The sequence below is a fragment of the Euprymna scolopes genome, chromosome 14 (assembly GCF_053919585.1).
Source record: "Euprymna scolopes isolate OS-2025 chromosome 14, ASM5391958v1, whole genome shotgun sequence".
NCBI lineage: Eukaryota > Metazoa > Mollusca > Cephalopoda > Sepiida > Sepiolidae > Euprymna > Euprymna scolopes.
The window spans coordinates 26,116,400-26,260,578 of NC_136495.1; the positions used below are offsets into that span (position 1 = coordinate 26,116,400).

At 34.4% G+C, this 144,179-nt stretch overlaps 2 protein-coding genes across 4 annotated transcripts in view; one reads left to right on the forward strand and one right to left on the reverse strand.

Moving 5' to 3' along the window:
- The first annotated feature begins 24,043 nt into the window (after window positions 1-24,043).
- On the forward strand, window positions 24,044-104,889 carry LOC145292923 (uncharacterized). Of its 3 annotated transcripts, none has more exons than XM_080139088.1 (4): window positions 24,044-24,220; window positions 85,291-85,488; window positions 98,650-98,676; window positions 104,576-104,889. In XM_080139088.1, the coding sequence occupies exons 2-4, from the start codon at window positions 85,302-85,304 to the stop codon at window positions 104,737-104,739; spliced, it is 378 nt and encodes a 125-aa protein (XP_079995214.1). In that variant the 5' UTR covers window positions 24,044-24,220; window positions 85,291-85,301; the 3' UTR covers window positions 104,740-104,889. The 3 variants fall into 3 exon arrangements, with proteins under 3 accessions (XP_079995214.1, XP_079995213.1, XP_079995216.1); XM_080139087.1 differs by lacking the exon at window positions 24,044-24,220 and adding an exon at window positions 24,883-25,793; XM_080139090.1 differs by lacking the exons at window positions 24,044-24,220; window positions 98,650-98,676 and adding an exon at window positions 25,224-25,793.
- A 28,193-nt stretch (window positions 104,890-133,082) lies between these two features.
- The window catches only part of LOC145292924 (metal cation symporter ZIP14-like), an 86,824-nt gene continuing 75,727 nt past the window's right edge, over window positions 133,083-144,179 (reverse strand). The window contains exons 7-8 of the mRNA XM_080139091.1: window positions 141,182-141,369; window positions 133,083-135,506 (exon numbers count right to left, since the gene is read on the reverse strand). Of these exons, the coding sequence (XP_079995217.1) occupies window positions 135,354-135,506; window positions 141,182-141,369 (341 nt within the window). The 3' untranslated portion in view covers window positions 133,083-135,353. The remainder of the gene's footprint in view (window positions 135,507-141,181; window positions 141,370-144,179) is intronic.

The window sequence follows — 144,179 nt, forward strand, 5'->3', positions numbered from 1 at the left end:
GATTCAATTTTAATATATTTTTTAATAATGATTTTCCATGTCTCACTGACTTTAGCAAATAGAGTGTATACCATTATATCTATTTGCTATTTCTAATATATTCTTTGTCTTACATAATAAACATATTTGATATGAAATTCAAACATTTCACGTCATAACTTTCTAAATTCATTGAATCACAACATTTTGTATATATATATATATATATATATATATATATATATATATATTTCTGTGGAAACTTATTATCATAATATATATCAATCTTTATTTAAGAATCTCAATGTAATTACAGAGCAATATAGTGAATAAAGGACAAATGACTATGCTCCAAAGTTCATGATGTTGACCATCTTAGAATTTATTCCTTTAATTCAGTTAACATTTACAATTCTTGAATTGTAAATGTCAACTGAATTAAAGGAATAAATCATGAGATGGTCAACATCACGAACTTTTGAATATAGTTTTTTGTCATTTATTCACTATATATATATATATATATATATATATATATATATATATCACAGAAAATCACAGGAAACCCTATGATGTACGTTGAAATTCATCAATGCGAGGTAATACAATCCAACACTGGAATATATAATATCCAAATACAATTATATTAAAAATGTTACAAGCTGACCTAGTTATAGCAGAAATAAAGCATATGACAGAGTCGTCATGACACATACATCAGAAAATAATAGTGATATTTTAGTACAACCTATTGAATTTATTTGTTAAGTGATCATAAATGTCAGCGAATTGCTTATTACAAAGTCTGAATAACGCAGGAGAAAACCCCATGAAAAGAACAGAACTTCAATGGCAGCATAAAACAATGTACTTCAACTGATGTATCCTAATTAGTTGAGAGGTTAATGCTGTCTATTTTAAAACTATCTTTCAATTCCGTCTTTTGTCATGGTGGCACTCGTTTTTTCCCCCCCTTTTCTATTCATCTTAGTCCTACAAATGTTGCTAATTAATTACATTTGACTTTCTAAATTGTATTATGTCTAATAAGAAAGTTGGGTGTGTAAACGTGCTGGACGTGTGTGCGTAAAAATAAAACACGTTTGTGTAAATGGGGTTTGCATGCTTCAACACGTCACTGTGTTTTAACTCGATTGATTCAATTTTGCTCTCACGTAATATAAAGCGCACGTGTGTGTTGTTCGATTTCCATGAACCCTTTTCGGTCGCTAGAAACAGTTATTCGTTTTGTGATGCAATGTACGCTCTCCGAGTATGTTTGGAAATGATTCACAAAAAATCAGAAGCAATATATACATACATATATATATATATATATATATATATATATATATATATATATATATGTATATGTGTATATATATATATATATATATATATATATATATATATATATATATATATAAACTATGACAGTGGTTAGAAATGATTTATAAAATGGCGCAACGTGCAGTTGGAAATGAGACAAGTGGTCAAGGAGTGACCGAGGCATTTTCGGCTCTTAGATAAAGACCGGACGTAGGATTTCCGATTTTGAGTTACTACATTTAGGAGTCAAAGTTAGTTTTCATAAGTTGACGATAGTTTAAAAGAGTGAGAGAGGCAAAGGGATGAGAAAGAGAGATGCAGAGAGAGAAGCTCAAAACTTTAGCAAACCTGAGATGGGCTGACTGCAACCAAATGATAGTGATGGCTTACACAGACAAATTATCTCAATTGGGCCTTAGTTGATACACTGACTCTTCACTTAACGTTGATGTTTGGGGTGTCCTTTTCCGTAATCGTATCAGAGACACAAACTTATAGTACAACTCATATGTACATGATGTATCGGCATTGTGTTTTCTTTTGTGTGTTGGCGTTGTTTTTTTTATACTTGTAAACCACTTTTCGCGCCCTCGGAGATTGTCAAGACGACCCGATTAAAACGAAGACAAGAATAAGATGAAGAATAAGAAAGCCGACAGTGTTGGGGTCGGCGATTGTCTAGAGAGACGCACGATTTTACACTTTTTCGAAATAGCTGATGTCTAATTTCAAAGATGCCGACGTATAGGGCTGATGTAAAGTTCCAGATCGCGGCTAACACAGCGTGCTGATCTGATTTTGTCTCGTAAGCTTGTTTCATGCAGAGTGTTCTCTTTTTTATCTCTGTCTTATCGGATTAATTGGTAAGACTAAAGATTCTCAAAGGTATTTTTTGCTTTCCTTTAATACCGTGTTTAAATATTGGATAGATTTATAACTTTTGGTATTCAATTATTATTTTCAATATCAATGTTTTTGCTTTGTAATCAATCTATTTAGTATAATGAGATTACTTTTACCCCGATAGTTTCTAATATAAAATAATGAAACATAATTATCAAAGTATACTTACGCAGATAGATATGAAAAGTCTTTATTAAAGTTTGTGCCTATTTCCATTCTATGAAGGTCAGGCGCGAACGCAGATCGCATAACTTTATCATACCATCCCTTTTTAAGTTAAAACATACTTATCAAAGTATTCTTATGTACATCTATATCAAAATCACTTGTAAACGTTTTTTTTTAATTTTTTAATTTTTTATGTTCATACTTTGTGGACAAGTCGCGTACGAAGACCCCACAATTATAATGAATCATCATTATGCCAGATCAAACATACCCATTCGTGTGTCTCGATACATCTATCATTATATGTGATCAGTTTTCTATAATAATCAACCATATAGGAGCCTATTCGTGACCAGACACACACAGAGACGTTCAGCTTATATATATATATATATATATATATATATATATATATATATATATATATATATATATATATATATATATATATATATATATATATATATATATATCGTCTGACGAATCCTTGGATGGATGAAACATGAAAAATTCCGTGTAGCCTGATTGCCATATATATTTTAAAAACTTATGACTCTGCTCTACTTACGCACTGAGCACTGTTAGAGTAAATAATTATATATATATATATTATGTATGTCTGTATGTATATATATATATATATATATATATATATATATATATATATATATATTTATATATTAATTATAGGACGATTCCAGTGTTTTTCCCGATTCCGATATAATTACCGAATCTGTATAAAATTTTCTACTGGAGATATTTTACAGAAAGGAAATTATTTTCGAATTGATTTTATTCCGCTACGAAAAATATTGTAAAAATATGAATTACATCGTATTCTTTGATGTAGTTTCAAATAGTTGATTGATTGTGAAAATTCTGTCTGCGTGTTTAGCAAAAAAATACGTTTTAAAATTTAAATACGTGAGCAAAGTGTAGTATCTGTTCTCATAATACACTTTATCTTTTCAGTATCAGTCAGTAATATTTAAAAAAAGATATCCCTTTTATGTATTTCTCCACGTTAAAAAAAAAACCTTGTGACGAACTCTGCCCTCGTGGGGAGAGGCAACTAAATAGTGACAAAAAATAAAATTGTATTTTAAAAATCACTTCAAATTTTTTAATTAATCCAATCAAAAGTTACGAACTCGTCCAGCGCCATTGTTCCGATCGACTATCTAATATTCATAAAATGTGACTAGAAGTCCTGAAAAAAAAAAACAAACAAAAAAAAAAAACAAAAAAAAACGACTAACCTTAACAGACTGAGTTAAAAACATTCTTTTATGATCCTTAATGTTTTCACTTCATGTCTTACATATATTTATCTTCAAAAGGAAGTCCAATAGATTGTAAGTTATTATCAAACCAAACACAGCACGATTAGGTCTTACTTCATGTAACCGCTCCTTCCCTGAATGAGGCACATGAACTTGAAGTTTCACACTAGCGTGAAAAGTATTCTTATTCGAATGAATATCATCCAATAAAATAGGCATAAAAGTTAGTCGTACTTATTTACACTCCAATGCAAATACTATGTACCGTATACGTTCTATTCTATTTCTTCGTACTAGCTATACTGCGAAGCTAATTCAAGACAACAGTTAACATACACGGGTAGTGTACCAACACACAGAAGTGCTTGTTATTTTTTCTCGAGCAAAGTTAACTAGTATATGTCATCATCAGAAAGGCTATAATTAATAGTTACTACGAGTGTGATTCCGCAAGTAAAGCCTGCTATTGTTTTAACTCAAAATATTAAAGATCTACAAAAGCGGGGGTGATACCATTAAAACGTGCGACCTTTTAGCTCCAGACTTTATTTTCTACTTAATCACAACCATTCTCGATGCATTTTGGTCAGCGATGAAAGATGGCCGTGAATCGGCGTCTGGAGCGCGTTTTGGTATACGGGGGTCATTCAAAAACTAAAGCTCGTGTGTTTTTAACTCGACAACTTAAAAAGCTACGAAGACAGAAGTGACACCATTAAAACGATCAAATTATTGTGACTCAAGATTTATTTTTGTACATAATAACCACTATTGTCAATGCACTTTTGCCAGAAATTAAATGAATCACCTCTGCTTCTTATGTACTTCTATGGCATGGTTAGTGTCTCACACTGTCAATATCTGCAACAGAGAGATGAAAGATGTTCAGCAATGCAATTTTCAACCCCCTTTGATTTATTCGTACAGAATAAGAAAATGGAAGGCCATACTTTTGAAACGCCGGAACAAATTTTAAGAAATTTTTTTATTCAATGTAGGATTTAAATTATCTAGCAAACTGAAATAAATTTAACTGACAAAAAAAAATTAGTTTTCCATCAAACATTTATAAATAAAGAACTGTTGCTTAAACTTATAACATTAAGCCTATTTTTAAAACAAATAATACATGATTTCATTATTTATTGTTAAAGTTAGAATTTCTAGCCACGTAAGGTCATAATGACATATAAGCTGAACAGTATTTCAGTCTAATAATATTTAAAACAATTGTGAACATTCAGAGTTCATCGTCTTGTACGTTTTTTTTTGCACTATGGTTTAAAATTAATTTGTAAATGGACGAATTCTGTAATATTTCTGATAATTATTGAAAGCAATGACATTTTCTGGGAGTCAATAAGGAGACTGCTCTTTGCATTCTCGGCTGTGTTTCATTGAGAAATCACAGAGATGATTAAAAACAAGAACACAGATACTCCAATAAATAAAACGCGGCTGCGTAAATAAGGTTGTAAATACCATTATCTCTTCTCTATTCTTCTATCTTCTATCTATCTTCTATCTTCTATATGAATAAAATGAACTCATTTCCCCCCCTCCAACTTTGACCTTAATAGGATTAAAAATCATGACACTACATGCAAATGTAATGCGTACAAACTGTGATGTGCTATAGGCCTATTGCCTCTACAGTTCCTCGACAATGGTACATTCCTATATTTTTTCCGGTGAGAGCCCACTGCCAAAATCGGTCAGGTTCAATGGAAGTTGCAACATCTTTTCTCTCCATTAGATTCTTCCTTTCCCCGCTCCCCATTTAGACCGCAGCGGATGCGTTCACAAGGAACAGTACGGGGAAACACCGGTTTGGAATCGTACAAGGTTATTTATGCCGTTTTTTAAAAATGGTTTTCCCTGATTTATGCTTTCTGTTTTTCCAATAATAAAATAAAAATAAAAAATAAAAATAAAACGCGATTATTATTATTATTTTATTTTTGCTTTTTTAGTTAGAGTAAGACGCTAACCGCTTCTTACTTCGTGTTTTACTGACTCTAACCGTGAAATCTAACTATGACCTTTCTTTATTAGTGCTTTCAACTCAACATTTATTTTTACACAAAGAATTCATTCTTTACTGTTTATTATTACAACGCAACGATATCGTGATTTCACTTGCATTACACTTAAATTAAAATTAAAACAAATAAATTAATTTAGAATTCGAAAAAACAAAAAAAAAATCATTTAGAATTCGAGTGTGACGCGTGACTACTGAAACTAAACCAAAACAAACTGCGGAATTGATATTTGACCTAATTCAGTTTTGGGTTAATTCATCACGTTTTTTTTTTTGCGCTTCCGCCTCAATGATTAGAGTTCGAACCCCCCTGTATACAGAGATAGATAGATAGATGGATAGATAGATAGATAGATACAAGACAAGACAATCTATTTGCATCTATATGAATATGGCAATTCCACAGAGTGAAACCATTCTAGTAATGATATACTGATATATGAATAAACCCAGTCATAATAGGATGAGCATTTTGTTGAGAGCAATGTACAGGTATTATCTATTATACAAAAATTGATTCTCCTCCACGAAAATGCCCGACCGTAGAAGTTGAACGAATTGGGCTACGAAATTCTGCATCATCCACCATACTCCCCCGACTTCTTACCTACCCACTACTACTTTTTCAAGCATCTGGACAACTTTCTGCGTGAGAAATGCTTCAAAAACCTAAGTGATATACAAAACCTCCTTCAGCGACTTCATCACCACCAGAACGCAAGATTTTTACGTTACTTACACAAATACACTTGTTTTGCGTTGGTAAAAGTGTATTGATTCTAATGGTGTTTATTTCGACGAATAATTTTTTGTTTGAGCCTATATATGTTCATCTTGATTTAAAATTTAAAAACCCCTAGAACTTTCTTGTAAGCCTGATTTATATATATGGTAGGAAACCAAGAAGAATTAAATAAAATACTTAAAAAGGGATGTATCGGATAATACAATCCTCGACAATTAAGGTGGAGCTTATATACAGAGGAAAAAAGTAAAAAGCGAAAATATTATGATATATATATATATATATATATATATATATATATATATATATATATATATATATATGTATATATACTCATGCATATGAATTTAATCGTTCATTCAATAGGGAGATTACATCAATTAACAGTAAGGCATATACAGGGTAACTCCCCCCCCCCAAAAAATCTAAATGGAGGCCATCTAGAACATATACTGTAGAACGGAGAAAAAATGTCAAAGACCCTAGTGTTTTGATGTGATGTTTTGAATATAATAAACTAGTTGTGACCAAAGTTTAATTCCATTCGAACAAAACACTAAATAAACAGGGCCATAATTAAAGTTGGGGCCCGTTTTTTTACGGTCACCCTGTATATGTTCTTATACCTATATCTCCTCTTCTGATGAGAAGCATAAGGCTTCGAAATACCTAGGTATAAATAACATATATTTCTTGTATTCTTAATCGATATATCTGTTGAATCAACGATGAACTTTTTATGCATTTGTATATATCATGATATCGCTTTTTAGTTTTTAATTCGCTCTGTTCCGATTTATATTCTGACGGAAGATTATAAGGCAGATATATAACAAATATTTCTTCATTTCTGGGGATTTGTAAATTGAAGGAAGGGGTAGTTCTTTATAACACCGATAGACTTTGTTAGAAAGTATAAATTAGCCAATTGGCACTTAGTGATCACCTTATTTTAGAGCTCCTCCTAATCTCTATCTCTTCTTTTGTTTATAGTTTTAATTTTTATTTTTTTATCCTTCTCAATTTAGTTTTTTTTTATCATTTTATGTTTTATTATTATTATTATTCTCTCACTAGGAGTTCTCACATAGGTCATCATCAGTGATTGCTTATTGACAAAGACCGGTGGTGTTCACTCGAGTCTGGGTGACAACGAGTCTTCACAGATTTCCAATAATCCTCATTTCTTCCGACAACCTTTACAAATAAATTTGCTCCATCGCAACAGTTACCTGCCCTTGATTTTTCGCTGATAATGACATTGGTCCTCATCAGAATTTGAGTGGCAATTAGCCTCCCGAATGTTCCAGCTCCCTCGGCACTAATCCAGTGGAGGTCTTATAAGTGCTTTCACTCTTTAGTCTTGATATTCTCCTTGATCCTTCGACTATTTTAGGATACTGGGGGGGGGAGAGCAATATGGACAGGGGGAAAGGTAAAGAAAATGGCAAGGTAAGGGATATAGGAGGGAGAGGGAGATGTGAGGGGCAGAGAGATGGGAAGGAAAGGGAGATGGGAAGAGAGTAGTAGTCAGTCTAAAACTTTGTAGCTTCAGTTTTCTTGATTTGATTTTTGTTTTTCTTGCATTTTCTATATGTTAGGTTGGCGATTGTCATTCTTGTAGATTAAGTTTCACATTCGAGGGGTTTCTTTAAGATTTCCGCTGTTTTCAGCATTACTGTCTGTTGCATAGTCTGAGCCTTCCCCTGATTCTAATTTCTCGTAGTCTTGTTTCCAAGTTCTTTGGGATTGTTTTCAATGCTCCTACAATAATTGGTATTGTGTTGGTTTTCTTTCGGGTTCCATATTCCTTTAAGTATTCTAGCAAGTTCCGCATATTTGTTTCGCTTTTCTGTCTATTTACTCTTCAACCTGTGGCTGCTTGGACGGCAAAAGCTACAATTTGACAGGTTCTTTTTTCTTGTTGAATATTATGTCGTCCGGTCTTCTGGCTTGGATGGATTTATTTGTTTGTACCTCCATATCCCAATGAATGATCAGTCTTTCTGTGTTCTAGCCATGTACTTTTCCAAGTTTTTGTGCTTAGGAAGTTTTCTACATTTACTAGTCCTCCTCCTTCTTCGTTCTTTTTCACATAGAGCCAGTCGGTAACCTCTGTTGGGTGCAATCCATTATGCACCGTAATTATTATTATTATTATTATTATTATTATTATTATTATTATTATTATTATTATTATTATTAGCAGGACTCGTTAACCGGCGTTGCCCGGTGTAAGCATGCTCCACCCTCGTAAACAGTTTAAGTACGGCTATTATTGGTAATGCCCAACACCCAACACCCAAATCCCAACCTACTCATGTTAAGAACGGATTTTAGAATGAAAACTCCCAACATCCTCATGCTATGAATGGCTGTTGGAATGTACACCCCGAACCTACCCCTGTTTAGAACGGATGTCGGAATAGACACCCCATTTTGTGAGGGGCGAGTTTTCAATGTATCTGCGTCAAATTTAATCTTGATCATCGTTGTGATGATCCCCACGCGCAAATACTATGAACCGACCTTGTGATTTTAGGTGTGCAGTGTCGGTCGGTAAAATGTAAATGTTTTGGGTATGCAGTGTCGTCGAAAAAATGTAAATGTTGGGTATTTGGTCGGGTTTTATTGTAATGTGACGTAAGCCAATCAATGCACTGCAAAGTAGCGGGCGAACTTATCGAAATAAAAACTGGACGTAAATAAAAATTAGTAAATTTATTAAGCGGCACACACCTATAACAGCCGTTTTGTGAAAACTGTAAAAAAATATAAAAAATGAATACATCCAGTTTGGAAAACTAATTGCTGACGCCGGAACAATCGTTCTTATATTGTCAAAAATAAAAATAATTAATTGCTGTATAAAAAATAAACAAAAAACAAAACAAAAAAGAAACTGTGTTTCTTGTGGCGAGAAGTTTATCATTGCCAAAAGAAGATATGAGAAGAGTGAGTGTTGGTAGAGATGCACGGGCATGCAATACTCCCCCAAACCTCCCCATGTTAAGAACGGCTATCAAAATGAATACCTCCCAACTTACCCATTTTAAGAACTGCTTTCTAGAAAAACACCACAAACCTTCCCAAGTTACGAACGACTTTCGGAATAGACACCCCTTCCCAACCTCCCTATGTTAAGAACCACCCTGAAAAAACATAATTTATTAATCTTTTTATTTAAAAAAGTTTCGTTAAAACATAAAACTTTGCTTATCTGTTTTGTTCTGAACTTTTCGTTGTACCAAAGAACACAACCGATTATATTAAAAAGACGTATTATATTATAAAAAAAAGAAATAAAACAAAAACTTGTTACTGCAGGTTGCTGTTTATTGGTTTCTTATTTGTTTTGTTTATATCGTTTGTTTCAATTATTATGTTTACATGTTTCCTTCAATTTTTTTCTTTTTTTAGTAGCATTTGTTACGCATTCATAATCGGCGGAGCTCGGCGGAGCTCGGCGGTCAACGTCGTGTTCCGAGCAACGCCGATCGGACGTTGAGTTACGTCTTCTTTAAATTATGCACAAGTACGTTAATTTATTTAAACGGGTCTTAGGAAATGAAATATGTAAAATCAATTGGTGCCTACCGCGCTATTTATGTACAAGTTAAATTAAGTTTTACAATATATTTGATTTTTTTAAATAAATTGTTAAGTACGTCTAAATAATGAGAAGTGTGTTCAAATGAAACAAAAACAGATATAAGTGTCTATCTCTCCCCCTCAATCACTAAGTCTCTCTCTCTCTTTCTCTCTTTCTCTCTCTCTCTCGGTCGCTACCGTGTTCGAAAACGCGTTAATGGATTCTCAGTTAAGCCAACAATTAATGTAAGTTACATGTTTGGAAGAAGGATACTTTTTTATTTTGTTTTTTAGTGTGAAGTGTAATATTTTCACAAATAAACAATAAAATGTAAGAGTATATCAGTGGGAAAATATCCTACAATATATGTAAATAAAACTTAAGAATATTGCGTACGTACAGAAAATGGCGTCTTTAGTTTCAGACTGTTCGTTTAATGGCTGAATAACAGAATGTTGGAATTGTAGAATGAATACTTCTCATCCAATCAGTAGCGCCGGATATTTAAAAGGAAGGAATTATTATTTGTGTCGGATGGAAGGGGTAAGAATATGCTTTTTTGTAGGGGATCAGTAGTCATCTAATGACGGTTAACACATAGAAAATTAAGAAAAAGTATAACTGCACTCGATGTAGAATGGTTTCCTAAGATAACTCGAAAAGGTGAAATTTTAGTTACTTCCTTTGTATGTTAAGACGATGATGGTCATGGCACTCCTCGGAATGAAAGTAATATTTTCATAATTAGAAGTACTGTGTATGTAATTGTGTTCTATAGCTTGATAAAGTAATGGCTAATGACTTAAACCTAATAATTTTCTGCCTGCCAGCTGTTCTTGTCAACCTACGACAGTTTCGTTCAGAGGGGAAAAATTGCGTCTATTTTATTATATAAAAGATTATAATTATTGTTGTTCTTTTTATTCCTATATACTTTATTTTAATTTTAACTTTTATATGTTATACACACACATAGACACACACACATATATATATATTCTTCCAATTTCTGTTTCTGACTCATTTCTTCAAGAGTCTTCTTAAATGGTCACTACTCGCCATCTCCTTTTTTAGTCAACTCCCACGCCTCCTCCCCTTTTACTCAGGTTGCTTTTCTTCTCTGCTCGATTAATAACGTCTCCTAACCAAATTATTCTATCTTTATTCACCCTTATTTCACCTATTCTACCACTCCTCCAACCAATATATACTACGGCTTTAAACCTTATATATATATATATATATATATATATATATATATATATATATATATATATATATATATACAGAGAAAGCGAGACTGACAGACAGACAGACAGAGGCAGAGACATCAGAGACATAGAAGCATTCGTCGGCATTATTCTTAGCTTATTTATATTATTCACTCTCTCCATTTCTCTTGGAGTTTTGAAACAAGCACCGACTTTTACTCCTACAGGTATGGAAGGAAAAGCATCACAATTCCAGTGTAGAGAAATTACTTTCGATTCTAAATTTCCGTTTCTTCGTTGAGGTCGATATCTGATTATACCATTGTCAATCATTCCTTGTTTGTCTGAGAGATATTCCTCAATAAAAGTCTTTATTATCTAACACAATCACACATATCTCAAATTAAATATGATGAATATGATAAGAGGACATATTGCTATGGTTCATATCGTTGCTTGCTAATCATATTCAAATTCAACGCAATTTTCTCATCTGTTAGACTTTTGAAAAGCATTCAACTAATCATCAAATTCATTTATATGATACTTCCACAGCGGCATCTTTCATATGTAATATATTACTGTTGGGCATTTTGTGAAAGTTTAGCGTGAATAGAGACTCAGCAATATTATTGTAATCCTTTTGTTAAAACTATAAAAAGATTTATCTAAGTAATCTGGTTAAGGTAGTGTCAGAATATTTCTGGTTATTGCAGTTAATCACGATTTCCATTATAGGCGTCTCTGACATATTTCCATTGTATGGACACCCGGCGCGAACGAAAACCCCACGAAATAATCATAGCATCTTTAGGCAGAACAGATACTACTTCTGGACCCTAGCCAGAGGATCAAGAAGGTATATTTTAGTTTCATGTACGACCCAAAAGCGATATCATATTTTTTATTAATTTTTTTTTTTACATTGTGTCTTCGGTAATCGGGATATCCTGTTTATTAAAAATTAAGGTGATAACATACTACGTACATTAAATTAGGGCATCTATGTACTAATTTTATGCTCGTAGTATCTTATTACCCTCTATCCCCCTTTTTAATGAATAATATCTCCAGATCGGATAAATCATAATCTGGAAATCGTGACACACGTACGCACGTACGTTGAATGTATTACAGTATACTATATACTAATTTCGACATGACACGTAAATACATAATTTTACCATCTGAAATGTGTTTGTGTAAAAGATCACCACCCAAATTGTGTTTATTTCTATTATTTTGACTGCTATTCCCCTTTTATATGAAGTATAATAACACCGGTTCCTGTGAGATCACCAACGTTAAGAAACGTTGAGCTTCGTCAGTAATAAATGGATAAGCATTTGAGAATATCAGGTACTGTATGTGCTCTTCATTTATCTCGGCATTGTTCTCAGTTGTCCCAGACTTCTTGCTAGATTTAAAAGTTATAGTTTTAGTTAATCTATACACACGCAAACAGAAATCTGACTAAGTATAGGCAATGTACGGATTAATAAGGCAGTACCGTTAATCATATCAGGACCCGAGTTCGAATCTCAGATAAGTCTACTGATTTTTGATTTATTAACTGATTACGTGTTTTATAAATTTTCAGAAATTAACACAATAACATTAGTAACACTGCATCAGTATAGTTTTTTTAAAATAATAATTTGTTTGATAATCCGTAAAAAGCGGACATAAACAGTATTCAGCATTAGTTTAAAGCTAATTAATTTTCTTAAACCCATAATTTCTAATGTTGTTGCAAAAAGAAAACAAACGAAACGAAAAAAAAAAAACAAGTGAAGCATGCATGGTCCCCCGTGAATTCAGAGTGAAAAAATGACTTCAGCATTTGGCATAAAAGTCCCCAGGGGACGTCAAATCCGGGTGAAAATGAGAAAACTGTGCAGTTTTAGGCCTTAACATATGTAAGTTTGAGTTCTGCACCATGCAAAAAAAAAAAAAAGAAATGACTAAATCCATCATTTGCCCCCTTCCCCATTTAGCCCCCAAATTTCCCCAAGGTCTTAACGTATATAAATTTAAGTTCAATACAATGCAAAACTGCTAAATAGACATGCACTGAAAATTTTGGACAAACATGGTAAAATAGTCCAAAAACTGGAGTTTTTTCTTATTAAAAGAGCCCCTGGGGCACACCCAAGAGTTATCGCGAAGTATAGATAAACACAATTATATAGAAATATAGAAATGAGTTAGTTACAACTTTTCAGAAAGTTTTATAAAAATCCAAGTCATCATTTTTTTTAATAAGCACAAAAGTGTAAATTTTAGCCATTTTAACACGGAAGTCACCCCTAGGAGTGCAACTGGAGTTTTCCCGGAAAATCTGTCCTGTTACGTTTTTTACTCATATCATGTTCAATGTTTGTGGAATATTTCAAAAAATTCCAAGACGTAGTTATTGAGAAAAGTGCGGACAGACGAACAGACGAGGGTGAATTTACAGGTTTACCCTGCTTTTGTCGGGGGGGGGGACCCCAAAAACCAATATGAAGATACGTTCTTGGTATTTACTACTATGTAGCGTTTTGTGCCCAGAAAATTTTTTCTTCATCGTAAGTTTAAAGCAGCAGAAGCCAGGTAACGTTGGGATTTGATATACCCTGGTATTATATGGACAGTAATAGTAATATTTATAAAGAATCTGCACATCTCAAGATGTAGGTATTTTGATAAAGATCTAAGATCAGTCAGTTCCTTTGACTTAGCTGGAATTTGAGGCGAGAGATTGGATGAATTATTCGTGGTAGGTGCAACAATAAGTACCTTCTGTGTCAACAGGTCCTCATGAAACGGCTTGCTCGTATGCGTACATACTTTTATGCTGGCATTAAATGTGTTGAGTTCTCATTTCTTTTTTATATTTTTTGTTTTATTTTATATTTCGATTAGTTAGTCACGTTTAATTTCCAAGCTTACTTATCATACCTTTCAACTACAGAAATAATCACGATATCATACCGTACGATCTTATATATTATTTCCATGTTTGAAATTATATGGTTAAAATGGTTTGGACATAGATAGATGATCGCTATACGATGCAGGTATCGATATCTATTGATTAAATATACAGCGTCTACACGACTCAATGAGAAAAATTGAATTCATTTAACTGACATTAGTACAATGCTAGTTTAAATGTAGAGCAAGTTGGCGATCTGACGTAATTATTAAGCCAAGCTACTTCCGGTTTTGAAATTTGTCTGCAGTAAATGATCTTTCTTAATCTAAAGATTTCTGACATATTACGTTCCTTTCCTGAATCTATTACTATTGTTACTACATATATTTTTTTTAACTTATATACGAAAAGCCATAATTTTTAATTGTGTTCAATAAACATTTTCTTTTCCATTTGTTTTAACGTTATACTTTTTCTTATTTATTTGTCTTTTCTTCTGTCTATATTTATAGAATGAAAACGATTTTCGTCCTGACACTATCGACAATATAGATTAATAAGTAAATAATTCCTATGCACAACGTTTGCGTTCACCACATACAGTTACTACGTAAGCGTGTTCTAAGCTCACGATACATATATTTTGTCTTTGTCTAATAATTCTGTTTCATTTTTAGTGAGCGTACTCTCTCAAATACGTAATCCTATTGAAATAGTGGCAAAGGTTTTTCTCTAATGAAATTCACTCCTTTTCCGTAACCCAAAATAACCACTTCCTTTTATTATTAGGTAAACTTTCCGGTTTATTACTTGGATTTCTGCATCTTTATATTTGCTACATAATACATCAACTTAAGAATTAATTTATCAACCTTTCCCTTATTCTTGATGGTTTAATGGAACAACAGTTAAAACCGAACCAAACAGTTCACAACACATAATAAGATTGTATACATTTACTTTTAAATATATCAGTCGTAACAATTTTAATGTTGTATATGCTGAAGTGATATTTATTTTATGTTTACGGTGAATTTGTAAATTAATAATAATACAAAGAATACTTAATAATTTTTACTTTTTACTTGTTAAAAATTTACCCGGGCAACGCCGAAAACGAAGCCAGCTAGTTATGTATGAAGAATATTTTACTTTTACTATTAATTATTCCTGCATATATTTTCTGTGAATAAACATATTCATTAATTTTTCATGTAAAAAAATTAAAAAGATTTTATTATTAAAAAAAAATCCTGTAAATAAACTTCATTAAAATAATTTTTGTAAATAAAAATATTTCAATGAAAATAATCAAATATTCTTATGTGTCGATCTATATTTTCGTCAGAGTTATTCAGGTTAAGTAACACCGTTTATTCGCATAAGCGTCAAGACCGGAAGTTCTTTGATCGGTAAATACGCAAAATTGCCAGTAAACGTGTGAACATAATGTTAAAACGGTGTTTTCGTTATCCATGAGATCAAAATAGTTGAAAATTCCATGGCATAATATGATCGCTTGTTCGGTAACTTATTTAGCAAACTAACAGAACGTTTAACTGAAAGTCTGCAGTAAACGGTGTCTCCAGTCAGATTTAGTTCCTGGTACTAAAGACTTCCTGTTTTGCTTGAAAAATCCATGCCATAATCTGATCGCTTATTCGGCAACTTATTTAGCAAACCACAAAAACGTTCCAATAAAAGTCTGCAGTAAACGGTGTCTCCAGCCAGATTTAGTTACTGGTATTAAAGATGTCCTGTTTTGCTTGAAAATATGTAATCAAATGTGTTCAAAAGAAAACGAGGGAAAGTTTTTCAGTAATTTCTATTTTAAAAATGTCTTTTTCAGAAATACTTATTCACCTAAATAATCTGACTTTGTATTTTTTGATAATACAGGGTGTTCCAAAAATCTCGGGCACATTTCAAATAGTCATGTTTACTTAACAATGAATGATATTAAGATGAAAGTGGTGCCACTTTAAAGCTAAATGTAGTAAGATTTTTATATTGTTTTTGTTTTTTCGTGTCTTTTTTCAGATCCAGTTCACTCAACAAGAAAAGACGTTTTGTGTTCTTGAATTTGCAAAAACTGAATCATGGACACTTGCTCTATGTGCATTTCGCAACCCCCCTTATTTCCTGCGATTTTTTGTGGCGATTTGTGAAAGGACTGTCTATGTGCCTCCCACTCAAACAGACTTAGATGAGCTGAAGGCTAGAATAATAGAAACTGTTACAACCGTTAACAACGCAATGCTGGGATGCGTTTGGCAAGAATTAGACTATCGGTTTGATGTGTGTCATGCGACCATTGGTGCTCACATTGAACATCCTTGAACACTCTATGAAAACATGAGATCACAAGCTTTCTGAATATACCAAATGCGTTTTTATATTCTTAATACTTCTCGAGATATTCAATGTCAAAATGTGGCAAAGACCTTTGGAACACTCTGTATAATAAAATATTTTATTTCGTTTTCTAAATGAATTATTTTATAACCAGACGCACTCCACCTTGGAAAGTTACGCTGGTTTATGAGTTCGTTTTAGGCCTTTCCGCCCTAAAAAGTTCAGTTACTCTGATTACTCAGAACAACTCTCACAACACGACAGGTTGGCGCTGATCGTCTACACGGGGACAGGGTTTGATGAGGGATTTTGGCTATTCTCTTTCAATAAGAAAAGTTCGCCAATCTAAGGAAATATACGCCAAAGTGTGATTGTTTTTGTTGATTCGCTGGCCACAGATCTCTCCCGGTGTGGAGATAGGTACCCCTCTCCTGATAAAATGCTTCTGAAAAATAACTGTTCGTCTTGTCCGGTAGCAATATTAACAACTTTGCAGAAGCAATAAGTAAACACTCCAGTCGTTGGTTTTCTTTTTTATAAAAATTATATTAACAGAAACTGTATAACTACAAAGTTCTAATATAATACCACTGTACAAAAGTTAATTGTATAAGTAGTTGAAATCAAATCACTTCAGTGTTCACAGTTCAACAAGTGTCGCATCATCTGCGCCCGACAGCGCTTTCACCTGAAGAAAAAGTCACTCATAATTCCGGATTCAATATTTTATATTGTAAATCTTGATAGGTGGGAAATTGACAGACACATTTAAGTGAATTTGACTTTTTTCTTTTGTTCTTATGTTGTCTGCAGATGCGCATATAGAAGGAAACCTTTGTTTGCAATACTGTTAATCGATGAGGGTCAAAGCCAAACACAAATCTATTTTTGTTTGTGCAAAATACTATACGTGAAAAAAGTATGCAATTAAAGTTATTCAGCTTGCGATATATATATATACATATAGAATAGAGAGAGACAGAGAGATAGATAGAGAGATAGAGAGATAGATAGATATATAGCTAGAGAGAGAGAGAGAGAGAGGGAGAGAGAGAGAGAGAGAGAGAGGGTGTGAGAGAGAGACAGCGGTATTTCAAAGTTGGCGTATTTCCCAACGGTCAGGGGCTTTTATTCAGCTCACTCTCAGCTCAACCCTACTCAATTTCTCCTAAAATCTCTCGTGCTGAAGTAATATTTATTTTATGTTTACGGTGAATTTGTAAATTAATAATAATACAAAGAATACTTAATAATTTTTAGTTTTTACTTTTTATATATTCAGGTAATAGGTGGGGAATAAAAATTCCTCAGTCCAAACTAGCAAATCAGAGGTCGTTACTGCATCTTCCTTTCTTTCTGATTGGCTAAATTACCATCGAGTTGTTCTTACACTGATCGGCTTCTGAAGATAACCGAAGGGGCAGATTCTACTCTAAAATTTAGCCAAAATAATTTTCAATAATTTTCTTAAAATCATTTATTTTTCTTCGAAAAACAATGTTATTATTAACATATCAATCCCAAATCTGCTACCTAAAGCTACTTTTCCTCAGTTTCTTTACGTCATCGACCAAATAAATGGAGTCAGTCAGACAATTGAGTATTGCCCGGTATTGTTCACATAATAAAAGCTCTAACTTAGCTATATTATAAACGTTATTAATATAAAATTCGACCCTATAGATGGTTGGGTTACAATTTTGGCAGGTAATCAAATATGTGATTTTATTTTTTTAGGGGGTGGCAGGGTGGGGATATTTAAACAAGTCTTTTATAAATTTTGAAATATACATGTTTCTATCTATCATAGTACTATTAAATGAACATATGTGACTTATATTTGGAGGTATACAAAAATTGTTTATTCTTTTTAGAAACATTGGAATTTGTAAAGTTTCATGTCAGCAACCAAATCTGACCGCATACGGTTTACTGCGAACTTTTTATCAGGCGTTGTTTCTCTGGTTTGTCACTTATTTTATTTGTAGACACGTTAGAAATAATCACGTTGATAGACCGGTTCTGATTGGCTTAGAGGAGTTTACCGACGTTGAATTTGATTCAGTACTAAAATGGGTGATCATTTTGGAATACCAGCTGCTGTATGTGGGAGAACTGTTTACTTACTGTAGTGAGAACGTTTTAACATAATATTAAATTCACTTTATAGTAACCAAGTTAAATACGAAGGTCTTTCCGAAAGTAATGACTTATGTTTTAACCAAAAAAGTTAAAGAGCAACGAAGACGAGAGTAGTACTATTAAACTAAGCGACATTTTTGTGCCTCAGATTTTTTTTCGAAATAGTCCCCCCCCATTCTCAATGTATTTTTGCCACTAGTGAACGGTTGCTGTGCATGGTCATCCGGAGTGCGCTTTGTCATACGAAGGTTGCTCAAGAAAGTAAAGCTTCCTATTTTTAAACTAAAAAGTTGAAGAGCTACGAAGACGGAGGTGATGCCATTAAACAGAGCGACCTCTTGTGCTCCAGAATTTATTTTTCTACATAGCCACCACCATTTTAAAGTCACTTTTGCAAGGAATTCAATGGCGCATCTCTGCTTCTGACGCACGTTTGTGATAAGCGTTGCTTTCTACCATCAATGTCTGCAACAAAGAGATGAATGCGTAAGTTCAGTCATCATAACGATATAATTTGCAATCCTTTGTAATCCATCTGGGCGGAATAAAAATGGAGGGTATTACTTTTGGGATGCTCTTAGCCTCTCTTAATTGTCCAACAATCAAAAGCTACATGCCACACAGCATCACCACCTAAAAAAGAAACCTACTATCGCTAAATTTCTCTCAACTGAATGAGTTGACCACTGGAAACATTCCACGTTTTTTCTCGCTCGTACACACAAACCGTCTCCCTTATATGAAACTACGAATCATTTGTAATACGTTGGTCGACAGTTCGAATAAGCCTGGCGTTATCTCGCATTTTTGTCAAAGCTTTTATGTAGTGTGCATGCGTTTCTGTAAGGTTTACTTCAGCAGAATCTGCTTTGCCTATTAAACGTAGCTGGCATTGTTTCCTATTGTCCTAGGTTTCTATTTGTCACTGAAATCAAGAAGTCTTGCCATCGTAAGAGAGATGTAGTTGGTGATTGCGCAGCCATTGATTTACAATTGATTTCCTGCGTTAGTACAGTTACAAGGCATATCTATTTTCTCTTTAGACGGAACAGAGACCAAGAAAAAGGATCTGTCAGTGCTTGTCGCGATGGTCTTTTTTCCCAACCAACTATAGTCGATTCAAACTCCTCTTGGCCTTCGGGCCAGGATATAAGTGTAGTATCTGTTCCGGCAGATACTGCAAGCAAAGACCATATGTGGGGGTAACCCCACATATCAGACCTTGGTCAATGTAAGGGCAACCCTTCATACCAACAGTTACTATCCAGCTCCCGATTTCCCACCTCTTGGGAGCTGGTCCCCCTTTCTCTCCCCCCTCCCTCTCTCTCCACATTAATAAACGGCCTTGTGCCTAATTTGCTCAGTGGGGAAGCAAATGAATACATACTGCAAGCAAAGACCATATGTGGGGGCAACCCCACATATAAGACCTTGGTCAATGTAGGGGCAACCCTTCATACCAATTGTAACTATCCAGCTCCCCCTATTCCCCGGGGAGTTGGTCCCCATTTCCCCTTCACTCCTCACATAAAAAATCGACCTTGTGCCTAATTTGCTTAGTGGGGGAGTAAATAAATACCTCAAACTCCTCTTGGCCTTCGGAACAAGATCAAAGTGTAGTATCTGTTCCGGCAGATACTACAAGTTAAGACCATATGTGGGGGCAACTCCACATATAAGACCTTGGTCAATGTAGGGGCAACCCTTTATACCAATTGTAACTATCCAGCTCCCCTACTCCCCGGTGAGTTGGTCCTCATTTTCCCTTCACTCCTCACATTAAAAATCGGCCTTGTGCCTAATTTGCTCGGTGGGGGAGCAAATAAATACCATCTGTTCCGGCAGATACTGCAAGCAAAGACCCTATGTGGGGGTGACCCCACATATAAGACCTTGGTCAATGTAGGGGCAACCCTTCATACGAATTGTCACTATCCAGCTCCCCTACTCCCCGGGGAGTTGGTCTCCATTTCCCTTTCACTCCTCACATAAAAAATCGGCCTTGTGCCTAATTTGCTCTGTGGGGAAGCAAATAAATACTTCAAAGTGTAGTATCTGTTCTGCAGATGCTGCACTTCAATTTTTTGTTCTCTGTTAGTGGAGAAGAAATCCTTCACGACTGAAAACATTTTTATTTTTGTCCTTTTCTCCACATTAAAAAACGACCCTGGTGTCTAACTCTGTCCCGTGGGGAGACATTGTAAATAGGTACAATTCAAAAACGAATAAATAAATAAATAAATAAATGTCTTGTTTTCATTTTCATATCTATTTGGATTCATACCAGTTTGAAATAATGTGTCTGAATTTCATTTCTGAAAAAGGTCAGAGCCTATACCGTTGTAAGAATAACACCCAATGCTAAGAACAGTAGTTTGTACAATCCAAATAATGCACGTTATAAATTCTCGTTTAAAACATTATATGAAATTGGTATGAACCCGAATTATTAAGGAAATGGAAAAGACTCGCCACTCTTATCGTTTCATAAACATATCATCGCAAAGACTATGTAATTACTGTGGATAAGTTAGAAGACTCAGCATTCCTATCTCGCTGCGGTTAATCATCTGAAGAAGGCCAGAGGATGAGTTGGCCGTAACGTGGCGAAACAATGACAACAATGAGGAAGAGGATAACAGTTAGCAAAAAGAATGAGTGTGCAACGAGAAACGTGTATTATTATTTTGTTTAGTCAAGTTCACCCCTAATATTGAATATTGCAATTTGGACGTAAGGGCCTAATATTTCGAACCATGTTTAGAGATATCGGTTTACGTTACATTTAAACTTCTACATGTCAGTACAGTATGTATAGCATAATCACGTTGATACACGGGATCTTGTTAGATCACCGAAGTTAAGCAACGTTCAGCCTGGTTAGTACCAGATGGGTGACCAATTTGGGAATTCCAGGCGCTGCATGTAGGAGGACGTCGATATCACGCATTTGAAATCCTAATGAAAATGGTTTGTTGAAACAAACAAACAAAAAAATTCTTACAGCCATTCAACAATAAAAGTCATTATCTGAATACGTGGCACACTGAATCGAGAAGTGATTCCTACGAACGCTAAAAAGCAAAATGTCCTGGATTAGTTACACTCTTTCTTTCTCCCCTCTTCCTAACGCTACTAAGTTTTAACATTGACATGTGAACTCAAGGTATTTTAAATCAATGAAAATCTTTCCAAACCCCAGAAAGTAACAAGTGCGAAAATGGTAAGCCAGTGCGAATTAGAAAACCCATATAAAACCTAGTCAATAAAATAAGTTTTCGATCACACCCACCTCCCAGGCCTTTGGCGCAAAGAAAGAGGGAAAGAACTCAATTATTCATGTTCAAATCTTCTCCATCTTGCGCACACATTTCTACACAAGATTCAAGCAAGAGTCAGGCATTCAACAAAACATTACTTACCTACTCACCCGCTGTAATAAAAACAAGGTAAACCAACGCATACATACACAATGCCACGCTGCCAAATACTTACATACGTATATTACTTATACACGCATATTTACACTATAAACATATTGGTTCTAAACCTTGTTACTATTTACTGAACTTTCTTTACCAAACATGTGTTTGTACTATGAAACTTGTCATAATTAGGATTAATGTTCATATTCTTAGTTTTTGTATAAAATATTTTATTATAAAATTAATTTTCATTTAAAAATTCTGTTTGTTTTAGGTTGCCTTGTTACCTTGTGACGCTCCCCTTAATGTTACGTTTATTTCGATTTTTCTATGCCTGCATGTCCGTATATTTCCCATTTATTTTATTTCGTCGCTGTAATAATAACTTTCATACCTAGTTTATATTGACTGTTTGTGTAGTTTTCGGATACACAAAGGCGCTACTGCTGTCCAAAAAACGACGCTGCCCAGGCAAGACACCGAGCTACAGATCCACCTGAAGATTTTTCAGAGCTTATATCGGTTGACACTTTGTTAAAATAACGCTCAAGTTAAGAACAGTAGTTCGAACAATCTAAATGAAGTCATCGCAATTGTACCTCCTTGATGTATGTACCCGTCTAGCAATAAAATCCCACCTCTTCATGTAGAGGTCCCTAGATGCTGGAAAGCCTTCTAGTCTAATAGCTTCTCCTTTCGGGCTGCTAGAATTTGGAATTCCCTTCCTGTCACCTGCTCCCATGATTGTATTGACATGTGGAAACGGCACTAACACTATGCAGGTTTAATCGGCTTCCTCCAAAGGAGAAAGTTCCATTGAAGTATGAAATTCACAAGCGGTCCCTAGCCGCATGTATATCCCCGTTAGGGGAGATAACGATATTAGGATTTTGCAACTCTTGCAGGAGATATCGACGTCCTTCTACATACAGCGTCTCGAATTCCCAAATTGGTCACCCATCTGGTACTAACCAGGCTGAACATTGCTTAACTTCGGTGATCTAACAAGACCCAGTGTATCAACGTGATTATGCTATACATACTGTACTGGCATGTAGAAGTTTAAATGTAACGTAAACCGATATCTCTAAACATGGTTCGAAATATTAGGCCCTTACGTCCAAATTGCAATATTCAATATTAGGGGTGAACTTGACTAAACAAAATAATAATACACGTTTCTCGTTGCACACTCATTCTTTTTGCTAACTGTTATCCTCGTCCTCATTGTTGTTATTGTTTCGCCACGTTACGGCCAACTCATCCTCTGGCCTTCTTCAGATGATTAACCGCAGCGGGATAGGAATGCTGAGTCTTCTAACTTATCCACAGTAATTACATAGTCCTTGCCGCGGTGGACAGAAGCGTCGAGTACGGTTTCAGGTGAGCATTGTCTGAAGATAGCCATTTCAATCCTACCCAAAGCAGGCTGGAGGCTTAGTTGGCCAAAACGTGGTGAGATAACAACTATGGAAGGTAGAAATGAGTGTGGATACAGTTACAAGATTCAGCATTTATAAACCCTCATTGTTAACCACCTTAAGAAGGGCAGAGGATGATTGGCCGAAACGTGGTGAATAATAACTATGAAGTCCGCAAAAACGAATGAATGCACAGATTATGAAGCCTCATCTAAAAGGATTCCAAAAATAAATTTAAAAAATTATACGTATTTCTCGTTGTGTTTATTGTTTAAAAGCATTCTTCTTTTGACAGCCCTTGATTGCTAAGCTTTAATCTCGAAGCGTCGTCCGTGTAAAACCACGCCAACTTTTTATGTTTTGACGCCAAGCATGAATAGAAATAACGAAAAAAATATATGGTTATAATAGAACTCATGTTAATAGTTGTAAAAACAAACAGAGCAAGCAACAAAAAAGTTTTTGCTTATTTTTCGTTATTCAAAAGGCCAGCCAATGTGATATTGGAATCTAAAACTAACGAGCCAATCAGAATTGAGCTTTTCAAAGGAAACATTATCTCTTCTTTTTGATCTTTCTTTCCAGGCATCTCCTCGCGTTCTCGGCCAATACAAAAGTTACGTGGGTTTCCACCAGCGACAACCTTCTTCCAATAAAAAAAAACTACGTACACAGACATCCACCATACGCACACATTTATAAGGTATGTATTCATTTTTTTGTATTACTCCTATGTCTGCACAACTTTTTATCATAGGGTCATATAAAGCTTAGATCTGTAAGTAATCTACATTTATTCGAAGAACACTCGTGACATATACAAGTCGAGAACAATAACGCCTATAAACAGGATTAGTTGATATAAAGAAGCAAAGAAAAGTAGTAATAAAACGTACAGATATAAAATAGGCATATATATATATATATATAATATAACAATACGGTAACAGACAATATAATGATTTACTACACAACAAGCGAAAACTAAATCCTATTTGAATTTCCTGTTAAATTACAAATGCTAATTATTATAACGATGTTCTCTCTTTTCTAACTTCATAATCTAATTAATAATAAAAAGGAGTAAACTAATAATAATAATAATAATAATAATAATAATAATAATAATAATAATATGTTCTTAGTTAATAAGAAAAAAAGCAGAAAGCTAACAAAATAATGTTCTTTTTTAACACGTAAGTAAACTTATTCACGAGAGATGTATTCATTAGGAGTAGAATAGAAAAGAATTGATATCAAGGAAACAAGACGATATAACACAGGGAGGAGAGAAGAATCTACCTATCTTATGATAATAAATAATAATAATAAATTGATTAACACATGCTAATAATAGGAAAAACAATATTAAATTAAAAAAAAACATACAAACTGACCGCTCTCTACACGGTAATAAGTCACATGTAACAGCCAATAGGCGCTGATTCATACAGGCATATAAAAACGGCTGTAAACCTTTTAAAAAGAGACAAAAAAAAATTAGTAAAAAAAAAAGAAAAGAAAAAAGAAATCTTCTTTATTAGTTTTTTCTTTCGTTTGTTAATTCTCATTTTGACCCTTTCTTTTATGCATTCATTTCCCTTTCTTTCATATACTCTGTGTCGGACTTTCGCAATTAACAGCGTTTAGTTCCATTGCGACTGCAACGGCAGCTGCTGCTACTGCTACCGTCGCTAAAATTTATCGATATTTCTATAAATTGTCTAACTATACTTTTTCATAACGGCTACTGCTGGAAATCGTCCGTCCAGAACTAGCAAATCCCGTGAAGAAATAACAAGTTCCAAAAGTTTGCATATAAATATTTATACTTAAACCATAAAAAATAACAGCCTTATTAATTTAGCAGAGCACATCTCCTTTTAATATCTATCTATCTATCTATCTATCTATCTATCTATCTATATTCCTATCTATCTATAGATATACACGCTATTGCGTGTCTGCATATATATATACACACACATGTACATATTTATTTTCCCATACATAGTGGTCTTGTTTAAATAGGAGATAGCACACGAGTATGTTTGACCCTATGGCCGTACAGATATAAACTTACATTTTGAGAGAAAGAAAGAGCAAAAGATAAATACATGGATTCAAACTTCGATATATGTCTTATTATATATATATCAACCACACGTGATTTTTCTCGATAAAAGTTGAGACTTGGACGAGAGTTGTCGACCCTTGTTCTCTCTCTCTCTCCTTTTTTTCATCTGACTTCGTTTTATTATCCGAAAAGCCGCAAGGTAAGTTAACTTTTATATTGTTTGATGGTTTGTCTTTCTTATTTTTGTTAATGGCTTAGCATTCTTGTTTTTTTTTCTAATCATAATTCTTCTCCTTTCTATTCTTCTTCGTCTTTTCTTTTCCACCCACAAAGTTTTTTTGTGTATGTATTTCTTTCTGTATCTTTTAATCCCTTCACTCTTTCCTTTCGTCGTTTCTTTATCATTTTGTCTTCTAAACCGTTTCCCTCTTCATCTTTCCCTACGACTTATCCTTTCGTTTTCCTTTCTTTCTCTTTTCCCCAACATTCACTTTTCTCCCTCTTCTTTTTTTTATTTTTCCCATGAACCTTTATTTTTATTCTTCATCACTTCCTACAACTTTCCTGTTCTCCATTCCTCTATTTCCTCTTCTAAAACACTTTCTGCTTTATATTTTATCGCCTTTGCCTTCTTCTCCAACCTTTTTTTTCTACAAAAATTTTTTCCTTTCATTCCCAGATTCAATTTTTCTCAACATTTTCTTCTTCATCTCTTCACATAAAATTTCTTTCCATCTATAGTTTCTCATTGTAAAACATTCACAGAAATAACTCGTGTAGCTACTCAAACTGTAACTAATTTTCCTTCCCCTCTCCTTGTACTTAAAACTAGACGGAACTTCCATGAGCAAAAGTTTCTTTCTAGGAATTATCCGTCTGTGGAGCACACTATAACGAGTCTGCTTCCCAGCAGACTACATGATCATTTTCAAGTCCAACATCGCAGATTCTTGTTGAGTGATTCTCTTAAATAATCTAGTCTTAACCATTGTTGACGTTGTTTGAGTGTCCTCCTGACAAACACAGTAACATTTATCCTCGAGTGGCCTATGGGCCTTGATAAACACTTACTTAACCACATGAAATAATTCTTCTCTTGCTCCTGTTTTCTTCTAAAACACTTTCTCCTTTATCATTCTTTTTCGATAACGTTTTCTTTCTATCTTTCGTCCTTTTTCTTTTTCAAAAACATTTAGTTTTTTTCTTCTTTTTTTTTCGTCCGTGTTTTTTTTCTTTTGTTTATTGCTGAAATACTCGTCTCAGCAAAGCCTTATGAACCGGAAATATTTTGACCCTATGTAAATGCTGCAAAGTACTAAAAATACACACAGTCAAAAGTGTGTGAAAACACATTAAGAACAACTGATGTTAGAGTTTTGAAAAAAAAATGTGAACTTAAATCTCTATTACGGAATGTATTAACCTCCATCTCCCCAATCATCGATTAAAATGGCAATTTTTATTCAATGAATCAATTGCAATAACTTATTTGCAATCGGTTTGATATATTTGAGTAGTACACGACCCAATGAAACTTTACCAAGCGTAAATAAGCTAGAATACGTGCATAGAAGATGTTAGCAAGTCTGCTGAAAAGTTGGTAGACTCTCTTTACCGGGATGGAAAATTTCTCACACTTGTTAGTCTATTATATTTATAAAAATGAGAATGTGTGTGAGGACACTTCTTAACCTATATACTCCACGTATTTTTTTTATCTACAAACTTAAAATTAAGTATATAGGATATTCAGAAATGTGGAACACTTTTTAATCAGATTTCATCTGGAAAAGAGGGCTGCTAAGCAGTAAAAATTGAAAAAAAAATCGTTGGAGGTAATCGGAATTTTTATCTGTTTTTCAACTGTTTTACGAATACGCATGCGTGAATGGTTCATATTACAGGTTCCTTATGTTTAGGATAAGTAGGTTTGCAGACACCTTTTAAAGAACATGTCAAGCTGGTGTGATGGTTATCGTACTTGACTCACTGTTTTTAGGTTTTGGTTTCGATCTCAGCTCGAGTATTTTTTTTTTTACTTACAAGAAATTAACTGTTTGGGAAAAAACATGATACTTGCTCATGTCTCAGTTTCTTTCCGTTTTCTTTTTCTTACTTTTTAAAACGAATTTAACGTTACGTTTAATACCTACGGTATTTCTGTTTATAATATATAAGAAATCTGCATCAACTAAAATATAATATTTATGCATATTTTACCACCGGGCAACGCTGAGCGGCTTGCTAGTATCTTATATCTCCATCTATAAACAAGAAGAATATCTGTACAAAGACTGGTGAAAAGTAATCCTCCGTACTGAACGGTTTTTCATCGATTATAAGTCTTTATATAATTATAGTATATTATCTCATAAAAATTGTTTAGTGATTTGACCTTTCTATTTTTGTTATGGTTAAAAATTATTGTTTTTTTACGACTCATAATAATCATAAAAATATAATACCGCTAAACCTCCAATCGAAAATTTCTTATTCCAATTGTGCCTCAACACCTATTACATAATTTTGATCTTAAAATATGTATAATATTTAAGGCATAAGCTTAAGAGGACTTAAGCAATAATTTACATTCAATGCTTCTTTATTTAGTGAGTAATTACTATGGATTAAATCCAATGCACATCTGAAATATTTGAATTTTCTAAATAGGAGACTGGGCTCATACCATTTCCTGTAAAATCCTTTGTGTGGCACCAAAGAATCTGACATTTTAGGAATGTTTATTAATTGATGTCTTAGATCTACTGATACAATTTCACAAAAATCAGACGCATTTGACTTTTTAGAAACAGTTTCCACCATCCTTTACATTCACTTATGGTAGATTAAAACATTTGCATAACATCTAAGTATATATTCATTTGTAAAAAATTTAAGAGGAAGACAAAGGAAGTGGTCCGAATCCTCAGGAACCCTCCGAAGACAACTATGGATCGAGGCTTTTGTAAAAAATAAAAATATGTCTTACTAGCGCTTGAAATTATTGTGGCAAAAATTGTAGTACAATCTTTAACCACTCATCTCCTGATCGGCACTGTTTTAATTCTAGTTGCAAATATATATTAGCTCAAGGCGACTGGGGACAATGGCAAGATCAGCGGAGAATACATACAGTGCCTAGTATTCCCAAATAGTCACTCCTCTGGTACTGGCCAGGATCATCGTTACTTAACTTCGGTGATCTTGCGAGACCGGCGTGTCAATAGAATAGTGCCGTGTGTGTGTGTGTGTGTGTGTGTGTGTGTGTGTGTGTGTGTGTGTGCAATAAATTATTTCCTTGAAGTAAGGAAACGTGTAACAACTACACAGACAAAAATAAATGTTCTTTTCAGTTAACATTTGTTTATATCAGTGTACGTTTATCGGCCATCCCATGAGTGTTGGGTGTGACCCTCCGTTGAGTTTAACCCTAAATTTATTTTGCAACTTATCTTTTTATTATTATTTACGTTAATCTCAAACTAGAACGGTATTAATAATAATGAATTTTATTTTCCACTTACGAGCACCGTACGAATGGGATAATTTTGCAGAGCATGAAGTCAAATCATTTGTACATACAATATTTCAGTAAAAATGCTTTTAAAAAATTACTTAACTTTATAGGACAGCGTAAAGCATTCACTTATGTTGTATAAATTTGTTATATTTATTTTCTTTGAATCCTCTGAGAGGATTGATTTCTGTATTCATTCTTTAAAATATTACATCTACAGTCAAATGGGTATTGGCAACACTAACGCTTCAGTTTTCGGTATGAAGTGGAAAGGTGAAGTGGGTTTCATCTCGTATTCAATATTTTTTTCTGAGTAAATAGTGCTTATGATCAACACATATTTTTGTATTCATTCGTTTTGCGGACTATTATCCTCGTATTCATAGTTGCTGTTTCATCACGTTTCGACCAACTCACCCCTGGTCTTTTTCGAGTGATCCTCTAAAGACGACCAGTGGATAGTGCCGCAGTGGATAGAGACGTTGAGTCTCTACGGTTCCAGGTGAGCATTGTCTGAAGATAGCGGTTTCAATCCTACCCAAGTAGGCAAGAGAATTTGTTGGTCAAAACATGGTGCGATAACAAATATGAAAACAGTAATTACTGAGGATAGCATTCCTATTGCGATTAATCATCTGAAGAAGGCGCGCGGATGAGTTGGTCAAAACGTGATGAAACAACTATTATAAATACGAGGATAACAGTCCGCAAATAAAAAGAATGAATACAAAAATCTGTGTTGGCCATAAGCGCTAATTACTAAAAAAAAAGAAAATATTGAATATGAGATGAAACTCACTTCCACTGTATACTCAAAACTGAGACATTAGTGTTGCCAATATACATTAGCCTGTATGTGTAATATTTTAGAGACATCCTTATTCGTTATGATATATATATATATATATATATATATATATATATATATATATATATAGAGAGAGAGAGAGAGAGAGAGATAACGCTATGTCACAGCTCATTAGTGCGGCTAAACTATCCTCTTTTCTTCTGCCGATATAAAGAACTCGTTTAATCATTAGACTTGCTCGGAGAGATGTCTTAGTTTTTTCATACCCCCGCTATCTCAATTGTACATATATGTTATAATATGGTATATATATATTTCACACGAATTCCCACCCACCTTTCTTCCTCTTTTTTTGTATAGCCTCGAGTATTTGCTCTTGCGTGACAATTTAATTCGTCTTTTTGCATCATTTGATAATCAATGATTAACTCCTTATGAGTTTATTGATGAAAGGGACATTGATTATTACCTATTGTCTGAATTCTAGATTAAATTTTTTTCTGAATTCGGCTTCGACAGGATACACCTGAAAAAGGGCAGGGGTTACAATGGCCGAAACATTGTAAAAATAACAATCCAGAAAAATAAAGTAGTCCGAATAATCAAATACCATCTTTTATTTCTTTTTCTGCCATCAATCCCGTTTCGCCCGCCTCTTCTGCATCATCTATTAATCTCTAAGTTTTAGACAGAGTCAAAAAAGAGTCTCCAATCTAATAAGCCCCACACTATCAACCAAGCTCAAAACTCTGTCCCATCGATGCAGTGTTGCATTCCGCTATCGATTTTACACGCACTTTAATGGATGTGTTCTGACGAACTCGTAGCACTTGTACTACCTCTATCGAAATACCATCAATTTACCTGACAAGCCACAAAATCCCACTCCTTCACTGTTGAGGCTCTTAAATGCCGGAAATCTTTCTACTGATAGTTTCTCTACTCGAACTGCTAGACTTTTGAATTGCCTCTTATTCCTGACTAGTCTGGGTGCCCGGCGTTTCCCGGGTGTTTGTAGGTGCTTATATTTCATTAAAACTGAATATATATTAGTTTTAATGCCATTCTGGCCAAATAGTCTCCCTAACCCGACACATAATTATATTGCACAAAGAGGGGCATATAGAAATTTGAAGCCACTTTTCTGTTCTTTCACAGAGAATATCATACACACAATTTAAGTTTCATCGAAATCTAATATATAAATGGCTATATGCCTGCCTGTCTTTCTGCCTGTCTGTCTGTCTGTCTGTCTGTCTCCACATTTTCAAACTATCTTTTCCGAAACTAAAAGTCGCAGTGGCCCTAGGGGTCTCAAATGATTGGGGGTTTTCGGGCCGTTCATTTATGGACCTTTAGCCGGTTAAAATTGTTTAAAGGGGTCAAAAATGGATCAAAATTGAAAAAAATCGTTAAACATTTTGTAAATTCATCTTAATGTATTTTTAATTTTTAACTTTTAATCAGTTCATATGTGTGTCACGGTGGTATAGTGGTAACATCACCAGCTTTGAATGGTACAGTTTTGATTTTTACTGATGGCCGTTTCTTCTCATGAGTTAAGGGCGAAATAAATTCCAAAAATTGACATAATAATTACATAAATGTTTCTGTGCTACGAAAGAGGTGCTCTCAAGAACTGTGCATTTCAACGTACTTAAAGAAAGAAACGGTAAGATGGCGAACATCTTGAAATTTAGAATATAGACTGTTGTAATTTATTTGTATATGCTCTGTAGTTACATCGAGCTTCATAAATTAAATGACTGGTATGAACAAAAGGCGGAATATAACTGAATAAAGATATTTCCCCATAAGCACACACATATAATATAATATATATATATATATATATATATATATATATATATATATATATATATATATATATATATATATTGAGAGAGCTTGAATGCCGACTAGATATTATTCTCGAGTGTCTAAGGTCTCTCGATGCATCGGTTTGTTGAAAATATTCAGAAAAAATACAAACAATGTGTTGTGTGTTGAATTTCCGTTAAAAAAAATCAATTTTTAAAAAAATAAATTCTTTTTACCTTTAATGGAGGTGATTTGAGAAAAGTGCTGTGGACTGATCATCAAATAAATGTGTCCTCATATTGACAGTAAGAGTGAACTTTTAACTTAAGCCCAAATAAGTGACGCCTTAAGACATGCATTTAGCTCACCTGCTTTTGTGCCTTTGGGAATTACAGGTAAAGTTTGACGAAAATCACCAGATAGCGAAACAGTGGCACCTACCATTAAAGTGTTTTTTTTTTTTTGTTCAAGTTTCTAAGAATACAATCTAATACCTGCAATGCTCCTTGATGAGACATCGTACATTCATCCCAAACTATGACATGAGGATACTTTTCTCTACAATTAAACCCCGAATAAATATTAAAAATCTCACGACGCAAATATTCAAGACGCAAATAAGATCTCCTGCTAATCCACACTGGATTTAACGAAGAATGTTGCACCTTCTCCAAGTGATGTTACCTCAAGTAACAGCACGAAACTTGATACTCCAGCAGCAGATTATTTCTTGTCCTGGAATTGAAGTTTCTCTTTGATTCAAGTTTTTCGAGTTGGCGGACGAACAGTCTAATGCTGTGCTTCAGTCTGAATAAGAACACATCATATTTGCAAACTTCGATTCTTCTCAATCATCACAAACGTTGATGATGATGAGTATTACAACCTTTTAGTCTCGTAAGACAATGGCGTTTTGCATTTAGTATTGTGCAGTGCATCGTCTACTGTTGCTATAGAGTCGAAGCTGGAGTTGCCTCTCTAGATGTAGGTCTGTGCGGGTGATGAGAAAACCTTGATTTGTCCAGTTATCATGGTCCTCCTCTTGGCGTTGCAGACAAAGTCCGACGGTCAAACCAGCACAGCTGCAGGAGTTGCCGTAATTGGTTGCAATACATCATCGTCCGCCTATTAAAACTCCAAACTGGATTTTCTTCATGGTTTACATCCTTAACCTTTTCCTTTCCCAAGGCATCCACAAGACAGTGAGGCTATCTGTGCATAGCTGGTTCGAATTTCTGAAATGTGATGGGCTGAGAAAATTTAAGCTGGTAAATTTAATATGAAAGTCGATTAAGAACGTTTTGATATACTCTCTTCCTCCTCGTTTTGGAAGTTGGTTGATGAAGGTTCACGTACTCGAATGAGTAAGGTTTTGACGATGAATGAGGCGAAGATTACAGTTTAAGACAGAAAAAATGTTTTTGTTAATATATTTCGGAAATCTTTTTTTGTTTTTTGGAAATATATTGTCCGATTAGATGTTGGTAGATGGAGCTGCGGTGTGAGATGTAAGGTGACGAAATATACTTGTTCCAGTTATACCAATATATAAGGACTCTTCCGAAATAAGCTCTCCTATATGTTTAACTTAAAGATTAAAATACTGAAGAGATACGAAGACAGGAGTGGTACCGTTAAAACGGGCGAACTTTTGTGCTCTATAATTTATTTTTCTACATAGTCACCACCATTCTCAGTGTACTTTTGCTTTGTCACTCACATCTCTGGCACTTTTCTGAAATCGTTGAACGCATCTCTTAACTGTGCTGACATCAACTGAATCAGTTTCGTAAACGTTCAACAAACGCCGGTGAACGTTGGTTAGTGCAACTTTCTGTCTTGCATGGAGGAATTAATTAGTGCATCTTTGCTTCTGACGCACACCCATGACAGGGGTTGCTTTCTTAGAGTTTCACACCGTCAATATCTGCAACAGAGAGATGAAACTTTCAGGCCATGAATGCATAACTTAAGTCATCATAACATAATAATTTGTAAACTCCTCTGACCTATTTAATCGGAATAAAAATAGGAAGCATTACCTTTGGAACGCCCCTTGTATAAATTACTTGTAGAACTATATTCTTTGGCATTTGGATATATATGCTGCACAAATGTTATAGACACCGGTTCATCTAAATATTAATTTACTTGTCCGTACGTCTTTATCAGTTAAAAATCATTGAAACCGTTTCCTCTCTAAAAATAAAAAAATAAAATCATGGCTGTCAGTTAAGGGTTTCAAATTGGTTATTTTATTTTATAATTAAAAAGTCATGTTGAGAGGCGACTGTAAGTTTTTATTTTATTTTATTTTATTAATATTTAAAAAAACAAATGTGATAGTTAATTGACATCTGTTTCTTTATAATTTATATGAAAATATTCAGAAAAAATACAAACAATGTGTTGTGTGTTGAATTTCCGTTAAAAAAATCAATTTTTTAAAAAATAAATTCTTTTTACCTTTAATGGAGGTGATTTGAGAAAAGTGCTGTGGACTGATCATCAAATAAATGTGTCCTCATATTGACAGTAAGAGTGAACTTTTAACTTAAGCCCAAATAGGTGACGCCTTAAGACATGCATTTAGCTCACCTGCTTTTGTGCCTTTGGGAATTACATGTAAAGTTTGACAAAAATCACCAGATAGCGAAACAGTGGCACCTACCATTAAAGTGTTGTTTTTTTTTTGTTCAAGTTTCTAAGAATACAATCTAATACCTGCAATGCTCCTTGATGAGACATCGTACATTCATCCCAAACTATTAATCCAGTTCGTTGCAATAAACTGGCGATGCTGGAACCTCACGGGATATTGCAAATTAAATCATTTTCATATTTCTTGGCTAAATCAAGAGGCAACTTGAAAGTAGAGTGTGAAGGACGACCCCCAGCTAGAAGTGTTGCTGCTATACCGTCAGAAGCAACTTCCAATGCAATGTTACTATTAGATTTCACTTTGGAAAAACGATTTTAAATGAATGTTTTCCCTGTACCACATGGAGTATCGAGGAAAAAAGGCCACTTCTATCATCGTCTACTCTCTCTATATATCTATAAAAGTATCCGTTCGCGCTTGACATTTATGAGAATGAAATAGGTTTTATTCACACGCTTAAGTACTTATATTCATATTAAATTTATGATAAACTTCAGAATTTTTATTCTTATGAAAATTAAAAATTTGATTCGACAACTGTCATTAATACCGTCAGTCATTTCAAAGAGTAAAATTTTAGATTTGTTAAGAAAATTGCAAAATGTAAAAAATAAAATAATGTGTTAACCCCCCCCCCTCCCTAAAAACACGCATTCGACAACTTTACAATTTTGGTTTATTTATGAAAATAAAAATGATAAAATCTTTATTTTATATTTAAAAAGAAAAAAAAACACTCTATTTTGCTTTCTTATTGTTTTCTTATGTTTATTTTAGTCCAATAAAGGTGTAACGAAAAGTTTCTCAAAAACACAACACACATACACACACACAAAAATAACCCAAAAGAAAAACATGCATTGTTATTGACATGTGTTGAGATTTTCAACTCGGCCTTGGAATTGCATTTGTCTGACCCTGCTATGCATTCTCCAAATCTCCAAACTGAAAACCAAAAAATGCTGGATTTTCATATCACATTTTTAATGATAAGAAAAATACATGACCGCCACAAAGGTTCCGTTTCTATTTTGTTTTAGGCTAAACCACTTATAGCAGACTATAACATTATCTTAGACCCATCTTTTTTTACCATTCTGAGGGTAACTTATAGTAATATCATAATTTCATGTTAATAAAATATAATGTAAGATGATTATGAAATACGATGTAAAAGAATAGAATGATACCTACAATATTGTAATGACTTAGCAACTGCCGCTCGGCACATCTACTGGCGCGAGGTGAATGAATATAAAGTTTATTGTTTTTGAATGCATTCAATTTTTTTTTTTTTTTTTTGAATTTCGGTTAAAAATAATGGGTAAGTGAACTTCTACTTAGGTTTAAATGATTGCTTTCGTGTCAACCTTTTATTGGTTGGATTGAGACTCGTGACGGTTTTTTAAATTATAAATATGGGAAGACTACAATTGGAGGATTTGGGCGGATTTTCGTCAGATGAAGCTTCGATGGTAGATGCATTTTTTGTTTTTTTGTTTTGGTTATTTTTTAAAATTTAATTTTCACCCCAAACAAGGCACAATGGCCCTATTATCGTGGACATAAGCTGCAAGGGTCTTATGATGGGAGATGAGTAGCAAGATGTCTGTTCACATTTCACTTGAACTTCTGCATGTCAGTACAGTTGAGTAAACAGAATCCCGGAAGTGATTTCCAAAGTCTAGCAGTTCTGGGGAAGAAACTATTGGAGTAGAAGGCTTTCTTACACCTAGGGATCTCTACTGTGAAGGCGTGGGATTTAGCTGCTTGTCAGGTTTGTCGGTGGTGTTCACGTCGAGTTCTTTGCAGTTCGTCAGAGCATTCATCATTAAAGTACTTGTAGAACAGGCAGAGGGATACAATATTTCATCGATGGAACAGAGGCTGAAGCCTAGATGACAGTTCAAGTCCTTTCAGGTTGGTGACTCTCTTTTGAACCCTGTCAAGAAGTAAGAGACAAGTAGCAGATGCACCAGACCAAATGTGACAACAATACTCCATACATGGGCGAATGGTGGCCTTATAGAGATACATGATACTTTCAGACGTAAGTAAGTTTATAGCACGATAGAGAGAGTCCACCTTCTTCGCAGCAGCCTTGGCAATGCTCTCCATGTATCTCTTCTAGTTCATGTTCCCTGTAAATGTTAGGCCGAAGAGTTTAAAGGGAGTACTTTCGGGTAATGTGTTCTTGAGCATTGCTATTGGTGGTAGAGAAGGTTTCTTGTAATTATTGAAGGGAACAAGCTTAGTCTTGGCAGCATTGAATGTGACCCTCCATTTTTGTCCCTATTCCACTACAGATTGAAGGTCATCCTGTAGTGTTCCTGCTATTTCCTTAGATATGTGTTGTTTTTCCCTCGTGCCTGTTATAGAGAGTGGTGTCATTAGCAAATATACCCATCTCAGAAACAATTTATCAGGGAGGTCATTTATGAATATCAAGAATAATAAAGGTCCAAGGATCGACCTCTGAGGTACTCCCGCATTTATATCATATGCAAATTGTATTCACGGAAATGAAATACTCTCCCTTTACGATATCTCGATATGAAGCGTCGAAGGTTACTGACTGCATTTATTTTATCATATCTTCAAAATATAGAGTACATGCGGCAATTGATCTGTTTAGGTATGAAATTTTAACTTTATATTTGTATTAGTAAAAACAGAATCAAAATGAATCAGAAATTTGTTGAAATATCGGATAATAATACGAAAAATTTGTAAATTATTACATTAACTACAACTCATCGCTCACATTGAAAATATCGACTTATAAGTCTTCGGGTATGCCGACAACGAATATTACAGTTAAATTTGGGGCTGATAAATATTTTACCAGATATGAAAACATGATATCCAACGTAAAAGGTAATCCCTGGCAACCATTTTGTTTTCACAATCGAGCAGTTAGTAATGCACATGCGTGCAACTGAAGCAGACGACCAAGCAAATATTTTTCACACCCACAAAATTGGGGAAAATGGGGTGTTTATTTCCAAAGCCGTTCTTAACATGGGAGGTTGAAGGCGTTTATTCCGAATGCCATTACGCATGCGTATTGCTAATTCGTCGGTTTAGAAAAAATAACTGCCATGGATTACATTAGCTTTTATGTTGGATAACAAATGTGTTTATATCTGGTAAACTACTTATCAGCACCTGAATTTTACTGTGATATTCTTTGTCAGTATACAAAAAACTTTAGTAGACATTTCGAATATGAACGGTGAGTTTTAGTGAATGTAAAAAAAATACCGAAAATTTGTAATTTATTCAGAGAAGCCAATTATTTAAAAAAGTGTCATTGAAATGAATATTTGTTTTCGCAAAATGTATTATTTATGTTTTATGTTACGGAAATTTATATTTTATATTAAAAAATAAACTATTTTGTGTCATAATTTTCTTTAAAATATTTGAACTCAGTATAAATTTTGATTCCGCTTGCCGTAAAATACGTTTAAATATATCTGAATTCATGCAGACTTTTGCATTTATTAATACCTAGACATGATGGCAACTGTTAAAACAAAAACTTAATGCCATCAGCTATAATCGAAACGAAACCATATAGCGTTCCAGCCGCGTACTCCATCGACGTTGTTATCGTGAGAAACATACTAAAATCTAAATATTAAGAAACGAATGTTGGCATGCGTAGAGAGAAGTAAAGATATGTCGGCCAGTGGAAATTAACATTTCGCATTTCAATTGCCGATACGCGTTATTCATCAACCCAAACAAAGATTTTACTCATTGTAAACCATCCTTGGTGCATAATTACGGCTTCCTGTAAATTTCAGTGTTATGTGACCAGTAGCTTAGGAATTTATCTGTTAAATATTTACACACACATCTACTGTTTATATATATATATATATATATATATATATATATATATATATATATATATATATATATATATATATATATATTGTATTTGCATGTATGTTCTATGAGTTTTATGTAGTCCACATATGCGTTATGCGCAGTGATTAATTTATTAATATTCAGTTTTAGTTAATCAGCGAGATTTCTTGGCATTTTTAAAAAATAATGTTATCTATAATATAAATATCACCTGTCTGTTGAAATGTATGTATGTATGAATGTATATTTGCATGTCTGCCTAAAACTTTCGACAGAGGCGATGGATTATCACGAGATCGGTATCCTTTTTAAGCAGTATCCCTCGGACGACAAATATCGAAAAATTGTCAAAAACATTAATTCCTTCACCCTAAAGTGGGCATTTTTTCTACAGAGATGTGTCGCTTTTTCCGCCGATATTTTCGAACGTAATGCCCTCTTTTCGATTGACTAGCCTTAATTTAAACCTTCGTTACTTTCGGGTTTGTGATGGGTGCAACAGCAAAGACGTCACGTTTTTTTCACGTTATTTTTCTCCTTCGTTGTATAGGTTTGAGCCTGCTTGCTCACTACCACTTTTTATTTTCTTTGCTCAACACACACCTCCAAACACCCGGGCAACGCCGAGCACCCAAGCTAGTATGTATATAAATAATCAAGAACTAAAAATTACGTTTATAAGTCAATAAGCTTCTGTAAACTGTAAGTGAATATATATATATATATATATATATATATATATATATAAACACACATATATATATTATATATATATATAATTATTTTTTTACTATAATAATTAAATACCTACAGACAATAGTATTTTATCCTTTCGGGAATCTTCAGTGCAGGGTGTCACGATTAATACTAGTCGAACGATTCGAACTCCGCATCACGAGACATCTCTGGCTCGATTAGTGAAGACCTAATCAATTCGGCTACCATTAACCGCGTGAAATAACGTTGAATTTAAACATTTTAATTTTAAATGTTCATTCACGTCAGTCAGACAGTGATCTAATCGTTATACGATGATCTATGCATAAGAGCTAAATTGACCGACTTTAATTCAACTGAAAGTGCTCAACGATAAGAAACGAATTTCTTAAAGGGACTGTCATAATTATTTTTTTTCTATAATAATTAAATACCTACAGACACTAGTGCTTCATCCTTTCGGGAATTTTCAGTGCAGGGTTTCACGATTAATACCAGTCAAACGATTCGAACCCTGCAACACGATACATCTCTGGCTCGATTAGTGAAGACCTAATCAATTCGGCTACCATTAACCGCGTGAAATAACGTTGATTTTAAACATTTTAATTTTAAATGTTCATTTACGTCAGTCTAACAGTGATCTAATCTATCTATCTATCTATCTATCTATCTATCTATCTATCTATCTATCTATCTATATATATATATATATAAATATATGCGTGTGTGTGTGTGTGTGTATGAGAGAGATAAAGAGATATTGAAATGTAACAAGTCCTCTCACCTCCCCCACAACTATATCTACCAACGTTTGATCGCACACGACATTTTCAAAAAAGATTTGCGAAATATATAAAATAAAATCACTGCCATCCTTATGGTTTCAAATTGTAACTTTCTCCACTCCATCAACAAAGCTCCGTACGAGAAAGAGGAGAAAAAGGGTATTTTAAATTATTCTAAAAACGACTTCCGTAAAAAAAAAAAAAATCACCAGATTAAATGTTGTAACCGCATCACGTGTCTTAGGACGTCTCACGAGAGCCAGAAACAATTGCAAATATGGCGAATTCGTATTTATACTGGGGAACAATAGTTGATCGTTTATCTGCCAACTCGAATAACGAGTCAAATGAAAACAAACAGAAACTTTCAATTTTGTTATATATATATATATATATATATATATATATATATATATTAACAAGTCACCCGGCGTTGCCCGGTCGTAAAATGCATTTAAATATGGTATTAAAATATATGCAGATTTCGTATTTATTATTATAGAGGTAATTCTCTATTGACTTTTATATTGCACCCAATATATAGTACTGATTTTAACAGTTTAAAACATATATAACTGTAGTGCAGTTGGCTAGAACGGAACCCAAAACGCAATTCCGCCCTCTTTTTTCTCACCCCTTTGAGCTATGTCCATACGCATATAAAACGTTAAAAATAACGTTGTTTACCCTATAAACGTATATTAGCGAATGCATAGGAATAAATCTTTTAGTCGACTTACGCCTACCATTTTTTTTTTAATGTAGATCCTATAGTAGCTATTCTTACCAGCCAAAAACCAAATCGTATTTATTTCACAGGTTCAAATCTAATTCATGAAACTCACTGTCTGTGTGTTTGTCTGTCTGTCTGTCTGTCTCCATATTTTCAAACTCTATCACGACCGAAACTAAAAGGCGCAGAGCGGTACTAAGGGCTTCCACTGATTGGCTTTTTTATGGACCATCTTTTATGGGTCGGTAGCGGGTTAAAATTGTTTTTAAGGGTTAACAAGGGGTCAAAACTGAAAAAAATCGTTATGCAATTTTATTAATCATCAGTTCATATGTGTGTCACATTGGTACAATGGTAGATTCTCCCGACTGGTAGGAATTGTCATCTCCTACACTGATAATTCCGAAAGCATGAAACACTGGTGTCTGTAGACATGAATAATAATAATTAATATTTTTAATTATAATTATATATATATATATATATATATATATGTGTGTGTGTATGTATAATTTTTTCTCTCTTGATTTGTGAATTGTCTTTACAGAGTTCGTGTCCATCCATATAATATAATTTGAAATTCTGATTGAGAGAATGTAATATGTTGATGAATTTATAGACATTTTGAATACTTTACTTAAATTTGATTTGGCTAATCAACATATTTGGAATATTAATGGGTAATTGTAAAGATTTATTCTCAGAGTTTGATTCTAACATTTGAAATAACTGAATTTTTAAAATCTACCCTATATATATATATATATATATATATATATATATATATATATATATATATATATTCTTTTTTGATTCTAACATTTGAAATAACAGAAATTTTAAAATCTACCTTATATATATATATACGCTTTATTTTTTCTTACCGTATCTTTCTGTTAAGTTACATTATTGTTTCGGCTACACGGCCGTTTTTTTTTGGGCCATCTGTATAGTCCTCAGACTTTTACAGAAAACCTTTCTGTAAAAGTCTGAGGACGATACAGACGGCAAAAAAAAAAAAAACGGCAAAAATCAAAACGCCCGTGTAGCCGAAACAATAATGTAACTTAACAGAAAGATACGGTAAGAAAAAATAAAACGCATATTTGCTCTACAACATTATTGAGCACTTTCTTCAGTTTTTATTAATTACCATCTCCACTATATATATATATATATATATATATATATATATATATATATATACGAGCAAACAGTTAATAAAACATGTTAAAAACACTTTGAAAAAGAGTTAAAAATATATTTAATCTGAAAAGGAAACACTAGATAAATGGATAGTCCTTAATCCGCGGAGTTTCGAAGAAATGCTTTCTTTCTCATCAGGAGGTAAGAATTAGCAACATGCAGGATCGGATTTTGCATGCAAAAGTATTTGATGAAACAACAAGTAAGTCAAAGATCTTACTTGATAACAAAAAAGTGAAGCAGAGGGAATATGGTGAAGAAAAAGGTGATTGCACGTGAATGGATAGTCTGGTGGAAGATAAATAATCCAGTGACGGTAAAATCCAAATATATAACTTCAAGAAAGTTAATTGAATTTACATTTGCACAAGTAAAATCCAAGGAAATCCCGTAGTTCGAAGATGGTCCAAAATAATCCAAAGGCAGAAATCCATGGAAAAAATTCACAAAAATGTGTACAAGGGAAAAAAGTAAAAAATTCCAATAATATTAGTAAAAGAAAAATAAGATATGCTTTTCACTCTACTGCCGAGACATGTTATTATATATATATATATATATATATATATATATATATATATATATATATATATATATGAGAAAAATAGGAATGGGAAATGAAATCATAAAAACTATTTATTGGTAAATATAGATTGGCTCATTTATTTAATAAGGGAATGCATACAATTTATTGGGGAATAGAAGGGCCTCTTTATGCCAAGGTATTTCGAAGATGAGAATCATTAGGCTTTGATATGCTTTGGCATAAAGAGCCTCTTCTATCCCCCAACTAATTGTATGTATTCCCTTATTAAATAATCAAACAAATCTATATTTACCAATATATCGTTTTTGTGACTTCATTTCCCATTCTATTGTTCTCCTATATAAGCTCCAATGATACTTGTTCAGCTTTATATTGTCCCGATAAGTCTCCTCTTATAGAATTGAGCTGACCCTTTTCCTCTAATGCACTAAGCTATATATATATATATATATATATATATATATATATATATATATATATATATGTTTTCGCATGCTTTATTTGCTTTAAGGGAAATGTCTTTGCATAATGTTCTATTGTTAAAATGTTTTTATTCAATAAGTCTGAAGAAAGGCTGGTTATGTGAAAATTTTCAAACGTCATAATGTTTGAATTTGTCCAATTAGTCTTGAAACAATTGTAACTAACAATGAAATACACTTTTTGTTGCTATCAATTCTTTTCTTGAAGTCTTGGTTTTGTTAATACAGTATATATATATATATATATATATATATATATATATATATATATATATATATATACTGTGAAAGCAAAATCAAGACTTCAAAAAATGGTGTTAATAGCAACAAAAAGTGTATTTTGTTTTACGTTACAATTGTTTCCATGCCCGGTCGACAATTTCAAACATTATATCGTACACACACACACACACACACACACACACACACACACACACACACACACACACACACACACACACACACACACACACACACATATATATAAGCTCTGATTGATATAAACTATTAACTATTGCACTGATTTAAACTGCAGTACTGATGCGTCCGTTCATGTATAGATGAAGCACTCTGATGAATGGATCAATTCTTTTCACTTAGCATTAGGCAATTATCTTCCATAAACAGTATTGAGTATTTTCAGTTATTAGTGTTATACGTAAATACAAAATACACATTAATATATAATATTGTTTCTAATGTGATAAAATTTCTCTCATTAGCTCAGTTGGTAGAGTGCCATATGTAGTCATTTGTATCACTGTTTCAAGTCTCTCTAGGTCTAGCTATACTGATGAGTGTTACAAATAACAAAACAGGTGCGTGTGAGAATAACTATATATTATATATAAAGCGTTTTGATGTAGAACATGATAGATGCTAGTTGAAAATGATGTAGCTATTAGTGATGAGACGATTAATCGGAATTCGGAATTAGAAAAATCAGAACTTTTTGGAGTATCCAAATCGGTATTGGTATCGGTATCAGAATCGGAAAAGATTTTGTCTATTTTTTGATGCCAAAAACGATTCCCTTAATTATGTTTTTTTTTTATTAGATTTTGTTTAAATCAAAATCTTTCGCTGTCGGTGGTAATAATAAAATAATAAATATCTTTTGATTTTAAACTACCAGTAACACTAAAATCTATAGATCATCCACGTATCACAGATATATGTGTGTTTTTACGTTTGAGACAATATACGCACATTTAAGACGTGTTTTATTGTAATCTGGAAAAATAACAACTGTAAAGTTAAACATTTAGAGATTTATAAAGAATCAGATTCGGAATCAGTAATTGTATCGGAATCAGGAATTTAGTTGGAAGTCGGTAATTTTATCGGAATCGGAAAACATATTGGAATTGACCCCATTTCATTAGTAGCTATCACGGCAAAACGTGTTATATGTTAACACTCGAATACACCTTGAAATCATATTTTACATAATATCACTTTACTTTTAAATAATACTAGCAGGGTTACCGGGTGTTATTTGAGCCATACCAAACGAAATACATTTTTTAAATAGTAGTAAGTTTCTCAGCCTCCTAGGCGACACATTTTTTATATATGAGGAGTGAACACATACAGCTTAGAAGGACTTCAGAGCAACATTGAATGCGGCCGCCCAATGAAGAATGCTTTAGTTTTTCTCGTCCTTTTTTGTAGATTAATGACTATAGTTAAGAAACGGATCTTTCAATTTGAAAAAAAAATCCTTAGACATATTAATGCATGATGACATTAAAAGTTCTTGTCCATTCTTGGCGGCATTAAATAATAAAAATGGTAATTAAATCTCCCCAAATATAAGGTTTTTTCTACATTTCAGATATTATTTTGCTGTGGTTACGCTGATTGAAAATGTACCAACTTTGTAAGATTTTTTTTGTATTTTTGGAATTTTAGCTGGACATAAAAACATACAAATACAAGGACAACAGCCCTTTATATGATAATAGATAAGTTTTTAGTAAAAGTCAAGATTTCGATATATTCGTCGTTTGTTTTATATTTCGATTTAAACGAATTCGATTTATCAGGTTTTGCATTCAAACTTGTCACATCTATACGCTTTCTTATGGGTAAAGCACTCTAACGAAGGAAATAATGATTTCCACTTTATGCATACATAGTAAATGAAGCTAATAAAGAATTTATCTTTGACAAAGCTAAACCATCAAGATAGAAAAAGCTCTACGCGGTTAAGAGAAGCGATTAATATATTAAATAAGAGATGAGGAATACAAGTTGCATAAAAGGAAGAGTGATCTCTTTTTAGGGCATGACATTTCAAAGCTAAATACTTATCAGGAAAGAGGAACACTTAGCATTACACAAAATATAAATTAAAGCTTGCTTAAGAGCGAATTCACACACACACATACACATGGCCATACAAAGTTCTTTTCATATAACAGTAGAGATAGTAATTCACTTCTCAAAATCGAAATGGCTTAAGAACCGCCCCATTTCTCATGCAACCTGATCCAGTTGACCCCTAACAATTGAATATACTTTTCGAAATTTTAGATATTCAACTAGGGCAACACTGATCAAGAATATACAAACTTTGTGGATATCTGATTTACAGATATTTACTTTAAGCTGGCCATACAAACTTACATACACACAAATAAATGTCTTTCATATAATATATGTGTATACAGCGTGAGTTATTCTCATATTTAAAAAATGGTGTAATTTCTTTATGAATCATATTTTTTACGAAACAAAATACATCAATAAGCATGAAAACAATATAATTAATAAGATTTTAAGTAAAACTAGCATGATTGCCAAGCGTTGCCCTGGTGTTTGGAGGTGTGTTAACAAAAAAAACCCCAAAAACGTGGTAGTAGGCAAGCAGACTCGAACCCGTACCGTGAAGAAGGAAAAAAACGTGAAAAAAACCCAGAAAAAGCGAAAGTGTCGGAGGTTTAAATTAAGGCTAGTCAATCGAAAAGAAGGGATGACTTTCGAAAATATCGGCGAAAAAAAGCGACCCTTTCCTGTAGAAAAGTGCCCAGTTGAGGGTGTCGGGAGTAATGTTTTTAGACAATTTTTCGATATTTGTCGTCCGAAGGGTCGGGCTTCAAAACGATATCAAACCCGTGAAAATCCGTCGCATCTGTCGAAAGTTTTAGAAGACAGGCATACATACATACATACATACATACATACATTTCAACAAACAGTTGAGATTTATATTATAGATTCAAAATACCCACTACCATTTGCTTTTACTTTCTCAAGTCGTTCGGGAATCGAATCAATTGATTTTCTTAGAAACTATTGTCACCATATCGATAATTATACCGGAAAATGATTTGAGAGAGAGACAGAGAGAGAGAGAAAGACAGACAGAGAGAGAGAGAGAGAGAAAGAGAGAGAGAGAGAAAGAGAGGGAGTAAAATGATTAAAAAAATTGATATTTCGACAGCTGGAACGAAAAAAAGAGAGAAAAAAAAGTAAAAGGTCTGAGGCATGACTCCTATGAGATTACCACGTGTCTAAATAGGTACTTCTGCAGTTTACCGATCGTGCTGATTTTCGAGTTGAATTAAATTTTTACGTTATCCTTTTTCTTTTTATAAAATTACTAGCAGCCCACGTGGCGTTGCTCGGTCGTAAAATACTTATATTATATTTTAATTAATGTAGAATTCTTACTTATTTAAACAGAAAAAACTTAAGTCGTTAAATTCTTTAAAAAAAAAAGAAGTAAAAAAATAAACAAAGAAAAAAAACGGAAGAAAACTGACACGTGCATGCGACTACTATGTTTTTTTTTTTTTCAAAGCAGTTCACTTTTTGTAAAGTGAAAAAAGTATTCAAGCTGAGATCAAAACCAAAACCTAAAGACAGTGAATAAAGTACGATAACCATAAGGCCAGCTTTAAAAAGTGATTTCAAACATATTTATTCTACATATAATGAATCTGTCACGTGAATGATTCATGCATGCGCATTCGTAAAACAGTAAAAATAGATACAAATCTGATGACGGGCACGTACCAATTTTTCAATTTTGACCCCTGAGCAGCCCTTTTTACCAAATGAAAACGGACTATGAATCTTTTCACATCTCTGAATACCCTATATACCAAATTTCAAGTCTGTAATTACAGCGTTATAATCTTAGCACGCTCTGTAAACTGCAAAAGTAACGGTAAATCAACCAATGGTGGATTTACTGTTGTCTTGTGATTCATGGCTCTATGCATAAAAACCCAATGCACTCTAGTTTATATATGTGTCGGATATGTCCTAAGATAGAATAGTGCTGCCACATCAAGGGAGGTGCCTCCTACTACACCCTTTTTTTACGTTGACAAAGTTAACAACTGACTCCGCAATCTCATGATTGATAATCTCTTCTGTTCGTCACGACCCTTTTCTCTGAAAAAAAGACGTGGCTAGTCTTATTTCCATGAAAATGTTCGACTGAGCTTCAATCTTTTATTCATATTTGTAAAACATTCACGGTCAAAACTTTTCAAACTTACACAAATGCAAAGAATCGTCCTTTTTTCTTCCGTGTGCCTAATAACAAATAGGATTTCCATGAACAGAGCTTGTTTCAATGAATTTCCCAATTGTAGGACACTTTATCACAGAATTTCTCCCCTAAGTGCTATGACGTGGTCATGAAAAAAATAATATAAATAGATCTCGTAAATAGAACTCATGAATTATGATATTTAATTTTGACCATTCATCATTTCGAATCCTTTTACAATATCAATACTAATTCACATACCAGCCTACTCCACCCTATTAACTTTAAGACTCAAATCTATTTTAGCCTTGATAAGTCGAAATTCATTTGTTGTAAAGATGTTTTGCGTACAAGTCACACACTAGCATATGCAAACATTAAAAAAAACATCTTAATACCTGGGAATATGAAATAACAGGTTTTATATGTCAATGGACATCACCTACGCTCTGATCCCCATTTGGAGGCGATTGAATGAACGGCTATCGTCTTAAGTGAAGCACTCTGCTTTGACAAATTTCTTAAACTGATCTTTACCTCTGACTCGAAATGTAAGACTTACAACAGATCCGCTGGAAAAAATTTTTTGTATCTTTTACTGCTCCAGAAATGATCTCACTCCCGACGCAATCCTTGACTTGTATAAGGGCCAAATACGCCATAAGATTGAATAATGTAGCCACAACTAAGGGAGGACGGCAAAGGGTATTATTTCCTGCATTAAAAGGATATAAAACCATCTTCGAAATCCAATTGGTGAGATTTTTTCATCACCCTATTTACTCTTTCTACAAGAAGAGCCGTTGCAGGTATATTTTTGCTCTTGAGTTTCTTTCATGGTAAAAGCTTTTATCTATAGTTGCCCTTTTCAGAGCATTCACAACAAATATGTCTTCTGACTGTCAACTATTTATGAAAAGCATTCACAACAAATACACATCTATCTACGATTGTCCCAATTTCTGCAAAGCATTCAAAACATATAACCTCTATCTACGACTGTCAACAATTTCTGCAAAGTATTCCCAACCGATACACGACTATCTACGACTGTCAACAATTTCTGCAAAGCATTCACAACAAATACATGACTATCTACGACTGTCAACAATTTCGACAGAGCATTAACAGCAAATACTCATCTATCTACGACTGTCAACAATTTCGATAGCACATTCACAACAAATACACATCTATCTACGACTGTCAACAATTTCTGCAAAGCATTCACAACAAATACACCTCTATCTACGACTGTCAACAATTTCGACAGAGCATTCACAACCAATACACGACTATCTACGACTGTCAACAATTTCGACAGAGCATTCACAACAAATACACACCTATCTACGACTGTCAACAATTTCGATAGCGCATTCACAACAAATACACATCTATCTACGACTGTCAACAATTTCTGCAAAGCATTCACAACAAATACACCTCTATCTACGACTGTCAACAATTTCGACAGAGCATTCACAACCAATACACGACTATCTACGATTGTCAACAATTTCGCAAAGCATTCACAACAAATACACCTCTATCTACGACTGTCAACAATTTCTGCAAAGTATTCACAACAAATACACCTCTATCTACGACTGTCAACAATTTCGACAGAGCATTCACAACCGATACACGACTATCTACGACTGTCAACAATTTCTGCAAAGCATTCACAACAAATACATGACTATCTACGACTGTCAACAATTTCGACAGAGTATTAACAACAAATACACCTCTATCTACGACTGTAAACAATTTCTCTTAGACTCTATCTCACCTCCAAAGTTAACGAACATTCTATAGGTAAAGTTAAATTGCTAAATCTGTCTATCTGTGAAATCTAATATTATGAGGATGCTTCCCATCTGACTATAACATGATGGTTTTCATCTCCAATGTAAATAATTTCTTGTTAAGACGTCCTCTTAAATTATTAAATCTTACTCAAGTTCCACCATAATAGATAATTACGGTGTCTACCTGGCACTAATTTATCCTTATCTTCAAGTGTTTCTCGGGCCAAATAAACGCTGACACTCCATTAAAAAAATCGTATGGACGAAGCAACGTCTAAGCGCAAGTTGTAAACACGAATCTCCATATCACTTATCTACTAGTCAGGGGACCATAAAGTTCATGTCACAGAATTGGCCTGGGTTATGAACAAAAATAAATGTTGTCGTTATGATGACTAAACTGAAAAAAGTTTAAAGAGGTAAGCATGTGATAAATTGTTGCTGTAACGATGTCAGGGTCGAAAAGTTAAAAAAACAAACAAACAAAAAAAAACAGAAAAAAGAGAATATATATTTTATAGGCGCCACTTTTATATGGTTAACCACGTGGTTTAAATAAGCAATGATTAGTTGTCATGTTGTGATGAGTCTAGAAATCTACATGTTCGAAAAGAAACTGATAAAATCCTACTATGTAAGCGGCAGATCCGGATTGAGTACGTCTGCTAAGTATCTGGAGGTGGTACTCAGTGCACACTTTCTCTTCTTGAGAGAGCACAAAACTGTTTTTGTAATTAAGTGGCTTAATCTCATTTATTCTCTACAGCCTCTTGCTCACATAAGAGATGTTCTCTACTCCATCGATAATTCCATGGACAGTATTCGAATGAGCTTCAATTTCTACAGGGTGGAAAGTTGTCGACCTAGAGAAAACAACACTACAGATTTATTTAAAAATCTTTTGTGGAAAAATTCAATTTAGGTAACTTGATCACGTAGTAGTGACATCTATTCAATGTAGCCGCATTTAGCTTCAATCATCGCCTCGATACGGGCCCGGTTCTAGGAGCATGCCTTTTCCACAAGTGCCGGCAAGAGCCCGGCGAATACTTGGCGGATGGCGGCGATCAGGCTGGCTTTGGTATTGTTGGAGTTCATGTTTGTGATGTTCTAAACGTTTGACCAAACGAAGTCCAACGGGTTTAGGTGGGGGAAAGATGAGGGCGAGTGAGAGAGGGTACAAAGTCGCAGCACTCCTTCTGAAGCCACGCTTGGGTCTTTTTGGAGTTGTGGGTCAGCGCCGAGTCCTACTGCCGCACCCAAGGTCTGCCAGCGGCGATTTAATTGTACCAGGAGATCACCACGTACTTCAGCACATCCAAGAACACTTTGATGTTGAATATCAAGCTTTCGACGATGTGAGGTGGCATGATGCGGCCCTAACTAAAATCACACTAAATACCATAACCACGGCGAAAAACTTTGTTTTCATCATCCTAGGTACGCCCCTGTTATTCGTGGCAATCCAGCGATTCATTTTGATGGTGTTGGCAATGGTCCTGTTGTCAAAACTTTGATCAGTAGAAAGCATGAGTTGTACAGTTGCGCATCTCCAATCTCATTTGGGATTTATACACAACTGGCCACCTAGCAGATGGTCTACAACACAAAAGACCTCCGGTTTTCACCAAACAGAAATGGAAGCATGTCGTCTTTTCTAGGGCGACAATTTTATCGTTTTACCCTGGAATTGGTCTTGTTAGGAATTTCGCAGCAAGAACCCGTCTTATTACGACTACTGTACAAAAATTCTAGTTTTCCAAATTGTAACTTCAATCGAAGGCAATTTCCATGAAGGGTTTCCTGGTAATTCTAGGAGGTTCAACACCCCTAGTTTAACTTTATCAGAAAGAATTAATAAATTCATTGCTAGTCGCCTGAAGCAACCCCAAGCAAATGACAATGCGGCTACTCGAGCATTTTTGTAACCTAAAATATTCTAATCTAGTGGGCTGTCTTCTCAAAAGCTCACCTGACCTTTTGTCTAACCTTGAGGGAGGTAAATGAAACCATCTCGACAGTAATACTTAAAAAGCAAGAAAAGAGAATGGAAACATATAAATTCCAGCTTTTATATGGTGACCACGTGACTAAAACAAATAATAACGGACTGCTTTGTTATCATCTGATCTAAGGTTGTACACATAAAAAATACAACCAAGAACACATTTTAAAAAAACATTTTTGGGGACAAACTTCTTTTGTTATTTTCCTATCTGGAAAATAAAAAAAACAAAAATATCTTCTTGAGATGAGGATTGGTTATTCGTAAAATATGGATCCATCGGACTACTGTTCTCATCTTGAGTGTCATTTTCACAACGTTTCGGTCGATGTAACTCCCGACTTTCTTTAGGTGTATCTTGTCGAACTTGTGAATGTTTCTGTCGAACTTGTGAATGTTTCTGTCGAACTCGGGATTTGGACGGAAAGACCCGTGACGCAGTGGTTACAGTACTTGGAAAATCAATTGTAAAATGTTATATTCTCCTGAAGGTTGAAGGTTCAATCTTCATTTTGGGCGACCGAAAAATACAATTGCGAATTACTCAGGAACTCTATCAAGTCATGGCTGACGGAATAAGAGCGCGCTACCCCGTAAAGTAAATAAAGGGTTCAGCTCGTAATTCCGTCCAAATTCCCGAGTTCGACAGAAGCATTCCCAAGTTTGACAAGATACATTTGAAGAAGGTCGGAGGTTACGTTGATTGAAACGATGTGGAAATCACACTAAGGATAAGAACAGTAGTCTGATGAATCCAAATAACGCGGAAAACTATCTTGTCTTGTCCGTCCTACTTTATTCTGCCAACCGCAAGTATTGCACTAATAGAATGCACAATCGCGCTCAAATTTGAATACACAGATGTTCAGTTGTATTCTTTGACGTTGGCTGTTATAAATGCCATCACATTTGCAGACACTGATTAGCTGTTTTTTTTCTGTAATATATACTTTTACTTTTTACTTCGCATTATGGAATACGATATCAGACGCTTATAATTCTATATTTTAATATACATGAATAGTTGGTTTAGTATTAGATAGAGTTTCTTGTAATCTCCAGCGGTCTGTATATACAAAGAGTCCTAATTTGTCATTTGTGTTTCAACATTCGAAATTTATTATGCATCGCAATAAAAACAAACATAATGAACCTTTGGACATGTTGGACAGTAGAAATAATTTGGCGCGGGAAATTATGTCGCGAAAAGTTGTAGGAAGCAAGTGTTCGTGGAATCAAAATTAGATTGGTTTTGCTGAATATGGAGTTGATAAGAAAATAATCACAGACGACAGGAATTGGAACAAATGAATTGAGGATATTGCCAAGGCTTCTGCAAAGAAGATGAGCTCCGTCTCTCATGCTATGACATTAATCACATTTGAGAGTATTCTATAGTTCTACAAAGCTATCATTCACCCATGCATGAAGTATTGTTTCCATATCCGTTATAGTGCATTTAATACTTGTCTCGCCTTCTTAAATGGGGTCCAAAAACAAAGAGTCGCGAACCTAAAAAGTCCGGCATTGTCAAACAAGTTCCAACCTCTGTCGGATTGCTGCAATGTTGCATACCTACACCTTTGTTACAAGTACTTTAATAGAACCTGCGTTGATGAACACATATCACTTGTGCTGTCTCGACCTACATATCCCTGACTAATCTTTCAAGAAGCAAGATCCCACCCCATCACTATTGAGATCCCTAGGTGCCGGAAAGCCTTCTATTCTAATAGTTTCTTCCCACGGACTGTTAGACTTTGGAATTCTCTCCCTATTTCCTGCTTCCCTCGCTGTATCAATATACAGATATTTAAATTTTAGGTGAACAGGCATCTCCCTGCTATATACGGCACAATCACGTTGACACACTGGTTCTCGCCAAATCACCGAAGTTAAGCAACGTTGAGCCTGGTTAGTACCAGATGGATGATCATTTGGGAAAGCGAGGCGCTGTATGTACCGCAGGGTAAAATACCAGGTTGGGAAACTGGCGCGGTCTATCCTTTTCTCGAGGGTGGATGGGACTCTCTTAAACCGTGGTAGGCAACCTATCTAGTGATGGTGTCACGATAAAAATACCCTTAATAACCCTGGCGAAGCTTCAAGTATTCAGCTACGGACAAGATGTGCATTACACTACAAACTCGTATAGTGAGTTCAATCTCGGTTCCCTATCTAATGGCTCTGTAGATATAGTCTAAATAGCAACATCTTAAGTCCAAATTGTTATATGCCTTCTTTTGGGGATGAATAAAAGTAAAGATAATGTAAAAATTTAATATTATTCAAATTTGTGACTCAATGAAAGAGACGTGAACAAACGACTATTTTCACTTTGATAATTAAAGATAAAGAGGAATTTAGTAAACGTGTTGTTATCCCCATAGTGTTGAAAAAGAAAATGCACACTTCTGAGTCATGACTTTTATATGAGTGGTTACATGGCAATCATCTCCAGGCGTTAGATGCTAGTTACATCTCATTAAAATATTGACAGCTATTGAAATTCAACTTCAAATTTTCCTACGTCACATGATTCAACAAACCAACCAAATCTATATCGCTCATACTCTGTTTACGTTTCATATACATCGTCAATTATACCGCATAACGAGCCCCATATCAACATGAGGTGTGTTGAGCTCATGCGTTTTTTTATTTTGCAAGCATGCGCGCGACTAGCATAAGTGATATTGTAATTTAATGACTGTAATGGAGTCGGGAAAGGTGAAAGTAGGAAAATACGACGACTGGTGAGAATACGATGAACATTTATATCCAGAACAGGGTTAGTGATACAGGAAGATTAGTAAGTCCGTGGGAAGTCGTCTCTGTACGACATCCGGATAGCTCTCATTGAGCGGTCTATACTTGCTGCTTATAGAGCTAATGGATAAGTCCATCTTAGTGGGCCCTGTCGGTGGAGCATTAGAATACACCGACTGCCCCCCTGAAGAGGGTAAAAGTCCCTCAATGGGGGTCCTGGATATGACCTTAAAATATATTCTGTGGTGAGGCCCCAGCTTGTGGGCTTTGGGGAGTGTGGAGCCACCCTTTAATTACCATTGCTCCCAGGTTCACTCTGACCCGGAGTGGTAGTACCTGTTAGGGTTCCAACTGTGGGTTAAATAGAAACCGACTTGAAAACAACAAATATATTCTATTAAAAATTTTTTCTTCAAAATCTTTGGATTCGGCATTAAATAACCCGAAAAGGATTGATATGCCGTAAAACAAAAACAACCAACGATCTTAGTAATTATTAGGGCGTGTATGTTCACACAACAATGACCAAAATTGAAGTTTAAAAACTTTAAGCTGAATAAACATGCGCTGTTCACACAACAAACAAACAAACACACAAACAAACAAACGAATGCTTTTCTTTATTAAGAATGCTTCTTTACATTTCAAAACAACCTGGAATCAGAGTGAAGTATATGTAATGTATGTGCTGTCCAGTGATGGTACAATAATATCGTTGGATATGTGTTCGTTTTAGGCGCCCATTTTACCGATTTCTAAAGCAAAACAGAAACACAGATACATCTGTAGGTAAGTATGGACAAAAAAGACGGTTTATTTTAGAGGCGGCGAACTTTAAATTAAAATAAATCACAGAAAAACATTTTTATCATACAAATATGTGTTTTTTTTCCAAAGATTAATTTTATGCATTTATACTTTAAACAAGTTGGTTGCTCGACGTTGCATGGTCTTTTCATTTATGCAGATTGTTTATTCATTATATAATCAATCCTCTATTGTATATTATATATAACAAATCCTCAATTGTATATTATATATAACAAATCCTCTATTGTATATTATATATAACAAATCCTCTATTGTATATTATATATAACAAATCCTCAATTGTATATTACATATAACAAATCCTCTATTGTATATTATATATAACAAATCCTCAATTGTATATTATATATAACAAATCCTCTATTGTATATTATATATAACAAATCTTCTATTGTATATTATATATAACAAATCCTCTATTGTATATTATATATAACAAATCCTCTATTGTATATTATATATAACAAATCTTCTATTGTATATTATATATAACAAATCCTCAATTGTATATTACATATAACAAATCCTCTATTGTATATTATATATAACAAATCCTCAATTGTATATTATATATAACAAATCCTCTATTGTATATTATATATAACAAATCCTCTATTGTATATTATATATAACAACTCCTCTATTGTATATTATATATAACAAATCCTCAATTGTATATTACATATAACAAATCCTCAATTGTATATTATATATAACAAATCCTCAATTGTATATTATATATAACAAATCCTCTATTGTATATTATATATAACAAATCCTCTATTGTATATTATATATAACAAATCTTCTATTGTATATTATATATAACAGATCCTCTATTGTATATTATATATAACAAATCCTCTATTGTATATTATATATAACAAATCCTCAATTGTATATTACATATAACAAATCCTCTATTGTATATTATATATAACAAATCCTCTATTGTATATTATATATAACAGATCCTCTATTGTATATTATATATAACAGATCCTCTATTGTATATTATATATAACAAATCCTCTATTGTATATTATATATAACAAATCCTCTATTGTATATTATATATAACAAGGAATTATTTGCCCAATTAACTAATGCACACACACACACACGCACACACACAAAATAATAATTCCTTCTGTGTTTGTTTACAATATCACGTCAGCTTATATTTGGGCTTGACGATGAATGCCTTGGAAAGTCACTACTGACGAATGTTTAGTTTTAAAATATGCAAATGAAGAAATGATTTGTGGCGACTTTAAATGGCACCTTTTCTTTTATCGTAACTTGAATTTATTAATAATAAAAAATTAAAATAAACTTGTTAGGTACAGGGGATCATTCGATATGTAGTCGAATGCTCTACTACTTAGATATATTTTCAGATGTCAATAATGCTGTTTTTGATTTTGAAGAAAAAATGATTTGTTGAAATTTTATTTTCTCCATTTTCGGTGTAGCGTAAAATATTCCCTGTAAAAATTCATTTTATCTATAAGAAAAAAAGATTATTTTTAGCATTGAAATTTTTTCGATTTTCGATACTTATCGGATGAATTTCTGTACAAGACATATCTAAGAACACTGCCAGGCATATAAATTAGTTTTGTGTGAAGTTTGCAAAAATTAGGCTCAGTCGTTTCGGAATGACGAACTCACATACATGTACATACACAGAGTGACTATAATAGTAGAGATACAATTTCGGATATGCGTCTCCCGCGGCTCGAGCATGTATGGCGTAATCTAGAAATAAAGTTTTCACAAACTTTGCGTATTAAATTAGACTGTATTTCGGCAATAACTCATCAGCGTTTGTCTTCCAAGTGTTATATTGTGTCTACTTTATCAGCGTATACATAAGACTTTACATGCTCTAAGAGAAATAATCTGATCAGGTTAAATCGCACGAAAGAAGTTGTCAATTGACATTTCGTGAAATTATTCCTTAATTCCATTCACAAATATCCGTGGGCTTAGAAATAATTTAGCTGATGTTGAACCATTTCTCTTAACAAATACCCCGGATATCTTAGCACTAAGTGAGACTAACCTACATTCCTCCATCCCTCTAACCACTTTAACATGCCTGGATATCTCCCACTCTGCCGTAAGGACTCTGACAGACACATGCACGAACTTGGAGTTTACATTCGTAATACCCTCCCCCTGACTAGAGAAACAAACCTAGAAACGGATGATCAAGCCTTTATGCGCTTTAGACTAAACATGCAACACAACATTAGCTACTATTATTTTCTCTACCGCTCTCCCTCGACTCGGACTGCACCATAATAAGCGAAGTCTCTCACACTAACGCACAAGTACATGTATTTAGTGACTTTAATGTCCACCACAAAAACTGGCTTGGATTCTCTACTTACACAGATGCAGCGGGCAGCACAACTGATAGCTTCACTATACCTCACCCCCTATCACAAATGGTTACGTTTCCGACCCGTTTCCTTGACCAGGAAGAACATCCCGCATCACTTCTAGATCTGTTTTTGACCACAGTTCCCGATGATTGCATAACGAAGACCCACAGCCCACTCGGGAACGCTGATCATGCAGTGATAATGGTTGAAATCGCCCTTAACTCTAGAGCCAAAACTGAAGAGTCAGTGCTCAAAACAACGAGATATTATAAAAAGACTGACTGGGAAGCCATCAGGAAACTAATCAGAGATGCCACATGGGGAAATATTCTTCTCTCCCTGCTGAACAGTGTGCAAACGAGACCACTGACTGGTTCAAAACTGCAATCGAAGCGCATGTTCCCATGCGGAAATTTCATAGTAAGCCCCACTCTCCCCAATGGTTTACTTCGACTTGCGCAACTGCCATTGCTCAAAAGCAGCATGCATACCGCAGATTTAACCGACATAAGCCCAGTTCGAACAGACTGAAGTATATAGAAGCTAGAAGTTACGTTAAGAAAGAAATAGCGACAGCTAAGAGAGAATTTACGGATACCAATAAAAAACGCATCGAAGCACAAAAATTAGGAACTCGAGATTTCTGGAAAATCTACAACAGTGTAGTAAATAATGGCCAATCAACAATTCCCCCACTAACCAACAATCACGAGGTTGTCTCCTCAGCAACCGAGAAGGCTAACATGCTTGCCAGTCGGTTTGCCTCAAACTCCACACTGGACCCTTCCAACCACCCCCTACCTGACTTTCCTATGCGGACAGACGCCACGTAGACGATCGGAAAATCACCTCTGCTCAGGTACATGCCATCATAAAAACCTTGACACTTCAAAAGCATGTGGACCCAATCTCATTCCAGCTATGCTATTAAAAAAATGCTCAGCCGAAGTAGCTCCAGTTCTCTTCAAACTCTACAACAAATGCCTTAATGAAGCTTGCTTTCCGGGCTGTTGGAAAACTGCTTCTGTTGTAGCAGTATTCAAGAATTCTGGGGAAAGAACTGACCCATCAAATTATTGCTCCATTAGCCTCCTCCCACTTTTCGCCAAAATATGTGAGACCTAATTAACCATGCTCTAGTCCATCACCTTAGAGATGCTAAACTTCTGACTGACCAACAATATGGATTTAGACAAGCCCGTTCCACAGCAGACATCCTAACTGTAATCTCTTAACGTATATACCATTCACTGGACAAAGCGGGGAAGATAGAGCGGTAGCTCTAGATATATTTAAGGCTTTTGAAAGGGTATGACATGAGGGTCTCCTCAGGAAAATTAGATCATACGGTATCACTGGTAGAATACTTAACATAATTAAATCCTTCTTAGATAAGAGAAAAAACCAGGTTGTCCTCGACGGTCGTACATCTAAACAATATGATATAAATGCAGGAGTGCCCCAGGGGTCTATCCTTGGACCTCTATTTTTCCTGATATTCATAAATGACCCCCCCCCCCGACAAAATTGCCTCTGAGATGGGTATATATGCTGATGATACTAAACTCTATGGCAGGCACGACAGGAAGACGAATGAACACATATCTAAAGAAATGGCAGAAACACTAGAGGAAGACCTCCAATCTGCAGTGGAATGGGGACAAAAATGGATGGTCACGTTCAATGCCGCCAAGACAAAACTGGTTTCATTCAATAATTACAAGAAACCCTCTCTACCACTTATAGCAATGGCAAACGACTCTTTATCTGAGAGTACATCTTTCAAACTCCTTAACCTAACGTTCACAGGAAACATGAGTTGGAACAATTACATTGAAGGCATTGCCAGGGCAACTGCAAGAAAGGTGGGATCTCTCTACCGTGCTAGACAACTACTAACACTCGAAAGTATCCTGTACCTCTATAAGGCCACCATTCGCCCATGTATGGAGTATTGCTGTCACATTTGGGCTGGTGCATCTGCTACTAGTCGCAAATCTGATAGGCCCTGAACTGGCATCTTAGCTTCAGCCTCTGTCCCATCGACGAAACGTTGCATCCCTCTGTCTGTTCTACAAGTATTTTAGCCGTGAATGCTCTGACGAACTGCAATCACTTGTGCCCCCACGACGTGGCCTTGTTTGCCTTGTTTGGGGTGAAAATGTAATAAAAAAAATCAAAAAAAATCAAACGTTCTCTTCGTAAATCGAACGCTGTGTTGCATGTGATTACGCTCTGCTGAAACCAAATGATGAATTCCTAAACCAAATTGAAATCACCGATAGGTGCTAAATATACAATTAAAAATAGTTATCAATTAAAAAAAAAACGCCATATATTTCACGTATTTTTTAAAACGTTAAAATTGAAAAACAAAACCTCAGTATTTTGAATCAGTAATTCTAAACCAATAAAAGCAATCTGTATTTTGTATATTTTTAAGTAGCAAACATATCTATATAATTATAAAACTCAAATGACCTTGTAACGATGTATGTAACCCACTTTACGGTTTACGACTTCCGGTTGCGCATGCGCGCGCATAAACATTAATCCATAGCAACGTAAACAAATAAACAGAAATCGCTTCTTTTGCAGATTTTGACCTGCGCACTGAAATATTAACGTTATTATTTCGAAATTATTATTTAACATGGGAAGAGTGGGGTTTAAAATAACTTAAACGTAATACAGAAATGAACGATGTAAAAAAAAAAAGCAGACTGTATTAACAATTGTTTATTTTGATAATTTAAACGCGAAAAAACAAAAAAACAAAAGAACAATTGGGGCACTGAAATATTAACGTTATTATTTCGAAATTGTTATTTAACATGGGAAGAGTGGGATTTAAAATAACTTAAACGTAATACAGAAATGAACGATGTAAAAAAAGCAGATGTGTTAAAATATGAATTTAACTATGATAAGTATTATGGTATCTGTTCAGTTCACATTTACCTATAAGTATTACCAACCACTTATAATTTAATAACTGCAAAAATTTTTTCCAAAACAGTCAATTATAATAAACAGAACGACTCATAGAAATCTATCTATATTCTTTTTTTCATTTTAATGTACTTTCATAGAAATGTTTCTGTTATGTAAAAAAAAAAACTATTTTCTTTACATCACAAGTGTCACGCTCATACACGAATTCCATAGCTAATATAACATACTGACCCAACGGGTAACGGGTAGTCTAGTATTGATATAAATTAAATAAAAAAATTACAATTAGTTGAACGAGTGGAAAAACATAAATGACATTGAATAGTCTTTCGGTTTTATTAATACAATAAATTTCATTTAAGAGCATGGATCTTAATTTTGAAACATTAGCGGAGACCTGTGGAAATTACACCGTGTTTTCTTCATCAATCTGTATGCTTTCATCTTAAAAGTAATATTTCTTTTGAAATAATACTCGTAAATATCTGCTATGGTTTAAGAAAAAGAATACTCCCCGTTCTTTTGTACGAAATAATTATCACTCTTATTTTAATATTCTTTAAATTAATAAATAAAATAAGCATGCCTCTTTTTCTTTATCCATGTAAAATAGTATCAATAAAATTCCTTTAAAACAATAAGCATTTTCTACTTTTTACAGTTGGAATCAATGAAATATTCTACAAATACTAAAACGAATTTACTTCTTGACATTTAACGACATAAAAATAATCACACATCACTACCCACCGATTTTATTTGTTAGGTGTGCGTGGAAGTTGATACCGTACGTACAAATATGCAATACATTAGTATATTATTATATAAATTTTTAATATTTACGAAAAGTGATAACGTACGTACCAAGATGAAATACATTAGTGTATTATTATATAGATTTTAAATATGTGTGAAACGTGATAACGTACGTACATAGCTCTAATACATTAAGTGTTATTATATAGATTTTAAATGTGTGTGAAAGGTTATGACGCTTTTGTTTTACATGGTAGTTACCACTTATCAAGGCCCAGAAGCCACCCAGGGATAAGGGTTATTGCGTGTACAGTAATCAATAGGATAATATCGTAGTACTCGTTAGTAATGGAGATTTGATAAAGTGTCTTACTAAAGGGGGCGGTTTGTCAGGAATTTGTTTATATTGGACTTGAAGTCATCCAAGTTGTACTCAGGTGGGAAACAGGCAAACGGAAGAGAGTTCCACAGGCGTGCACTTCTAAGAAAGAAGCTTTGTTCATGGAATCTACGTTTTGATTTAGGCACAGATAACAAATAGGGAAAATTATTGACAGTGGTTTCAGCTAGACGGGTGTTTTTCGTGAAAGATTTGCGAGGGGGGGGCAGAGATTGGAGTTCAGATGAGCACTTGCCATGGAAATGACGATAAAACAAAGACAGGCTCGAAACGTCTCTTCTGTAGGAGAGAGGTGGCAAGGGAGAGAAAAGGGCTTCCCCACTAAGCCACGAAGTCTATTTTGTACTCTGTCAAGGCAAGATAGGCTGTTTTTAGCAGCTCCTGCCCAGATGTGGCAGCAGTATTCCATCCTTGGACGTACTTGGCTTTTATATAGATAGAGAATCGCATCGTACGTTCAAAGATGAAATAGTGCATTATTATATAGATTTTAAATATGAGCGAAAGGTGATAACGTAGTTCTAATATAAAATACCTTATGCGCAAGAAGAGGAAATACATTAAGGCATTAGTAATATATATATATATATATATATATATTTAATATGTGCGAAACGTTATAGTGTATGTACAAAGATGAAAAACATTAGCGTATTTTTATATAGGTTTTAAATAAGTGTGAAGGTGATATGTTACATACAAAGGTGAAAAACACTTGCGTATTTTTATATAGATTTTAAATTAGTGTGAAGGTGATATGTTACATACAATGGTGAAAAACACTAGCGTATTTTTGTATAGATTTTAAATAAGTGTGAAGGTGATATGTTACATACAATGGGAAAAACACTAGCGTATTTTTATATAGATTTTAAATAAGTGTGAAGGTGATAAAATACGTACGAAGATGCAATACATTATATAGATTTAAAATGCATGTGAAATGTGATAACGTACGTACGAAGATGAAATAAGTTAGCGTATTATTATATAGATTAGCAAGCTCCTATATAATTCTAGAGTTATATCCTTTATCTATTGCCGGTCATACGATGGAGTTCGGAACGAACAATATCTTTATAGCACCTTTGAAGAGATCAAACACTTTCGTACAAACTAGTTCGAAGACTGAGAGTTTGTATTTAAGACGTTCGACACATCAACGACATATACTGTTCTGAAGATTTCCTTTTCAGCGATCAGGCTATCACATATTTTAAAGTCACTTTTTCTCTTTCTCCATTTTATTGCTATAATTTATTAGACCTAATACTCATTTCCGTGTTAAGACATTCTTAAATTAATTTTAATTAATATTGCATATAGAATAATATTTACGGGATTATCTTATTGATAAGATTTAGAAGCTTGTTTTTAATATTTGATTATATGGTGGGGTAAACCAAATTGCATTTCTATTGTTTTGGGTATGTTTTCTCTTACTGATTATTTAATTTCAGCGTTTACAAGTAGACATAAAATCTTGTAAACTTTGCTAATAACGTTTACCGAAATTATATCATTTTTACTTACATTTCGCAAGCTAACACAGAGGTCTTCACACTGCATCACTTGTGTGCCACGAAAATGATGTTCATTATAGACTCTCTTTAATCCGTAATAGAATCACAGATTTTCTTTGTGCGTGATAGTACTGATGAAAGTAAATACAGAGAGTTTAATAATACCATTTACTATTCCTATATCATTTGTTCTATTGTTGATATTTTGTTTTACTGATCTTACAGAAGACATTTAAAACAGACCACGTGTTTTGCATTACTGTATTACATGTTCTGTTATTTTACGTGACTACTCGATGTGTGACACTGTAAATAAATAGAATTTAGTAGTTGCTTAATTCTATTACTGTATTGTTTGTCACCCAGTTGTTATAGTAGTAATACAAGGGAAGACTCAAAAGTAATGTCTACTGTTTTTCTTTCCGCCGATCAGAGGGGATTGCAAATGCGTTATTATAATGGCTGAACTACTGCTTTCATGACCTGAAAGTGTCATCTTTCTATTAAAAATATTGACGATGTGAGATTCGAAGAAAGCAACTCCTGTCATAGACGCGCGTCAGAAGCAGAGATGTGTCATTGAATTCTTCCACGCAGAACAAAATTGAACCGATCAACATTCATCGGCGCCTGTTAATGTTTTCAAATCCGATGCAGCTGATGTCAGCAGAGTTAGGAGACGGGTTCGTTGATTTAAGAAGGGCGACAAAGATGCGTGTGACAAAGTGCGCCCCGGATGTTTAGGACCAAGGCATCGAAACAGGTTTTCAAACGTTTATTGATGATGGAGTGACTATGTAGAAAAATACCTCCTAGAGCACAAAAGGTCTCTCATTTTATTGCTATTTGTATTATATATCACTCTAATATGATTGTCCTACTTTTTTTTATTATTGTTATCTATAATATAAATCTCACCTTTAGGTTTAAGTGTATGTATGTATGTATGCATGTATGTATGTATGTCTGCCTAACACTTTCGACAAAAGCGACGGGTTTTCACGAGATTGATATCATTTCAAAGCACGACGTCTCGGACGACAAATATCGAAAAATTGGACCAAAACATTTATTCCTTAGCCCTCAACTGGGCAACTTTCTATACGGGTGGGGGCGATTTTTTTGCGAACCATTTTTGCAAGTTATCGTATCGGTTGGATTGGCTTTGCCTAATTGTAACGTTCCGAACTTCCGGTCGCGTCATGGAGTAGGGGAAAGACGCCAGATTTTCTTTCACCTTCTTTTCCGACTTCACGACACTGGTTCGAGCCTTCCTGCCTACTACTACTTTTCTTTTGCTCAACACATGCCCCAAACTCCTGGGCAACGCCGGGCACCCAGGATAGTAGTAAATAATTTGGATCTAGGATACGTATTCTTTGTTGCGTAGTTGGTCCGGGCAACGTCAAGTAAACTGGACATTTATTCTTATTAGTAAGTCGAAACAGGAAAAAATATTATCAAAGCAAAATAAATATTAAATATGTTTAAATAGTTCTCAAAAGTTTTAACTCGGTGAATAGAATGTTAACTGACATAAACAAATTATGTGACAAGATTGATAAGATTTTTGTGCTACGTAGATGTGTGTTTTTGGGCATGTGGTGTTAATTACACAACACTGTCGTTTAAAGATACATGTATAGAGATTAGTTAGCGGAGAAACAGGGGTCGTGTGATTCAATGTTTAGGCGAAATAGCAAAGGGTAGACTTGTACGAAGTGTGCCCAAACTCTGAGAATGGACCTAGCATGGAAATAAATGATTGTGTCTAAATGTAGTTCACATCTTGGCGTTTCCCATTTCGAATGAAAAGCATCTTTAATTTCAAGAAGCATAAAAGAAACTTTGTGTAGGTATGTGTCTTTTGCTGGTGATACCAACAATGTTATCAATCTCTTTGGTAAAGACCATCTGTGTAAGTTGTCGTTGCCAATAATTGTTATACACATTGTTATAAAAATATCCACACACATGAACACTAAAGAAGGTCAATAGACCTTATACCCTCATTAAAGGAAGCAGATGATAACATAATGTTAAAACACGCATATATATATATATATATATATATATATATATATATATATATGAGTATATATATACGTATATATATGTGTATATATATGCATATATACATGTATGTATATATATATTTGTATATATATACATATGTGTATATATATGCATATATACATGTATGTATATATATATTTGTATATATATACATATGTGTATATATATGCATATATACATGTATGTATATATATATTTGTATATATATACATATGTATATATATATGTATATACATATATGTATATATATGTGTATATATATGCATGCATGTATCTATATACATATATACAGTCATCAACACACAGTGCTGTTTCGCTGTATCACAGCTCATCAGTGCGGCTAGACACGCACATACCTGATGCCAGACGTTATACACACATTAAAGGCAGCAGACTATCACATAATGTTAAAACACACACACACATACACACATATATATGTATATTTATGTGTATGTATATATGTATGTATATGTATATATGTATATATATGTATATATGTATGTATATGTATATATGTATATATATGTATGTATATATATGTATATATGTGTGTATATATATATGTATATAATATAAAGCAGAACGTCTGTGTGTGTTTGTTCACGAATAGGTTCCTATATGGTTGACTATATAGGAAACTGATCACATATAAGGATAGAAATGTATCGAGACACAGGAAGTGGTATGTTTAGTCTGCCATAATGATGATTCATTAAAATTGTGAGGTTTGCGTACGCGCCTGGTTCACAAATATGGAAATAAAAAATTTAAAGAAGAACGTTTACAAATGTTTTTGATATAGATGTACATAATAATACTTTGATAAGTATGTTTTAACTTAAATAGGGATGGTATAATAAAATTGTGGGGTCAGCGTCCGCGCCTGGCCTCCATAGAATGGAAATAAGCACACACTGGTATAAAGACTTTTCATGTCTATCTGCGTAAGTATACTTTGATAATTATGTTTCAGTTTGAAGAAATATGGTATAATAAAATCATGGAGTGTTCGTTCGCGCCTCATCTGCATAGAATGGAAATATGTCACAAAGTTTAAAAAGGTTTTTTAATATAGATCCACAGAATAGTGTGATAAGTGTTTCAGAGTGAACAGGTATGGTATAATAAATTATGGGGTTATCTATTTTATTTTTACTTTCATCATATTTAGCTTTGGTTTTGATACCCTCAAATTCGAAGCTATCTCTTTACAACCCTTCCTTTTCATAACCTATTATACTTTCATAAATCAGAATCCATTTTCCGTAGGCTGGTTTTGAACTCAGTCAACGACGGGTACTTTTGCTAGTGTATATATATATATATATATATATGTGTATGTATATATATATATATATATATATATATATATATATCGACACGCCGCGACATTAAAGAGACATCGGTTGATCGGTTGTTTCGACCCTACGTCCAACCACACAGCATCTGTATTGAAGTCTGACTCAATTATTTAATAAACAACAGACAAATTTGTATTCTTAGTTTAAATCATACTTTATTTGTTTTATCACAATAATGTCGCTTTCCAATGTAGATGATCTCATTTATTATGTTTATTCATTTTGTCATCTATTTTCTTTGTTGGCATATTTTCATTGCAAGAGTTGCATCGTAATGTCTGTGAGCAACGAATATTTAATTAGAAAACATTTCCATCGATCAAATAATTTATATGGTATAAACACAACTAATATAAAAAAATGAAAAATAGTTGCTTATTGCATCTTGCTTTTTTTACATTGCAAATAAATTGAATCAAAAAGAAATTTTTTTGTAATCGATTAAATAATTGTATTGATTATGTAATTGATTATATGTTGTATCTGATATTGAAATAAATTCGATCAAATTATAAAAGCAGTTGTTTTCAAATTTATTTCAAAAAATTATTTTAAATCTAGACAATCATTTATAAAATTAGAGACATTTAGAAAAACAAATTTAAAAAACAACTGCACATATTTCATTCTATATACATACTAAAGGAGTACCCGACTCAGGACAAGTCAATCAATCAATCAGTAAGGGTTTTATCACTCAATAAGGAATCCCTCCCTGAACTTTAGCCATCTATCTCTGTCTCTAGTTATCCGCTGCCATGTGGGACCCATGTGTTGTATAAGGTCGTCCTCCCACATCGTAATAGTATATCTTCCACATCGTAACAGGATGCACCCCACATTACAGTATATTTATGAAGGAGAGTGTAACCCGTCCATAGCTTTCCTTGATGCGTTACGAGCAAAAGCACCATCTAGTTACATTAATATAACATAAATCTACATTTACGGGACTGTATACACGCTGGGATTGATTTTGCACTTGACAACGTAAGATCAATTTAATTTAGACCCTAACACAACGTGCTCAATAGTGCAAAACCGTTATTTTGCTTCCACTGTACGTGTTGTGTTCTCTTCGTCTAATAAATAACATTGCTTTATTTTAATCGCTTTCCTCCCTGGTTTTCGTTTTTTTTCTTCTCTTTTATAGATATATAGATAGATAGATATAGTTTAAACAAAATCACGTTGCGTTATATTATGTGTGGGAGAAAAAGTAGTTGTTAGTATTAGGAAGAATTGTGGTAGAATTAATACGAGAGAAAACCATCGCATTCTTCTAAGTAATTCGTCCATTCTTAGGGTGAGGCTTAACAGGTAGCTTTTTTTACTTGTATACTAACAACCACTTCTGTAAGGCCTGACGAGGCTGTTAGACCGTAAACATGGTCCAACATCTGAAACATATGTAGCCAAAACAGATAAAACGGTAATAAAAAAATAAAACACATATTTCCTCTGCAACAGTATTGAGCACTCCCTTCAGGTTTTTACTAATTACCAGTTTTACAAAATATCTTCTCATACCCAGTTAAGAACTATACCATAAAAACTTGGTTTTCTACCTACTATTATGGAAAAGGTGAACTTCAACTTGTCGCTCAAGAACATACCAACGACAAGTAAAAGAAACTACCTGTTAAACCTCACCCTACGAATGGAAGAATTAATTAGAAGAATGCGATGGTTTTCTCTCGTATTTCTTCTAAAACAATTCTTCCTAATACTAACAACCACTTCTGTAAGGCCTGACGAGGCTGTTAGACCGTAAACATGGTCCAACATCTGAAACGTATGTAGCCAAACAGATAAAACGGTAATAAAAAAATGAAATAATATATATATATATATATATATTATAATAATATATATATATATGTCAGGTCATGTCATATGCTACTGGTACCCTGTAACCCAGTACTACCTGCCTCATGGTCGGGTCACCGGCGACTAAACTGGTTCCCCCCACCAAACTCGTTTGGTAAGGAGGGCGGCTAGTCTCCCTGAAGGATTAAAAAACAAGACCTTCCAAAGGGCGAATGAACTCTTTTTCTGGGTCAACGGCCAACTAGCACCGTGTATATTTGTGTGTGTGTATATGTGTATTGGGGTGGAGAGGGCTCCCTAAGCCGTGGTGAAGGCAACCTTCCTAGGAGAAGCAAATCTCTGATTTAAAAAAACATAAAACGGGAGACCAGTACCCGCATTAAGCTGGTCTGCAGTTTAATTTGTTGCTGGCTATCTTGCTCTTGATTGTTGCTGGATCTCAACATTTTGAACCCAGAGAGAGACTTAGCTGTCGTACAAAGCTAAGACTCTGTAATATCATCTTTGTATAGATACTCCCTCAGACATTTGGGCTCATGGATTTTAAATGTCTGAGGGAGTGGCACTCGTCTGATAAGACGTTGCAATCATTATATATATATATATATATATATATATATATATATATATATATATATATATAGTGCGGCTCTTAAACAATCACTTAATGCAAAGATCTCTGCGAAGCGGGTACTCGGCCGTACAGCAAAGCTACGCGCAAAACGCGGGCATCTTTGCTCGTTATTAATAATAACTTTCTCTGCGTACGCTACGGGTAATGTTATTACATTTTTTTTGTATCCATTCTCGCATCTTCGTCATAGAAGATGATAAATCTTTGATCAAAGAGGACAATCGCCAGACAATGACGCCGATCACTCAGCGATGACTTCCGCCATTTAACATTCCGACAATTAAGTACAATTAATCAACATATTCACGTTGCTCAGTAAGCCGTGCTTTATCACAGCCGCACGGACGTACGCGTGTACGCACACGCGACTCAGTAGAACACGCGTATCCATTTTATATAGTGATTCCTTTATCGATGATGCTCGTTGACTTATTTAGCAAATATCACATTTGCTTTGTTTTTCTTGTCGTTCATATCTGTCTAAATGCAAAGGTACTTCGGCGCCGCGAGTGTTGATCGACAAAAGATATTCATTCATGTCGACTCTGAAATACAAAATAAACTGTCTCCCTAATTAATTCATTAAAATAATGATGGTTTCTGCAACATCAAAAAATTCCTTTGGTCATTGTGCTTTTCGCTCTTTTCTATTAATATATTTATAAATCTAAAACTTTTTTCCTTTTACCACCAACGCTCGGATCGTCGTTTTGACTTAGATAAAAGGTATGGTTCACTTCTGGAAAAATGGTTTGGTAATTCTAGCTCTCAACGAAGTATCTCACTTCAAATGCAATCCTCTACCTATATATAAAAGTAAAATGGTCAACCATAGTCAAGAGGAATCCGAAGGCTCCATTTTCATTCGATATTACTCCAAGTAACATTGATTTACATTTTTATAACGCCGAACATTTAGGAAATGAACATCAAGTACAATTTTTGGAATCTTTGTTATTACTTTACCGAGGATTGAACACCGATCTCCCGGCCGATTAGTTAACATTTAACTATTATGATAAACACATCTTAAGTAAAGTTCTAATGTCACAGCTCAGCTTTCTCACCTTGACGAAATGTAAATTGTCTTCACAATCTAGTGATGATAATTCCGTTTAACCTTTACACCTTTTTTTGACCTTAGAAAAGATGTTGCTCCTTTTCCTCTACATCGTCGTTTTTTTCTAAATATAATGGCCGACTAAAGTACAATCGCTGGTTCCTCCTTGAATTCATAATCGTTCTCCCACAGTTAAAGATAACTTCTACGTGCTCATTCAAGTTATAAAAGCAGTTGTTTTCAAATTTATTTAAAAAAAAAAAATTTTAAATCTAGACAATCATTTATAAAATTAGAGACATTTAAATAGGGACGAAACGTTGATTACTATTTATTAATTCTCGGTTTTCCTTCCCAAATAACAGACACACACACACACATACACACATACACGCACACACACACACGCGCGCGCGCACACACACACACATATGTGATTACTTCATCGGTCGGAATTTCCATGAACTGATTTTTTTTTTGCCCCAGGATATTCTTCCTGTAAAAAGTAATACCTCTGAAATGATTCCCTGCAAATCTTTCAATTTAACTTTAGTTTTTCTTTTCACCGTTATATAATTGATCCCTTTTTGTAATTGTTATTTTTTTTTTCACGGAAAGTCGGCTAATACAATGATTAGTGTGCGATATACTGAATATAATTTTGCATTGTTCTATTTTTTATTTAAGTATTTTTAAAAAGCTCAAATTAGTTTTAGCATATGCAAACGAAGAAATGATTTGCGCTGATTTTAAACGGTTCATTTTTCATCGTAAATTCAACCTATTAATAAGAAAACATTAAAAATGGTAAAATACACCCGGATTTGAACAAGGGATCATTCGAGCTGTAGTCTGTGTCAATAAATGTGTTTTTAAAAAAGAAGAAATTATTTGCTGAGATTTTATTATTTCCTTTGCCGGTGTAACGTAAAATATTCTCCTATGAAAATTCTTCCTTTCTATGGATAAAAACTATTTTTAGAATCGGATTTTTTCGATTTTCGAAACGTCGTATGAATTTCTATACGAAACATGTATAAGAACACTGCCAGGCATATAAATTACCTTTGTGCGAAATTTGCAAAAGATAGGCTTAGCCGTTTCGGAACCCATGTAGAACGAACTTACACATATACACACAAAATAATTTTTTCTATAATAGTAGATAGATTCCCTTCATCCTTGTGGCACTTGTTTGGTGGCCCGGAGGTAGAGGCTTAGCTAATGGATTCGAAGGTGGCTTCGTGGCAAGGTTCAAATTTTTCGACCTGCAGGAATTGACATCCTTCACTGATGATTGCGTAAGCATGAAACATAAGTGTCTGTAGGTATAAAAGGATAATTAATATTTAACTATAATGCATATATATATATAAATGTACATAATGTACATGTGTATTTGAACAATCATTTTAATGTGTATATATAAGCATGGAATAATCAAACCTTTCCGCACGCACATTTATAGTTTCGATCCAGAATGGGAAGGACTTTAGGATGTTTTCCTTTTTCACTTGCATGTGTCTGCTATCGTTTTCTTCTACATTTTTCCTACAAAATCCTGATGATGTCCCCTGAAATAGGGACGAAACACTGATTGCTATTTATTAATTCTCAGTTTTCCTTCTCAAATAACACACAAACACACACACACACACACACACACACACACATATATATGTGATTACTTCATTTAGTCACATAAGTTAATATGCGAATATATAAATTTATGCCCGAATTTTTAGTATTTACTTCAACAGTGCTCAATAAATAGAAAAAGCTAGGTAGTAAGTTATAAAATATACATGACAATTAAGCTACGACAATGACACGCGGAATATTTTGTATAGCTTAATTGATATATATATATTTTCATAACTTTATATATATATATATATATATACATATATATGTATGTGTGTAAGCATATGCATATATATGCATGTAAATATTTGCATATGTATGTATATATATTCATATGTATATATATATGCATATATATATGTATATATGCACGTGTGTACGTGTATGTAGATAAGTATATTTGTGTATGTATAAATATGTATATATATATGCATTTGTCCATATATGTATAAATATGCGTATATTTATATATACATATGTATATATATGCATATGTATATATTTGCATACATGTGTATAATTATATATATATGTATCTATGTGTACATGTATACATAAGTACATGTATATATCACTAATATATATATACACGTTTATATCTATGCATACATATGTGTATGTGTGTACATATTTACATGTGTATATGCATATGTGTATATATGTATGTATATATTTTAATATGCATATGTGCATATATGTATGTATATATTTTAATAACTTTACAAATATTTAAGGACGCTATTAATGTTAACCAATGAAAAAAAAGATAAAAAGTAAATAAATAAAACGAAATGAAATTAACCAATGAAAACAAAATTAATAAATAAGTTAAATGAAATAATTAACCAATGAGGAAAGAAAAAGAGAAGAACAGATTTATAACTAGTTCAAAACCAGTTAAATTAATTTAGTCGTGGCAATGAATCCTAAATGATTGGGAATTACTCGGACTTCTGATAAATATATGATTAAACCAGCCAGTTCTATCTATCTATCCATCTATCTATCTATCTATCTATCTATCTATCTATCTATCTATATATATATATATATATATATATATATATATATATCCTAGGACCTCTGTTATTCCTAGTATTCATAAATGACCTCCCTGACAAAATTGCCTGTGAAATGGATATATATTCTGACGACACCATGCTCTATAACAGACACGACAGGAAAACAAATGAACACATATCTAAAGAAATGGGAGAAGCACCAGAGGATGACCTCCGATCTGTAGTGGAGTTGGGACATAAATGGATGGTCACATTCAATGCTGCCAAGACTAAACTCGTTTCCTTCAATAATTACAAGAAACTTTCTCTACCACCAATAGACATGGCCAATGAAATTTATCTGAAAGTACGTCCTTTAAACTCCTCGGCCTAACGCTCTCAGGAAACGCGAGTTGGAACAATTACATTGAGAGTATCGCCAGGACCGCTGCGAAGAAGGTAGGTTCTCTCTACCGTGCTAGAAAGATACTAACGCCCGAAAGTATCCTATACCTCTATAAGGCCACCATTCGCTCATGTATGGAGTATTGTTGTCATATTTGGGCTGGTGCATCTCCCACTAGTCTCTCGCACCTAGACAAGGTTCAAAAGAGAGTCGACAATATGATAGGTCCTGAAATGTCATCTAAACTTCAGCTCCTGTCCCATCGACGAAATGTTGCACTCCTCTGCCTTTTGTACAAGTACTTTAACGGTGAATACTCTGATGAACTGCAAGCACTTGTGCCCCCTCGACGTAAATACCCCCGACAAATCCGACAAGCAGCTAAATCCCACCCCTTCACAATAGAGATTCCTCGATGTAAGAGAGGCTTCTACTCCAGTAGTTTCTTCCCCAGGACAGCTAGACTTTGGAATTCCCTGCCGGTCCCTGCTTCCCCAACTGTACTGACATGCAGAAGTTCAAGTGCAACGTGAACCGACATCTTGCTGCCCAACTCACTACACAGTACCCCTGATGCCTATGTCCCTGATAGTAACCCCCTAAACCAAAGTGGCAATGTGCCTTGTTTGGGGTAAAAATGTAATTAGTGGAGATGGTAATTAATAAAAACTGAAGAAAGTGCTCAATACTGTTGTAGAGCAAATATGCGTTTTTGTGAAAGATACGGTAACAAAAAATAAAACGCATATATATATGTATATATATATGTATGTATACATATATATATATGCATATATATGCATATATATATATATATATATATATATATATATATATATACTGCGTATCCAATTATTAACGAGTTTACATTTTTTTAATGTTTAAGGAACGAGTGACTAAAAATCCATGAAACTTTGAGAAAGTGCTTCCAATAATATTCAGCTACTTCAGTCAGAAAATAAAAGTATTTAAAGCAGTATTAGCGAAACTATGGCAGAAGATAGGAATATCTGTTGATTCTACTGTGCCAAGTTATTAACTAGGTTGAGAAAAAACACAATATACTCATAACTTGTTTATTGAAATGATCTTTTTACGTAGCAATTTCTACGTTGACATAATTAGTAGAGGATATGCGATCCTCTTTTATGAATGACTTGTAAAAGACTTTGGTTCACAGAATTAGACAAATTTGTGATTTCGGGAACAGTTCTTCCTCGCGATACCTCTTGGAGAGCATCTCACAACTCATATTTGCTCTTTAATTGGCGTCCACTTGCATTGAGGGGTTGCTTCATGATACTTCAACGGTTCTCACTTGGGTTAAAATCGGGCGAATTTGCAGGCCACTCCATCTTTCGTAGCCCAGAGAACCCCAGTTGTTGCAAATACTCTTTACTTTTGTTTGCAGCATGGGAGCGAGTATTATCCTGCATAAAACTAATGGTTCTTCTGCACGTCAACCTTTGCTTCTCCAGCCATGGTTCAAAGTGCTCTTTCAGAAAAGCTATGCAAGCATTTGACGTCATTTTTACGCCTTCTGAGACTCTCCATGGGCCAACTAAAGTGCCTCCGATAATGCCAGCCTAAATCATTATATCACCACCATCTTGTTGATGCCTTAAACGCTGATGACGATATCGTCCATCTAAAACCCATCACTTGCTCCAGCCATCTGGGCCATCAAGAGTGACATGCTTTTCATCCGTGGAAAAAACTTTGGATAAATCCGTTTTCATCTTGTCCTCTGCCAATTTCAATCGGTTGTGTATGTGATGTTTCCTTAATGGAACCTTTGTCACAGGCTTAACAGACTTTGCCACTTCTTTTAGAAGGCGACATCGAGTACCTTTTGAGACATTATTCAATTCGGCTTGGTCAAAGACTTCTCGACTTCTTCCCAGGATTCTTAACAACTTCACGTTTAATTTGGAGTAGAGAACAGCGTGAAACAACTCTAGATTTACCTTTATCAGCTGTCTTACGTATTTTTGTAGGGTTCTTGACAACGTTTATCATAGTTTGATTGTACCTTCCTATCATTTTCGATATTTCGAGGGTAGTTTTTCCATTTGCTATATATTCTGTAACAGTACACTTTTCAGAACTACTCAAACCACCTTTACGCCACATTTTATTGAGAAAACAAACTGCTTTGCCAATAATTTGACACACCTGAAATACCGTGGATTCAGCAATTACGATGACAAGTTGTTTCCATTGCACGGAACAGTACGAAAATTTCACAGCTCAGCATTGCCAACGTTTCCGAAGCTTTTGAAACGAAACTACCAGTAAGTTTCTGACACTGGTAAAAAATGTTATCTTGTTAATAATTTGATACCAGTATATATATATATATATATATATATATATATATATATATATATATATATATATATATATTAGTCCTCGCGCGATGTTTAAATAATAATAATAATAGTAATAATAATAATAATAATAATAATAATAATAGAATAACAATAACAAAGATTTTCGCTGGCGAGGACTACTATCGAGCGTAACCAGTTATACAGTCCTTTTGAAATTTTCATGTCTATTTTTCTCATTATCCACTGGATATTTTAATGAAATCTATATGAAATATGTTCCTTATTAAATTGTAAAGATTTTCTATTCTGAAAGAAGTTAAAAAATTTAATCTAAAAAAGTTATTTTAAAGTTATTGTTAAAAAAATCAGATTGTCGCATTATTCAAATATGTATGACAAACAAGGAGTTGCAAAAAAGAGGTGTGGTGTGAGGAGAAATACAGACTGAAACAGAGAGAATATTCAGACCTGTAATAATATAAAGAGGGGGTTGCAAAATAAGTTTTGGTGTGAGGAAAAATACAAACTGAAATAGAGAGTAGGAGAGTTTTTATAAATACATGCAAAACCACATTCATTTTTTAAAATCCAAATTAATAAATTAAATAAAATATAATCTTAAAAAGTATTAAGTTTTTATAACTTACTTTGTAAAATTTATAAAAGTGTACTTTGAAGATAAATAAATTTCAAATTGAATCTTGTACCTTTATTTTTTATAGCAAAACAGCAAAATAGTAAAAACATTTTGTTTAACAATTTTCATGCCTTGGACGAAATGCTTTACTAACTTAAAGATGAATGCCTGTGTGTGTGTGTGTGTGTGTGTGTGTGTGCGTGTGTGTGTCTGATCATGAATAGGGTCCTATGTGGTTGACTATTTTAAAAAACTGATTACATATAATGATAGATGTATCAAGACACAGGAATGGGTATGTTTGATCTGGCAGAACGGTGGTTCGTTAAAATTGTGGGGTCTGCGTTCGCGCCTGGGCCACAAAGTATGGAAATAAAAAATTAAAAAATCAAAAAAAAAAGTTTACAAGTGTTTTTGATAGAGACGTACATAATAATACATTGATAAGTATGTTTTAACTTAAATAGGGTGGTATAATAAAATTGTGGGGTCTGCGTTCGCGCCTGGCCTCCATGGAATAGAAATAGGCACAAGCTTTAATAAAGACTTTTCATATCTATCTGCGTAAGTATACTTTGATAATTATGTTTCAGTTGGAAGAAATATGATATAATAAAATTATGGGGTTCATCTATTTTATTTTTACTTTCATCATATTTTGCTTTGATTTTGATAACCCCAAATTCGAAACTATCTCTTTACAACTCTTCCTTTTCATAAATCAGAGTCCATTTTCTGTAGGCTGTTTTTGAACCCAGTCAACGACGGGTACTTTTGCTAGTATATATATATATATATATATATATATATATATATATATATATATATATATATTTATATATATTAATTCAATTGTTTTACAATGGTGGATGCCTATAAACACTACGATAATTATTTTTAGAAATTTACATTTGTAGACTTTAAATATTTCCGTTTGTTTTTATTGATATATTTTAATTACCAAAGCCGTTTAAATTGCATATAAAAAGCTTTCTAATTAATATATTTTGTCTCTAATGAGTTGTTTTGTGAGTCTCTACTATACAACAAAACACGTGTAAGACATATTTTATAAGATTAATAAAATATTGTTTTATTAAATACATTTTAATGTGTTGCGATGATAACCAACGATATATATTCGAGGGACGTGTGATAAATAATGCCCCTGACCCACTTCCAGTTGTCTGATCTAGATGAAATTTTGCATGTGCAATGATTTACATGTCTACGGGTTATGTGGCAAATTACAGCTCTGAACTAATTGTGGTTTCTGTTTTACAGGTGTTTAGACTGAGTCAGATGTGAAATGGAGCCTGCTGAATGTCGAGCAGTGATCCGGTGTTTGTATTTGAAAGGACGCACACCACAGGAGACTTTTGATGAAATGAAAGAAACTTATGGTGATAATTCTCCATCATATGACCTTGTAAACGCTGGCATCGTGAATTAAAACATGGCCGGAAGTCTGTGGAAACAGCTCCCAGACCCGGTCGCCCCCCTTCTGCCATTGATGAGGCATCTGTCCGTCAAGTTGAGGCTGCCATTTTGGAAGATCGGCGCATTACTATTCGCCAAATAGCCCAAGATGTCAAGATTAGTACATGATCTATGGAAATTTTCATTCATAACCATTTGCATATGCAACAGGTGTCTGCCAGATGGATTCCCAGGTTGTACACACCATTCCAGAAGCCAGAACGCGTCGAGTGCTCGAGGATGAATTTGAAGATGTGCCAAGAAGATGAGTCAAAGTGTTTCAAAAGACTGATTCCACAGGATGAAACCTTGGTCCATCACTATGATCCAGATACCAAAGCCCAGTCAATGCAGTGGAAGCACTTGGACTCACCACCTCCAAAGAAGGTAAGGGTGCAGCCCTCCGCTGGCAAGGTCATGCTCACAGTCTTCTGGGACCAGGACGGAGTAGTGATGATAGATTTCCTGACAAAGGGTACCACAATTACAGGAGCCTATTATCCTTCACTTCTGAGGAAATTAAGGGAATCTATCAAAATCAAGAGGTGGGGCAAGATCAGCAAAGGTACCCTCCTTCTGCAGGACAACGCTCCCGTCCATAACTCGCATGTCGCTAAATCAGAAACACGGGCGTGTGGTTATGAAATCCTTCCCCATCCTTCCTACTTTCCTGACCTTGCACCCTTCTGACTTTCACCTCTTCCTAGCCATGAAGTTGTTTTTGAAAGGAAAGCGTTTCCCAGATGATGCAGCCTTGATTTCTGATGTCACGTCGTGGTTGGAGGACCAACCTGAGGTTTTCTATAAAAACGGTGTCCAGAGCTGAATCAAACGATGGGAGAAATGCATAACTTTGGGTGGTTCCTATGTAGAGAAAGACTAATAACTGTGCCAAGTTTCATTGCTCTACTGCTATGGGAAGTGGTTCAGGGGCATTACTTATTGCACGCCCCTCGTATATATATATATATATATATATATATATATATATATATATCGTAACACTCACACATGTGAAAATAAAAACAATCACAGATTTTAACCGTTGTGCACACATACACGCACGCGACATACGACTCCCGCCCTAGCCCACACACACACACACGCACGCTTGGGCGTGCGCACACACAGGCACACACACAAGCACACACATGTGAAAGAGGAAATCACAGATCTTGACCCACACACATTCACACAACCCTCGCCTTAACCACAAACACGCTGACACACATACATACACATCAAAATGAAAGAAACTCATAAAAATATTCACCAAATAGATTCAAAACTCCTCGCCTACTTAATGCACTTAACTCTAACTGATCGATCTCTTGACCAGCGCATCGACTTCTGGTAACAAAAAGTCTGAGATTAGTATTTCTCTGAAAAACAGAATTAGTGTTGCCGCAGATAATATGTATCCCCAAAAGAAAGTCAAAACTTTTCCCTAAAAAAATCTTTATATAAAAATATCTGAAGAGAGCTGAATAAAGCTTGAAACGCATTATAAAAATATTTTAAAATATTAAAAAATGATAAAAGTCTTAAAAACCTACAATTGTTGATAGCTACACTCTTTTATATATATATATATATATATATATATAGACCTGATGATAACCCCCTTTCATTTAACTCTATAAGACGCCATCTAATATTTCAGATATCTTAAATTTCCTATTTTGCCAATTTCCAGCAATGAAAGTCGCCTTATACGTCTACTATATGATGATTTAGTAAACATCCCAATTATTAATATGCATTAGGAGCACACATCCTTGCCAGAGATTAAAAACTTAATGCCGTCATCTTCCCAGACGAGATATTCACACGACTCAGGACCGCTCGGAAATTTCATATATCCATGATTCTTTTTCGAAGAAGACCGAATCAACCCGTTTAGGATGAGTACCGCTTCTCGATTATACAATTAGTGCATTGCCAAGAAAAAATTTAAACAAATGAATAATTTGAATTAAAATAGAAAAATTTTCTCCTATATAATACTTTGACTTCAGAAATTCCCCTCTGGACCAAAGTATCGTAAGTTTGTAAGAACAGATACCACATACTAATTCATTACGTCTAGGCTATAAGCCACTCTCATATGTAATTTTCCAACACAATTTTAGACACATTAAGTAGTTATAATAAAATGATACATTGGTATCCATAGGAGCAACACTATTACAATCTATAAAAATAGGAGTACCTATTTTTTCTATAAATATTTAGTCCTCCCACTGCTACCAGTTGACACCGAGACCTATTCTACATTTTCCAACGCTACTCACATTGCACTCACCGTAACTGGTTATTAGCTACATGCACATAATATAATATTTCTATTTCTCGATTAAAAAATAATAAATTCTCCCTTCCCTAAATCCGGCCCATCTGATTCGCTGAGACCGGCCAATTCTATCATTCCAGAATCCATTTTTTCATACATAAACGAACGCATGCGTACCATTATTTATTTTTCGAATTTGGAACGTCTTTTCACCCCTTACAAGATGCTATTTCCTGTGGTTTTGTTTTCATGTGTTTTGGGGGGCGTTTTTATTATATTTTTCTTATTTTTTAACAGGTACTGTTGCTGTGGACGATTATATTTAGTTATATATTTTCCCACGCTTACCTAGGCTTCAATCATGTCAACCGTTTACCACCCTTACATGATGTTATTTTTGTTTTTTTGTTTTTTGTTGACAGACAAACAAACTATAAAACCTTTTTTTATTTTTATATAAAGCAAATTAATAGACAGAAACGATGATATAAACCTAGAAAAGTTTCCATTTTTATTATTTTTTTATCATTTTTATTTAACTAAATTTACGAGATTCGAGGCAGCCATATTGCTTTTAAAATTTGGCCTTTCTAAAGTTTGACATATTGGCCTTTTTATGGCTAAATTTGGCCTGTTTTACGTTCTTACTTAAAACATGGTTTCATGAAAGAGCGTAAAACAAGGGAAAAGTTGGCATTAAAAAGACCAATCTGTCAAACCTTAAAAAAAGGCCAAATTTTAAAATCAATTGGGCGGCCTCGAATATTATACATTTAGTCTCATAAAAATGATGCAAAAATAATAACAATGAATTTATTTCTGGTTTTATTTCAGTCTTTGAGCCTAATGATGTGTTTTATTTAAAAATAAATAGTTTTTATAATTTTTGTGTCTGTCAAATAATTGTCGCCGCTAAACCACAAATTTACTCTACATTACATTACCTATGGAAACACTTATTTGTTATATATTTTTTTTTGTTTATTTCCCTTTTACGGATTCATTATCGACACTGCTCAGACATTAACTCTTTTCTTCGGTAACTTTTTACCATAGCTTCACCTGCACAATTTGCTTTAAAGTAACGACTTTTATATGTTTTCGACTATGCTAAATTAAGCAATCTTTTTTAATTTGGCGGAGACAAGTAGTTTTCAAGATATAAAGACATGCATTATGCACTGTAATTCAGTGGCCGCCAGATTTGTACGCGATAAACAAATCTATTTCTCTTCGGCCGACACTGCCACATGCAAATTTGGGGGAGGGGTTATAGTCTTTGCAGGTGGGCATGCTGACACCGAGTATCAAGGTTAAATTTGGGGCAAATACTTTGATAACGTTTCTCTCATTATATGGGGTTTCTATTCCGAAACCCGTTGTTACCATGGCGAGGTTGAGGTGTCTATTCCTCAAGCCGTTCTTAACATAATGGGTTGGAGGTGTCTATTCTAAAAGCCGTTTTAATATGAGGAGGTTGGAGGCGTCTATTTCGAAAGCTGTTCTTAACATTATGACGTTGGGAGGGGGGGTGCCCACCAACAAAAAACGTGTTTTAATTTTTTTTTTTGATGGAGGGCATGCTTCTACCGGGCAAAAACGGTTAACGGGTCCTGCTAGTTATGAATAATATCCATTTTTCTTTCAATACAGGCAGTGACAAACATGAGGACAGACATCTCAAGTTTAGAATTCTATAAATAAAGATAAAGAGATATATCATTAATGATCCTCTCTCTTATTAAGTGCAATGTAACAATAAAAAGTCAAATGTAACAATAAAAAAGTCCAATGTAACAATAGAAAAGAAAAAAAAAGCGACACAGCATGGCGTCGTGCGTGCGTAACGGATCTCCTACTGTATTCGTACAACTTTTCCTGGCGTCGCCACTTAATTTAAGGCAGACATTTTGGATTCATCACAGTCAGAATTAATGACGAAAAACGGAAGATTTGACAATCAAAAAATGAAAAATGTATTTTAGTACCTCTCTATCTATATATCTATCTATTTATACATACATACTCCTTTGATAAAAGTACGATATAACTTGTAACCCCCCTCCAAAACAGCAACACAGAATTTATACGAAATGCATTAGTATGAAAGTATCTGCTTAATCCGCATAGTTTTAATATTCATGACATTTTCTTCTATAAATGTTGTCTTCTCGACAATCAACATTTAATGGCGATCATTTGTAATTGTCCATATGATAGAAGTGAAAGCACTAAATAAAAGTGTTATAAAATGTGCAGGGTAGGTAGAGCATTTGATTCTAATGCGTTTAACATAAATTATATGTTGTTGATATTTTGGAAATGTTACTCATGAGTGAATGTTAATTATTCTGTACGTTTACTTTTTTAAACCTATCGTGAGTTAAGTCCCCTTTTTATTTTACTTTTACACAAAACAGATAGGCATTAATTTTTTCTCGGATTTGTGTTACTAAACACAAAGGATAGAAAAAATTGTCAAAAATCAAAAATATAACAAATAAATATTATCAAAGACAACATAAGTTACTCCTCTACCTATCTGCAACAGTTTTTAGTGGTTTTACTCACTTTAAAACGTGGAATCTTTCGAAAATCATAAGTGTTTATCGATATATTTCAATGTTGAATCTTGTAAGTTTCGGAAAATGATTTCAAATTAAATAATTATACAAAATACTGGTAGAAACTCACTCATTATATGTTACCGTGATATATGCGGGGATATATTTGATAAGTTTCTAACAGTAACAGTAATAAATAGGTAGAAGAGTAACTTATCTTACCTTTGATAACATTTATTTGTTATGTATTTGATTTTTGACATTTTTTTCGAACCTATATGCATAGTAAAACAAACCCTTTTTCTATTGTTTCTATTTGCATATATCTGATCATTCGCAAATTAAGAAGAAAAATTAGTTTCACAAGCCAAAAGCTCCTGTAAACTTAAAAGAATATAAATATTAATTAATATTTATTTAGTAACCTTAACCAAATAAAAAAGCCCGATACAACCAAAACGTAAAATAGAGCTTGTCATAAAAGAACACAATTAAAGATTGGAAATTATAATTTCCAATAATTGATTGTTCGCAGGATACTCAAAAAGAAATAGTTATAATTCCTTTATCCTGGAAATTTCAAAGAATGCATACTTTTCATCAGAGGAAAGATTTTGGCAAATATTATTATTACGAAGCTATTAATTTGCTGATACTAGCATAAATTGGAACTGCGTGATATGAAAACTAATTATATATATATATATATATATATATATTTGTATATATATATACATATATATATATAGATATATATATATCTGTTTACTGTTTTTTGGGGAAAGAATTCCAGCAAAGTGCTCGAATACAATAAAAAAAGAACTTTTTCGATATAAGAGTTTAATATTTATTTATTTAATAGTACAGAAGTTCATAAAAAAACATTGGTACCGTCGGTTTCAAGCCCAACATAAAGGGAACTAGTTAATGGTAAAACGTAAATAAGGTTAGGCTCTCGTCAGCCATGTTGTTTCTGTCGCTATATTTCGATATGAGGCGGGAATTATTCAATGGAAAGAAAACGAGCTGAATGATATAGAAAAAATACAAGGAAAACGATGACAACGAATGGAGCTCTCCGCCCAAGGAATGATGTCAATTAATTATATATAAAAAGAAAATGGCAGACAAGAACTAGCAGATGAAGAACGATGTGTAAAAAAAAAAAATAAAAGTTTACTTCTCCAAATTTAAAGAAAAGTTATAACGGGTGTTCCAAAATTTCAAAAATTGCAAACGAACGAACTAGTAGGGAGCAAACAATTTAAGGCAATAAATGACCCCCCTCCTTAAAATATGAAAGACAAGATTGAAAAGAAAAGCATGGTCAATTAAGTAGGGATCTATAAAAAAATAAAAAATATAAGTGGCAATCTGGGGAGACTTGTTCTCACTCAAATTCTAGTGAACATCAACTGTTTCTGCTAGTGAGTAACCATAGGTGATGTATTTTGCAAGAAATTATTATAGGTTAAGAATATTATAACTACTACTTCTGCTAATATTAGTACCACTACCACAAATAATAATAAGATTAATAAAATAATAATAATAATAATAATAATAATAATTTAGTTTCGTTAAGTACATAGTTTAACTAAACTATATAGGAAAACTTAAAGGAATAAACACGTGGGCAGTGTTACTAGTAAGATACTCTGGACCGTTTATAAATTGGACAAAGAAGAACTGAGGAATACCGACCAGAAGACCAGAAAACTTATTGCAATGAACACTGAACTATACTCAAAGCATGATACTGATTGTGTGTGAAAATGAGAGATGGGGAAAGAAGGCTGGTCTATAAAGAAGACAGTAAATAACCCAAAAAAGAATTAGAAAAATACATAATTCAAACACTGAAAGAATAATTACTGCAGAAAGGGACACTGAAGAAATAAACAAGATAGAAAAAAAGAAGAGATGAGGAATAATACGAGGAAAGAAAAATAGGAAAAGAAACGATTTATAAGAATTACAAAAGATGGGAACTTGAAAATGGCTACAAAACAAACCTAAACAGGAAAACTTAATCCCTAATAACAGCCGAACAAGATAATGCGATTAGAACCAACCACATCAAAGCAAAAATCAGGACACATGAAAACAGCAAATGCAGACTCCCCGGACAAAGAGACGAAACAATAAACTACATAATAAGTGAATGCAGCAAAACAGCCCACGATCCAGTAGGGAAGGCAGTACACTGGAAATTATGCAGACAATTGCATCTTGAACATAAAGAAATGGTACAAGCACAAACCGGTAGCAGTACTGGAAAATGAAAATCACAAGATCCTATGGGACATAGATATACAAACGGATAAATCCACCCAAGCAAGAAGACCGGACGTCATAATATTTACCAAGATAAAAAAGGTCTGTCAGATTTTGCCGTTACAGCAGACCACAGAGTTAAGATCAAGGAGACAGAGAAGCGGAGCAAATAAACGGAACTGGCAAGACAGCCGAAATTGATCTGAAGGATGACGAAAGTCAAGATAACACTACTAATAGAAGGAGCGCTAGGAACAATACCAACAAACTTTGAAAAAGAATAACGAGAAGGATTAAAATCAGAGGGATGGCTGAGAAGATAATAATAAGGAAAACTGCAGAAATATTAATGAAAAACCCTAGAATGCGGAGACTAATACACATGAGCTACAGACACAAACTGAACATACAGAAACTGCTACAGATGTAAAACACAAAGGAACACCACGTGGAATAATGAAAGCTGTATAAGTGTAAGTTGACCACCTGCGCCCCTGACTTCCGTCCCCTTTTTGTATGCGTGCGTGTGTGTGTGTGTCACTATAAACTAGTACCACACCAAATAAATGAGGAGGGTCAAGGAGGATGGAAAGACCAAGGAGAAAAGGTACTAGTCAGACCTCCTCTGGGCTAGTGCAAAGACGACTGGGATCTGGGGGAGGCTTATTGCCACCCAAATTCCAGTGAAATCCAATGGTCGCTTCCGACGAGAAACCATTAGTGGCTGTTGCGATAAGGCAAAATCATCTGCAAAAGTTATTGAAAATGGTGGGGACTACTGTAAACGCAAACTCCAGATAACACCACAAGTTATTCTCAAGGATAACTCTTTGATGGTCGCTTGTGTTACTACTTCTAGTGAATGAATATTAATGATTGAGCACTTTCAAAAGCTTCTCATTTTAATTAAGGACAGTTGATTTCATAACGAGATTGCTAAAAAATCAAATGTACTTTGATCTTTTTTCATTCTATTTATTTCCAGTTCCTGCAAATATGCGTCACATAATTGGTCTAAGTGTTTATCTCCTCGTGCTGGTCATTAGCTTCGATGGTGTGGAGTCACAGTGGACAGGCAACGGACGAATAGCTATGGAAACTCCTACGGAGTATAAATTCGCCCGAGAAGTACGGAAGACAGACTTCAACAGTGACAGCATACGGTATCCAAGCCACTTCATAAGTAAGTTGTCTCGCAGTCAGGCTAAACTGCAATCTCTCTCTTTCTCTCTCCCCTCTCTCTTTTTACTCCTCTCTGGCCTCCTCCTCCTCCTCCACACACACACACACATATATATATATATATATATATATATATATATATATATCTGGAAATATACTTAATTTCCTTATAACATATACCAATCCTTATTTAAGAAACTCAATATAATTACATGGCAATATAATGAATGAATGACAATAGATTCACTGATTGATATAATAATTAAGTGATTGATTTTGTACTACGAAACAGATACTGTCAAGAATTGTAAATGTCAACTGAATTAAAGGAATAAATTGTAAGAAGGTCAACATCATGAGCTTTCGAATATAGACTTTTGTCATTCATTCGTAATATCCATATATGTATCTTCTTCTATCTATCTATCTTCTTCTATCTATCTATCTATCTATCTATACTCATTAAATTTGTGTTTCTTTTGTATGTTGATATTCATATTAAAACCTTCTTTTCTATTTATTTAAAAAGAAAATACAATTTTCTTATATATGGGTCATGAAATTGAATTAATCTGCAAAAGATCTAGCTGATTTGCATATTGTTTTAAACATTCATTTTAATTAATTCCCTGTTAGCTTTTTCGGTTTTCTTATGGGATGATCATCTTTAGTTAACTATTACGTGTAATTATATTCATGCAGATATTCATACATGATTTATAAGTGCATAATATTTGCGTAAAAAGTTTACAGGACACACAATATTGTTTCCACATATATTTATGTATACGTATATATTTTTGTTTAATCTATCTATCTATCTATCTATCTATCTATCTATCTATCTATCTGTGTACATTTCCCTACACAATAACTCTGTCAATTTTTAGTCTACAGACTCAAAATTTTATATACAGGAAACTGAGATTTGGGAAAATCGATGTGATTGGTTTTCGGCCAGAAATTTGGCGATTAAGGAGTCAAAGTTAAACGATTAGACCTTTGAGAATTTTACCAAACTCCTCCGACAATTTTGAGTCTAGACACTTGAAATTTTAGATATAGGTTCCTTAGACATGGATCTAACTTAATAACTTGATTTGAGCCCAAAACAATAAATGTTAACGGTTTATAATAGGAGTCAAATTAAAAATAAATTGACCGTTTTTTTGTTTTGTTTTTTTGCTCAACATACACCTCCAAACACCCGGGCAACGTCGGGCATCCATGCTATATATATATATATATATATATATATATATATATATATATATATATATATATATATATATATATATATAGACATGTCAGAAAAATATAAACGCCATAGACACAGTTTTTATCAATAAACATATAATTGATAGAATAAAATAAAAATGAATGGTCACAAATGAAATAACTAATACTTGGATGACAGTCTCTTTGCTGTTTTTAATGCTAGAACCCTTTTAGACATAGCATTGGTCAGTTGACAAATATCATCTTGAGGAATTTCATGCTATGTTTTTTGCAATAATGCTAAAAGTTCAGACTTAGAGGATAGTTTCGTTTTCTTTTTGCGAGGGTTCCGGTCTAATATGCCGAAAATGTTTTCAATTGAGTTCATATCCGGAGATTTACTCGACCATGGAAGTTTATGCATCCCATTTTGGCTCAACCAATGTTGTGTCGCCCTAGCATAATGAAAAGAAGCCCCATTTTCCAGAAATAGGTAGTTAACTTGGTTCATTTTACTACTTGAGAATATTGATAAATGTCTTCCATGTAATATTATAACATATTTAGCAAAATTGATGTTTCATTTGCACTCCACCAGATCAGAGCGACCATCAGTCCAAATCATACCATAACCGAGAAATCTCTGTTTCAACATCTTCTTAAGTCCACTAGTCTCTTCGTCTTGGATGAGGTCCAAAATAGGGTTTTCAATCTGATAGGTCCAACTTTGTCAACTAGGCTCGAACCCCTGTCCTATCGCCGCAATGTTACATCCCTGTGTCTGTTTTACTTTAATGGAATCTGCTCTGATGAACTCATGCACTTGTGCCCCCGACAAACCCGCTTAGCAACAAAATCATACCCCTTCACTGTTGAGGTCCCTAAATGTCAGAAAGTTTTCTACTGTAATAACCTCCTCTGTAGAACGGCTAGACTTTGTAATTTCCTTCCCGCTGCCTCCCAAACTGTACTGATATGCAGAAGTTCAAATACAACATAAACCATCTTTCTTAGGAATTGTCCCAAATAGTGGCCCTTATGTCCAAGTAACAATATGCCTAAGTTGGAGTGAGGGTGAGTAAAAAAAAGTCAAACTCTTACTGAAAATAATGCAAATCGTGACTCATCTGAGAAAATGACATTAGCCAAAAGGTTATTACTCTTTCCATCATTTCACGAGCCCAATCATTTCTGTGCTTGATATCGGCAGGACAAGGTTTTCTTCTCGCAGCTCTACTATAGTAGCCCAGCGTGTGAAGATACCCAACAGCTGTTCTGGAACTGACACTAGCTTGTGTTGCAATCTCAGAGGCTTTGCACTGGAGATCCTCTTCAACATGTCTTTTTACGAGATGCAAGGTTCTTCTAAAGAGCCCGGGCAGACCTGTCTGAGGTTGTGTGTACTCTTTGTCCTCTCTTGTGGATTGTATGATCACTCTGTTAAGAGTAGAAAGGAGCATTGGAAGATTTCCTAATATTTTGCGTTGATTAAGACCACCTTCATGTTGACCAACGATTCGTCATCGTGAAAATTTTCATAGGTCTGTTGCTCCTTTGGTTCGTGGCATGCTTAATGTTGTTAAATACAATTTTAAGTTATTTCAGTACTAATCTTATCTGTAAATATAGATAAGCATACATTTATATTAGGAAAAATATTTGTCTTAGTGTCTATTCTTTTCTGTCATATATATATATATATATATATATATATATATATATATATATATATGTAACTACTTCATTTACTCACATAAACCTAATATACGAAAGTAAAGATTTATGCGTAAACTTTAAGTATTTACTTCAAAAGTGCTCAATACGTAGGTAGAGCTAGCTAGTCAAAATCTATTAAACTGTAGACGAGAAATAGCAAACACTGTGTTCACAAAATAAAACTTACTCTAGGATAGCGATGCAAAATAGCTTTAAAACTAACAATAACAATAGAAAACAAACAAATAAATAAATTAAATAAACATGAATATACATAAACGATCACACATATATGTATATATATATATATATATGTATATATATGTGCATGTGTGTGTGTACACATAGGTATATTTATATATATAAAAAAAAGGAAGGAAAACTTCTACCTTAAACCACTAACCTAGTTCTAAAACAGATCCTTTGTTCGATAAAATGCATGCCCATTGGCTGATAGGAAAGGGCGCGGTGGATACTAGAAAGCTGATTGGCTAACTAGAAATCCTCAACATATATAAAAACAAGAAGCAACCACAGAATTCGCGCATAAGCCTGACGAATCCTATAGTGGATGAAACGCAGAATATTCAGTGTAGCTTAATCGCCATATATATTTTATAAATTACTATATATATATATATATATATATATATATATTCTGACCATGATGAGTGGTGTGTGCGCGTAAAAATGATATTGTCTTATTTTTTTGTTTGTTCAATATTTCATACCTTTCGTTTGTTTGTTCAATATTTCAAACTTTTCATCGGAATCATCTGATTATTTCGGAAGAAAAATACAATATGTTTGAAATATGGAATAAAAATATTATTAAAAGTATTGTTACTATGATTAAAAAATCACAAATCATTTTCAAGAAGCACATATGGACTATCAAACAAATTTACGCGCATACACAAACGACCGTGATACTTAACGGAATTAACACAAAAATGATCATAAAATAAATCTAAAAAAACAACAACAAATAACTAAAAAGCAGTATAATTAAGACGCTTTATTTAAACCATGTTACTTGCAATGAAAAAAATGCTGTATACACATGCACACACACACACACACACACACACACACACACACACACACATATATATATATATATATATATATATATATATATATATATATATATACTAGCAGGGTGACTTGACACTGTCCGGGTTTAAATGATGACGAACGAATATTTCACACCCTATATTTTTATTGTCATCGAAATAGGCCCATTTTCCAATCAAATCAATTGGTTGTCTACTCTAGTTGGTGACTTATTGCAATGCACCAGGAGGAAACTTCACATGGCTCCCCACAGTGCCTTAGTCCACAATACATTACAGTCTACATTGCACTGTAGAGGCCCTACTGTTAACTTTATGATATTTTTCTACATATAATGGTTTGTATGGCTAAAGTTTAAAATGCAAAGGCAAAGTACCTCGTTTCAGTTGTGGCCATATTCATTTTTAACACGCCCATCTCATATCAAAAATTCCTGTTGATTTTCTATTATCTTACTGCTTGTGCGGTGATAATAGCTTGGATTTATGTATGTACAATTGAACTTTAAACAGAAACATTTTCTTAGACTACGCGCCTGTTATATCTAAACACTTACTGTTGATTTTATGTGTCAGACCTTTCGCCTTGAGTGGTTATTGAAATTCTCAAATGCATTTGTGATGTTAGCATGTGCAATGTGTTAACTCTTGTAAAAATCGTCTGTTGCTTCTTTCATTGGTTTATTTTGATTATCGTTTATCGTTACTCATCGAAGATATTCCGATACAAGACATATCTGTGAACACTGCCAGGCACATAAAGTATCTTCGCGTAAAATTTCACAAAAATCCATCCAGCCGTTTTCACATCCATAGGAAACGAACTCACACACAGAGAAACACACACATAGACGAGGTTCATATATATATATATATATATATATATATATATATATATATATATATATATATATATGTATGTATATATATATATATATATATATATATATATATATATATATACTAGAAAAAGTACCCGTCGTTGACTGGGTTCAAAAACAGCCTACAGAACATGGACTCTGATTTATGAAAGTATGATAGGTTATGAAAAGGAAGGGTTGTAAAGAGATAGCTTAGAATTCAGGGGTATCAAAACCAAAGCAAAATATGATGAAAGTAAAAATAAAATAGATAAACCCCATAATTGATTATAGCATACCTGTTCACACTGAAACACTTATCACAGTATTCTGTGGATCTATATTAAAAAACCTTGTTAAACTTTGTGACATATTTCCATTATATGGAGCTCAGGTGCGAACGAACACCCCATAATTTTATTATACTATATGTCTTCAAACTGAAACATAATTATCAAAGTATACTTACGCAGATAGATATGAAAAGTCTTTATTAAAGTTTGTGCGTATTTCCATTCTATGGAGGTCAGGCGCGAACGCAGACTCTACAATTTTATTATACCATCCCTATTTAAGTTAAAACATACTTATCAAAGTATTCATATGTACATCTATATCATAAACACTTGAAAACGTTTTCTTTTAATTTTTATTTTTTTTATTTCCATACTTTGTGGACCAGGCGCGAACGCAGACCCCACAATTTTTATGAACCACTGTTCTGCCAGGTCAAACATACCCATTCCTGTGTCTCGATACACTTTCTATCATTATATGCAATAAGTTTTTTAAAATAGTCAACCATATAGGAGCATATTCGTGACCGGACACACACACACACACACACACACACACACACATTCAGCTTTATATTAATATACATATATATATATATATATATATATATATATATATTTGTAGTCATCGACATACAGTCCTGTTTCGTTGTATAACAACTCATCAGTGCCGGTAGACTAGCACCTCTCCTGTGTATTATTTTAAAAGCATTATATATATATATATATATATATATATATATATATATATATATATATATATATATATAAGGCTTTAAAAATAATGCAGCATTAAAGCGTTATATATATATATAACGCTTTAAAAATAATAAACCCGAAAAAGGCTTGATATGCCGTAAAACAAAAACAACCAACCAACCAACCAACCAACCAACCATTAAAAATAATAAACTTTCGCCACCAAACTTATCAGGAATAATTGGTCAACACCCAATCGAAAATACAGCTTTTGCTAATGCATATACAATGAGCTGTTTTAGAATCTTTTGCCGGGCTGGTTCTCAAAATCATTTAAAGGTTTTAGAGTCAGTGTCAAGTCTCTAGAACGAAAAGTGACAAAGTGACAGAATTATTTGGTAGCGAAATGCACACACACACACACACACACACACACACACACACACACACACACACACACTTTCTCTTTTATATATGCATATATATATATATATATATATATATAGTTTTTTTGGAAAAACAATCCAGCAGAGTGCTCAATTATAAGGAAACTCCGAAAAAAATAAGAGCGTATTTATATAGATTTTTTGTTTACAAAAAGCTTTTAAATGAGAGAAGTCATTGGTACCTTCGGTTTCAAACCCGATTATTAGGACAATTTTAGATACCAATATCAAGCTTTCGTCAGCCAATACTCAGCTCTCTCTCTCTCTCTCACTCTAACTCTCACTCTCTCTCTCCCTTTCTCTCTCTCTCTGTATATATATATATATATATATACTACAACATATTTTATATATATACTACAACATATAATATATACAATATATATACAATATATATATATACAATATATATACAATATATATATATGTATATATATATATATATATATATATATATATATATATATATTACAACCCTTAAACTTACATATACAGCGTGATTGAAAAGTAAGTTTTTATTAGTACTCATAATATATTATCGAAATACGTATAATGCATACAAGAAATAATAATTGCTGATAATTAATTAGTATTAGTGATTTTATACTCAACAAAGGTTGAAAATCCTGCTCTACGTGTCGTTTCCTAATATGTGACGACAGTACCTTATTTCAAGACATATTGAAATTACTTTAAATTAGAATAGCAATCTTTTGAAAAAGAAAACAAACAATAAAGTATAATTTATGCGTGTTTTTTTTTTTTTTAAGAAATGGATTTGCATCTGGTTAAGATTATATTATTTTTTCTAACATTATGGGCTGCTAAGCCATTCGCATCTACAGTTTCTTGGGCGAGCTAAAATAAAGATATGAATTTTGATACCGCTCGTTTACCAGCGCCTATGACAATGATGAGGCATTTCAGGACAAATGGATGTATCAGCCAGAAAAGATGTCCATCTGACTGATAAGTTATTGGTCTGGCTTCTAATGAAATGATGTTATTAAAATTGATGAGATTGCTTTAACTATCACTCTATAAACCGCCGGTATAGATGGCGCATTATTGTAAATAAATAAAATTTTAAACAAATTAAAGTCAATTTCTAAAAAGGACTAAAAGCATACATTTTTCTTTTCTATTCTTTTTTAAAAGATAAATAAAAAAACACATTCAAATTTAAGTTTACTATTTAATTGCTTCAGAAATTATTGGCATGGCTAGCTTGTGTGCGCATAACTAGAGTCTAATATATAAAAGGATAGGTGTATGTCTGTCTGTCTCTCTCAATATTTTCAAACTCTATCTCTACCGCAATTAAAAGTCGCAGAGCGGCGCTAGGAAATTATTGCCTTTTTTTTACAGACAGTTCTTTTATAGGTCTTTAGCCTGTTCAAATAGATTTTAAGGGTTAAAAACTGAGTCAAAATTAAAAAAAAATCATTATACATTTTGTGCATTTATGTTAGTTTATTTAATATGTTTAATTTTTAACCAGTTTATATGCGTGTCACGTTGGTACAGTAGTAACGTCACCAACTTTGAATGCTACAGTTTCGGTTTCGATTCTAGCTGATGGCACCTAAGTACTTTTTTTAAAACTTTTGAAATCATGACTATAATAATATATACGAAATAAGGACAAATTAAAATATCGTATTTAAGCGTATTTTACGTTCGGACAAAGCCGTGCGCCCCCCACCAGTTACATATACAGAGTGACTAAAAAAACGGGCCCAACTCTAATTAGGCACCGTTTCTTAGTGTTTTGTCCGAATGAAATGAAATTTTGGTCATAACTAGTTTATTATATTCAAAACATTACATAAAAACACTAGGGTCTTTGGCCTTTTTTTTTTCTCCGTTGAATGTGAAATGCTCAGGAAAACAATTGAATGTCCTCTGTTTTTTTTGATCACCCTGTATATAAATAAATGCATATATTATACTATTACTTACGTAATTTAGCACTCTGTAATTATTGCTTCATATGAATTATACTATATTTATATAAACGTAAGTATGCGTATACATTTCTATGTTTCTATGTATAGGATTTATTCTTAAACCAATAAACCAATGCTTATGAAATTTGTAACACAACCGCTGGACGTAAATCAGAGCTGCATGATTACCAGGAAAAACTTTGGATAGTCAATATAGACAGGACTGCACCTTGCTAATGTTTTCTTAATTCAACATGTTATGTTGTCTTAATTCAGATAACTGAATACAAGATAGAAAATGCAAGTAAATAAACGACATCAGTAAAAAATAGACAAACGAATTATCTGAAATAACACCAAAGAAAATCTTGATTCTAAATATTTCACGTTATATCTCCCCGCTTTGTTTTTCATACATAACATAAATTTCACAGTGTATAAGGATTATTTGGTACTTGAAATAATCATAAAAAAAATCATACAAAAAATGAGAGAAACAACATATGAGAAATATTTGTAATATATATATATATATATATATATATATATATATATATATATATATATATATATATATATATATATATATATATATATATACAGGGTGGCCAAAAAGTCCCAGGACACTGGCCGAAAAGTCCAGACAACTCATTATGGGGTTTAATTAAAGGTCAAGTTTCTGGTATTAGATACGAAATCATTGATCAGCTAAAGCATGCGATTATTGCAGCTTTTCTAGCGTATCAAGGAATTCTCTAAAAAAAATGGCACAAAGAACCTGGAGACGAATGGAATTGTGCAAGAACAACGAGGGCCAACATACTGATCCCCTAGACCACTAAATTACTCTAGTTGTTTTCTGCTTTGTTTCTAATAAAGTTCTCTTTTTTTGTTGAATATATATGTTTTCTGTGTGTTTCATTAAAAAATACTGTGTTTTATTAAAAATACATGTATAGTGTCCTGGGACTTTTCGGCCACCCTGTATATATACATATATATATATATATATATATATATATATATATATATATATATATATATATGATTGCCACGTCTTGTCAGACGAGCTCCACTCTCTCAGACACTTAAAGTCCATAAACCCAAAAACCCTCGCCACAGGACCATTTTAATAGACAAATGCCTGAGGGAGTATCTGTACACAGATGATGTTACATAGTCTTAGCTTTGTACGACAGCTAAGTCTCTCTCTCGGTTCAAAATGTTGAGATCCAGCAACAAGCAAGAGCAAGATAGCCAGCAACAAGTTAAACTGCAGACCAGCTTAATGCGGGTACTGGTTTCCCACTTTATGGCTTTTTAAATCAGAGATTTTCTTCTCCTAGAAAGGTTGCCTTCACCACGGCTTGCGGGAGCCCTCTCCATCCCAACATACATAGATACAAACACACGGTGCTATTTGGCCGTTGACCAATAAAAAGGGTTAATTCTCCCTTTGAAAGGTCTTGTTTTTAATCCTTTAGGGAGACTAGCCACCCTCCTCATCAAACAAGTCTGGTGGGGGAACCAGTTTAGTCGCCGGTGACCTGACCATGAGGCAGCTAGTACTGGGTTACATGGTACCAGTAGCATATAACATGACCTGATATATATATATATATATATATATATATATATATATATATATATATATATATATTCGTAGCCAAATTGAATATTGAAATGCTCATATCTTTGGTTCTTTCGCACGAAACTACATGAAAATTTGCAGGCTTTTAAAAAGATTACACTACTATTCTATGGTTAAAATTTTATGACAATTCGTTAACAATAAAGAATTATATATATATATATATCAAACCAATAAAATATGCCAAAATTTTCCCACATTTGTATATATAATGTCCTAGCAGGCCAGTTTTTTTTTTTTTTTGTTTGATGTGGGATGAATTTGGCTTACGTTTTCTTCTTGTTTGGTTGTCTTCTCTGTGGCCTTGCCAGGCCACCAATATATATAAAAGTTATCAAAATGTATTTATGGCAATTAAGCTACACAAAGACGTCCATATGTAAACCTAACAACTACCTAAGAAGATGGAACGAGGAAGATACTGTGTAGTTTTATTTGCTATGTATTTCCGTAATTTATTACTTAGATCTATTCTCCTATTGAACACTGTTGAAGTAAATATACAAAATCGATACATAAAATATATATCATTATTATATATTATACCTATACTTTAAATAAAACCTTTATATATATATATATATATATATATATATAAAGCTTAATATTAAATTGATACTTTCGTATATTAATTTGTGATTAAATGAAGTATATATATATATATTTATATATATATATATATATATATATATATACTTCATTTAATCACAAATTAATATACGAAAGTATCAATTTATGCGTAAAGATTAAGTATTGACTTCAACAGTGCTCAATACGTAGGTAGAGCTAGGCAGTAAGTTATAAAATATATATGGTAATTAAGCTACACAGAATATTCCTAATTGGGAAGGGTGCGGTGGAAACTAGAAAGCTGATTGGCTAACTAAAAACTCAATGGAAGGTGCGTATATAAAAACGCGAGACAACCACAAAATCCTCCCATAATCCTGATGAATCCTAGCGTGGATGAAACGCGGAATATTCTGTGTAGCTTAATTGCCATATATTTTGTATGACTTACTCAGGGAGAAAGAGATCAGTTATGTTTGTACATCCATTTGATGAGGTTGAATAATTTATACATTGTCAAAATCGCTTCATGGAAAAGTTTATGTATTAGCTTGTGTTGTGAGACTCTTTGCTTTTCAATACTGTTTTCTTAATGCGCAGTGTAACTAGTACAGTAACTCTGTATGGTTAAGGTTCTATTAAAGTAGTCGTGTTTTGTCAGCAATAGTGTGATGGTGCCTTAAGAAAAGGAAAACGTTGTATTTTTTTTTAAATTTAATTTTACCCCAAACAAGGCAAATTGTCACTTTGTTGTAGGGGGCTACTATCAGGGACATAAGCATCAGGAGTACTGTGTAGGAAGTTGGGCAGCAAAATATCGGTGCAAGTTTCTTGAACTTCTGCATGTCAGTACAGTCGGGGAAGCAGGGACCCGGAAGGGAATTCTAAAGTCTAGCGGTTCTGGGGAAGAAACTATTGGAGTAGAAGGCTCTCTCGCATCTAAGGATCTCTACTGTGAAGGGGTGGGATTTAGCTGCTTGTCGGGTTTGTCGGGGTTATTTACGTCGAGGGGGCACAAGTGCTTACAGTTCGTCAGAGCATTCACCGTTAAATTACTTGTAGAACAGGCAGAGGGATGAAACATTTCGTCGATGTGACAGAGGCTGAAGTTTAGCTGACAGTTCAGAACCTATAAGATTAGCGACTCTCTTTTGAACCTTGTTTAGGAGCGAGAGACTAGTAGCAGATGCACCAGCCCAAATATGACAACAATACTCCATACATGGGCGAATGGTGGCCTTATAGAGGTGTAGGATACGTTCAGGCGTTAATAGCTTTCTAGGAAAGTAGAGAGAACCCACCTTTTTCGCAGCGGTCCTGGCATGCTTTCAATTTTTCAATTGTTCCAGCTCATGTTTCCTGTGAACGTTAAGCCGAGGTGTTTAAAGGATGTACTTTAGATAAAGAGTCATTGGCCATTGCTATTGGCGGTAGTGAAGGTTGCTTGTAATTATTGAAGGAAATAAGTTTAGTCTTGACAGCATTGAATGGGACCATCCATTTTTGCCCCCATTCCACTACAGATCGGAGGTCTTCCGCTAGTGTTTCTGCCATTTCTTTAGATATGTGTTCATTTGTGTTCCTGTCGTGTCTGTTATAGAGCGTGATGTTGTCAGCATATATACCCATCTCACAGACAATTTTGTCAGGGAGGTCCATAGAATCTAAGCGTTCACAGTTAAAATACTTTTCAACAAATACAAACCACTGCCATTATTCATTCCTACAAGAGAAGCATTAAGATATATGCTATTCCATGTTCCATGTAGCCATTATAACGATGTTTTCACTGAAGAAACCCGGCGCTATGCAACAAAATATTGTACAAACATAGCAAATCCATGAATCGTAAACGCTTTATATTCCCGTATGTTAACTTTTAATTACACACACTAACACAGACAGGCACACACACATACATACACACAACAATATATATATACATATATATATATATATATGCACGCCAACATATATATATATGTATATATATATATATATATATATATAATACTTGTTTATTGTTATATAAACATGCTTACATCCCGCTGCTAAAAAACAGCCACTTGTGTCAATCAAACAACAGATATCACCAGGCAGCGACTTGACTATTCAACATTTGAATAGTCAAGTCGCTGCCTGATGATATCTGTTGTTTGATTTAAACAAGTGGCTGTTTGTAGCAGCGGGATGTAAGCACGTTTATATAACAATAAACAAGTATTATCAGCTCTTTTTATTGAGCACTATCTAACAACCTCGTTGAATTCACTAGTCCATTACTTCTGATTAAAAAACCCCGAGTATATATATATATATATATATATATATATATATATATATATATATATATATATATTAATATAAACAAATTTACATAAAAATCCTCGTCAGGCGATTCTGGGGAAAGCAACCATTTATTAAGTCTCCTGACGAGGTCTTCTGGTTTTAACCGATTATTTACCCGAAACATTAAAGGTATATATATTTGTATTTATTGACATTATTTTCTTCAACATTGCTCAATACGTAAGTAGAGCTTAATATATATATATATATATATATATATATATATATATATATATATATATATATATATATATATAGTAAGCTAACATTTGAAAATAATCTCATAATAAATTCTTTATTTTAACGGGATTTTGTTTCTATTTGGTTCACAGATTTGGAAAGACTAAAAAAGCGAGTTGGTAAGTTTTTACTTACATTGCATTTAATCCCTATTTCAAGCAGTTCATGTAGATTTTTAGAAAAGCCAGTAAAACTTAATCTTCAAAAGAAAAACATGAAATATTTGTTTTGCCGAAATTCTCGGTTTTATTTTATTTGCATTTGAGTTTTTGATTAAAACGTTTTTTTCAAAGTTGGTTAACCAGTATTTGATTGTATAAAATCAATCTTGAAATCTGTCTCATTGCCGTGCACGTGATGTTGATTCGCCTCTCATTATTACCGAATGTTATAAACCGCCGATTTTCATGGAACCATACATGTGCGACAATCTCTCTGTCTGTCTCTCTCTCTGTCCTTCTCCCTCTCTCTCTCTCTCACTCTCCCTCTCTGGTAGATAATTATAAAATAAACCCTATTTCCAGAGACAACACCTCCTTGAGTGAAATTGCATGAGGAATGATATATCCTTTCTATTGAAAGAATTATTAAAATAATTTCTACCCACAGAAACTACAAATGGCATGAGCTTGACCCCCACACAAAAAATAAATTACTTACACCATTTATATTTTGTTTTTATAGTTAGTACTATAGCAGTATTTTGTGGTCAGTGAAAACCTGATCTCTTATTTAAATGAATTCAAAAGTGCAAATTTTAGCGGAGTTTCCGGATTGAACCAACTTTATATCCTTAAAAAAGCACCGAATACTTAACAGAAATTCATAATATCGCACATATAGGCTTTCATATAGTAATTAATCATCACTTACTAAGTTCATAAACCCCTCGAGGATAAGAGTAAATGAGAATGTATTACGATCAATACTACGAAAGGATTGAAAACGGAATAAAATGGACACTAGTTGATAAGAGGATGGCATGACTTTGATAAGTTTTTGTCGAAATTTAAAAATTTGATATGAAGACGATTAGGTTGTAACCTGCAGGGAAGATGTCCTGTGGTTATGTGTTATTGGAAATTCTTGAAAAGAAGCTCTTTTCATGGAAATCCCATATGTTTTTTGAACATATAAGAATAAAAAATCGTTATTTGCAGTTCTTGCTTTGGATGTTTTGCAGGGAGATTGAAGTTTAGTCTATAACAGAGCGCGGACGTGTGTATGGTAGCAGCAGCAACAGCCAACGTATGCAAATGACAGAGCCGGGTGCGAGGTGACGTCGCGGCGAGGAAGAAGGAAAACAAAAAGATTATAAAACAAAACCCTGAAGAGGAAAGAAATAAACGTGTGACACACATGGCTCAAGAGCGGCAGGAAAAGACGTGTCCTAAACATGCCCGGACAAAGACAGAGTAGCGCGTGTTTGACCCGGAAGAACGTTGTTCAGCACATTTGAGTACGATATGATTTTTGAACAAAAGACAAGGCGTAATTCTGAAAGTACTTGTAAATAAATATCTGTAGTTACACCTAAAAAGCGAGTCATATTATTTTCATTGTATTTTTGCGACTGTCTGCATACAACTGTGTGTGTGTGGGGGGAATTCCAAATTCTGGCAGTCCGACGAAAGAAACTATTAGAATAGAATGACCTTCCGGCAACTTGAGATTTCAATTGTAAAGGAGTGGGATTTTGCTGTTTGTCGAGTTAGTCGGGAGTATGTACATCAATGGGACACAAGAATGTTCATCAGAGCATATTCCGTTAAAATACTTGAAAAATAGGCACAATTGCAACGATAAGAAAACGGTTAAAGTTGCTCAATAATGCGAGATCTATTAAATTTGAGACTTTTTATGGATCCTGTCTAAAAGTGAGAGACTAGTGTTAGTTGCACCAAACTCTATGCATGGAAGAATTGTGGCTTTATAAAGATGTAGAAACTCTCTGGCATTAGTAATTGCTTAGCACGATAAAGGAAGCCTAACTTATTTGCAGCAGCTTTGGCAACGTCCTTCATGTATTTTTCCCAATTCATGTTATTTTTATTACATTTATTACATTTTCACCCCAAACAAGGCACATTGCCACTTTGGTGTAGGAGGCTACTATCAGGGGCAACAGCTACTGGGGTACTACGTAGAGAGTTGGGAAGCAAGATGTCGGTTCACGTTACACTTGAACTTCTGCGTGTCAGTACAGTTGGGGAAGCAGGGACATGGAATGGAATTCCAAAGTCTAGCGGTTCTGATGAAGAAACTACTGGAGTAGAAATCTCTTTTATATCTCGGGATCTCTACTGTGTAGGGGTGGGATTTAGCTGCTTGTCGGGTTTGTCGAGGGTGTTTACGTCGTGAGAGCAGAAGTGCTTACAGTTCTCCGAGAATTCACCATTAAAATACTTGTAGGAAAGGCAGAGAGATGCTACATTTCGTCGATGGGACAGAGGCTGAAGCTTAGATGACAGTTCAGGACCTATCAGGTTGACGACTCTCTTTAGAACCTTGTCTCGGAGCGAGAGACTATTAGCAGATGCATCAGCCACAATATGACAACAATACTCCATACATGAGCGAATGGTAGCCTTATTGAGGTACAGGATACTTTCGGGTGTTAGTAGTTTTCTAGTACGGTAGAGAGAGTCTACCTTCCTCGCAGCGGTCCTGGCATGCTTTCAATGTAATTGTTCAACTCATGTTTCCTGTGAACGTTAGGCCAAGGAGTTTAAAAGATGTACTTTCAGATAAAGAGTCATTGGCCATTGCTATTGATGGTAGTGAAGGTTACTTGTAATTATTGGAGGGAACAAGTTAATTTTGGCAGCACTGGATGTGACCATCCATTTTTGTCTCCATTCCACTACAGATTGTAGTGTTTCTGCCATTTCTTTATATATGTGTCTATTTGTTTTCCTGTCATGTCTGTTATGGAGTGTGGTGTCGTCAGCATATATACCTATCTCAGAGGCAATTTTGTCGGGGAGGTCATTTATGAATATTAGAAATAATAGAGGTCCAGGGATAGACCCCTGAGGCACTCCCGCATTTATATCATACTGTTTAGATGTACGACCGTCGAGGACAATCTGGATTTTTCTCTTATCTAAGAAGGATTTTATTATGTTAAGTATTCTACCAGTGATGCCGTATGATCTAATTTATCTGAGGAGACCCTCATGTCATACCCTTTCAAAAGCCTTAGATATATCTAGGGGTTTCGCTCTACCTTCCCCCGCTTTGTCCAGTGAATGGTATATACGTTCAGAGATTACAGTTAGGATGTCTGCTGTGGAACGGGCTTGCCTAAATCCATATTGTTGGTCAGTCAGAAGTTTAGCATCTCTAAGGTGATCGACTAGAGCTTGGTTAATTATGGACTCAAATATTTTGGCGAAAGTGGGAAGAGGCTAATGGGGCGATAATTGAATGGGTCAGTTCTTTCGACAGAATTCTTGAAAACTGGTACCACAGAAGCAGTTTTCCAGCAGTCCGGAAAGCAAGATTCATTAAGGCATTTGTGGTAGAGTTTGGAGAGAACTGGAGCTACTTCGGCTGAGCACTTTTTTAATAGTACAGCCAGGATGAGATCGGGTCCACATGCTTTTGAAGTGTCAAGGTTTTTTATGATAGCATGCCTCTGAGCAGGGGTGATTTTCAGATTGTCTAGCGTGGCGTCTGTCCGCAAAGGAAAGTCAGCGGATAGGGAGATAGAAGGGTTCAGTGTAGAGTTTGAGGCAAACTGACTGGCAAGCATGTTAGCCTTCTCGGTTGCTGAGCAAACAACCTAGTGATTGTTGGTTAGTGGAGGAATTGTTGATTGTCCATTATTTACTACACTGTTGTAGATTTTCCAGAAATCACGGGTTCCTAATTTTTGTGCTTGTTAAGCTGAAAAATTTGAACGACAAGCTCTCATTTAGAGGGAATATTAATAATTGATATTTGCCGAATTATTAACCTTTAAATGGCTGTTTACGGTGGGGAAGCCCACTTTTCATTATCAGGACGCTTAAACAGCAAGTACTGTGTATTCCGTGGAGCTGACGCATCAGCTGATGTGTTTGAGAGATAAATACACCCAGGGGATTGCACGACGGGGATCGCTGTCTCGAAGAATGAGATAATTGTTTTTGTTTTTGAATTCATGTTGGGAAACCAGCGACGATCAATAAGATATGCAAATAGCATCGACGAACACATTTAGAACATTTCAACAAGAAATACTGCATAAACTCCAATTTTAATCGTTATCATTTCAATTTTCTTTTCTAATTTGCTTCATGAGTTCATGAGAGTGTATATGTATAATATAAATATAAAAAATGCTGAGATAGGGGTTCTCGTTTGATCATTGAAGTTAAGCGACGTCCAGTATTGTCAGTAGTAAATGAGTGACTATTTAGGAGTACAAATGTTGTATAGGCTCTGCGCTTATTTAGGCAATGTTTCCGGTTGTCCTTAAGTTCTTTTTGCAACTTGTATCAAATAGTGTTTATTCAGCAGAGGTATAGATTGATATTATGCAACCCTTGCTTCACAGCCACCCTTACAGAAAGTATCCATTTTCTGTCAAGATTGAACGTGGACCGTGAGATGAGGCACGTTTATACTGACACAATTTATATACGTTTTTTTATTTCTCATCGTTTTCACATTAATGTATTCTAGCAGGGCTACTCGGCGTTGCCCGTCTCAAAAAGGTTAAAGGTTTAAACATTTCTCTCCGTTGGTTCCGCTCTCCCTTCCACATGTCGCTTTCGTTTCCGTTAAGCCAATTCCTCCATTTGGACACACACATACATACACAAATACACACATAAACATATGCACTTACCAACACACACATAAAAACACACATATAACACATGCACAAACACGTAAACACACAAACATATACACATGCAAACATACGCACACACTATTATAGATTAGTCGAGAAATGAGTCGGCTTGAATGAAATAACTCATTGATAAAAGATCAGAATCACTTCCATTTAGGTAGTATATCGAATGACTGGAAAACAGACTTCCTGACGAAATATGCGCCAGCTTAGGGTCAAAGGATGAATGTTCCTTTTTAAAGTCAAGCTTTTATTCATCCGGGGCAACACCGATCCAATAAATACCAACATTATTTTTTGTATTCGTCGTTTAGGAGTTTAGCTTGACATATACACAGGCAACTACACTTTACCTAATAGATTAGATTGTCCGTAACATTGTCTTGCTTTTATTTTATTTGCAAATCCAAATCTGTGGCATATATATGATTATAAGTTATTTTAACGTAAGTTATATCAAATTATTTTAACGTAAGTTATGTCAAATTACTTTTATTTTATTCTTATAGAATAACACAGAAGCAAAGAGACATTATTTTACCATCTTATTTAGATGTATTTTTACAGTTTGTACGAACATATAATGAAAATTAACTGAAAAGAGATGTATGTAAACTATCAAATCAACACAGAGTGATAGCAACATTAATAATAGATTTCTAAGTAATGTAGGCCTATGACAACAGCATATTCTTTTCATTGTTTTGACTCTCGAGTATATATCCGACACAGACACAGTTAATCAACTGAGAACCACGTCACTTTATATAAAAGCATATAAGAGATCAACGGATACCCACTGGAGAGTCAAAACAATGAAAAGAACATGCTATTGTCCTAGCCCTAGTAATAAGTAACTTTTCAGTTAATTATACATTAATATCAATTATAAAAAATAAATATAAACTCATTTTCTTACATAAGTCAATCTTAGAACTAAAGTATATTTTAGCAGATGTTTGTAATTAAAGCGAAAAAAAGCTTTAGGAAAACAAGCGTAAAGTAAGGCTTTATTAGATTTGTGATTGTTTTTTAGTACATTGAGGTTCATTGCGACTACTTATTAAACAGTTCAAGGGCAGCTCAATATTATAATCCGGACTTAAGCCGGGTATTTCAACCACCTAATTATATGAGCGATAATGAAATTTTAATATTTTTTCGTCTATTTCCAGGAATTGCAGGTTTGGATAATATGGACATTATGACCACCATTCTGGAGGAAGCGCGCCAGAAGGGCGGATCATTCTATTTGAGAAGGAAAGGAGAATCACAGAATCACGACATCGTACTTAATGACCTACGCAAACTCCTGGAAACAGCCGGAAAACGACGCTAATAAATATGAAAACAATGGCGCATATTGCCTTGATTTGAATGATGCCGAAGACAACCAAATTAGTATTGTCACACTCTACTCCCCTAGGACAATATTTATTGCAATCGTTCTAATACCTTCGAAATAAAGACAGGAAATACAATAAACAAATCAGTTTTTTTTATTTTTAATTTTACTTACTCTGAGAAAAAAAATCATCTCTCTCTCTCCCCTCCCTCCCTCCCTCTCTCTTTGTTTGAGAAAGGTCGTCTTTGTTTGAAAAAGGTCGATGTGACATTCTAAAAATAAAGACATATATACAGAGAGAGAGAGAGAGAGAGAGAGAGAGAGAGAGAGAGAGAGAGAAATTGGCCGAAACAATTGTACGTTTTTATAGTAAACTGAACTTTTTGGGATGAGCATAAAAACCAAAGTCTAATTGGAGCGGTATAATATAAAATAGTATTTATAATTCTAGTGCTGCTCTATCACGCTATTAAAATGAACGTGGTGTAATTAATATTTATATTTCAATACAGAATTGAAAAAAAAATATTTGAATAAATAAACTGCGTCAATCGCTTTATTGGAGATGAGTATTATATTTATATTTAATTAGTGAACTATTAATGTAATACTCATCTGCAATAAAGGGATCGACGCAGTAGTTTTGGCAATGCCCTCCCAGTCACAAAAATTAAGAATTGTATAATCAAATGACTCCGTTAAGGTTAGTTATTTCCCAACATTCTATTCAAATGCATACGATATTCAAAAAGTTATGTCATTTTATTCTTTATCAAGGAATTTCCACTGTCCATCGCTTTATTGTGGTCTCTTTAAATGTTGTTTTAGGGCAAAAATACAATGTCTAATCATGAAAACTTTACTTTTTATTATATTTTTCTGTTAAAGAATAATAAACAAAAGCACATCCTAGATGCTAAGCGTCAAATAAATGAATAATTTATAGCCATATTTTTTGAAATAACTTTAAACAACCTTTTATCCACCAAAGAAGTCGATTGTTTGATCTGAAAAGGAGTTATGGTCCTGGTGGCATCAACTATTTTCCTCCACAGTAAATTCAAGTAAATTGCTCTACTCCCTCATAAACACCTCTTTTCAAAGATGATCAATGGGGTTAAGATCCGGAGAACATGGTGGCCACCTCATGAGGATTTCTCCAAAGAAGCCCATGGATTCAAGGAAAGCTGCAGTTTCCCTAGCAGAATGGGATGGTGCATTGTCATGCATAAAAATTATCTTAAAGCGACGTGACAATGGAAGGTCATCTAGCTATGGTGACAGATGTTTATCCAAAAGGCTGTGTAAACATTGCTGGTAATATTTACACTCTCTGGAACTCGGAATGGTCCAACCAACTTATCTTCAATGATTCCCGCCCAAAACATGATGCCTCCACCTATTGGCGATATACTCTGTAAGGGGCTGGAATTCCGTTCGAGTTCCAAACTTTGACCCAGCCATCCGAACCGTCAAGAGTAGCACGGGTTTCATCTGTAAATAGGACACGTTGGAAATCCATTTTCATTTAATTCTGTACCCAAGCCTTTCGTTTTTCCCTGTGTTGTTTGATCAATGGAGGTCTTGGAATAGTTTTGATGTTCCTTGCCATTTCATTCAACACATTACATCGGGCATACCTGGATCTTGGACCGATTCTAGCTCTTCCAAAAATGGAAGCACTGGTTTTGTTTGGATTTAGGTTTACTTCCCTACGAATTTTCCGAATATCACGATGTCAAATGTTTCTTCTGGTACATTTATCCTTTCTAGATTTTATGTTGGGATTGTTCACGAATGAAGCCAAAGTTCTTGGATCCCTTTCCAACTCCATAGCTAAATTTTTGATGAACAATCCTTCTGCCAGTCCAGCAACGATCCTTTCCTTTTCGGTACCCGTTAATCGCTCATTTTTGGTATTAAAAAAAAAACATACAATAAAGCGATGGACAGTATAAATTATTTGAAATAAATAAAATGTCATAACTTCGCGAATATCGCATGGATTTGAATAACATTTAGGGAAATAACTAACCTTGAAACAGCCATTTGATGGTGCAATTTTCATTTTTCTGTGACATATATGTAGTGAAATATTGATATTTTACTAATCTGCAATAAAGCGATTGACGCAGTTTATATATATATATATATATATATATATATATATATATACATACATATATATATATATATATATATATATATATATATATATATATATATATACATTGCATTTTCCCCCAAAATAAGCCACGGTGCCAATTTAATGTAGAGGGTAGGATCTGGAACATAAGTAGTATTTTTCTGCTTGTCGGGTTTGTCAAATGTATTTACGTTAAGGGATTACAAAGGCTTGTAGTTCGTCGAGAAGCTTTTATTAAAATACTTGTAAAACAGGCAGAGGGATGCAACATTTTGTCTATGGGACAGTGGTTAAAGCCTAGCTGACAGTGCGGAAGCATTAGGTTGGCGACTGTTTTCTGAACCTTGCCTAATAGTAAGAGACTACTTCCAGATGCACCAGACCAAATGTGGCAAAAATACTCCATACCCTAACCCGACGAATGGTAATCACGTAGATGTACGGAATACTCTCAGACGTAAGTAAATTTTTATCACGGTAGACAGATTTCACCTTATTTTCAGCAGCCTTGGCAATGCCCTCGATGAATCTGTTCCGACTTACGTTTCCCGTGAACGTTAAGCCGAGACCGAAGTACTTTCAGGTAATGTATCATTATCCATAGATATTAGTGGCTGAGAAAGGTTTCTTGTAGTTATTAAAGGAAAGAAGCGCAGTCTTGGCAACATTGAATCCATCCATTTTTGCCCCCATTCCAATACAAACAGAAGGTATTACTCTGGGGTTTCCTCTATTGCCTTGGATATGTGTGCATTTTGTTTCTCCTCGTGTTTTTTATAGAGCGTTGTCAGCAAAAACACACATCTTCGAGACAATTTTATCAGGGAGGTCATTTATGAATATCAGGAACAATAAATGTCCAAAGATCGACTCCTGAGGTACACTCGCATGAATATCATATTGTTTTGATGTCGAACATGTAGGACAACCTGGATTCTTCTCTTATTTAAGAAAGATATAACTATATTAAGTATTCGTCCAGTAATACCATATGATCTGAGTTTCATGAGAAGACCATCTGGCGATACCCTGTCAAACGCCTTAGATATATCTAGGGCTACTATGCTAGCTTCCCCTGCTTTATCCAGTGTATAGTATATACATTCAGAGATTACGGTTAGGATATCTGTAGTAGATCGGCCTTGCTAAAACTCATACTGTTGGTTAGACAAAGGTTTAATAGCTGTGATGAGGTACACTAGCACATGATTTATTATGGACTCAAATATTTTGGCGAAAAGAGAGAGAGAGAGAGAGAGAGGAGGCTAATAGGAGTTTTATTTAATGAGTCAGTTCTTTCGTCAGAATTCTTATAAACTAGTACCACAGAAGCAGATTTAAAGCAGTCAGAACAGCAAAATTCGTTAAGACATTTATTTAAAAATTTAGAGGGGACTGACGCAACCTCACGGAGCAATTTTTTAATAGTACAACCGGGTTGATATCAGACCTACATGCTTTTGAGGTGTCCAGTTTTTAATGATATACTTAAGAAGGCGTGATTTCAGATTATCTAATACGTTTTCTGTCCGCAGAGGAAAATCTGGTAAAGAGTGCTTTGCTGCGTCCATATTAGAATTGAAGGCAAAGCGACGGGAAAACAAAGTTGTTTCCTCGGTTGCCGTGCAAACAACTTCAAGGTTGTTGGATAGTGAAGGAATTGTTGATAGCCCATTATTTACTACACTGTTATAGATTTTCTAGAAATCACAGGTCTCTAATTTCTGCGTTTCAATGCGTTTTCTTACTGTGGCTATTTTCTTCTTACAGTTACTTCTAGCTTCTATAAACTTTTGTCTAGTTGTACTGGATTTATGCCGTATAAATCAGCGGTATGCATGCTGCCTTTGAGCAATGGCAGCTGCGCAAGTACAAGTAAACTATTGGGGAAAGTTGGGTTTGCTAAAGTAATTCTGCATGGGAACATGTGCTTCAATTGCCGCTCTAAACCATTCAGTGGTCTCATTTACGTATTGTTCCGCAGGGATGGTAAAAAGTATTTCCTTATGGAGCATGTTTGCATTTATCCCCGATGGCTTCCCAATCAGCTTTATTGAAGTATCTTTTTCGGTTTGAGCAGAGGCCCTTCGACTTCAGGTCGAGAGTTTAAGGGTATTTCTATCATTATCCAGCATTATCAACATTCATGAGAGTAAATTTAATTGCACATCAATGTATTTTATGCGTCTGGGAGTGTTCTTAGATAATTTTTTATCAGAATGCCTCTAATTAGTATCGGAAATCCATAATCCAAAAAAATCATATTAAAGAAAGAAGAGTTTAGCTTTGACCAAAGTTAATACCCTTACACCAGGTTAACAAGAACTTTCCTGCGGTTATTTAACACATCTCGGCTCAAACAAAAATTTATTGACTGAAATAAGCACAATCAAAACTAACACATTTTTGCCAACGTAAAACAAGTGTATTTTTGACAGTAACGTAAATATCTTGCGTTCTGGAAAGAATGAAATCTTTGACGGCGTTTCTGATATCGATTACGTTCTTGAAGCATTTCTCACGAGGAAAGTTGTGGAGATGCTTGAAAAAGTGATAATCGGTAGCTGAAATATTTAGAGTGTATGACGGATAGAAGCAAAGTTTCGTATGCTTATCTTCTGAAGTAAAGAATCCTATGGTTATCTTCTGAAGCAAAGTTTCGTATTCTTATCTTCAGAAGAAAAGTTTCGTATGCTTATCTTCTCAAGCAAAGCTTCGTCTGCTTATCATCTGAAGCAAAGTTTCGTATCCTTCTCTCCTGAAGCAAAGTTTTGTATTCTTATCTTCTGAAGATCATTTCGAAAAGCAAAGTTTCGTATGCTAATCCTTTGAAGTAAAGTTTCGTATGCTTATCTTCTGAAGCAATGTCTCGTATGCTTATCTTCCGAAGTAAAGTTTCGTATGCTTATCTTCCGAAGAAAAGTTTCGGATGCTAATCTTCTGACGTAATGTTTCGTATTCTTATCTTCTGAAAACAAAACTTCGTATGCTTATCTTCTGGAGCAAAGTTTCGTATGCTTATCTTCTGAAGCAAAGAATCATATGCTTATCTTCTGAAGTAAAGTTTCGTATGCTTATCTTCTAAAGCAAAGTTTCGTATGCTTATCTTTTGAAACAAAGTTTCCTATGCTTATATTCTGAAGTCAAGTATCGTATACTTATCTTCTAAAGTAAACTGTCGTATGCTTATCTTTTGAAGCAAAGTTTCGTATGCTTATCTTCCGAAGCAAAGTTTCTTATGCTAATTTTCTGAAGTAAAGTTTCGGATGCTTATCTTCTGAAGCAAAGTTTCGTATGCTTAGCTTCGAAAGAAAAGTTTCGTATGCTTATCTTCTGAGGGAAACGTTCGTATGCTTATCTTCATCAGTAAAGCGTCGTATGCTAATCTTCTTAAGGAAACTTTCGTACGCTTATCTTCTGAAGTAAAGTTTCGTATGTTATCTTCTACAGCAAAGTTTCGTATGTTATCTTCTAAAGCAAAGTTTCGTATGATTATCTTTTGAAGCAAAGTTCGTATGCTTATCGTCTAAACAAAAGATCGTATCCTTGTCTTCTTAAGCAACGTTTCGTGTGCCTATCTTCTGAAGTAAAGTTACGTATATTTATTTCCTATTATAAAGTTTCATATGCTTACTTTCTGAAGCAAAATTTCGTATGCTTGACTTTTTAAGCTAAGTTTCTTATGCTTATCTTTTGAAGCACAGTTCCGTATACTTATCTTCTTAAGCAGAGTTTCGTATGCTTATATTCTGAAGTAAAGTATCGTATACTTATCTGTTAAAGTAAAGTGTCGTATGCTTATCTTCTGAAGCAAAGTTTCGTATGCTTATCTTCTAAAGAAAAGTTACGTATTCTTACCTTCTGAATCAAAGGTTGTATGCTTATCTTCTGAAGTAAGGATTTGTATGCTTATCTTCTGAAGTAAAGTTTCGTATGCTTATATTCTTCAGCAAAGTTTCGTATGATTATCTTCTAAAGCAAAGTTACGTATTCTTACCTTCTGAATCAAAGGTTGTATGCTTATCTTCTGATATAAGGATTTGTATCCTTATCTTCTGAAGTAAAGTTTCGTATGCTTATCTTCTAAAGCAAAGTTTCGTATGATTATCTTTTGAAGCAAAGCTCGTCTGCTAATCGTCTAAACAAAAGGGCGTATCGTTGTCTTCTAAGCAACGTTTCGTGTGCCTATCTTCTGAAGTAAAGTTACGTATATTTATTTCCTATTATAAAGTTTCATATGCTTACTTTCTGAAGCAAAATTTCGTATGCTTGACTTTTTAAGCTAAGTTTCTTATGCTTATCTTTTGAAGCACAGTTCCGTATACTTATCTTCTTAAGCAGAGTTTCGTATGCTTATATTCTGAAGTAAAGTATCGTATACTTATCTGTTAAAGTAAAGTGTCGTATGCTTATCTTCTGAAGCAAAGTTTCGTATGCTTATCTTCTAAAGAAAAGTTACGTATTCTTACCTTCTGAATCAAAGGTTGTATGCTTATCTTCTGAAGTAAGGATTTGTATGCTTATCTTCTGAAGTAAAGTTTCGTATGCTTATATTCTTCAGCAAAGTTTCGTATGATTATCTTCTAAAGCAAAGTTACGTATTCTTACCTTCTGAATCAAAGGTTGTATGCTTATCTTCTGATATAAGGATTTGTATCCTTATCTTCTGAAGTAAAGTTTCGTATGCTTATCTTCTAAAGCAAAGTTTCGTATGATTATCTTTTGAAGCAAAGCTCGTCTGCTAATCGTCTAAACAAAAGGGCGTATCGTTGTCTTCTAAGCAACGTTTCGTGTGCCTATCTTCTGAAGTAAAGTTACGTATATTTATTTCCTATTATAAAGTTTCATATGCTTACTTTCTGAAGCAAAATTTCGTATGCTTGACTTTTTAAGCTAAGTTTCTTATGCTTATCTTTTGAAGCACAGTTCCGTATACTTATCTTCTTAAGCAGAGTTTCGTATGCTTATATTCTGAAGTAAAGTATCGTATACTTATCTGTTAAAGTAAAGTGTCGTATGCTTATCTTCTGAAGCAAAGTTTCGTATGCTTATCTTCTAAAGAAAAGTTACGTATTCTTACCTTCTGAATCAAAGGTTGTATGCTTATCTTCTGAAGTAAGGATTTGTATGCTTATCTTCTGAAGTAAAGTTTCGTATGCTTATATTCTTCAGCAAAGTTTCGTATGATTATCTTCTAAAGCAAAGTTACGTATTCTTACCTTCTGAATCAAAGGTTGTATGCTTATCTTCTGATATAAGGATTTGTATCCTTATCTTCTGAAGTAAAGTTTCGTATGCTTATCTTCTAAAGCAAAGTTTCGTATGATTATCTTTTGAAGCAAAGCTCGTCTGCTAATCGTCTAAACAAAAGGGCGTATCATTGTCTTCTAAGCAACGTTTAGTGTGCCTATCTTCTGAAGTAAACTTACGTATGCTTATTTCCTGAAGTAAAGTTTCATATGCTTACCTTCTTAAGCAAAGTTTCGTATGCTTGAATTTTGAAGCTAAATTTCTTATGCTGAAGTAAAGTATCGTATACTTATCTGCTAAAGTAAAGTGTCGTATGCATATCTGTAGAAGTAAAGTTCCGTATTCTTATCTTCTGAAGCAAAGTTTCGTATGCTTACCTTCTAAAGCAAAGTTTCCTATGCTTATCTTCTGAAGCAAAGTTTCGTATGCTTATCTTCTGAAGTAAATTTCGTAGGTCATCTTCTAAAGAAAAGTGTCGTATGTTTATCTTCTTAAGCAAAGTGTCGTATGCTTATCTTCAAAAGAAAAGTTTCGTATGATTACCTTCTAAAACAATGTTTGTATGCTTATCTTTTGAAGTAAAGTTTCGTATGTTTATCTTCTGAAGCAAAGTTTCGCGAGCTTATTTTCTAACGCAAAGTATCCTACGCTTATCTTCTGAAGCAAAGTTTCGTATGCTTATCTTCTTAAGTAATGTCTTGTATGCTTATCTTGTTATGCAAAGTTCCTTACGCTTATCTTCTGAAGATATATCGTATGCTCATGTTCGGAAGCAAAATGTCGTATGCTTATCTTCTTAAGCAAAGTTTCGTATGCTTATCTTCTAAAGTAACGTTTCGTATGCTTATCTTCTGAAGCAAAGTTTCGTATGCTTATCTTCTAGAGGAAAGTTCCGTATGCGTATCTTTGAAGCACAGTTTCGTATGCGTATCCTCTGAAGAAATGTCTCGTATGCTTATCTTCTAAACCGAAGTTTCGTATGCTTATCTTCATAAGTAAAGTTTCGGATGCTTATCTTCTGAAGTGAAGTTCGTATGCTTATCTTCATCAGTAAAGCGTCGTATGCTTATCTTCTGAAGCAAAGTTCCGTATGCTTATCTTCTGAAGCAAAGTGTTGTATTCTTATCTTCTGAAGTAAAGTTTCGTATGCTCATCTTTTAAAGCAAGTTTCGTATGCGTATCTTTTGATGAAAAGTTTCGTATGCGTATCTTCTGACGTAATGTTTCGTATCTTCTGAATCTTCTTATCTACTGAATTAAACATTTATATGCTTATCTTCTGACGAAAATTTTCGTATGTTATCTTCTGAAGCAAAGTTTCGTATGCTTATCTTTTTAAGCCAAGTTTCGTATGCTTATCTTCTGAAGTAAAGTTTCGTATACTTGTCTACTGAAGTAAAGTTTCGTATGCTTATTTTCTGAAGCAAAGTTCCGTATGCCGATCTTCTAAGGCAAAGATTCGTATACTTATCTTCTGAAGTAAAGTTCGTATGCTTATCTTCTAAACCAAAACAAAGTTTGTATGCTTATCTTCTAAACCGAAGCTAAGTTTCTAATGATTATTTCTGAAGCAAAGTTTCGTATGCTTAACTTTGGAGCAAAGTTTCGTATACTTATCTTCTGAAGCAATTTTCCTATGCTTATCTTCTAGAGGATAGTTTCGTATGCCTTCCTTTGAAGCACAGTTTCGTATGCGTATCCTCTGAAGAAATGTCTTGTATGCTTATCATCTAAACCAAATTTTCGTATGCTTATCTTCATAAGTAAAGTTTCGGATGCTTATCTTCTGAAGTGAAGTTCGTATGCTTATCTTCTGAAGCAAAGTTCCGTATGCTTATCTTCTGAAGCAAAATGTTGTATTCTTATCTTCTGAAGTAAAGTTTCGTATGCTTATCTTCTACAGCAAAGTTTCGTATGCGTATCTTCTGAAGTAAAGTTTCGTATGCTCATCTTCTAAAGTAACGTTTTGTAGGCTAATCGTCTGAAGTAAAGTTTCGTATGCTTATCTTCTGAATGAAAATTCTTATTCTTATCTACTGAAGTAAATTTTCGTATGTTATCTTCTAAAGAAAAATTCGTATGCTTATCTTCTAAAGCAAAGTTTCGTCTGCTCATCTTCTGAAGAAAAGTTTCGTATGCTTATCTTTTTAAACCCAGTGTAATATGCTTATCTTCTGAAGTAAAGGTTCGTATACTTATTTACTGTAGTAAAGTGTCGTATGCTTATCTTCTGAAGCAAAGTTCCGTATACCTGTATTCTAAGGCATGGATTCGTATGCTTATCTTCTGAAGTAAAGCTCGTATTCTTATCTTCTAAACCAAAGCAAAGTTTGTATGCTTATCTTCTGAACCGAAGCAAAGTTTCCAGTGATTATTTCTTAAGCAAAGTTTCGCATGCTTATCTTCTGAAGTAAAGTTTCGTATGCTTATCTCTTGAAGTAAAGTTTTGTATGCTTATCTTCTGAAGTAAAGTTTCGTATGCTTATCTTCTGAAGTAAAGTTACGTATGCTTATCTCTTGAAGTAAAGTTTTGTATGCTTATCTTCTGAAGTAAAGTTTCGTATGCTTATCTTCTGAAGTAAAGTTACGTATGCTTATCTCTTGAAGTAAAGTTTTGTATGCTTATCTTCTGAAGTAAAGTTTCGTATGCTTATCTTCTGAAGTAAAGTTACGTATGCTTATCCCTTGAAGTAAAGTTTCGTATGCTTATCTTCTGAAGTAAAGTTTCGTATGCTTATCTCTTGAAGTAAAGTTTTATATGCTTATCTTCTGGAGCAAAGTGTTGTATTTTTATCTTCTGAAGTAAAGTTTCGTATGCTTATCTTCTAAAGCAAAGTTTCGTATGCGATACGCATACGAAACTTTTGATGAAATTTTCGTATGCGTATCTTCTGAAGTAAAGTTTCGTATGCTTATCTTCTAAAGTAACATTTTGTATGCTAATCGTCTGAAGTAAATTTTCGTATGTTGTCTCCTAAAGAAAAGTTTCGTATGCTTATCTTCTAAAGCAAAGTTTCGTATGCTTATCTTTTTAAGCCCAGTTTCGTATGCTTATCTTTTTAAGCCCAGTTTCGTATGCTTATCTTCTGAAGTAAAGTTTCGTATACTTATCTACTGAAGTAAAGATTCGTAATCTTATCTTCTGAAGTAAAGTTCGTATGCTTATCTCCTAAACCAAATCAAAGTTTGTATGCTTATCTTCTACACCGAAGCAACGTTTCGAATGATTATTTCTGAAGTAATATTTCGTATGCTTGTCTTCTGAGGTAAAGTTTCCTAAACTTATCTTCTGAAGAAAACTTTCTTATGCTTATCGTCTAAAGCAAAGTTACGTATGCTTATCTCATGAAGTAAAGTTTTGTAGGCTTATTTTCTGGAGCATAGTTTTGTATGCTTAACTTCTGAAGCTAAGTTTCTTATGCTTATCTTTTAAATCAAAGATTCGTATGCTTATCTTCTGAAGAAAAATTCGTATGCTTATATTCTGAAGCAAGATATCGTATACTTATCTTCTAAAGTAAAGTGTCGTATTCTTATCTTCTGAAGCAAAGTTTCGTATGCTAATTTTATGAAGCAAAGTTTCGTATGCTTATCTTCTGAAGCAAAGTTTCCTATGTTTGTCTTCTTAAGCAAAGCGTTGTACGCTTAACGTTTTAAGCACAGTTTTGTATGCTTATCTTCTAAAACAAAGTCTCGTATGCTTATCTTCTAAACGAAAGTTTCGTATCCTTGTCTTCTGTAGTTTTCTTCTAAAGCAAAGTAACCTATGCTTATCTCCTGAAGTAAAGTTTTGTATGCTTAACTTCTGAAATTAAGTTTCTCATTCTTAACTTTTGAAGCAAAGTTTCGTATACTTATCTTCTCAAGCAAAGCTTCGTATGCTTATATTCTGAAGCAAAGTTTCGTATACTTATCTTCTCAAGCAAAGCTTCGTATGCTTATATTCTGAAGCAAAGTTTCGTATACTTATCTTCTAAAGTAAACAATCGTATGCTTGTCTTTTGTAGCAAAGATTCGTATGCTTATCTTCCGAAGCACAGTTTCGTATGCTAATCTTCTGAAGTAAAGTTTCGTATTCTTATCTTCTGAAGCAGAGTTTCGTAAGCGTATCTTATAAAGCAAAGTTTCGTATTCTTATCTTCTGAAGCAAAGTTTCGTATGCTTACCTTCTGAAGCAAAGTTTCGTATGCTTATCTTCTAAAGCAAAGTTTCCTATGCTTATCTTAATAAGTAAAGTTTCGTATGCTTATCTTCTAAAGCAAAGTTTCGTATGCTTATCTTCTGAAGTAAAGTTTCGTATTCTTATCTTCTGAAGCAGAGTTTCGTAAGCGTATCTTATAAAGCAAAGTTTCGTATGCTTATCTTCTGAAGCAAAGTTTCGTATGCTTACCTTCTGAAGCAAAGTTTCGTATGCTTATCTTCTAAAGCAAAGTTTCCTATGCTTATCTTAATAAGCAAAGTTTCGTATGCTTATCTTCTGAAGCAAAGTTTCGTATGCTTACCTTCTGAAGTAAAGTTTCGTATTCTTATCTTCTGAAGCAGAGTTTCGTAAGCGTATCTTATAAAGCAAAGTTTCGTATTCTTATCTTCTGAAGCAAAGTTTCGTATGCTTATCTTCTGAAGCAAAGTTTCGTATGCTTACCTTCTGAAGCAAAGTTTCGTATGCTTATCTTCTAAAGCAAAGTTTCCTATGCTTATCTTAATAAGTAAAGTTTCGTATGCTTATCTTCTGAAGGAAACTTTCGTATGCTTTTCACCTGAAGTAAAATTTCGTATATTATCTTCTAAAGCAAAGTGTCGTATGTTATCTTCTATAGCAAAATTTCGTATGCTTATCTTCTAAAGTAAAAGTTTCGTATGCTTATCTTCTGAAGCAAAGTTTCGCATGCTTATCCTCTGAAGCAAAGTGTCGCATGCTTATCTTCTGAAGCAACGTTTCGTATGCTTATCTTCTACAGCAAAGTTCCGTATGCGTATCTTTTGAAGAAAAGTTTTGTATTCTTACCTTCTGAAGCAAAGTTTCGTATGCTTATCTTCTAAAGCAAAGTTTCGTATGCTTATCTTCTAAAGCAAAGTTTCGTATGCTTATCTTCTAAAGCAAAGTTTCGTGTGCTTATCTACTGGTGTAAAGTATACTATGCTTATCTTCTGAAGCAAAGTGTCATATGCTTATCTTCTGAAACTAGAGTGTCGTATGCTTATCTTCTAAAGCAAAGTTTCGTATGTTTATCTTGTGAAGTAAAGTTTCGTATCCTTATCTTCTGAAGGAAAGTAGTTTCGTATGTTTTTTTTCCGAAGGAAAGTTTCCCAGAAAAGAAAAGGCAAGCACACATTTTTAGAAGAATACTTGAACAGTTTTGCATATATATATATATATATATATATATATATATATATATATATATATATATATATATATATGGAAAACTGTTCAAGTATATATATATATATATATATATTATATATAATAATACATATATGTATATCGTATCTACCCTTTTTTGGAAATAGGGTACGATCATGAATATCTCCAGTATCAAATAATCTTTACACACTATGAATTTTACTCTATGTATGAAAACCGAAAAGGGAGATAAAACATTTAAGAAATATTTGGAATCAAGTCTCCTATTGCTTTTAGTTCAGGTCATTTGAAACCATAGCAGAAAGCTTTTATCTCCCCTCTATCAAGACCAGAGTTTTTCGGGAAATATCAGAAAGTAGTTAACCTTAGTAGAAAGGAGCAAATGTTTGTGTAGCTCAACTGAACCGTGAGAAACATCTATTTAGACACGAGGAAATATGCACATTCGTATATATTTGCAAATATAGTTTGCTCTTAAAATATAAACGTGTAGTACATGGTCTTCCTTTTTGTTTTCCCTTCAGGCTAAGTAACAAAATCGACTACGTAGCAAATTCCAGGTTAATATTTCCCAGAGAAAAAGCAAAAGCAAAAAATAAATTTTTACGGAGTTAATGCAAAGATGGTCAATACCGAAGTAGGCCAAGATTACGTTTTGTTTTACATGCGCCGTAATATATCGTTACACAGTCATGAGCATATTGCGACCAGTCAGTTACAAGTATCTAGATACATCGTCAGGCGGTATTGTTTAACTTTTATTTAAGCAATATCTCCTGGATCTCTCTAGTTACTTGTAACTGACTGACCGAAACATGCTCATAAATGTGTAACAGTATACTAATGCTTACGTAAAACAAATAAAAACTTTCAAAACTTAATGGCAAGTGCTATGAATTAAGAAAAAGTAAAAACAATTATGAAAATGTCTCCCGTTTTCCGAAAGATCCCGTTTAATATAATTTAACGTAATTACAAATGAAATAATCAAACGTGGGGTTTTGTTTTAGAAAAATAAAAATAAATTATTTAATGCATTTTTTTTTTGAATTTACACTCATGAAACATCCCTGCGTTTGACAATTATAAGTAGGTTACGTAAAATAAATGTTAGCGAACGATATATGTGGGGTAATTATTTGTCGCATCTGTAATTTAAGTTTATGTTTTTTTATAGGTTGTGACTTGGGAATTTTGATACGTGAGATTGCTAAGATGCGTTTGTGTCTATTAAAGAATGTGTAAAAATCAAAGATAAATACAACTTACTGATTGCAGAACCAGAGAAGCTGACTTGATTTCGAAAAGCGAAAGCATCACGTGGGTTGCTTGATTGATTTCGAAAAGCGAAAGCATCACCTGGGTTGCTTGATTGATTTCGAAAAGCGAGACCTCCTGTGTTTCTTGATTTTATTCCAAAAAAGTGAAAACGTTTTTGGCTTGCTTATTTTATTTGAAAAAGCGATGACATCCTCTATTGTGATTTCAAAAAGTGGAGACGTTTGTTGCTTGCTTATTTTATTTGAAAAAAGCAAAGAAAACCTCTACTTTGATTTCAAAAGGCCGGGAGTATAAGCAATAACAGAGAAACAAGTAAAATAGTTTTGGTTCCACTTTTTAATCTTTTATTCAGCTTAAGAACAACCCTTAGTCTGAATGCAAGACAACCGAAAACTTAAGATCTCTGTTCTCCTATAACTATTACAAGACGCCTCTCCAACAACCGATATCCATGATAAATAACACCTTACCTATGAATTATTTAAAACTCCTCAGCCTAACATTCGCGGGAAATATTAATTGGAACAAATACATTGAGGACATTGCGAAGACTGCTGCAAAGAAGGCAAGTTCCATTTATCAAGCTAGAAGATTACTCACACCTCAGAGTATCCTGTACCTCTAAAAAACAACCGTTCACCCATGCATGGAATTTGTTGCCACACCTGGGCTGGTGCATATACCACTAGTCTCCGTCTTGGATAGGGTCCAAAAAGGAGTCTTCAACCTAATAGGTCCCATTTTGTCAACTAAGCTCTAAACCCTATTCCATCACCGCAGTGTTTCATCTCTGTACTTGTTTTACAAATATTTTAATGGAATGTGCTCTGATGAGCTCGTTGCACTTGTGCTCCCTCGACATACAAACCCGCCTAGCAACAAAATCACACCACTTCAGTGCTGAGGTCGCTAAATGTCAGAAAGATTTCTACTTTAATAGTTTCTTACCTCGAACAGCTATAATTCTCTTCCTGTTTCCCTGACTGTACTAATATGCAGAAGTTTAAATTAAGCGTAAACCAACATTTTGCTAATCTTCCTAGTCCTGGTATAAAATAGTAACCCGTTACGTCCAAGTAACGATATGCCTTGTTCGAGGTGAACATGAGTAAAAGAAAAGATAAGTAAGTGTCGATTGTAAGTCTTCTTTATACGTGCCATCTTGACAATTACCATCCTCTGAATTATTAGTTACGTGACTCATATCTATCAGAAGAAACGTCACGCATAATAATTTGAATTGCATTTCATATATTACTATTTGAAATCATCTAATAAGTTAGAAGCAATATTAAAACACGAGGAATTGAAAGTACGTTATACTTAAATCACTTAAATAGATAATCACTTTAAAAATGTCTATTTGGCGCTCTTAAACAGCTAATGAGGGACTACTATGTTACAAGTATATCTAAAGTTAGAGTATTGTTTATTTTTAATTAAACAATGTTATTAAATGCAATTAATATAAAATTAAATTTAATTAATTTTAGCTGAATTCAATAAAATAAATGTAAATTTGTAACATTCATTCTCAGCTCAGGAGGTGTCCGATCGTTTATTGTCATAAATAATTTGATCAAACTATGCCTTTAGTTCTACTCAGTCTGGGACGTTCATAGCAGATCTTCCGATGACTGAGGACATTCTGAAATTGAAAATCCACATAGCAACCAAATAAAAGACACCAGAAGGAGATAAATGCTGAACTACAGATTATAAGATGCGTTATACACCTATTATTTAGACCATTTCTTGTCATGTCTGGTTGTATCGAGCTCCGAAACCGCACTAAAACATCTTCGATCACCCTTCTCTTAATTCTAAGTGACGTTATATTCGCTTAACCCTAAGTGATATCATGTTTCAAAACTGCATCAACGGTCCTCGAGTGGCATCTGGGCCTTGATAAGTGGTGATTTTTTTTTGTAACCTCCGCCCCTCAAATTTAGCGTACTGATCATGACGACCCTGTGAGTTTGACATTTCCTCTTCTTCTTGAAAAGCATGTTGCGTTTGTCTCAGGTAAATAACTTATGTTCCTATCTGACATACACACACGCACAAACACACACACGCGCGCACACACACCCACGAATATATAATATATATATATATATATATATTATATATAGAGAGAAAGAGAGAGAAATAGAGAGATAGATATTTATTATATCTATCTGAGATGAGGAATAGCAGTTACATCTAACTTTATTATATCATCAGATCAATAAGAAAAGAAGGGTGAAATAGAGAAAAAAAATCTCTTTAGGCCATGGCATTTCGAAGCTAAATTATTCTCATCGGAAGAAGAGAAGGGCTAGCATTATACGATATATATATATATATATATATATATATATATATATATATATATATATATATATATATATATATATATATATAAAGCTGGTTTAAGAATTGTTGATTAGTAAAGAAAAATTTACATATAAAGAAATATTGAAGACTATAAAAATATAACAATACAAAACAAAAGATATTCTTGAATATGGAGCCGGGGTGACGCTAATAAAAGCGGAGTGTACACACACGTACATTCCAGATTGTTTTTCTTTTTACATTCTTGTATCGAATAATATAACCGGAATTGTAATTATCGCCGAAAACAAAGAAAGTTATATTCCTGATCGAGAGGTTATGAATTGCGCAACGCAAAAAAATGGAATATTTTAATATTTATATCTCAGAAAAGTTGGTTGATGTCTATATAAGGTAGATAAATTATATATCAGAAAGGAGACAGAAAGAAAACGGAGGACTGATAGACTTCCAACGTGTTTGACATTTCTCAGCCGTCGCCGCCACACACACAAACCAATCCCGACAGCGTATCTTTCACCCAACTCTTTTTTAAAAAGAATCATTTAAGGATTTCGCTTTCATTTTGATGCAACCATAACTACAGTGATGGTATCCGTTATTTTCATCAAAATTAGAAATATTTCCAAATTTTCACCAGTCATGGACAAATAGCTCTACTGTCTTGTGGACGCATTGGAAAAAGGAAAGGCTAAGAGAGTAAACCGCGACAAAAGATCCGGTTCTGCGTCCCGATAGACGAATGGTGAAGTACTGCAAAACATTTCCAGCAACTCCTGCAGCGGCGCAGGCTCCGCAATTATTAATATTCATTTTAAGATATTACCGTTATAAGTCATATTTAAGAAATTTTTGAGTCTTGTTAGAGAATTAAGAAAACGTGTTCAATCTAAGCGTAATGCAATATTCCGACTTCCTGTCGTTGAATATTAGCTAAGTGTTTACTTTTTGTATCAGCCTTATCGTTATTAGTAGAACGTAATTCTTTTAATGTCCTCGAGGTTGAATACCAAATTACATAGTCAAATACGGACCCAGCGATAAAATTTCTAAAGGCTTTGAAAAAGTTGAACAGCCGGTCAAACTCATCAGAAAGAATATGATATATTATTTTTAGTCGCGTGCAAGCGACTCTATAAGTCACTCCGTCGGTCGGTCGGTCGGTCTGTCGGTCTGTCCGTACACTTTTGTGTTTGGCCTTTTTGGTTAAGATCAAAGGTCTGTTGTTAATAGATCCTGTTCTTAGCTTTTTAAGCTTTTCATGTCAATCCTACATTCACACATTCATTCATTACACGAGAGCGCGCGCCTAATGGCTATCGGCCTTGTTAATTCTTGAGTGCAGAACGCACTCTTGAACGTTGACGTGATGTGAGATAACACATGTATAATTCTGAGGAAAATAATAATGTTCCAACAGTGGGATACATTTTTGTGAACACGCGATAAAAAAAGAATTATTTATTGACAAAAATATAACACAAATTAATTTTCGTCTAGATAAGAGGGTCGTCCCAAAAGTAAAACTGGTATTTATTTTTTTAACTCGAAATTTTGACGATCTATGACGACAGGGGTAGTACCATTAGAACAAGCGATATTTTATGCTCCAGAATTTAATTTTCTATATATTGTCACTACTATTCTTAATGTAATTTTTCCAGGAATTCAATGATGCATCTCTTTTATGGAAAGCAGCCCCTGCTGCGCATTCATGACAGGGGTTGTTTTCTTAGAGTCTTACATTCTCGATCAACAAGGAGATAAAACTTTAAGGTTATAAATGCATAAGTTCAGTCATCATAACAATGCTATTTCAATCCTCTTTAATATATCTAGGCAGAATAAAAATAAAAAGCATTACTTTTGAAACATAACTTGTAGAAAGTGGCTGTTTTATCGACAAAGTGTCACGGTTACAAATTGATCTATGATGCCGACCGTTTGTGATGATGTAGACATTTCTAAAAAGCTTTACCTTCCACTCACTGCTCGACTCAACTGTTTTTATCATCTTTATTATCTACAAATTCCAGGTACAGATAAAAAAAAAGACACAAATACCGATTCCGTGTGGAATCTACAATCACCACACCCAAGTTAAACCGACTTCGTATGGAGGAGGAAGTTTCATGAGAATATTAAAATCACAAGTGATCCCTAGTTTCTTCTATATCCCTGTCAAGATAGATGACGATGTTAGCTTTTACAGTTCTTGCAGGAGGTGTTGATGTCCTCCTACATACAGCGCCTGGTATTCTTAAATTGTCACTCATTTGGTATTGATCAGGTTCAATGTTGCTTAACATTAGTGATCTGACGAGGACCGGTGCTTCAACGTGATTCATAACTACTGTATGACAAATCCGAAAGCAAATAATTAATTGCAAACATGTAGGTAAAATGGCCTATTTAGAAATTTATAGTCTAACTTGTTGAACTTGTTCTATCCGTTATGTGAAAAAAAATTCAACTGAAAACAGACATTTACCAAAAAAAATACGAAACTAACAATAAACAAAAAACGTTGCTTTAGTTTCTTTTAAGAAACCGGACAGTCGAATTCATGAAGAGCGATGCTTGTGTAATTGTTGATAGTAATTACGCTTTCTCTCTTTTTTTCTCTTCCCCATCTCTCCTTTTATATATATATATATATATATATATATATATATATATATATATATATATATATATATATATATATGTTTATATTTATCTATCTCTTGTCTTTCTTCTCTTACACCGTCGTATTTTTTCGAATATCGCTATCGCATCATATAAACTTGCATTATTCGACAGACCACGTAATTACTATCAAAGATTCGACGAACATGAGTTTACCTGGATCTTACTATACGGATTCGTAACAGAAAGATACCGTAATAATGATGGTCAACTAATAGGATTAGCTTCATTTTTGTGCGTCCCAAACATTTTAGAAAAACCTTCAAAGAGATTTCTACAGACTAGTAATTAAAAAAAAAAAAGAAAACTCTCCGTAATGTTTGTTCGTTGCTTTTTTATTATAGGTTTTTACATAACAGTTCTTACATAATGATGAAGTAATAGGATGAGACGATAGTTACATAAACATCTCTAAAAACTAGCAATTTAAAATAAACAAAATGGAAATAACAAGTATTATAATTAAGTGATAATTAGGATTATAAGAGAAAAACATATAGAGATGAGAAAACGATGTTTTAAGAATAACCAGTTGTATAATGAGTCACAGAATTGATACGAAACGTTTAAAAACATTATTGGAATTATAAATCGAGAACCATGATAAAAACAATATTATTGCAGCCAATGCGAGTAATAATCAAAACAAACACAATGGTATAGTTAACAAAAAGTGTATCAGCAAAAGTATATCACAAAAGTACACGTCATGATTCTGGGGCCATAACTGCTACGATTTTTTCCCAATAACGTGGTAAATGTAATTATATTCATAGTCTCTGTGTAAGTCCATTATACTTAAAATGGGTACGTAAACATATATACGACACATATGCGGAGTTTCAAAGAATGCCACACTTGCCATTCTTCCCATCAGAAGACAGTAAGAAATTAGCAAATTATAATCGTAGCAAAACTAGAATTTGTTGATTGATGCATTAGCGGAAACAACCATTTATGATATTCAATCATAAATTGTAAGAAAAACAGTTAATATATATATATATATATATATATATATATATATATATATATATATATATATATATATATATATATATATATAGGAAATTTATTACTGTGAGTCCAGAATGAGTTTACAAATTGTTTCAGCTAGAGGAAAATCCTCAAAGAGAGGAAAAAATCCAACTAGCATCGTCAGAATTCATAGATAGTTAGTTACGCCTGAAAGTATATTGTAGCTCCATAAGACAGACATTCGCCCATGCTTGTAGTATTGTTGCCACATTTGGGCTGGTGCATCTGCTAGGAGTCTCTCAATCCCAGAGAACATTAAAAAAAAAAAGAGTTGCCAACCTATTAGAGTCCGCACTGTCAACAAAACTCCAAACTCTGTCCCATCGACGAAATGTTGCATCCCTGTGCCTCTTTTACAAGTATTTTAATGGGTGGTGCTTAACTTAAGTCCATCTATGAATTCTGACGATGCTAGTTGGATTTTTTCCTCTCTTTGAGGATTTTCCTCTAGCTGAAACAATTTGTAAACTCATTCTGGACTCACAGTAATAAATTTCCTATATACTGCTCTGACTACACATTGAGCACTCTAGTCCGGTTTTTTCACCACTGGTAAATATATATATATATATATATATATATATATATATATATATATATATATATATATATACATGAAGAATTGGAAAAAAAACAAACCAACCGGGAATAACGTTTTTTGCGTAGGTAATGACTCCCTCATTGGTAATCCGAAAAGCGAAAGAAACCTCCTTTTAAGAAACAAAATATCCAGAATTATAGGTCCAATGGCATTAATTTCAAAATGTGATAAATAAATAAATAAATATGTATGTATGTATATATATTTATTTATTTACTATGTTTACCATGTGTAAATATATACTCTCACACACACACACACACACACACACACACACACACACATATATATATATATATATGGTACACATAGTACATATGATTGTAGTTTTATTTAGTTACAGCAGAAATAAAATGAAATAAATTATTATATTGTGAAGGTATTTTCCAAAGTAAAGCCTTCTATTTTTAAATTAAAAAACTGAAGAGTTACGAAGACGGGAGCGTTACCATTAAAACGATGACCTTTTATACCCCAGAATCTCTTTTTTCTATATAGTCACATTCTCGATTTACTTTTGTCAGCGATGGCTGCAGAAGCTCTGGAGCGCGCTTTGTCACACGAGGAGCGTTCCAAAAGTAAAGCCTCCTCTATTTTAATAACACTCAAACAGTTGAAGAGCAACGAAGACGAGGGTGGTACCATTAAAAAAGGCAACCTTTTGTGCCCCAGGTTTTATATTTCTACATAGTTACCACTAATTTTGATGCACTTTTACCAATAATTCAATAAATCCTCTCTGCTCCGTACGCACCTCCATAACAGGGGTGAATTTCTCAGAGTTCCACACTGTCAATATCTACAACAGAGAAATGAAGCTTTCAAGTCATGACTGCATAAGTTCAGTCATCATAATAATATAATTTGTAATCATGTCTGATCTATTCGGGCGGAATAAGATATAGAAGCCAAGATCAGAGGAGCTGCGTTGTTATTCCGGTACAGAAACGAGAACCTTCCCTGGAAAACCTTATCTATTGTTACACGAATGAGCCGGTCTAAGCCGGGTTGCCATGCTAGTATATATATGTGTATAGGTGTATATACATATATGTATGTTCATGAATTAAAATGTGGCACGCGTCTGTGGATGAAATGTCAGAAATTGACAAGCTAAACGGGAATTGTTTCAATATTTCTCACAAATATAAACAAACTTTGTTATTGTTATGAAAAATGTAACAGAAAGGAATCTGGTTATGTGGATGTTTTGAAAAGATTGACAGGAAAAAGTGACAGAAGGAAAAAGATTGCAGTTGGAGATTTGATTGTCAACCGAGTGGACGCCACGATAATTCTCTCTGTCGCTCCCCCACTCTCTCTCTCTCTCTCTCTCTCTCTCTCTCTCTCTCTCTCTCTCTCTATCTACCATAAGCAAGAACAACAGGAGAAATAAAAAAACGGACTGTTGCTTACACCAATGGTTGTTGTGTTTTGAATTCTTACGAAGGGGTTATAATATAACACTATGAGCTCACTGAAAAGTAACCAAACTAATGTCACCATTAATTTATTTTAATTTCAACCATTAAATGACATCGAATGTCTCTCAAAATAATATGATTCGAGTATAATAAACTTTGCAACCCTTCTATGCCCAACCTTTCTATGCATAACTAAAAGAGTGTTATTAGATGCTCTTAAGCTGTATTGCTACGACCCCTTGATAGCATCACCTTCGCCTGCATTATTTATCTAAGTATGAGTAGAAATATACATCACAAGGGGCAATATGAAACAACTTAGGCTGTTATTCCAGTAAGGTAGTGATATCCTTGTTTCAGAACTGCTGTATGCTCATCGGGTCATGAGCAGGTTGTCGTGGTGAAAACTAAATGAAAACAATGCATGCAAAATAATCTGAGATCCTAGCTTGCAATTTTGATGATATCTCAGTTCGCTTCTTTTTTTTCTGTAAAGGGATAACCACAAAGTTATCTAAAAGCATATTTCAACAATAGCTTACACGGCATATAATGCACCAGGTCCTACAAGTTTTTCTAACGGCTTCATATTTTTGCTAGTCATATTTTTCACGTGATTTATGTATGTTTAGCATAAGGAGGGTTTACCCTACCTAATTATATTTACGATTTAAAAAAAAAAGAGCATTATTTTTAAAACAATTTAATCACCATCAAGCACAGTGCCACTTGGATGTAGAGAGGTACTATTTGGGACAGAATTGAAAGGACACTATGTGGGGAGTTGAGCAAGGCTTTCTGGCATCTATAGATCTCCACAATGTCGAGTTAGTTGAGGGTATTGATGTCGAGGGGTAAAAGGGCTTGGAGTTCGTCGAAGCACCACCCATTAAAATACTTGTAAAAGAGGCACAGGGATGCAACGTTTCGTCGATGGGACAGAGTTTGGAGTTTGGTTGACAGTGCGGAACCTAATAGGTTGGCAACTCCCTTTTTTTTAATGTTCTCTAGGATTGAGAGACTCCTAGCAGATGCACCAGCCCAAATGTGGCAACAATACTACAAGCATGGGCGAATGTCTGTCTTGTCGAGCTACAATATACTTTCAGGCGTAACTAACTTTTTAGCACGTTAGAGAAAGCCCAGTAACCTTGGTATTTGATCTTGACAACTTCAGTCAAGATCAAAATTCTGACGGAATGTCACACACAGACACAGACACAGACACAGACACACACACACACACAACCACACACACACACACACATATATATATATATACATTCATATATAATATGAACAAATGATTAATAAAACATGTTAAAAGATATCTTGAAAAAGAGTTAAAAACATATTTGATTTTAAAAAGGAAGCACAAGTAGTAAACTTATTGTAATTTTTATTACATTCATATATATATATATATATTTGTTCACTTGGCAGAGTGCTCGTTTCGCATGCAAGAATCTCGGGTTCGGATATGTCTAACTGATGAGCCCAAAATGAGGGCGAAACTCGAGTCTTGGACTTTCTGTTTGTTGACTGTCATGACTCTTGTGAGCTGCGACGTTGTTTTGCTGTGGAAATAATTATATATAACTCTCACATCCTGAAAAATTCTATTGCGAATTGCTCGCTAGGTTAGCATTACTGGATGGCATTGTCCTAGCTAGTTGAAAATTATTACTTGTGAAACATCGGCTTGAGTTATAGCTGGTTGGATGACACCGTCCCTTGTCGAGACGAAGTAGGTCCATTACAAAGTCGGATTTCGCCGCGGTTTGCTTGATCTGTAATAGTTAGTAGACTTTCTTGTGTGTGGGCTGTTTACTCAGTTGGCAGAGGCCCGAATGCAAGAGGCTCGGGTTTCGAATCTCGAGTTCGGATACGTCTAACTGATAAGCCTAAAATGAGGACGAAACTCGAGTCTTGGACTTCACGATTATTGGCTGTCGTGAGCTGCGACGTTGTTTCGCTGTGGAAATAATTATATATATATATATATATATATATATATATATATATATATATATATATATATATATATATATATATATGATGTCATTTGATAACAGCATTTCCACAATCATTGGATGAATCGCTTTGAATTATTTATATTTCCATGGGACACATTTGAGAATATTTCATACAATGTGGTGTAGTAAAGCACAGATAAGATCTTGGCTCATCCTTACGTTGTCATAGGAATGCATGCAGTTTCACAATTTATGTTCTTGTTTTTTAATTATATTTCATCAACATGATGTTTCTACGTTATTATATGGAAGTCTCTCCAGACAAAGCAGTAAACCACTTGATGTAAAGAGCGCATCATAGTAAGAAGGAGGAAAGTAGAACCACTTCAAGACAAACAAAGCATGAAACACACCTCATCACCAACGTTTAAACAATGGATTCAAAAAGTCTTATAAAAAACAAAGACGTTACAAGTCTAACTGATAAAAAGTCTATCCATAAACCTCCTAAATTGGTGATGGTTTTATCTTGAAGTTATTATCAGAATGTAAGGTCGGACATTTTTAATCCTTGAAAAAAAAAACAAAAAAAAAACAGCAGGAACAATGCACCGTTCGCTTGTATGGTTCAGTGATAAAAGATATATACTTTTTTAAACATCATTGATTAATATTTTTATATTATATATTTAAAATTGTATTTTTCAGCCAAAGGGGGACATAATTTGATAGTTTAATTGTCTGAAGTGAATTAAAACAAAACAAATTTTCCATATATATATATATATATATATATATATATATATATATATATATATATATATATATATATATATATATATATATGATGATTAAACTAAACCAAAACAATTCTGACTTATTTTTCATGTTTATTTGTTTCTTTTTTGGTAATAAAAAAGTTCAGCCGATCAACTTTGCAACAGAACTCTGAAAATGCCGTAACATTTGTTTCTAATTGTTTTTTTTAAATAGGCATCACCACTTATCAAGGCCCAGAGATCACTCGAGGATAAGGGTTAAGAGTGTACTGTAGCCAATTGAACAATATAGTAATTGTAAGTAATAGAAATTAGGTAAATTTGTTAACTAAGTGGAACAGCTCATCAAGAACTTGTATACGTTGGACTTGAATACAACCATATTGTAGTCAGCTGGAAAGCAGGAAAACGGAAGACAATTCCACATGCGTGCAGTTCTAAGAAAGAAGCTTTGTTCATGGAGTCTACGTTTAGGTTTAGGCACAGATAAAGTGTGGGGGGATTATTGATAGTGTTTTCAGCTAGATGAGTGTTTCTTGTGAAAGTTTGGCAAGAGGGACCATAGTTAGAAGCTCAGTCGAACACTTGCCATGAAAATAACGATAAAGCAGAGACAAACTCGCAACATATCTTCCCGTAGATAGAGGTTGCAGAGAGATAAAAGGACATCTCCTACGAGGCTACGAAGTCTATGTTGAACTCTATCGAGGCAGGCCAAGTCCTTTCTAGCAGCTCCTGCCCAAATGTGGCAACAGTACTCCATTCTTGGACGTACTTGGCTCTTATATAGATAGAGAATTGCGTCAGCAGTAAGATATCTACTGGATCGATAGAAGGATCCTACCATTTTTCCAGCGGCCTTGATTTAATGTGCGTGTTCCATTTCAGATCAGGGTAACGGTCAAGCCCAGAAGCTTATCAAAACATGAGGCCTCCTCAAGACGAGAGCTATTTATTTCAATTGATGCCAGATGGGGATCAGAACGTTCATGGTGTAAATATGGAAGTTTGGTTTTAGATGCATTAAAAGTAACCAGCCACTCCTTTCCCCATTGTATCACCTGCTCACGATCAGAAGACAGAATCGGAGAGAACTTGGTCGTTTACGATCTTAGATGTTCTACCATGTATTGTAGTGTCATCAGCATAAATGTCTACAAATAATGTAAGGATGTGATTTGGAAGATCCTTAATGTAAATCAGCAAGAGAGTTGGGCCCAGGATGGGACCCTGAGGGACTCCAGCATTAATACTGTGCCTATCAACTAATACTCTTATGAACCTATCAGAGAGAAATGATTTAATAATTGAGAAGACATTTCCAGCTATACCATAGCTGGAGATCTTGTAATGTAAACATTTATGCCATACCTTATCAAAAGTCTTTGATATGTACAGAGCAATTGCCCTAGAAAGGTTGCCTCTGTCGAGAGATTCGCTAATCCTATGAAATATAACTCTAAGCACATCTGCTGTAAATCTAGCAGAACGGAAACCATATTGTGTGTCACTAAGAAAGTTATTTTTGCTGAGAAGGTTGATTATTGATTTTCAGGGAGATAGGAAGCAATTCTCCTTAAGAGAACGTTTAAACACTTTTGTAAGTATTGGCGCTAGTTTAGGTTGAAATTTTTTGAGCACTATAATTGGAACACTGTCAGGGCCAGTTGCTTTACTGGAATCAAGGTTTTCGATTAGCTTGGCAACATAACGAACAGATATTTGTATATCACATAGCGTGTTTTCCGATACAGGAGGAAATATTGGGGGTTGGCGGCCTTGGTCGCAAAGGGTAGAATTAGCTTCAAAGTTTTTGGCAAAGAGTTAGGCTTTGTCTGATGCTGACGAGATTACCTCAGGTCCATTGATGATAGGTGGAATAGAGCAGACGTTTCTGTTCAGGATTCTGTTTGCTATTTGCCAAAACTGGTGGGAACCAAGCCGCTGCTCAGCTACTTTGGACTTGACGGAATGAGCATAAAACTTTCTTGCGTTCTTTATTACTTTTTTACAATGGTTGCTGGCAGTCCTGAAAGCGGATTTAGTCTCAGTACATCTATTACGTTTGAAGCAATGGAAAAAGTGATTTCTGTGCGCAATGGCAACAGCACATTCTGGAGAGAACCATGGCTGGCTGTAAGGTTTTTGCTGGAACTTTTCGAGGGTAGGAAACGGTCTATACCTAGAATTAACCATTCCGTCAGGTCTGATACTATAGAAGATACATCCTTTTTAAATATCGAACGCAGAGGTAGATCTGATATATCCCAGTCAGCCAAAGTGTATCGATATACTGTACGATGGAGATGTACGTATGAGGACTTATTACATTTCATTTTTATCTTTATTGATATAACAGAGTGGTCGGAAAATCCAAGAGGAGACAGAACGGAAACTGAACATAGTTCAGGGCAAGTTGTGAGAAAAATGCCTAGGAGGCTCGCATACTGGCCGTCATTGTCGGGCACACGGGTGGGTTCGTGAACAATCTGAGTGAGATCATAAGCAATGGAGAAATCACGACAGAACCTCCCCTCATCATCGGTCCTGTTTGAGTGGGTTAATTATTCCACATTGTGAACATTGAAGTCTCCACATACGTGAATATTAGCTGAAGGATAAGCAGATAGAACGGGGTCAATTTTCTCAGATATGCTTTTAAAGATAGTAACTCCACTTTTGTGGGGGCGATAGAGAGTAAATAAAAACACAGTGGTGTGAGCAAGTGCAACCCGAAAGCACATGTAGGGTAAGTTAGGATTTTCTCTGGAGATGCCCCTACCACATGGAAACCCATCTTTAATATAGCCACATATGCCATGCCCATGGCGATATTTGGGGTCAGATTCGGAAGTTAAGTTAGAGTATCCTTTAATTACAAACTTATCTAGGGAAATAGTTCGTCCAATTCCAGTTTCGCTTAGGAATAATAGGTCTGGTTTAGTCTCCTGTAATTCGGTGTCAACCTCTGGAAAGTTATAACGTAGACCCCTGATGTTGGAGAAGGAGACATGGTAGTGGGGATCTACGTTAGAAGTTGGAGATCCGGGTTTAATCGTGTATATTTTCTTGAAACTTGTCATGATGGAGTTTTGGGATTTGTGGACTAGGTCGACAGACTTGCTTAGAGCAGGACAAAGAGGGAAACTAAGAGAGGAAAAGAAATGAAGAATTTTTTGACGTTTGTTTAATCATAATGATTAAAGATTTAAGAATTTTTGACATCTCCAAATTGCTGATACCAAACATACAGTTAGTTTAGCGATTAGATCAACCGTTTTATTGTGATGTCGTGACACACAAACATACATACGCACAAACATATAACCTTATTTAATACATATCATAAATATATATATATATACATATATATTATATATATATATATATATATTCTAAGGTTATTGTTTTAAAGATGTTAAGTAACCAATAAAGTGTAACAAGATTAATACAAGAGTGCTCAATACCGAAGTAGAGCAGAATATACTCTTTATTTGTTTATATATAAGCAGTAATATGTTGCTCATGACTCATGTAAAAACAAATATATGTACATATCTATATATTGTTGATTTATTGATTTTTTTTATTATTTTATTAGCGATTCTGCATCATTTTCTTCTTTCTTTTCACTCCCTGAGCGCTTTTTTTAAAAAAGAAATGAGTTATCTGCCCTTTGTTGACATTTATTGTCGCCCCACATACTTAGGGCGTATTATTTTTTTTTTTAATTATTTTTATTAAAATATTATTACGTGCATAAAAGACTTACTGTTATGCACGTAATATTTAAATATATATATACATCTCTCTCTCTCTCTCTCTCTCTCTCTCTCTCTATATATATATATATATATATATATATATATATATTTGTTATTGTTGTTTTTTTTTCAAGCAATACATACGGTTAATATTGGCTCCGCCTCGAAGCTCATTTTTTTTTTATTTTACTTAGAAAGTCGCCCTTTTTAATTTGTTTTGACGTATATAACATATATATATATATATATATATATATATATATATATATATATATATATATATAAGACACTGTAGAATTCAAATGAAAAATCCTGATAGATATTACTTGAAGTAATACTTTCAAGGTGATCCTAGCCAAAAAGGAAAAGCTCAATATTTAAGAATAGAGCAATATATAAGTTTTGTGGTTAAATAACCCCTTCTATATATTCCTTTTGTCAAACAATAAATTCTTAAATCGAATATATGTCTCTATATGTTGTTTTTTTTCAGAATTTAAGATTTAACCACGAAAAAAAAATATATATATATACATATATATATATATATATATATATATATAGAGAGAGAGAGAGAGAGAGAGAGAGAGAGAGAGAGAGAAAGAGAGAGAGAGCGATGCCGAGAAAGAAATAATACAGATGATTATAGAATGTCCAGTTACATTAATAAAATTATCCAAATTCTGATATTTCTTCGCCAATGGAGTGTACTGTTTCCAAATTATTTTTTTATCCAAGGTCGTTAAGAATCAATGACTTTTCGTGAAGCTACAACTATTAAAACCCCTAATGTCAACAAATGTAAACGTATATAATATATTACTAATATGATATTATAATTATACAATATAATATGTTTTTACTTTTTTTCTGTTTATATCCGTCAATCGACCTTTGCCTGTTGGCAGTACAACTGCTGCTGATTCTCAAATTCCCTTTTACGCAAGCCGGACCGCTGACCATTTTTATTATTATTTTTTTTTATGCTTCCGAGGGGGGGGGATAATTAAAAGTCAATCGAACTTAAAATAAAAAGAAACGTCCCTTTTAACCTGGAAAAAGGGTTGTTTTACTGTCATGTAACTCGACATTTTCCCACTGTGGGGTGTCGTCTGGTTACAGTAGAGAAAGAGAAAAAAATGGACTTTGTGTTTACTTTCAGCAGCCTCAGAACCATCGCTTTCCTTATTTTGTCTTGCAGTCCGCACGTTCCATGAACGATGTTTCCGACAAAGAGGGAAGAATTATTGTTTTCTGGATCAGAATCTATCCATGTAACAGTTATAGTTAGCTTGAAGTGGTATTTTAGCACCTTACATCAGATGGCTTCATCGCTTGTCTGGGGTGATTTCATAAAAACAAAACTTTACATTTTGTATACATTAATTAAGAATTCGTTGATATATTTAATTTCCATTGATATTTTGTTTCAATTGTATTTTTGCTTATATTTCAGAAAAGTTAAACATTTATTATTAAAATAACTAAATTTCATACTAAACAAACATGTTTCATTTCTTCAGAATAAATCCGACATTTTTAAGTCTGACCCGCATTTTTAATACCCCTACTTAATTCGAAATAAAAACCATTGTTTAATCAATTTCAAACCAGAGTCTGCAAGCCTATACATGTTTGTCGCACCATCCACTTGACAATAACCATTAACCCTTGTCCTCGAGTGGCATTCGGGCCTTGATGAGCGGTGACTCTTTAATAAAATCTATTTAAAATGCTCTTTTAAGTAAGAAAATTTTAATTGAAAACTATACAATGATCCTTGTGTTACGCTAGGAAAATATGCAATATTGTAATTGCAATTGGTTGACGAATGTGTTATGTTTATTTAAAAATCAGCAGCAGCTGTCGTGTCAGCAGGCCAGTGTCGTGCTGGCGGGCATAACTAGTAAAACGTTTGTTTTTCGTAGTGATCGAATTGTCTTTCAGGATTTTCTGTTATAAGAAAACTGTTATATGTTCTGAATAATAGGAAATGACGAGAATGACTGCGAATCCAAGAATCATGCCAATATTCTGCAGGAAAAACAATGGCCAAGTTCCAAATTGATCGTTCTCACTTGCCTCCGCCACGCTGTTCATTTCAGGAATCTGTAAATGTATAAAATATAGACACTGTTCAATGTTTATCACAGTTTTAAAATAAGCAAAAATCAAATGATATGCATTTTATTTATAAAAGTTGTTTATAAAGTCAGACTTCAAATAAAGCAAGTAGTTCCCTATTTTTTATTCATAAAAGTTGTTTATAAAGTCAGGTTTCAAATAAAGCAAGTAGTTCCCTATTTTTTATTCATAAAAGTTGTTTATAAAGTCAGACTTCAAATAAAGCAAGTAGTTCCCTATTTTTTATTTATAAAAGTTGTTTATAAAGTCAGACTTCAAATAAAGCAAGTAGTTCCCTATTTTTTATTTATAAAAGTTTTTTATAAAGTCAGGTTTCAAATAAAGCAAGTAGTTCCCTATTTTTTATTCATAAAAGTTGTTTATAAAGTCAGACTTCAAATAAAGCAAGTAGTTCCCTATTTTTATTTATAAAAGTTGTTTATAAAGTCAGGTTTCAAATAAAGCAAGTAGTTCCCTATTTTTTATTTATAAAAGTTGTTTATAAAGTCAGGTTTCAAATAAAGCAAGTAGTTCCCTATTTTTTATTTATAAAAGTTTGTTTATAAAGTCAGACTTCAAATAAAGCAAGTAGTTCCCTATTTTTTATTTATAAAAGTTGTTTATAAAGTCAGGTTTCAAATAAAGCAAGTAGTTCCCTATTTTTTATTCATAAAAGTTGTTTATAAAGTCAGACTTCAAATAAAGCAAGTAGTTCCCTATTTTTTATTTATAAAAGTTGTTTATAAAGTCAGACTTCAAATAAAGCAAGTAGTTCCCTATTTTTTATTTATAAAAGTTGTTTATAAAGTCAGGTTTCAAATAAAGCAAGTAGTTCCCTATTTTTTATTTATAAAAGTTTGTTTATAAAGTCAGACTTCAAATAAAGCAAGTAGTTTCCTATTTTTCTATGTATAAAAGTTTGTTTATAAAGTCAGACTTCAAACAAAGCAAGTATTTCCCTATTTTTCTATGTATAAAAGTTTGTTTATAAAGTCAGACTTTAAATAAAGCTAGTTCCCTATTTTTATTTATAAAAGTTTGTTTATGAAGAAAACCAGACTTCTACTACGAAAATTGGAAAAGGCTGAGCATGATAAATTCGTAGATTACATCTTGCATCGGAAAACAGCAGATTTATCATTCAATGAGAGGGTAAATTTGTTAACAGAACTTTTCTCGCCGAAAACGTCTCTTTTCCATAAGCGTTGGAGATGTTTGAATATGGTACAAGACGATAATGACGATTTTGCCATCTACGCAGCTGTAGTGAACAAACACTGTGATGACTTTAAGTTGTCTTAACTAACAGCAGACACTTTTAAATGTCTGGTGTTTGCGCAAGGGTTAACCTCGGGAAAAGATGCGGAAATCAGGCGCAGAGTCATTACAAGATTAGAAAAGGAACCGAACGTAACACTTCAAAAATTGACTGAGGATTGGCAAAAAGTAACAATTATAAAAGAAGATACAAGAAATGTCGAAGCAGGCATCGCGAAAAAAAAAAGTAACTAAGAAAAAACTAAAAGCACCGAGCGCTTGTTTCAGATGTGGTGGAATACATTGGGTAAGGGATTGCCCATTTTTAACAAAAAGATGCTATTTATGCAATAAGATCGGTCATAAAAGTTCACACTAGGAAAACTCAGAATAGATGCCGTCTACGTCAAATCAGAACTAAGGACGTCGTAGATGAAAATCTACGCAAATATGTAACGGTTTACAATTTCGGCAAGGCTATTAAATTCCAATTAGACAGTGGATCGGATCTTTTAATAATAAATCTCAAAACGTGAAAAATATTACGAAAGCCGACTATATTAAAAACTAACAGAACGGCGACGGCCGTTAATGGCATAATAATTCATTTTTAAGGTAAATTAATTACAAACGTCACTTTACGGGGGAAAACAAAAAAACTAAGATTGTATGTGCTAAAAGATAGTGAGAACCTGCTCGGTTCTGACAGCATGGAGGTGTTTCGCCTCTGACATCTTCCTATATCCCCATTCTGCAAGGAAATAGATACCCGCCTAGCAGAAACGGAGAAACTTATAACTTGTTTTAAAAAAGAATTCACAAACGTATTTACTCTTGGCCTGGGGAGATGTACAAAAATGGCCGCAGATTTTAAGTTGAAACCTGGCACACAACCAGTGTTTAAAAAGAGACGTAATGTCCCGTTCGATTCCCTGAACAAAATAAATCAGGAACTAGACAGATTAGAAAGCATCGGTATACTGGCTAAAATTTAATATAGTGAGTGGGCTGCTCCGGCAGTTTACATAAAAAAAAGGTCCGGGGAAATTCGCGTTTGCGTCGACTTCGCGACTGGACTCAACGGGTTTTTAACAGATTTTCACTATCCATTACCTATTACAGAAGAAGTGTTCACGAAATTAAATGGCGGCAAGTTTTTTTCTAAGATCGATCTAAGCGACGCTTACCTACAGATTCCGGTAAACGACAAAAGCGCTAACCTCCTCTGTATTAACACTCATCGGGGTTTGTACAGACACGAAAGACTCGCGTTTGGTATCAAGGTGGCACCCGCAATATTCCAGCAAGTAATGGATACTATGCTGTCCGGCTTGGACATCGCAATCGCATATCTTGATGACATTATCATACGAGTAAAAGCAGGAAGGAATATGACAAATATATCAGACAAGTATTCAGTCGAATACAAGATTATGGATTTAAGATCAAAGCAGATAAATACAAGTTCTTTTTACAAACAATTAAATACCTGGGTCAAATAATCGATAAAGATGGCAGACGCCCAAACCAAGATAGGGCGACCGCTATTAAAGAAATGCCAGCACCAGTAAACATAACTCACTTGCAGAGGTTTTTTTTTAGGTTTGGCAAATTATTACCAGGGGTTCATCCTAAATATGCACAAATTGCGCGCACCACTTAATGAATTGCTGAAGAAGGATAAGGCTTGGGAGTAGACAAAAGATTGCCAGACATCATTCCAAGAAATAAAAAGAATCCTGACCTCAAAACTATTCCTAGCGCATTTCAACCCGCAGTTGGACATAATAGTAGCTAGCGACGCTAGTCAATATGGCGTCGGGGCGTGCATGCTACATCGAATGCCGGATGGCTCGAAACAGCCTATTGCTTTCGCATCACGGATTCTCTTGCTAGCGAACAAGAATTATTCTCAGATCGAGAAAGAGGCCCTAGGAATTATATTTGCAGTTTCAAAATTCCACCGGTTCTTTTACGGAAAACATTTTTTCTACAAACCGACCATAAGCCGTTTATATCCATTTTTGGATAAAAAAAAAGGGCTTGCAACATTCACTGCGAACCGACTATTAAGATGGGGCACAATTCCGCTGAAATATAATTTTGCAATTCAATTTCTCCCCTGAAAACAACTAGCCCATGCAGACAGTCTATCTTTAAGATTCAGTAATCGCGGCACTACGTATTAATAGTGATGTAAAAACCATGATAAACAATATTATCCGCGAACTGCCTATCACACTTCAGGAAATTAAGTCAGAATCCCTAAATGACAATTTCATTCAAACCACGAAACAGAAATTAGCACTGGGTGACACCAGTTCAGATATTTTTCTGGTTGCGACGAAATACTGTTATACGGTGAAAGGGTTGTCACCCCCCAAACCTTTCAAAAAAGAATTCTCAGTGATTTTCACATGGGGCATCCAGGAATAAATAGAATGAAAAGCCTAATGAGAAGTTTTGTTTATTGGGCAGCTATGGACCAAGATATTACCGACATGGTGAACAGATGCAAAGGCTGTGCTTTGGCTGCAAAAGCACCACCGATAACATATAAACTTTGGCCTAAAGCTGAACAACCAGAGGATCCACATCGATTATACGGGACCTGTGGAGGATTTTTACTACCTGATAGTAGTTGATTCTTACTCTAAATGGCCAGAGGTACTAAGACGCAAAAGCCGACCATGTCAACAATGACAAATTTTTATTGGAATTATTTGCTCGGTTTGGGGTTGTAGACTTCTGGTTAGCGACAACGCTACACAGGTCACCTCGACAGAGTTCAGAGAATTCAAGCATATTACGACACCCCAATACCACGCCAGATGCAACGACCAGGTCGAACGCTTCGTCGATACGCTTAAAAGGGCATTAAAAAAGGCGTCCGGTACACCGACAGAAAAGGCCCTTCAGCAATTTCTGCAGGTTTACAGAATCACGAGAAATCCGCACAAACCAGATGCGGGATCTCCAGCAGAAATCATGTTTGGACGGAAAATAAAATCCGTATTTGATAAACTGCTACCCAAACACATAGTACACAACAGAACCTCTACAATGCCAACGGAACGGGTTAACAGCGCAGATAATGTGTATTTTAGACATTTTAGAAATAACATTTCTTTTTGGGAACAGTGCACGATCTTACAAAGAATCGGCCATGTTACATACATCATTCAGGGCCCAAAGTTCCAACATAAGAGGCCCTGTCGGTGGGGCATTACAATACGCCGACTGCCCCTCCTGCAGAGGGTAAAAGTCCCTCAATGGGGGTCCTGGATATGACCTTAAACTATATCCAGTGATGAGGCCCCAGCTTGTGGGCTTTGGGGAGTGTGAAGCCACCCTTTAATTACCATTGCTCCCAGGGTTACTCTGACCCGGAGTGGTAGTACCTGTTAGGGTCACAACTATGGGTTAAATAGAAGCCGACGTGAAAACAACAAATATATTCTATTAAAAATTTTTTTTTCTTCAAAATCTTTGGATTCGGCATTAAATAACCCAAAACGGGTTGATATGCCGTAAAAAAAACAACTAACCAACCAACATCCAACATAAGAGGCACCTGAACCAAATCAAGAAACGGTTCTACGAGAATCAAGAAGAACCGCCGCAGGACGGCAGTGAGGCGATTGAAACTGTGTATGACTGTTTTGACATAGACCCTCCAAAAGAGATGTCAGAACCGAGACGCTCCGGCAGAAAGTGGAAGCGCACAGACCCCTTGGTGGTCTGCCCCCAAAGGAAGAAATACTGATTTTCACAACCGCGGAAATCAGCTTGGGAGGGGAGTGTAGTGGATGAATCACCCTCCAAATGGACTGTTCTATCCATTATATAAGCGTAGACCTTTTGAGCCCAGGTGTGGATTAAACAGCAGAGCGACCATCGCTTGCTTGGTGACATTTACTACTCTTTTCAGTTGTAACCTTTTTACGTTGTTGTTCCAGTAAAACATTGTTTACACTCTATTCAGTTGTTCTGTTTTCTTTGTGGCTTATTGCAAGCCATAACATAACGTCCGACTTAAAATAAAGCAAGTAGTTCCCGATTTTTAAAAATTATACTTGTACTCCCTCAACGTCTAAACCCCGCCTAACCTTGCAAACATTTCTTCAGAGCTAGGGAAAACATTTTCCAACCACTATTTTAAAGAATTTAATTTCCTTATGTCGACTAATTACTCAAGTAATCTACATACATAAGTGTTCTGTTTACATGTGTGTGTGTAGGTTTACAGAGAGGAATAGAAATGTCGACGGAGAAAGTGGGGGAAGAGAGAAAGAGAAACAAGAGAGAGAGATAGAAGTTTTTTTGTAGAAATAAGTAATACCTTTTCCCCGGGTAACGCCGGGTAGCACTGCTAGATCGTCTGTTATTGATATTTTACTTACCATATCAACCAAAGCAATATAAAGAAACATGCCTCCAGCAATTCCAAAGATCCAGCGGTGAGCAGAGGTGATTTCTCCTAAGACAATCCCAAGGATCAATCCGATGTAAGACATGAAAGCCGAGAGAAGGTTGAAGAGAAGGGCCTTTTTTAAGGTGATTCCAGAATTCAGTAAGATGGCGATATCCCCTGAAAAACAAAATCAATATGAAAACAGAAATCTTCAAATGCAAAGGCCGTTCCAAAACAGAAAAGCCAATTTTTTAAAACCCAAAACCTAAAACGGTGAAGAGCTGCGAAGACTTGACCGGTACCATTGAAATGAACGATCTTCTGTACCCCAAAATTTATTTTTCTACATAGTCACCACCGTTCGCAATGTGTTTTCAACAGGAATTCAATGATGCGTCTCTGCTTCTGAGGAATGTCCATGACAAGGGTTGCTTTCTTAGAGTCTCATGCCGCTATTTTTTTATTACATTTTCACCCCAAACAAGGCACATTGCCACTTTGGTGTAGGGGGCTACTATCAGAGGTAACATCTACTGGGGTACTATGTGGGGATTTGGGCAGCAAGATATTTGTTCACGTTACACTTGAACTTCTGCACGTTAGTAGAGTTGGGGAAGCAGGGATGGAATTCCAAAGTCTTGCGATTCTGGGGAAGAAACTACTGAAGTAGAAAGATCTTTTACATCTAGGGATCTCTACTGTGTGGGGGTGAGATTTAGCTGCATGTCGGGTGTGTCGAGGGTGTTTATGTAGTTGGGGCACAAGTGCCTGCAGTTCGTCAGAGCATTCACCATTAAAATACTTGTAGAACAGGCAGAGGGATGCAACGTTTCGTCGATAGAGGCTGAAGCTTAGATGTCAGTTCAGGGCCTATCAGATTGAACCTTGTCTAGGAGCGAGAGACTAGTAGCAGATGCGCCAGCCCAAATATGACAGCAATATTCCATACATGGGCGAATGGTGGCCTCATAGAGGTACAGGATACTTTCGGGTGTTAGTAATCTTCTAGCACGGTAGAGAGAGCCTTACTTCTTTGCGCCGGCCCTGGCAATGCTTTCAATGTAATTGTTCAACTCATGTTTCCTGTGAACGTTAGGCCAAGGAGTTTGAAAGATGTACTCTCAGATAAAGTGTCCTTGGCGATTGCTATAGGTGGTAGAGAAGATTTCTTGCAATTATTGAAGCAAACTAGTTTAGTCTTTATAGAGTATGGTGTCCTCAGCATATATACCCATCTCAGAGACAATTTTGTCGGGGAGTTCATTTATGAATATTAGGAACAACAGAGGTCCAAGGATAGACCCTTGGGGCACTCCCGCATTTATATCATATTGTTTAGATGTACGACCGTCGGGGACAACCATGGGTTTTCTCTTATCTAAAAAGGATTTAATTATGCTTAGTATTCTACCAGTGATTCCGTATGATCTAATTTTCCTGAGGAGACCCTCATGCAATACCCTTTCAAAAGACTTAGATATATCTAGAGCTACCGCGCTGCCCTCCCCGGCTTTGTCCAGTGAGTGGTATATACGGTCAGATATTGCAGTTAGAATGTCTGCTGCGGAACGGGCTTGTCTAAATCCTATTGTTGGTCAGTCAGAAGTTTAGCATGTGTAAGGTGATGGACTAGAGCATGGTATATTAAGGTCTCAAATATTTTGGAAAAAAGTGGGAGGAGGCTAATGGGGTAATAATTTGATGGGTCAGTTCTTTCGCCAGAATTCTTGAATACTGGTACTACAGAAGCAGTTTTCCAACAGCCCGGAGAACAAGATTCATTAAGACATTTGTGGTAGAGTTTGAGGAGAACTGGAGCTACTTTAGCTGAGCACTTTTTAATAATACAGACAGGATGAGATCGGGTCCACATGCATTTGAAGTGTCAAGGTGTTTTTATGATAGCATGCACCTGAGCAGGGGTGATTTTCAGATCGTCTAGCGTGGCGTCTGTCCGCAAAGGAAAGTCAGGTAGGGGGTGGTTGAGAGGGGCAAGTGTGGACTGGCAAGCATATTAGCCTTCTCGGTTGCTGAGCAATCAACCTCGTGATTGTTGGTTAGTGGGGAAATTGTTGATTGCCCATTATTTACTACACTGTTGTAGATTTTCCAGAAGTCACGAGTTCCTAATTTCTGTGTTTTTTTAGTGGTTTCAGTAAATTCTCTTTTAGCTGTCGCTATTTCTTTCTTAACGTTACTTCTATCTCCTCTGTACTTCTGTCTGTTTGAACTGGACTTATATCGGTTAAATCTGCGGTATGCATGCTGCCTTTGAGCAATGGCAGATGCGCAAGTCGAAATAAACCATTGAGGAGAGTGGGGCTTGCTATAAAATTTCCGCATGGGGACATGTGCTTCAATTGCAGTTTTGAACCATTCAGTGGTCTCATTTGCGCACTGTTCAACAGGAAGAGAAAAATATTTTCCCATGGGGCATCTCTGATAAGATCTCTGATGTCCCCCCAGTCAGCCATTTTATAATATCTCGTTGTTTTGAGCACTGGCTCTTCAGTTTTGGCTCTAGAGTTTAGGGCGATGTCAATCATTGCATGATTAGCGTTCCCAAGTCGGCATTCGTTATACAATCATCGGGAACTGTAGTCAAAAACAGATCTAAAAGTGATGCGTGATGTTCTTGCTGATCAGGGAAACGCGTTGGGAATGTAACCATTTGTGATAGGAAGTGAGATATAGAGAAGCTATGTGTTGTTCTGCCCGCTGCATCTGTGTAAGTAGAGAATCCAAACCAGTTCTTGTGATTGATATTAAAGTCACCAAATACATGTACTTGTGCGCTAGTGTCGAGGGAGGGCTGTGTCTATTCTGTCAGTGACTTTGTTTATTATAGTGCAGTCCTGGGTCGAGGGAGAGCGGCAGAGAAAATAATAGTAGCTAATGTTGTGTTGCATGATTAGTCTAAAGCACATAAAGCTTGATCGTCCGATTCTAGGTTTTTTTTCTCTAGTCGAGGGAAGGGTATTACGAAT

What these genes read in the sequence shown, in the direction of transcription:
- LOC145292923 (XM_080139088.1), top strand. Translation starts at nt 85,302, where the DNA reads ATGCGTCACATAATTGGTCTAAGTGTTTATCTCCTCGTGCTGGTCATT. An exon ending in GTATCCAAGCCACTTCATAA is followed by an intron (nt 85,489 to 98,649) that starts GTAAGTTGTCTC and finishes TTTGGTTCACAG; the next exon opens with ATTTGGAAAGACTAAAAAAG. An exon ending in AAGACTAAAAAAGCGAGTTG is followed by an intron (nt 98,677 to 104,575) that starts GTAAGTTTTTAC and finishes GTCTATTTCCAG; the next exon opens with GAATTGCAGGTTTGGATAAT.